Genomic DNA, 144,179 nt, shown 5'->3' on the forward strand with positions numbered 1-144,179 from the left:
TGGGGAGGATTTAACCTAGCTATCCTCATGGTAAAACAGATCCACTATGAAAGAATTGAATTTTTTACAACAGAATTTAGACCACTAACATCTTATTGCTACCTCGTGTAGAAAACTTACTATCACGACCACGTGACAGCTCCAAGTCCACAGACTACTTCTTTCCTTGATCCACTGCAACCACAAGTACTCCCACTTGTGACTTTGAAACTCCACTCAAAGGTTTTAGATCTGCTTTAAATTCTTTACGCAGCAACTGAAGCAATCACCAAGTTCTTGACATAATCTTGATCTTGATAACCCTAAGTGCGTATAAAAGTAAACACCTCTAGATCTCACAAGAGATTCAACACACAACACATCAAAGACTTCTAAAACGTAGCTAGGGTTTTTCCTTTTATACTTGGAGTAAAATATAAAACCCTACACGTCAAACCGAGCTTGGGCTGAGTTGGAAATTCTGCAAAAAAAATAATTTACACGTGGTTAGATTGATCGAGCCTAATTTTGAATTGATCAAGCCTTGTAGATTTAGACAAATAAATCATGTAATCACTCGATTCCAACTTTACAAATAAACACACTTTGAGCAACCTAAATCTAGACTCTAAGTTTTGATCATGGTTTGCCAACACATTACACATTGAAGTTCTAATACATTTAGTTCCTAAAGTCTTAGAACCTAACAAACTCCCCCTTTGGCAATCCGTGACAGAACACATCACAAAACTGAAATGCTCAAAGTTACAAATAGCCCATTAAAAATTAAAATGCCCAAAAACAATTCAACCTAACTACTATTTATCAGTTGCCAGTGTAAACAGTAGCACAATTGAATAAAAATGTATATTCCTAAAACACTTAACAAACACATAAACGCATGTGTGGAAAATACAAGTAAAAACAAAATAACTTCTTGATTTCACAAAACAAAAAATAAAAGACATATACCATGAATAATATCATAATATAAATCAATAACCAATGTATCACATGTGAAACAAGAAACAATAAAAGAAACATAAAACATAGTGTCTCCCCCTAACATATACAACCCATAAAACTGAAATGCATCACCAAAAAATACATCATGAGCCAAAATATAAAGAAATACATCAAGAAGCTCCTAGATAAAATTTATGTACCCTAAAACAAAAACTGCCCCTATCTCCATGCACAATATGTACTCTCCCTTTTTGTGACGAATTACCAAAGGGCAATCAAGGCTCATCATCAAAAGGAGGTGGTGGAGGAGATCGTCGAGCATTCGCCAAATCAACATGTAAAGCCTGAAGCTCTGCAAGCATATCCACCAAAATCTGTCCTTGCCCTGAACGATCATGACAGTGTCCAGCATACTCCGTAAAGAAGCAACACTCGAAGAAGAAGGTGGAGGATCAACAACGATGGTAGGATCGTCAAACTCCTTAGCAAAAGGATCACCAAATGGAGGAGGCCGAGATGCATCATCTATGGAAGACTCAACTCTGGGGCATTTAGAGCTAGCTTTCATCTAAATTGCTTTTTGCCTAAGGAAGGTGGCACCTGTGGGAGCGATGATATGGACAATCTTGGATGCAAGAAAATCCTTTAAACCCAAATCTAACAAAATCCTATGAATGAAAACCGAAAAGAAAAGACCATGCCCTTTCGAACTACTCCTATGAACCTCAACAAGTGATCGAATGAAAAGAGTAGGAAAACTCATAGGAGCATCAGTGACAAGAGCATACAAAAATGCACATCTCTCAATAGGAATGGTGTGCAAATGAGAGATAGTTAAATAGAATGACAAGAAATCCAGAAAAAAAAATAGTTGAGCTTAGTAAGCTCATGAAAGGTGACACGAGGATCAGTACCCCACTGAATGGAAGTACCAGTGATGTAAGACATAATGTCATCGAGAGGAGGGACCTTGGTGTAAGGATAGACAGGCTACTGTACCAAAGGTACATGAAGAGCAGAGGCCACTACCTCAAGAGTAATGACATACTTTTCACCCATTATTCAACTCGTCACATTCTGGACATTGGAATCATCGGAGTGGACAGAGAAGTTCGAGTAGAACTCTCTAATCAAAATAGACGGAGGAGGATGATCTACATCTAAAAGAGGCAACCAACCCCTACGATCAAAACTCCTACAAATCCCTGGATCAACCTCATCTAGAATCACTTTACGCTTAGCCCACACCTTTTTATAAACATTCAGATTCTCATGGGTTTCTTGGTTTTTTGGGGTTAGAAACCTATCACTCTGGAAACCAGGGGTAAAGGGGGTGGTGGTTTTCTTCGCTTTAGTCTTTCTAACCATGATGCTAAGGGTTGGAAAGAAAAGATAGAAATAGAAAAAATAGAAAAAGAACCAAGGGCAGATTGCATTACAGTAGGTTAGAGCACAAAAATCTCAATAAATAACAATTTATATGATGCATGTAATGAATGCACAAATGATGCATGCTCTAATGCACTGAAATTTGTTCAATTTTACTTCAAAAACCAGCAATTGACTTGAACATATAGTTTTAGACCAAAAACCCCAAATTTTGAAAAACCAAATCTCAAAAATCTCAACAAATTGATCAATATATCATTATACTAGTTAGATAACATCATATAATGACGTAATCAACCAATAACACAAGTCAATTTCATCTATGTTAGCCAAATTAAACAAAATCCCCAATATCTTAAAGTTTCAAGCCCTAGAAATTTCAATTTTTCCCAAATCACAAAATTAATCAAATTAATGCATGGAAAACATGTTAATAGCATCCAAGAACAAAAACCCATAAACCAAAATTGATTAAAAACAACTGATTTGAGCAAAAATCCCAAAATCCCAAGGTTTGAAATTTTCAATAAAAAAAATGCATGAAAATTGTGATTTTAATGAAAAAGAAAGGGTAATTAGGTCTTACCTGCACTTGAGGACAAAAACCCTTAAGAAATTTGAGAAAGAAAATGACAAAAATGGTTTAGATTGAATCCGTCGAAGAAGAACAGTGAAAAATTGTTTGAAAAGTTTGAAAAAGTATGAAGAATACGTGAGAAAAGACTTTTTAAAACACCTTCTGACCGAAATTTGATTGGTCGAAAATAAGCCTTGATTGATCGAAAAACAGATTCGATCGATCCAACATCAATCAAGCACCAATCGAGCCAGGCAAATTCAAACCTAAATTTTTATCACATTTTCAATCGATCAAGCAACAGCTTCGATCGGTCGAAAATCTGGAAAACTCAAATTTTTGAAAAACAGAGCAATTTAATGCAAGAACTCCTCAAAGCATAGTGTTTCATGAATGAGATGCATGAGTATGAGATAAATTTTTTTTCAAAAACACTTAAATTCAACCCAAATCTTCCAAAAACACATTTTTGAATCAATTTGTCCTCAAAAACTCAAACATAAAACACATTTTGCATTAAAAACAAGTAATATATAATCTTGGATGGCCAAAACAAATTCACACACAATATCATGTACTAAGTTTAGCAAAGAATAACTTGTGAAGTGTGTGTAATTAGTAAAAGTATGAGATACATGTGAGGTGATAAGTAGATAGTGATCAATCACAATTTATACATTATTCATCACATAAATTTGAAAGTGGCTATCACCTAAAGAGTTACATCATATAACTCTCACATCTCCTTGAAAACAAGCTTGCAATCATGTAAGTTTCTTGTTTTGCCTCATAATGTACACTCTAATTTTAGCTTTAATCCGAGGCTACACCTTATGTTCTTTTTGTGCATGTGCTACACTTTTTTGAGCATAAGATCTTATGATATGCACTAAGGTGTTCATGATTAGCTATTAAACAGTGGTGAGATGGTTATTTATGCCTTTCTCTTAGGATTTTTTAATCCTTACAATCAAAAACATGTGACTTCAAAATCAAGATCATGTGATCAAAAACTATAAACAATTCCCACACAACATGCATTACATAGCCAAAACTAGCAAAGTGCAGTAAAATTAAGCTCATCCAAGCTAAAAAAGGTACACAAGCATGTTATGTAAAGATAATATGATCAGCCTTGATTACAAGTCCAAGAGAAATAATGCGAAACACATTTTTCCTCCATTTCCCTTTTTTTTTAATTTTTTTTAAAGGAATAACAAAAACAACCTATCATGAAATGCATGAATGTTATGCAATGCAAATCCTAAAAACAAAAAAAAAAAAAAACAAAAAAAAAACAAAACAAAAAAAAAAAAAAAAAAAAACCAAACAAACAAACAAAACAAAATAGCAAAAGGAGAATGGTCACAAAGAATATAGAGATGAAGCACAAGGACCATTTCAAAAAGACTCAATTAGATTGAGCCTTTTGCAACCAAAACTTAGACCACTAACATCCTATTGCTACCTCATGTAGAAAACTTACTATCATGACCACGTGACAGCTCCGAGTCCACGGACTACTTCTTTCCTTGATCCACTGCAACCACAAGTACTCCCACTTGTGACTTTGAGATTCCACTCAAAGGTTTTAGATCTTATTTAAATTCTTTATGCAACAACTGAAGCGATCACCAAATTCTTTACATAATCTTAATCTTGATAACCCTAAGTGTGTATGAAGGTAAAAACCTCTAGATCTCACAAGAGATTCAACACACAGCCCATCAAAGACTTCTAAAACGTAGCTAGGGTTTTTCCTTTTATACTTGGAGTAAAATATAAAACCCTACACGTCAAACTGGGCTTGGGTTGAGTTGGAAATTCTACAGAAAAAATAATCTGCACGAGGTTCGATCGATTAAGCTTAATTTTCGATCGATTGAGCCTTGCAGATTTAGACAAATAAATCTTGCAATCACTCAATTCCAACTTTACAAATAAACACACTTTGAGTAGCCTAAATCTAGACTCTAAGTTTTGATAATGGTTTGCTAACACATTACACATTGAAGTTCTAATAAATTTAGTTTCTAAAGTCTTAGAACCTAACAGTTGAAATGTCGATCAAAGGGCCTATCCACTTCGATCTAGACTGTTGAAATATCGATCAAAGGGCTTTTCTACTTCGATCTGGACTTGCTGGAATGTTGATCAAATGGATTTTCTACTTTGATCTGGACTTTTGAAATGTCGATCAAAGGGCTTCTCTACTTTGATCCTGCTGTTGCCTACAAAAAGTCAAAATTTGGGATTAGACTTTAAATGATGAAGGCTTTGTGGTCCCACTTTTTTTTTTTTTTTTTTTTTTGAGATGTGTAATTTTCATTTGTTTGATTCGAATTTTTTCATTCTTATCAAGAAAACTTTGATTTTTGTAGTTCCCTGAAAAAGATTTTATTTTTGAAACTTGAAGCTTGGAATTGGAAACTAGAAATTTTGAATTTGAAACTTTGAAAATTGAAACTTTGGAATTTTGAGACTTGAGATTTTGGGTTGAAATTTGGAACTTGAAATTTGAGATTTTGAAATTTTGCAACTTGAGATTCTGAAAATTGCAACTTGAGATTTTGAAAATTTGATATTTTGAAAATTAGAATTTTAAACTTGGGAATGAAATTTTTAAATTAAAAATTTGGATTTGGGATTTGAAAATTTTGGAATTTGAACTTGAATCTTTTATCCTTAATCCGCTCCAAGAATTTTTTTTCTCTCTCTCTCTTTTTTTTTTTTGGAAATCGATTTAACCCTTCTCTTTTCATAATTTGATTTTTGATTTTTGATTTTTGATTTTTTAGAACAAGAAAATAAAATAAAATAAAATAAGAAAAAAAAAATTTCTCAACCTTCCTTTACTCATCTCCCTCAATATTTTTTAAATCCTTGTGTTCTTGAGCACTTTTGCTACACACCCGTTTTTGGTGAAACCCATTTTCAAACCCATCTTTTCAATGCATCAAAATGTCACTTTCTTCCAATGGACCCTCTTTTCTCACTTCTCATGGCAAGAAATATCATCCATCATTTGAATGGAATGATGAGGAGAGGCCCCTTCAAGACCCCAAGACCCATGCTCCATATTCTCACTTGGACATCAAGGTGAGATTTTCTTTGGTTTCTTTGTTCGTAAAAATGTTGTTTCATGCTTCTTTGAAAGTTTGATAGTGAGACATTGTCATTTTGTTGTGTGATCTTGTTGGAATTTGGGGCATTGTATGATTGATCATGTTGTAATGTTGGCTTTGGAGCATTTTTGAATTGTTGTATTTTTTTTTTTTTTTTTTTTGGTCATGGTGTAATTTGGACAATGTTGGTGGCTTATGGAATTTTGGTAATGTTGATAATTTGTGATGTTGTTGGATGAATTTTGGCTTGGATTTTGGGGGCATGGACATGGTGAAAAATTTGTGTTGTAGGCTTGGATTAATTTATTCATGATGTATGTGGGAAATTTTTGTTGGCATGTGTAAATTTTATTTCATGAATAATGGCGAAATTTTATGGGTATGAGTGTGTATAAATTTGTGGTCCGGAAAATTTTTGTGGATATGGAATAAATTTATGAGCATGAAATTTTGGCTATGGAAAAATTTTTGTTGGGTATGTGATGTTAGATCATGGAAAAATTTTGTGGTTATGATTTTGGACAACTTGGGATTTTTTTGGTTGTGCATGGACATGTAGGAATTTTTTATGGTCATGGACATGTAGGATTTTTTTTTTTTTTTTTTTTTGTGATTTTGGACACGAAAATTTTTTTGTTGTTGGTCATGGTAAAATTTTGATGGGACATTGATTTTATTGATGGGACAAAATTTTTTAGGCATATTATTTTTTGGTCATGGGAAATTTTTGTTGGTATGGAATGAGATTTTTTGTTGGCATGGAATGATGAGCTAAATTTTTGTGTTGCAAAGCCTCAAGAGTCGAGGTAGTCTCCAAATGTTGAAGAGCATATAGGAAGCATTGTCTCCCGACAGTAGGAATATCATCAATGACACGGGCTTTGGTACTTTCTTTGAAGCTTTATTAAATCAGGAGACTCATGAATACAAGGACCTCCAGCTACTCCTTTCCTTGTCAGAGCACTTCTGGGACACCACATGTACTTTCCATTTTCCGAGCATTGGTGAGATAATGTTGACACCTTACGACTTTTCCATCATCACTGGCTTAAGGTTGGGTGGTGAAAGAATCCGTGTCAATGACTCCCTTACTCCAAATGAAATTTAGAAACTTCTAGGTGTAGTGCCTTCCAAAATGAGGAGTAAAAATGTCCCTTTGATGTGGCTATGTGAGAACATTGCAAAATGTGATACTGTGGCAAAGGGTACCCCCATGTTCATGCTTCTTTTCATTTGTACTTTCTTGTGCCCAGATTTAGGTAGTACAGTGAATCTGCGTTATTTATGGAGCTTGAGAAGCATTGAGCAAATCAAGAATTATGACTGGGGCAGTATGGCTTATGCTACCCTTTTGCATTTTATGACTCAACTTTCGAGGTGGAGTCTCTCAAGCTTGGGTGGTGCCCTATTCGTGTGGCAGGTGAGGTTTGGAATTTTTGGCTATGTATAGGTTTTGGAAAATTATTTCGGCTATGTTGTAATGGTGTTGTGAAATTTTTTCAGGTTTGGATGTATGAATACTTTGGAGTTGGTCCTGAAATTTGAGGGGAGGTTAATGACATTTTTCCTAGATTTCTCCGTTGGTTTCCCAGATACCGTTTGTCAACGCCCTCTAGGCATTCTTTGGAAATTTGGCGTATGGTGATTGACAATTTGACTATTGATGGTATGAGTCCTTTTCTTTTGTGTGGGATCTTTCATGTTTGATTATGGCTTGGTCTTTTTCTCATTCTGGGGTTCTTTTGTGATTTTTCAGATGTCTTTAGATCTTTGGGTTGGATGTGAGGAGTATGATGAGTGTGAGTGGGATTTGGAGCTGAATAGTCGTCAGGCATTGTTTGAATGTTGGCATGGGAGGTATTGGTATCTTGGTGATCGGGTGTTGCCCCAAGTTCAACATGTGTACCCTCTTACAACAATTCCAATTCCTCCTTGTCCCTCCATCCAGTTAGCTGACCTTCTGACTAATGAAGAGATTGCTCGAGCTCATGCTGGCCTTGTTGTTTCAGGGGTACCAGGGACTTATTCTGAATTTATTCGAACTCATCTGCAAGGTTGGTTGGCCGGCATATTGGTATTTCTTTTCCCTTCTGAAGTCAAAGTTTCATCTTGCATATTCCTTTTCCATATTTCTGCTTGGTGACAGCATTTGCATGTTGGATTTTCAGGCACCATCTTTTGAAGGAAAGGAAGAAGGAGAGGGAGAGGAAGAGATTCCCTCTCCTCATCATGCTGGTAGCTCTTCTAGTTCTTTCATGGAGACTTATCCTCATTTTCTAGCATGGCAATATGAAGTGATGAATCTTGATGGAACATATAGTTCCATGCCTTTGGATAGGCTAGAGCACACTTCAAATGTCCCTTGGCCCGATCCTGTGTGTTCTTGAATTTTTTAGTTCCTTGTCTTCATTTCTTCTTGGCTCATTGAATGGCTCATGATTTGGTAGATTTGTGCTTCAGGTTGATGTTGATCTTGTGGAGGAAAGTATGCAAATGATTGGAGGCTGGCAACTGTTGGCTTGTACTCAGTCTTCCCAATATGTGATCAATGAGACGAGTTGGGTATGCAATAATACTTTCTGAGTGTCTTTTGCTTTATTGATAATGGACCTAACACTTGACTTTGTTGACTTTTCAAGCAAGTCGAATGGAAACGGCTGATTCCACTAGAAGAACTTTGGAGGAAAGGATTAGAAACTTGAGAACCATCAGTATGATCCTTGATTCTATGCAAGTCAAGAGGGAAATACTGAAGGTGGCTCCTCTAGAGGTGGGTCGAGGAGGTCTTCGCGCTGGCGGACCCGGAGTCTTAATGATGTTTGATTTGAATTTTTTAATTTATCTTGCAAAACAAAAGGAAGTATTTTTCAGAAAATCTTGTATTAATTTCCATATTTAGCTCTTTGTCCTTGGAATGGCCTTGGATCATGTAGAAACTTTAACTGAGACAAGTTTAGAATTCACCTGATGAGGTCTTGTAGTACCAATTTAAACTTATCTTGATTGGTTCTGATGGAATCTACACTTACTTGAATGAGGCGAAGCCAAATGCCCCTAGTTTAAGGATGGTGATAATCCTGTTTCTTTGATCTTGGCAGAAACTCTTCTAAAATTGGATGTTGTATTTCATGGTGGAGAATCTCGAAACTTCCTTGGGAGTCCCTTGACTTTGCAGATATGGCTGATGGAGCGGCTGGATATGATTATCAGGCCTACAACTAGTAATTATGGTCCTAGTAGTTTTCTTAGAAGGACTGTCTTCAAAACTGAGTGCCAAACTAAGAGTGACTAGGTGAAATTCTTAAACAAGAAGTCCAGTGCCTTAATTCGATGGAACTATTATTGGTGGAAGTGCCCACCCCCTCTACTGTTGTCTCCAAGATCGGATCACATCTTCATTGTTAGATTGCGGAAGGCCACCTTCTATAAGGTGGATAGACTCTTGAGGCAATTCCAATATAAGCAAGGAATGCTTGGTGGAAAAAGAAGAAGAACTTTCACTCATGTGGACACAAATCCTACTTCTATAAGGAACATGTTGTTGGGCTTAGAGATGGCTGACCGAGTGGATCAGTCTTTTGTCAAGGTTCACTTTCATAGGATGACTACAAAATACTCTAATTGGTTGGTGGACAAGATTGCTAACAAGGAAGCTAACATGGTTGCTATGAGAAAGTAGTTTCTCAGAGACAACCGGGAAAGACATGATGATGACAACTATGAATTTAAAAGAAGGGGAAAAGATGACAAGGTACCTAGCACAGAAGAAATCAACGATCAACTAAAAGAGAAAAAATTGAAGGCAAATTGACTTTCCTGTTTTTGGCTTTGAACATGTTTATTTTAAAACTTGATGTGAAACTCTTATGTTTAGGAATTATTTAGGACTTGCAGGTTAAGGATTCTATTTAAGGTTCATGTTCTTGGGGTTTGGTTTTTTATGGTTTGGCTTAGGGTTTGGGTTTTTGAGGTTTTTTTTTTTTTTTTTTTTTATGGTTGTTTTTATGGTTTGGGTTCTTGGATTTTGTGTAATGACATAGTTTAATGGAATGGTTGAATTTTGGAAAGAAAAAAAAAATTAATGGGCAAATGGTGGTTTTGGGAAATTGTGACCAGACCAATGCATGGTTGCCAACGTACCCTCTTTGTAGAAGGATCAGGTCATCACGTAGTTCATTGATTTTTTATTTTGCCTTGGCCGCCCTTTCGGGTTTTCAACCTACCTCTTTTCTTTTTTTTCTTTTTTTTGGTCAAGCCTAGGAAGGGAAATAACATAATTTACAACCACTTCAAACGTGGTGCTTTCAAACTACCACCTTAGACGTGGTACTTCTTCAATTGATCCATGTTGGTTGGCTCAGTGAAAGGATTTGCATCTAAGTCCATCAAGCTTACTGCTCCCCCATAGTATATTTGCTTGATAATGTATGGGCCTACCCAATTTTTCTTGAACTTCCCTTTGCATCTTAAACTGGGGCTCTGATTTCTTTCAACACTAAATCGCCCAACTTCAAATCTCTAGCTTTTACTTTCTTGACAAAAGCTTTATTAAGCCTCAGCATGCATAACTGGTCATACCTGCATTGCAACCAATCTGCTTTAGGGATTTCACTTTCCAATACTATCCTTAGTGAACAGACACCCATTTCAATGGGAATGCCTGTTTCCATCCCATACACCAATGAATAAGGAGTGGCTCATGTGGAAGATTGAATTGATATTTTATACCCCCAGAGTGCATAGGGCAATTGCAGGTGCCAGTCCTTGTAATTTTTTGTGCTCTTATTCAAGATTTGCCCTATATTTTTATTAGCAGCCTCAACTACTCCATTAGTCTGAGGACGGTAAGGTGAAGATTTATTGTGCTAAACGTTTAACTATCGCAGCAGCTTTTCTGTTTCTCCCTTGAAATGTCGCCCATTGTTAGAGATAATTTCATATGGTACCCCATATCTGCAAATGATATTTGTTTGAATGAATTGAGCAACTTTCTTTGAATTCAGAACCTTGTATGAGGCAGCTTCTACCCATTTAGTGAAGTAATCAATGGCTACGAGTATGAATTCATGGCCATTGGATGTTGTTGGGTGAATCTTCCCAATAATGTCTATCCCCCATGTAGAGAATGGCTAGGGTGACATCATGGTATGTAATGGCATTGGTGGCATGTGCTTCAGATCTCCATGGACTTGGCATTGATGGCATTTTCGAATATGAGCTGCAAAGTCGACTTCCATAGTAGTCCAGTAATAGCCTTGTCTCATTATCTTCCTTGATAGCATGTGTGCATTCATATGTGGCCCATAACTTGACTCATGAACCTCTTCAATTATTTTTTGTGCTTCCTTGGCGGTTACACAAAGGAGATGAATTGCCTCATATGATCTTCTGTAAAGCCTTTCACCATAAATAATGTAATTAATAGACAACCTCCAAATGGTTAATTGATTGTTCTTGTTTGTAGACTTCGGGTATGTCCCATCCTTGAGGTATTGTAGAATGTCTGAATACCATTTACCTTCTCCATTCTTTTCCTCATCCTCTTCTATTGTCATGCAATAGGTTGGTTCTTCTTTTTATTCCACCATTATTGGTCTGGCTACATCTTCTTTTGGCCCATCCATCATGGATGCCATGGTTGCTAAAGTATCAACAATCTAATTCTGCATCCTTGACACATATTGATATTGAATCTTGCTGAATTTTGATGGCCACTTTTGAAGACATTCATGATAAGGCAACAATCTTTCTTCTTTGATCTTCCATTTATTCTAAATCTAGGAGATTATCAAGGCTGAGTCTCCATACACCTCCAACTCTTTCACCCCTAGTCTTAGGGCTGCTCGTAACCCCATGATACAAGCTTTATATTCAATGGCATTATTGGTGGCAGGAAAGTTAAGACTGCCAGAAAATGGGATGTGTGTCCCTTTTGGGGAAATTAAGAGAACTCCAATACCACTTCCATTTGATTTATTGCTCCATCAAAGTATATCTTCCATGATTCTACCTCAATCCCCATGATATCTTCATCTAGAAAGTCTCCTTGGATTTCTTCAGCTTCTTCTGGTGAACAATGGGCTAAGTGATCAGCAATTGCTCTCCCCTTCACAGATTTCTGGGTCACATACTTAATATCAAATTCTAATAGAAGCAACACCCATTTAGCTGTCTTCCCATCTTGCACAAGCTTTTCCATTAAGTACTTCATAGGATCTATTCTTGCAATCAACAAAACTTTGTAAGCAAGCATATAATGTCTAAGTTTGTGAGTTGCCCATACAAGTGCTATGCATGTTTTCTCTAGTAGTGAACACTTTTCTTCATAAGGCAGCATCTTCTTGCTAAGCAAGTAAAGCCCCCATTGCTGTATTTGTAGTGGTGAGATACAACAATAATGGCTTTTCAGGTATCGGTGGGACGAGTATTGGTGGTTTCATCAGATAATTCTTGATCTTTTCAAAGGCTTCTTGGCATTATTCATTCCATACTGTAGGAACCTCCTTTTTCAGTAGTCGGAAGATTAGTTCACATGTCATGGTGAGTTGAGCTATGAACTTGTTGATGTACTGTATCCTCCCCAGAAATCCCCGGATCTCCTTTTCGGTTCTTAGAGGCTTCATCTCTACAATGGCCTTGATTTTGTCAGGATCAACTTCAATTCCCCTCTAGCTTACAATAAACCCCAATAGCTTTCCGGATGTGACCCCGAAAGTGCACTTCTTTGGATTTAACCGCAACTTATAGAACCGGATTCTTTCAAAGAACTTCTTCAAAGCCGATATATGCCCTTCATGGTCCTTGGACTTGACTATCATATCATCAACATAAACCTCTACTTCTTTGTGGACCAAATCATGCAACAAAGTGGTGGCTACATGTTGGTAAGTAGCACCAGCATTTTGAAGACCAAATGGCATAACCTTGTAGCAATATGTCCCCTATGGAGTAATAAAGGAGGTTTTCTCCATATCTTCTAGAACCATCTTAATTTGATTGTACCTTGAAAATCTATCCATAAATGATAGCAAAGCATGACCTGCTGTATTGTCAACCAGAATGTCAATGTGAGGCAAGAAAGTCATCTTTTGGGCTAGCCTTATTCAGATCTCAAAAATCTACACACATTCTGACCTTCCCATCCTTCTTTGGTACTGGAACCACATTGGCTAACCACTTTGGATAGTTGACCACCCTCAAGAATCCAGCATTGTACTATTTCTCAACCTCTTCCTTGTTCTTAAGAGTCCACTTTGGTTTCATCCTTCTCAATTTCTGCTTGATCGGCTTCATGGTTGGATCTATTGGAATGCAATGCAGTACTATATCTGTATCAATCCTAAGCATGTCTTCGTATGACCACGCAAAAACCTTTTTGAACTCTGTCAGCAGTGCCACTAATGCATCTTTCTCAAAAATGGTTAGGGTATTGCCCACTTGTATCATTTTAGGTTCATCATTAGTTCCCAAGTTAATGGGTTGGGTTTCTTCTTTCATGGGTTCTAGGTGTCCTTATTTTAATTCCTTATTATTAAAAGTTTCTTTACCAATTTCAGAAATAAAAACATTCAAAGCCAACAAATAAGCAGAATCAGAAATCATATTATAAGGAAAAGAGTTCTCAACAGACTCGATAGACTTAACTAAATCAGACTCAACTGAAATACTATCACAAATAGACTTAACAGGAATAGAGATACTAGCAAAAAAGACTCAATGGGGACACAAACAATCTTCTTGGTAGGGGTGACTGGCTTGACGGTCTTGATCTTCTTGGCAAGAGTGACTAACTTGACGATCTTGATCTTCCTCATAGAGTTCTCCATGGGGTGAGCAGCTCCCTCCTATGCTCAATTCTTCAACTCAGTTATGGCTTCAGTGTTGGCAAGCATCTCCCAGCAAGTTCCTTCCTCCCTCAGCATCAATATCGGGGGGTCTTCATCCATATAATATGTGGCTTCATCAATTTCCATATCTATGGGCTTGTCAGTCTCCAAATGTGGGGGTTTGAAGTGTCTCCCCCCTTATGATGTGGCAATTTTTGTTGGGTCATTTAGATCGATGTCTTGGGTTTGAAGTGTCTCCCCCCATTTGTAGATGTTGGGCCATTTGATTGGGGTTCAAAGTGTCTTCCCCCGTTGGTCGTTATTAGGTTGTTTGATTGGGCTTCAAAGTGCCTCCCTCCATTTATAAGTATTGGGTTATTTGATTGGGGTTTGAAGTGTCTCCCCCCACTTATGGATGTTGGTTGATTTGGTTGGGGTTTAAAGTGTCTTATAGGTCAAATATGGGACTATGATGTTGCAGCAGTGGAGTATCTTCTATGCTTATGGGCTTCAGTACCATAATGGGAGTGATAGGCTTGGAACTGGAGCTAATGGCTTGAGTGTCAGCCTTAGGTTCTCTTTGCAACCTTCCTTTAGATCTTGACCAAATTCTCCCCTAATGACAAGTTTGGTCGGGTTAATCAAAACTAAGTCCCCATCCACATAAATCAATCAACCAAAAAAACACACACAACATGCAATGCAATTTTAACATGGAATGCAATTTTAACATGGACCGGCCTAAGGGTATGTTCTAAGTCATTACATTGTAGGGTGGGTTTGTTGTTTCATTGTTTCCCATAGCTAGGACGTTACACCTCCCAACTTGTAATGTAGTGAACATTGCGTTGGTCCAAATGGCATGGTCTGTCCTTTACAGTCAACAAGAAATGATCCAATGACTTTAGACTATGAGTTGGTGAGTTCGCCAATAGGTACCCGAATCTAATGAAGACCAATGATCCATGGTTACTACCACCACAAGTTGTTGAAAATGGTGCATACATATTGTTTTGATAGCATGCACTATGATAGTTAGGGAAAGCTTTTAACAAACAATACACACAACAAAATATCATACAACAAAGAATCATACAACATCTCAACAAACATGAATAAACAAACAAACAACAATATCATGCAAGACCATGCAAAACTAGGGTACATATTTGGTCACTTAAGTCTAATACGAAGCTTAGCCCTCGACATCCCTAGTGGAGTCACCACTAAGAGACCGCAAAAGTGCCTCTCAAAAAAGAAATTTTTGGTTGCTTTGAAAGACACCTCTCTTTTTGAGTAAATGGTGTGGAGTCACCACTTATTTTTTTTTATACAAAAAAAAATAAGAAGAAAAAAACTAAATACAAAATACATGACTAAATTGTTCCATTCTCATTGATTGAATAAAAAAGAATACATGTTTGATAAATTGAGTATTTCATGGCTTTGGGTCCTATTTACAAACTACCAAATAATTACATGGTTTTTTGTCCTAGTTACAATCTACCCAAATAATAATAATAATAATAATAATAATAAAACAAAGATAAAGCCTAGGTCTACCTATCCAAAGACACTAAATTCGAAGGCTAGGTTACAAAATAGGAAGGCGTCAGGCACCCATTCTGCCCAGACAGAGTCTGGTCTTCTAGACTCTTGTGACCAATGTACCCCTTTATGCATGACATGAATGATATGTTGCATACATGAAGAAAACTAAATCACATAAGTTTATTTATGAATGCACCCTTTTCTTTATTAAAATTTCAAATATGTGTTGTGAGAAAAATTGATTTTGGTTTAGAAAAATGAGATCTGTTTTTTATGTGTAGAAAAAATAGTTTTTGGAGAGAAAAATTTAGATCTGTGTTTATTAAATAAATCAAAGTCCTTTTGTTTTTTTTAAAAAAAATATTAGGTCTGTTTTTTAGAACTAAAAAAATTGGTTTTTTGGTGAAAGAAAAATCAGATCTGTCTTATATAATAAAAAAAAATCAAATTTGTATATTGAAAAAAAAAAATCAGATTTGTTTTTATATGTGTAAGGAAAAATAAGAAAAATATTTTTTAAGAAGAGGACTATATTCATGAAATAAATCTATTCTACATGCACTAAATGAAACAAACACAACAATTCATGATCCCTTTTTTTATTTCAAAATCTGCTATGCTAAAAAATCAGATCTACCTCTAAAGAAAACGTAGATCAATTTCTTAAATAAGAAAAATTCAGATTTGTATCTAAGGAAGATACAAACCAGTTTTTTATTGAGAAAAATGCAGATCTACATCTAAGGAATATGCAAATCAATTTTTGATTTGAGAAAAACTCAGATCTGCATCTAATGAAGATGCAAATCAATTTTTGATTTGAGAAAAATTCAGTTCTGCATCTAAGGAAGATGCAAATCAGCTTTTTGATTGAGAAAAATCCAGATCTGTATCTAATGAAGATGCAAATCATTTTTTTTTTTTAAGAAAAGATATGATAACAAGAATATTTTTGAAATAAAAAAATAGATCTCAACAATAAAAGCAACATAAACATGTTCTAATAAAGAAAATATTGACAACATATGAGATGAACATTGGAAAATTTATTCATGCATCACAAAATTAAAAGAAATAAAAGAAGAAGTAAAGAAAAGCTACCTCTTGCGCAGACGTACTCTTTTTTTCTCAAGAGAATATTTTAGGGTTCAAAAATATTTATGCAATTGTCTTTGAATCCTAAAAACCCTTGCTTACAAAAAAGAAATTCTTATGACTACAACCTCCAGAATCTCTTTAACGTTAGAGAGAGAATATCATAAAGGGGAGTCAGAAATATGAGAAATTTGGGAGCATGAAAAAGTGTGATGAATTTTGAGATGCAGTCTCTATTTATAGAGGTTGGGAGACTCGAAAAATAGCTTAGATGATTAGAATACAAACCAGGACACGTCCTTCTTCTAAAAAGTCGAAAAGGGTGTGTTTTAACGTCACCCGAAGATTGTCGAGCCAAAACCCTAATGTGTGCCATTCAGCACTTTGAAAGTGCCGATCGGCACTCCAAAAGTGCCGAATTGCACTTTTGGATGCCAATCCCGCTTTTGTGTTCGAGTGCATTTTGGACTCCTTTTTTAGGTTTTCTTGAGCTGGGACTTGCACTTAGACGTGTTTTTAATCCGTATTCTAAAATTTTAACTCTTTTCTGGATAACTCAGGTCTTTTTAGCAACAATTATCTTGTAGATAAATACTCTAAAATAAATCTTGATAAAGTCTAGATTATCCACAATTTTTTTGTTATCCAACTATCCCCTTTATTCCCATGCAAGCAATCCTATTTTAGAAACTAACTATCAACCAATCACAAAATTATTTAATTAATTTAATTTTTTAACCAATCAAAATTAATTTAAATTAATCATACGTGGTCGACTCTACCTAGAAACAATGGATGTTGACTGTGCAAACTTGATCATGCGATATCTTTCGATCCAACGGTCCGATTTGGAAACCAGGCATACTGTCACGACCGTTAGAACCTCAAGATCTTTTTTATGATATGCAATGAACAAATTAATGCATGTAATACAATCATGATTTTTGGGGACATGGATGGTAATTCTAGTCATTCTCCTTGATTAAATTATGGGTGCAAAATCGAGTGTCTACACTATAATAGAGTTCCAAGAATATACTTGAGAAATTGCCTCAAAACACACCGCCTAACAATTTGGAATATAAAAAAAATACATCAACAATTTGGAATATTAAATGCAAGTACATCTTTTTCTTTTTAGGGATCGTTATCAATGGCATTCATTCTTTCTATTTAACAAGGACCTTTACCACTTATCTCAGTGTCACTAAGTTAGTGAGCAGTCTATAGTGCTTGAACCATTAACAATTTTTTTTTTTTCTCAATAGTTGAATACAATTGACACTCATCTGGGATTAAACCCATTCTGTCGTAGTGCACAGAAAACACTTTATACCTATTCCTACTACATATAAATGAAAACAAAAGAAAGTAAAAAAATTCATCCAATTGCTAATGAGCTAAATCTGATGAAAAACAATATAAGCATAATTTGATTAACGTTAAAAATAGACCAAACCAAACAAAACAAAGAAAAACTTTTGTAAAGAGAATGAAACGGAAAAGATTCAGAGACAATGTTATTCAATTCTAACTCCGAGGTTTTTGGTAAGAACAGACTGACAAGAAAAAAGATTATTAAATATATATATATATATATATATATATAATAAAAACATAAAGAAGAAGATTTGGAGGTAGAGGTGTACCGGATCTAAGGAATTGTGGCAAAGATGAGAGATAGTTACCAATGAGACATTCCTTGCCTTTAAACAATGGCACTCATTAATCAACAAAAATAAAATAAAATAAAAATAAACTTACAGTGAGATCAATCTGATGAAGAAGAAGCAGATGAGTGGGTCGAGATGAGTGGGTCAAGATGAATGGGTCGAGATGAGTGGATGAACCAAATTTCAAAACCCAATGGATACCCAACCCGTTGGTAGGAGAGAATGCGAGTAGTGATGGCAATGGCAAGGTGGAAGACTAAACCTGGGCTTGGGCCAGGGCCGGACCTGAAGAGAGTGGTAATGGCGAGGACACGAGGTGGCGGCAGCGGAGATGGAGTTGATGGCCGAAGCTTGGTTATGGCGCCGAAGAGATTTGTGAGTGAAGAGATTTTAAGAGAGTGAAAGAGAGTGTAACAGCACTAAGTGAAAACCTAAGTGGGAAGGGAAAAAAAAATAAAATAAAAGCAGAGGGAAATTTTTGGGCTATAGAGGGGAATTTAAAGGTCTATTGTGACGGTCCAACCCGCCGCTATAACTAAGAAAAAGCACCAGAAAATAGGTACCTATTGCGGCGGTCATCTCAACGTCGCTACAACTTACATATTGTAGCGATTTCCTATACCGCTGCTATAGTATCCCAGTAAAATGCTATATTTATTGCGGTAGGTTTTTAGAGTGCCACTATATCTAAGATACCGCCGCTAAAACACATATATTGCGGTGGTTCTATGTACCGTCACTATAGTACACCACAAAAGACTAGAACTACTACGGCAGTCCAATGGAACACTGCAATAGATCTCATGTACATAGGCAGTTTGAAAAAACGCCGCAATATGCAATATATAATGGCAGTTTTTGCACCCGCCACAATAGCTCTTTTTTCTTGTAGTGGGGACCATAATTTGACTCTTTACAACTACTCTAAAAACAGACCCGCTTGATGTGATGTCGAAAACCATAAAAGATTTGAGAGTGTCTTCCTCATCATCAATTGGTTTTGAAGTAAAATGGCATAACTCACGGTTCGACACTTTATAATTAAACCTGCTAATAGTCAAGTTATTGATTACCTTTGAGACACAGTAACAAGTGACAATATCAAACCTTGTAAAACAAAATTCACATAAGAATCTAGGAAATGAGCACACACATAAGCTTTATACTGTAAACCAGAAACATAAATAAAATAGCTTCTAACTTATGTTTCTATACTTGTACCACTGGATGTCATATCGTGATAGCATCTTCACCTTCCTACACATCTATATGCATGTCTTCCCCGTCAACTTCAATATGGGGATTTTCAAACATGTGCACGATAACCTAAATGTACAACCTGTCCTCAGTATGAAAGATTTAAATAATTAAAAATAATAATATTTATAAATAAATAAATAAATCTAAGATAGCTATACCAAAAGGAGAAAATTGGTGAGACAGTTCACATAAAAATAGACTTCAATTTAGAATCTCGTAACTTTAGATGAGATATCAATTTAAAATCTAATTGGATTTTCTCTTCACTTTAGATGAGATGCACTAAATGATGGCTAACTGTCACCTACAGGAAGTTGTTAGCTGGTATGAGAAACGTGAAGAATAGGGGTTGTGTTTTCCATGTTATGTGATTGTGTGTTCTTTATTTGATTTCAATAAAAGTCATTTTTGAGTCAAATTAGGAGATTTGATTAGAACGTTGTTGTTAACATTAAGGTTGTTATGTAGTAGTCCGAATCTTTAATATTTGAGTTGTAGTGGTTCTTTTATTTTGGGTTAATCAGTTATCCATATTGTATTCAAGTTGCTGAAGTATTTTCAAATAAAGGCATCTGAATTATCTATCAAAGTGAATACTAAGGAGGCCGGATACCTCAAAACAATCCAGTTATTATTTTCATTGTGTTCTCTCAAAATTTGATAGCCACCATAGGTAACGATAAGGAACCATACGTTCCAAAGTGGTATCAGAGCCTAGGGATGAACCAAAGAGTGGAGCAGATGGAACAAAACACCAGTTCTCTGATGAAAGGACAGCAACAATTGGTTGAGAGGATGATAGAAGTATTTGACAAGCTTGCCACACTCTCAGCCAATCGAGACGAAGCTGATGGGTCACATACTGCTTCTGGGAAAAGACCAATGGGACGAGATTATCAAGAGGGAAATCACTTTGGGGGCAGCCACCATTCATATGCTCCCCATTTGGTGAAATTAGATTTCCCAAAATTGAACGGAACCGAAGATCCAACCAGTTGGATTTGTAGGGCCGAACAATTTTTTCGTTTCCATGATGCTCCAATCGAAAACCAAGTGGCCTTAGCTTCCTTTCATCCGGAAGAAGAGGCTCAACTTTGGTATCAATTGTTGCAGCAAGATATTGAGATAATTACTTGGGCTACGTTGAAGGCGGGACTCGTGGCTCGCTATGGACCAACCCAATTTTATGACTATTTTGGGGAACTCACTAAGTTACAGCAAACAGGTATAGTGAAGGAATATCAGTCATGTTTTGAGCACCTTTTGGCAAAGGTGGGTCACTTACCGCCCACACGCCAAGTTAGTCGTTTTGTAAGCGGACTGAAAGAGATGATCAAGGCTGATGAGTTAGCGGGACTACCCTAAGATTTGACAACTGCCATTGGGCTGGCGCGCTTGTTTGAGGCTCGAAACCAATCACTTCGACGCTCTTCAGCATCAATTTCCACTGTACAACACCTTCTACTAAGGAGGAAGGCAGTTCCCGGCCACCATTCATGGTTTGCCGAATGTCACTCGTTGAGCTTAAGGAGCGTAAAGAGAAAGGCCTTTGTTATAATTGCAATGAAAAGTTTGCTCCTGTACATCGGTGCAAGAAGTTGTTCTTAATTGAAGCTTGTACTGCAGAGGAAGATGGAGACATGGTTATGGATGTTGAGTCCAATGATGAACCGAAAACACCAGGCATATCTTTGCACGCAATCAGTGGTGGTAATTCTCTTAACACCATGAAGGTACTAGGTAGCATTCCAGTGGTCTCTACAATGGTTTTATTGGATTCTGGAAGTTCCCACAACTTCATCAGCGAAGGTCTTGCTCAGAAGCTTGGTTTGCAGCCCACAAAGAATCAAAGCATTCGTGTAATGGTTGCTTCAGGTGATAAACTCACTAGCAAGGGAATTTGTGCTGGAATCGCTATTAAACTCGGTATGTTCCTCACTCATGCAATTTTTTATATATTGCCTTTAGAAGGCTATGATGTGGTTATGGGAACTCACTGGTTGCGTACATTACGGGAGATATTATGGGATTTCTCCAAGCTCATTTTGAAGTTTAATGGTGCTAGAAAAGAGGTTACGCTTATAGGATTGTCGGATAAATTCTTGGAAGGACGAGAAATGGAGAAGGTAGCCAAGAGACAACCTACTACTACAGGGGCATTTATTCAAATTTTGGCTATGAATAGGGGAAAAATCATAAATAGAACAGAGAAGGAAGAGCCTGAAATATAGCAATTGTTGGATATTTTTGTTGGTATTTTCAGGGAACCTACTGGCTTACCACCGTATCGAACTCAAGATCATCACATTCCTCTACAGCCAGGTAGCTCAATGGTTTATTCAAGACCTTACCGTTATCCTTATTATCAAAAGGCAGAGATTGAGCTGTTGGTGATTGAGATACTTTCAACTGGAGTTATACAGCAATAGCCCGTTCTCTTCTCCAGTTATTTTAGTCAGAAAGCAAGACGGGACGTGGGGTATGTGTATTGATTATCAATTCTTGAATCAAATTACAATTAAGGATAAACTTCCGATTCCAGTTATTGAGAGTTATTGGATGAGTTAAATGGAGCTATGTTCTTTTCGAAGTTAGATTTGAGCTTCGGGTATCATCATATTCAAGACCAAGCTGCTGATGTGCAAAAGACTGCATTCTGAACTTACCATGGGCATTTCAAGTTCCTTGTCTTGCCATTCGGCCTTACCAACGCTCCATCCACCTTCCAAGCTTTAATGAACAATGTGTTCAAGGAACAATTATGTAAATTTATTCGTGTTTTTTGATGATATTTTGGTGTACAATGCAACTTGGGAAGAGTATCTCCAACATCTTTGAATTACCTTGAAAATTTTAGGTCGTCACCATCTCTTTGTTAAGAGAAAAATGTCAATTTGGCCAGATTGAGGTTCAGTATTTGGGGCATGTTATATCCCAGGAGGGGGTTCATGTTGGTCCTGAAAAAATTTCAGCCATGGTGCAATGGCCAAAACCCCAGACTCCAAAGGCTATGAGAGGTTTTCTTGGTCTAAAGGGTTATTACCGCAAGTTCATACAAGATTATGGTAAGATTGCCGCACCACTAACACACATGCCGAAGAAAAATTCATTTAAATGGACTGCACTTGCAGAGGTGGCATTCCAAAAGCTCAAGGATATATGCCATGACCAAAGCACCGGTATTGGCTCTTCCCAGTTTTAATCACACTTTTGTGGTTGAATGTGATACTTCCAGATCAGGCATAGGGGCTGTTTTGAGACAAGATCGCCCTATCGCATTTCATAGCCAAGCTCTAAATGGGAAGAATTTGCTGATGTCATATGAAAAAGAAATGTTAGCACTTGTAATGGCAGTGCTTAAATGGAGGCATTACCTTTTGGGAAGGAAGTTTGTAGTTCGGACTGACCAGAGAAGCTTAAGGTAACTTTGGTCTCAGAAAATCACAACAGAGGCTCAACATAATTGGCTATACAAACTCATAGGTTTTGACTTTACTATTGAGTATAAGAAGGGAAGCGAAAACAAAGTAGCTGATGCTTTGTCTCGTCGAGATGAGGTTCAAGAAGAAGAGCAATTGATGGCTGTATCAGCACCATTACCTCAATGGCTGGAAGTAATTCGTGAAGAGCAAGCAGCCAAACCATAAGTACAACAGCTAAATCTAAAGGTTACAGCAGATGAAGATGTGGGTCCTTGGGAATTAAGGAATGGGTTCTTTTCTTTAAGGGTCGGATTTATGTAGCTTCAGATTCGCCCATGCGAAGAGACATAATTCATCAGTTCCATGCTAGTTCTCATGAAGGCTTTCACAAAACCTTCCATCAAGTACGTGAAAATTTTTATTGGCATAAGATGATGGAGGGAATTAAGGAATTTATTCGAGAATGTGAAGTATGTCAGCAGCACAAGGTGGAACAAATGTCTCCTGCCGGTCTACTCCAGCCACTGCCAATTCCAACCCAAGTATAGGAGGATATTTCAATGGACTTCATTGATGGATTGCCAATATCACAAGGGAAATCAACTATCATGGTTGTAGTGAATAGACTTTCCACATACTCTCACTTCCTTCCTATTGCACATCCCTACACCGCTCTAAGTGTTGCTCAAATATTTTTTGACTATTTTTAAGCTTCATGGCATGCCCAGGTCTATTGTTTGTGATCGTGATCCAACTTTTACTCGTGGTTTTTGGACTGAGTTATTCTGTCACAATGGCACTTGCTTCAATTTCAGTTCTACATACCACCCTCAAACTGATGGGTAGAGTGAGGTGGTTAAAAAAAACATTGGAGATGTATTTGCATTGTTTCACTAGTGCTAAACCCAAACAATGGGTAAAATGGTTGTCTTGGGCAAAGTTTTGCTATTATACAAGTTAGCACTCAACTAGTAAGCGGACTCCCTTTGAGGTGGTGTACGGTAGGGAACCTCCATCCTTGCTAGCTTACATTACCAAGAACAGCTAAAGTTGCAGCAGTTGAAGAGGAATTGATAAGAAAAGATCAAGTTCTAGGGGATTTAAAAGAAAATTTGTAGGCTGCCCAAGTTAGAATGAAAAGAAACTATGATTCCAAACACAGGGAAAAGGAATTTGAGGTGGGAGCTTGGGTGTATGAGTCTTCAACCTTATAGACAAGTTTCTGTAGCCCTTAGAAGGAATGCAAAGCTAGCTCCACGGTATTATGGTCCATTTTAAATCCTGCATCGCAAGCATTGGACAGGTAGCTTACAAGTTGGACTTGCCCTTGGATTCTCGAATTCACCCAATTTTTCATGTATCACTATTAAAGGAGAAGTTGGGATCCAAAGTTTCAACACAACCACAACTACCACTTCATATGGAGGGTCAAGATGAATTGCGAGTAAGACCACAGGCTGTTTTGGATAGAAGAACAAGGCAAAATAAGACAGAGGTTTTAGTACATTGGCAGGGGTTACCAGCCACTGATGCTACGTGGGAAGATTTGAACAGCGTGGTACATCAGTTTCCTCAATACACCCTTGCGGACAAGGGTCCTTTCTAAGGAGGGAGGAAAATGTCCCGTGCAGGAAGTTGTTAGCTGGTATGAGAAATGTGAGGAACAGGGGTTGTGTTTTCCATGTTATGTGATTGTTTGTTATTTATTTGATTTCAATAAAAGTCATGTTTGAGTCAAATTATGAGATTTGAGAGATTTGATTAGAACGTTGTTGTTAACGTTAAGATTGTTAAGTTGTAGTCTGAATGTTAGTAGTTGAGTTGTAGTGATTCTTTTATTTTGGGTTGATCAGTTATCCATATTGTATTTACGTTGCTGAAGTATTTTCAAATAAAGGCATCTGAATTATCTATCAAAGTGAATACTAAGGAGGCCGGATATCTCGAAACAATCCAATTATTATTTTCATTGTGTTCTCTCAAAATTTGACAGCCACCATTGGTAACGATAAGGAACCATACGTTCCACTAACTAAATTTTTTGTTTACGAAAAGTTATGAATTATTTTGAAAAGTCATGTTGTTTAGTGTCATGATTCTGCATTGTCTATAAATTAAGGGCTTGAATCATATTCAAATACACGACTTCTCAAGAAACTTACCCAGTTCCTCAACAATGTTTTGCTTAAGTTCCTTCCAAATTTACACACAAGTGTGTGGATTAAGATAAGACAGCTTTAGAAAAAGTTAAGGGACTCCGAATTAGTATATAAGACAGGCTTCTATCAACCACAAATTTCTTAGTTAGTGTCAAAACCTTAAAAGATCTACAAAAAGAAAAACACATAACAGTGAAATCTATCGTTTCAAGAACTGAAATTTCAATTACAGTCATTGATATTAACAATCACAAATTAACTCCCAAGTACTTATGCTACAAAATTATATAAATATCTTGTGATCATTCTAAGATCTGTTTCTTCCCCATAATCTTTGCTGCAGGAGTTTTTATGTAACATGAGGCATCACCTCTTCCACATAGAGTGTATGGAAAGACTAAAAATGGTCTGCTCAGCCACATTAAGTTTCTTGATCTCTCCGGTTAAGGGATCCCACAACACCAGGTGCCCCATAGTGTCAGTCAGAAAGAACTTACCGTTCTTCCATAGCCCCAACGGACGTCCCAAAGGCGATGCAGGTATAATGGTAAAGAGTTTGGTCCACGACTCCATAACACCAAATTCAAGCAGCACCCATAAATGAAAGGTTATATTACTCGATTCAGAAGTGTAGCGTATCATAGCAACACGTTTTTTTAACTCCGTAAGAGTCGTCCACCGCCAATAATTGTTACTCTCAACACAGCATTTATCTGGCACCTTCGTCATGCTGAAAGTGTCTTCGCTCATATCAAAAGCAACAATCTCGTTTTTGAGAACAAAATCGCAATCACTAGGAGCATACCAGTAAAAAACCCCATCTATATAAAATGTGAATCTCTTTCTATCTAGAAATCCATATGGTAGATCGACACAAAGCTCAGTCCAAGAACCACGGTTTACGCTATACAGTTGAACATCCTGAACAGGTTTACCTTTACCTGGCATGCGCAGGTAAGTACGAATTCTCACCACCTTCAAGTCATTAGATTTCAAGTCCAAACCGAACCCAACATTTTCTACTTTTATGATAGATCCAGTGGGACTTTTACAATCAGAGAAGTTCCATGGACCCTTGAATACGTATTGTGTAAGGGTTCCATATAACAATATTATCGTAGCATGCATGACAGTTTAGACAGAGAAAGCCATCAAAGGAAGCCACAATTTTGTCGCAGTGAATGCAACATAAGTTATAATCGGGTAAATATAGAGGAGTCTGAGGCGACACGCCTTCGCCTTCGAGAGTGTCATAATAGAGGATCGAGCAAACTTGTCTTGCACCAGTGAATTTATCCCTGCCATCGACAACGAGGAAACGATGATCATCGGGGTTTTCGGGGCTGATGATAATGGAGTGGTTCAGGAGGTTTTTGGAGAAGAAATCTGGGTTTCCAATGAGAGAATCCCAGGTTTTGCAGACAGATCTGAATCGAATAAGAGATTTTGGGGGCTGCAATGACAGTATCTTCACCAACAGCTCTTCAGGAACATAGATCGACATTGCTCTCTTTCGTGAAACGCACGCACGCATAGCTTCAATGGAGGATTGCTCTACTAGTCTCTGTATCTAATAATAAATAAAGGAGCCTAGCTAAGGGTATAAATAAATCCTAGTCCATCTTAAATTCTTAATCCTAGTTTAAGCTGACTTAGTATACAAGTAAAGAAATCCTAATTCTACTAGAGGTACAACTTTTGTAGTTCTATCAACCTAGGTTTTGATTTCTTATATAGGAATGGCTCAAGCAATAGGCTTAAAGCCCAATAAATAGGCTTTATTCAATAGTATTTTTTTTATTAAAAAAACCCAATCTTAACAAATAAATAAATATAGCCATATTCTATGAGGAAATAATTTGTTTTAGTAAAAACTCAATGCCATTTAAAAAAAAAAAAAAAAAAAAAAAAAAAAAAAAAAAAAAAACCTCATCACAATAATTATTTTGGCAAAAATATTTTTTCTAAAATTAAAATTGATAAAACGTTATAAAATTTTAAATAGAGAAAAATTAATAAATAATTTTTTATGTCAAGAAGTGAGAATAAAAATTACTAATTAAATAATAATAATAATAATAATAATAAACTTCATTAAAATTATCGTCTGAGAACTCAAATTATATTGAGTCAATTATGCGTCTATAAATACCCTGCTATGGGTCCATTGCAATACATGGTTTATATAGAAAAAATATATATTTATAAGGAGTATTTCTCCATAGACGTAGGTTGTCAAGACCAAACCATATAAATTAATTAACACCCTTTCACTTTCTTTCTAATTAATGAGTCATTTACATTTTAATAGATTTTGACCTAGAGTAAAACAAAAACACTTTAATTTTAGAAAATATAATACATACATATATTGAGTCACTTGTGGGGAATAACATGATTTCTTTTTAATAATTTTTAGTATATTAAAACACAAATTTTTTATATATATAATCAAATGTAGAAAATCTAGTGATAATTTTTTTTTTTTAATAATTAACACATTGTGATTGGTATAAAATAAAATTGATGTAAAATGATGTAAGTCACTAAGTTGTCATTGCATATAAATTGGTGCTTTGCACCAAGTAAAATCGACCACCTTAACCAATTATGAAATTTTGGTGCGTATATATTCACAAGAATAAGAAGATTTTTGATGAATCCAATTTGTTTAAGTTATTACAAAAAAAAAATTATAAAAAAAATAATGCAATGCACGGGGCCAGTAACTATAGGTGTAACAGAACTTACGTGTGGCTTAACAAGTTTTAATTTGGGCCTAATGATTTCAGTACAGATAATGGGTTATACTTCAAATGGGTCCAATTTTAATCTTCAAGCCCACACTATGAGTCATTTTGAATGTGTGGAATTTTCAGGGGAATAGATTAAAAAAATGGGCTTAGTCTTATTAAGAAGGCCCAGTTCAGTTTGAAATCAAATCCAGTAGCCCCAGTCACAACAACAGTCTTCAAGAAATCATATAATTATTATTATTATTATTTATAGACATGATAGAAATTCTACTCTAACATAATTTAAGTGTATGTGTGTGAAATTCTCTCCTAAAGACTTGAACCTCAGTTCTTATTCTCTCACCCCCATAAGCACTTATACTTATAGAATGACCATCGCACTAACAGTGTGCGATGGTCAAATCATAATAATATTAGTTATTCTTTGATGGGATATATAAAATTTTGATTATTAATTTTCCTTTTATGAGAATTATAAAAATTTGATTGTTTAATATATGATATCAATTTGAACGACGAAAATGAAATTTAAGCGTTTGATATTTGCAGTGAAGAGTGCAACAAGAATGACCCAATAGCACTATTCAAGATATGATGAATAGTCAATATGTGTTTCACACCTAATCCTATTTTTATTTTGTTTTTTTTTTTTTGTTTTTTTAATGGCAAATAACCTTCCAAGGGAACTCCATGCAGCCTAGCACCACTCAAAACCTCATAGAAAGAATTTTGCTAGAAAACAATTTATCCTCCACGCATGTTTGGACCAAGACCTTGAATAAAGAGTTTGGAAGAATTGAGCAAACGTTTTTGGCTCCTAGTCATGAGTGGATAGCACAAAGTGTCTCGTATCAATTGTGAATGTGAAATTGACGCTGTTTGAAGTAAAAATTATTAAACAATTGTTTGAAATCTTTCAAGGTTTAAGTTCTGCTCTAAAACAATTGTTGTGCTATACGGGTCTCCTATGCTAATGTGCATATAATAAGTTTTTTTTTTTTTTTTTTTTTTTAATTTTAATGAGAAAGATGTGCATATGCTAATGTGAAGCACATGAGAATGAGCATAAAAGGAAAAAATAATGAGTGATTATTAATAAATAAATAAAAAATGTTATTAATAATATATAGGTCTATCTAAATAAAAATCAATAAGAAGTTAGTATAACTGTAACATTACTCATAATTATGTTCAACTTGGCCACAAAAGGATGCTTTACTGTCCTTTGACAACATATGTTTGAACAAACAAAGGAGAAACATGCTCTACTGTCCTTTGAAACAGGAAAATTTTCAAAAACTAGCATATTTCTTATTCTCTATGGGTCCATTTGGATTGAACTTATTGTTGCTGAAATTGAAAACTGAAAACTGAAAACACTGTAGCAAAATAATTTTTAAATATGTGAATAGTACTGTAGAACCCATTTTTAATATTTTTTAGTGTGTGAAAGAACAATGATTTTTGTCCCCTACACAGTGAACCCTGAAAAACGTAAAACAGGAAAATGTAGACGCAGGATTCAATTGAATCCAAATGCTCACTATATATTTTACCAATGTTTCAGGCACATCAACCTGGCCTCAAAAAAGAGAACCACGAATTCTTTACTTGTCATCACTTATAAACATCAATCAACCCTTCTCTACATTTGATCAAAATTACGGAGAGAAGACACAGATTCAGCTCACAATATCCCCCCAAAAAAAAAAAATCCCTTAATGTCATTCAACCATTTAATATCAAAACCTATATAAAAGATGGCAGACACATTGAACAATACCTCAAGCATTGACTAAACTCAGTGTGTAGGGAACAACTCGTACCGATCCCTTATGCCCGTCAAGTTGAACATTTTTGGTTGCTTGTGTAAATGGATCGTACAATACCAACTGCCCTTTTTTATTTTCCATTAAAATCTGCCCACTCTTCCAAAACAGCAATGGCCTTTTCAAATCTAACGAGGGATCAATTGTAATAAGCCTAGTCCACGACTCCTTAACACCAAATTCAAGCAAAACCCATATATCAAAACCCGAATTATCCGAAACTCTAGAATAAATCACCATAGCAATAAACCCGTTCAACACCAGGAGACTCCGCCACAGGCCAATAACGCTTTTATCAGGAAGCGGCGTCATGTTGAAGACCTCAGTGCTAAAGTCAAAGGCAACAATTCTATTATCGTTGTAATCGTCTTCATCTACAGTCAACCAGAAAAAGAGTCCATTCATGTATGCAGTCATATGCCGATAGGGAAGAATACCAGAGATCATTTTTGGATCATGTTCGACCTGTCTCCATGAACCAGTGCTTAAGCTATACACTCCCACTCCCTTCCCAATTCCCACTTCGCCAGGGTATAATTTACGTGTGTGTCCGGCCATGCACTCCGCAACACAATCACTATAAATCCTGACGATCTTGAAGTCATTGGATCTAGAGTCAAACCCGAATCCCACGAATTTGTCATTGAGCATGTAATGACCACGGGTCATGGGAGGGAGAACCTCGAGTTCTGTGGGGGTGGCGGCATTAAAGGGGTTCCATAGGTAGATGTTGCTGTGTCTGGTATAGTCATAGAGACAGAGGAGACCATCACAGGAAGCGACTATGCTCAAATTGAGATATGGAGTTGGATATGGAAGATTCCAGTGGTGTCGAAGGACAGGACGAAGTGGGAGATTAAGCGGGATTCGAAACCCACAGTCGAGTAGTGTGTCGTAGGAGAGGAAAGAGTATGTATGCTTATCACAACGTGGTTGGATCGTGGATTTGACAAGGAGGAGTTGAGGATTAGGGTTTTGGGATTTGGTGGCCAGAATGGAGTGGTTGAGGATGTTTTCAGAGACAAAATCTAGGGTTCCTATGAGAGCAAGCCAAGTTTTGGAGATACACCTGAATCGAATTAGGGTTTTGGGGAGCAAGCGTGAGAGTATATTTACCACCAATTCCTCAGGCAGATAAAAGGTTGACATTGTTGCTTTGGGGCTAAGATAAGCAGATAGATGAGATACAACGTTTTTTTTTTTTTTTTTTGTTTGGTTGGTCGAAGGTAAGAAGATCTTGGAATGGTGAAACGGAATTAATAATGGAAAAGAAAATTGAGAGAATAAAAGAAACCTAATTTGTATAGGTTTCTAAACTAAATAGACTTCAATTAATAAGTAAGAGTAGATAAGATGGAAAGCTTTTTATTTCTTTTATTTTTATTGGTATTAGAAGACCGAAGATGGAGTGGTGTTATTATAGTTAATAAAAATTCTTCGTTTTCTTTCTCAAAAAAAAAAAAAATCTTCGTTTTCCTTATCCCTCCATCTAAAGGCTTGGCAATTGTAAATAAATAGACTGTTGTTTAAGTAGGCCCAATAAGTGTGGAAGTAAGGGGAAACAACAAATAAGGCCCACTATTATACTAGAGGGGTCAAGAAGTGAAGTATCAAATCAGGGGACTACGGGCTTAAGTGAGGAGTCGTGGAAAGAAAGGGCAACACAAAGCCCATTAACTAATGTAGATCCACCATTGGGTGTTGGGATTGGTATGAACAGAAATCCTGAGAGTTTTAACAAAGACCTAGTTGACGTGAAAATGCATCAAAAAAAGAAGAAGGTGGCTGAGGTAAATAATGTTGCAAGAGCGACGGAGGTTGCTGGGCAACCCTGCCAAGACCAATGAGTCTCCTAAGCTGGAACTACCAGGGGCTTGGGAACCTCCGGATAGTTAAAGCCTTAGAAAAGGCGATTAATAAAGAAGAGCCCAACATTGTCTTCTTGATGGAGACAAAGCCAAACAGAGAGTGGATGGAGAAAGTAAAAGAGCGGTGTAAGTTGAAGCATGATTTAATCGTTCCTAGTGATGGATGTAAAGGTGGGCTAGCTATGTTATGGAAGGAAGGTATAACAGTGGAGATTAAAACTTATTCTTAGGATCACATTGACACATGGATTGAAGGTGGATAGGATGGAGGTTGCTGGCATCTTATGAGGTTTTATGATAACCCCAATACAGCAAAGTGATTGGAGTCATGGGCCAAGTTAAAATCCCTTAAGGGCATGTCATCGTTGCCTTGGCTCACTATTGGTGACTTTAATGAAATTACGAGTCTCACAGAGAAGGAAGGAGGACGAGCAAGACCGAGGCAGATGGAGAATTTTATAGATGCCATAATTATTGTGGGTTTAAGGAGGTGGCATTGACGGGGCCGAAATACACTTGATGGTATCAACAGGCAGATGGTACACAAATCCGAGAAAGGCTTGAGGGCGTTGGCCAATAAGGAATGGATGCATTTGTTCCCCACAGCAAAACTGTACCATCTCTCTTCATCGGCATTAGACCACTCACCACTCTCACTTCATCTTGTGCCAAAAAAGAGGAAGAAGAAAATAAGGAAGACATTTAGATTTAAATCAATGTGGCTAAAGGATTAGATGCGAGGAGATTGTTAAAGCTGCATGGGAAGAGGGGGTGCATGCAAGTGCGAAGGGTGTTCTGAAGAGTTGCTTAGAACATTGTCGACATGACTTAAATGCATGGAATAAGGAAGAATTTGGCCACGTGGGAAGGAAAATTGCCAAGCTCCAAAAGAAAATGGAATGGCTAGAATTACAGCCACCTAGTTCAGACATGACTATGGCAATGAGGTCCACTAGAACTAATCCAAACTGTTGGTTGGAGAAAGAAGACGAGATGTGGCGCTAGAGATCAAGATTGAACTGGTTTCAAGGGGGTGATAGGAACACTAGCTTTTTTCATACAAAAGCTTCGGCTAGATACCAGAAAAATTATATTAAAGGTTTAGTTGATGATCAGGGGAGGTGGCAGGAGGATGAGTTGAAGATTGAGGAAGTGGTTGTGGCCTATTTTGACAAGCTTTTTACTTCAAGCAAGCCAGATGACTTTACCGAAATTTTACATGCAATCCAATCGAAAGTGACAACTTCTATAAATGATGATCTAACCCGAGCTTACACGGCACAAGAAGTTAGAGTGGCTCTGAAGCAGATGTATCCCCTAAAAGCCCTTGGCCCCGACGATATGCCCCCTATTTTTTTCCAACATTTCTGGAGTACTTGTGGTGAAGTTGTAACAAGCATAGTCTTGGATTTCCTCAATCATGGTATGTCCCCTCCAAATTTTAATGAAACTCATATTGTGCTTATCCCAAAAATAAAAGAACCAAGACATATTTCTAACTATCAGCCAAGTAGCCTTTGTAATGTAGCTTATAAGAGTGCTTCTAAAGCATGCAATAGCTAATAAACTGAAAAAATTTCTCTCATCCATTATTAGTGATACCCAAAGGGCCTTTGTGCATGGAAGGTTAATCACAGATAATGTACTAGTAGCTTTTGTGATATGCATCATATTAGTCAGAAAAAAGGAGGTAAACTAGGTGACATAGCCATAAAACTTGATATGAGTAAGGCTTATGATAAGGTGGAGTGGGCTTGTTTGGAGAAAATAATAGAGAAATTGGGTTTTGATGTTAAATAGAGGAAGTTGTTCATGCAATGTATCACCACTGTATCCTATGCAATTAAGATCAATGGTTGCCTTAGGGGTCGCATTATTCCTTCTAGGGGTATCTGGCAAGGAGACCCCCTATCACCTTATCTATTTCTGTTGTGTACAAAAGGATTATCGGCATTAATTAAAGCTTCAGTGTGTAATGGTAGCATGGAAGGGATTGCTATATGTCGTGGGGGTCCTAAGCTCTCCCATCTATTTTTTTGCAGATGATAGACTCATTTTCTGCAAAGCATCGCTAGCGGAACATGACTCATTACAAAAAGTTTTGGAGGTTTATGAACAAGCCTCGGGAAAGTAACTGAATAGAGCAAAAACATCCCTGTTCTTTAGCAGTAACACCCCCAAGGAGATCTAGGAAGAGATTAAAAGAAGATTTGGTGCCCAAGTAATCAAGCAGCATGAGAAGTATCTAGGTTTGCCGTCTCTTGTGGGCAAGAACAAACGAAGCACTTTTAATGATATAAAAGAGAAGCTTGGTAGGAAATTGTCTGGATGGAAAGAGAAGATGTTATCCAAAGTGGGAAAAGAAGTTTTGATCAAAGCAGTGGCTTTAGCTATAGTAACCTACACTATGAGTTGCTTTAAATTGCTAGATACTCTCTGTAATGAGTTGATAGCTATGATAGGGAAGTTTTGGTAGGGCCAAAGGAAGGATGAAAACAGAATCCCTTGACTGAGCCGGGAAAAGATGTGTGAACCAAAGTCAAATTGAGGTATGGGTTTTAAGAACCTAAAATTTTTTAATTTAAGTTTGTTGGCAAAACAAGGGTGGAGACTCCAAGTAGACCAAGATTCTCTGGTCTATAGAGTTTTGAAGGCGAAATACTTCCCAAGGTGTGAGTTTATTCATCCTTCAATTGGCAATAACCCATCATACATGTGGTGTAGCATTATGACACCTCAATCACTAGTTAAAGAGGGCTTGAGGTGGAGGGTTGGAAATGAGGCAAGTATTCGCATATGGGAGGATAGGTGGTTACCTAATCTATCAGCACATAGAATAATTACCCCTAGACTTTTCCTACATGCAGATACCCGGGTGGAAGAGTTGATCAATGGTGGTAATGCTGAGTGGCGTACTGAGGTAATTGACACTTTAATTTGTTCCTACCACATAAGGCTGAAGTTATTAAAAGCATACCTATTAGTTACCGACTGCCACCTGATAAACTCATTTGGCTGGAAACAAGAAATGGGTTATTCACGGTGCGAAGTGCATATAAGCTGGCTGTGGCTCGATTCTCATCACCCAATAAAGGTTCCTCTTCGGATGCTAGCAAATTGGGATGTTTCTGGAGAAGGATATGGATTATCCTAGTGCCACATATAATCCGCCATTTTGCGTGGCGAGAATGTCGCAATGCCCTGCCGATGAAGGATAATCTGTTGAGTCGTAAAATAACCAAGGATGAGCTATGCGATGACTGTAAAGGGGCCTCGGAGTCAATGGGTCATGTCCTTTGGGGATGTCCAAAAGCGAAGAAGGCCTGGGAGTGCTCCAAGTTGGTGTTATCAAGTTCTGTTGAAGCAAACTTGTCCTTCCAGGACGTTATGTAGAAGTTGCTCATGCATGAGGACGTGGGTGAGGAACACGTGGCACAAGTAGTCACTACTGCATGGGCACTGTGGCACAACCATAATGAGGTAAGGTGCGGCAGAGTAAAGGAAGTCAGGGAAGCAAATTTTCAGATGGGCGTCAGACTACCTTAGGGAGTATAGGTCGGTGGTGTCGCAAGACAGCCCAGTAGCCTCCATGCCTCATCAAGGTGTGACATGGGCTCCCCCACGGGGTGGACACTTCAAAATCAACGTTGATGGGGCAGTTTTTATGAAGTAGAAAGTAGTTGGAGTTGGGGTAGTAATTCGAGATAGTGACGGTAGGCTCGAAGCAACTCTAAGCAAGAAAATCTTGTTACCATTAGGCGCAGTTGAGGTAAAAGCAAAGGCTTTCGAAGTGGGTCTGCTTTTTGCCAAGGAGGTTGGCGTACATGATGTTTTACTGGAAGGTGATTCTATGATAGTTTATAATGCTCTCTGTAACTATTCTCTGGCCCCATCTTCAATTGCTGTTGTGGTCCAAGGTATTCAAGACATCAGTGGTGACTTTCGAAGTGAAGGTTATTCTCATGTTAGGAGACAAGGAAACTTACCTGCCCATATTTTAGCAAAGTATGCATCTAGCATAACTGATTATGTTGCATGAATTGAAGAGAACCCTTGCTATATTATGCAGGCTCTTGTTCATGATGTAAACTCTATTTCACAGTTGCCATAAAAGTATATCTATCTTTCCCATAAAAAAAAAAAATATATATATATATATATATATATATAGACTGTTGTTTTTAAAATTTAAAAAAAAATACTATTATTTGTGGACCTTAAATAGTACCTTTACATGATAGAAACAAAGAGATAAGATAATCACCTATCCCAGGGGCGGCCCAACATAATTTGGAGCCTAAGGCGAAAAATTTATGCGAGGCCTTTAATATGTAAATATTAATTAAACAAAATTATTTAATACTAATCAAATTAAGGTTAATTTGATACATTAAATACATAAATAATACCAACTAGACTAATGTTAATTTCATATAGAGAATTGAATATCATAGTTGAATTATAAATATTAATAAAAAGAAATAAAAATATATTGCAATTAAAAAAGATACTTTATTTTGAATATAAGACGATGCATAGTTAAATAAAGTTCTAATCTAATTTTTAATTTTATATTTTGATTTTAAGAGAGAGAGATAGATATTATTTGGTGTATGATTTTGTAGGATATTAGTTTATAAAAATCAAAGTCTCAAACTATTAGGGGAGATTAATCTATAATTAATTATTTAACACATTTGGAACATCTTTTTGAAAAAAATTTCGGGTTTCAATTGAGTTAAGGTTGTCTCGTACTTTGAGAGTCTTAATAGAAATGAAAAAGAAAAATGCGCTAATTAAAAATACTATAAAATGTTCAAAATATAATGTGATATTGTTTCTCATTGATAAACTTCATCAATTTAACTAATGAATGTTTATATCACATTTTTTGTGATTAATAACATGACAATTTATAAGTTAATAGTAAAATATGTATATCACTAATAAAAAAAAATGTACGACTCTAACTATAAAAAATGGGGCTTTTTTTCTCAAATTTTGTTTTTTAGTGGGGCCTTAGGCCTAGGCCTAACTTGCCTAGGCCTTGAGCCGGCCCTGGCCTATCCTAAACTAATGCTCTATTTTGAAAATACAAAACAGAAGATAATTATTTAAAAACAAAACCTATCAACTAATAATCCTAATTTGTAGCAAATGTCCCCTGTCCCCAGTACCCACGTAACGTTCTAGTTCTAGAAGAACGAAGTCGGTGAGCTAAAAGTCGAAAATTTCCTTCCTGGTTCGTGGTCAATATCCTTGCTTCGGTTCTAGTTCTAAAAGGAGTAGGTCCACGCGTTAAGATTAGGAAATTTCCTTCCTGGTTCGTGATAAGATGTGCAATTGAGGAAAAATTGTACAGTAATTGCTTTATTTATAATTGTCTTTTACCTCTCTTTCTTTTCCACCAAAGAAGCATACACCATACAATACACTTCCTCTTATCTTCTTACGTCGCTTTACTTTCTATTCTCTTCAGTTTCCTTATCTAATTTCTAGGCTTCACTGCTATTTTAGTTTACTTGTACTTTGTTTCTCAATTGGGTTTACAAATACTATATTGGATATAGAATATTTGAAGCAAAGTAATGGCAGGAGGAGCAGCTCTTGGGGCGGTATTTGGAGAGGGCTTTGCGGTGTTTCATTACACAGATAAGGATGTGGGAAGCAAAGCCCTTATGTTACACAACCCTTTCTCAAAGACCTCGAATCCCAGCTAGGTGGTTTGGCACCAACGGTCAATGATATAAATCGATTAAGGGAACAACTTGATCTCCCACAAGTGGAAACAAAGAGCTTGATCGAACAGATGAAAAAGGGCAAGAAGCTGGTTCTATCAGAATAGCAGTGAAGATGATCACAAGGAAGCAAGAGCAGAGGATGAGACAGCAGAGCTTAATTTGAGTGAAGAACAAAGTTCTGCATAAACGACATCAGAACCATGAAGAAACGGCAAGTAGTTTTAGTGTCTGTATTAATACCCACACGTGGGAAAGTTAGTTATTTGCTGTATAAAGACACGTGTAGAAGTTAGTTAGTAGAGTTTGTTAGTCTCTGTTTTTCAGTTAGATCAGTTCCGTTACTTGAGTCAATCTATATATAGTCTTGTACATTCATCTTTGTGATTAATGAAAAAGATTCATTTTTTGATATGGTATCAGAGCGAATTCCCAATTTTTAGGGTTTCTTTTTCTCTCAAATTTCTTTTCAATTTTCTCAGGAAAACACTCTGTTTTTGAGAAAATTCTTTTTCTTTGTCATCAATGGCTTCCGCTGCCACAAACACAAATACAGCTGGTTCAACTAATGGTCCTGTACTTGAAAATCCATCTCCTTCTTCACAAGATTCACCAATGAATGATCCCTTGTTCTTGCATCATGCTGAGAATCCAAGCTTAGTGTTAGTTACGCAGCCTTTAATTGGTGGAGAAAACTACTCAGCTTGGGCTCGAGCTGTGAGAAAGGCATTGCTCACCAAGAACAAATTGGGATTTATTGATGGGACTCTGACTCTCTCATCTCCATTGATTTCTACTCCTTCATCTGTGCAAGCATGGATTCGATGTGATAACATGGTTGGGACCTGGTTGACCAATTCAGTTTCTTCAAAGCTTCAAGCAAGCATTATATATGAAGATACTGCTCTGGAAATATGGACTGATTTGAAGAATCGTTTTGCACAGACCAATGGACCAAGGGTATTCAATCTCCAAAAGGAAATTTCAGAATTACATCAAGGTGGGATGAGCATTACTGATTTCTTTACTCAGTTGAAAGTTTTTTGGGATCAGTTACAAAACCTTAGTCCATTCCCTTCTTGCTCTTGTGGAAAGTGTATGTGCAATATCAACAAAAGACTCAATGATTTACAAGGTAGAGAGTCTGTGATGAAGTTCTTAATGGGAGTAAATGAGTCTTTTTCTCAAGTTAGGTCTCAAGTGTTACTCATGGATCCTATTCCATCACTGAGCAAGGTTTATTCCTTGATGATCCAAGAAGAGACTCAAAGATCAATCCCTAATACACCAGTTGTTAAAGTAGATTCCACTGCTTTGGCTGCTAAAGTGTCCACTGATCAAGCCAATTATGTTGTTAATTCTGTTGGAAAAGGAAAAGATAGGCCTGTTTGTACCCACTGTGGCAAGACTGGTCACACTGTAGACAAGTGCTATAGATTGCATGGGTTTCCTCCAGGTTTTAAATTCAAGAATAAGACTACTATGGCACATCAAGTCTCCTCAGGATCAAGCTCAGAATTTGTTTCACCAATGCATCAATTTTCTGCCTTCAGTCCTGAGCAGTGCCAACAGCTTTTAGCCTTGTTTAGTGCATCCAATCTTTCTTCTGCAGCACCATCTCATATATCAGATGCCTCAATGGTCACAGCAACTCCTTCTTCCACTTCTGCTAATGTGGCAATGGTAGGTATGAACTTCTCTCATAGTGTTTTTGCTGCTCAAGTGGTAAATAGAAAGGCTTATGGTTGTAATACTTGGATCTTGGACACTGGTGCAACTGATCATTTTGTATGCTCAGTGGATTTGCTAACTTCAATCACAGCTATTAGGCAATCTTTGGTTCAATTACCTAATGGGGAATCAGCTCAAGTAACTCACATTGGGACTGTTACTCTTTCTTCTTCCCTTGTTCTTAAGAATGTCCTTTGTGTTCCATCTTTTTCTTTTAATCTCTTGTCTATTAGTTCTTTAACTCATTCAGAATCATATTGTTGTGTTTTTCTGTCTGCTTATTGCTTCATTCAGGACCTTATTTCCTGGAAAACGATTGGGGTAGGCAAAGCACTTGATGGATTGTACCTGTTGCAGTCAAACAGCCTTCACCAATCCTCCAGCTCTTCTTTTGCTACCTTTCTATCAGCTCACAACCTCACTGATGCTTTTGGTCATTTCACTGCTGTTACTTCCACATCAGTCTCCTCTCAACCTTCATCTATTTGGCATGACAGGTTGGGGCACCCATCTGATGTTAAACTCAATAGTTTGTGTCATGTAATTCCTTCTTTAAAACCTTCTTGTAACAAAGGTTGTCAAATCTGTCCTATGGCAAAACTTAAGCGATTGCCCTTTCCTTTTCATAATAATATCAGTTCTTGTGCTTTTGACTTGATACATATGGATGTATGGGGTCCCTACTCAACTCCAACTTTAGATGGCTTCAAATATTTTTTAACTATTGTGGATGATGCTACAAGAGCCACTTGGTTATTTTTAATGAAGTCTAAATCTGATGTTAGGGAGTTATTTTCTTCTTTCTATACTATGATTCATACTCAATTTAGCCTTAAAATCAAAGCTGTTAAAACTGATAATGCCAAGGAGTTTAACATGTCTGCCTTCTTCAATTCTCATGGAATTATTCATCAAACCAGCTGTGTTTACACTCCACAACAGAATTCTGTTGTGGAAAGGAAACATCAGCATCTTCTTTGCATAGCTAGAGCTTTACAAATTCAATCCCAACTTCCTCTTCAGTTTTGGGGTGATTGTGTGTTACATGCTGCCTATCTTATCAATCGGCTTCCATCTCCTTTGCTACATGATAAAACTCCTTTTGAACTTCTTTTTCACAAAATTCCAGACTATTCTAATCTCAAAACTTTTGGTTGCCTATGTTTTGCATCCACCATTTCTCACACCAGATCCAAGTTCTCTCCAAGGGCAAGGAAGTGTGTCTTTCTTGGCTTTCCTTTCAATACTAAAGGTTTCAAAGTTTTTGATCTTGTCTCTCACACTATTTTTGTTTCTAGAGATGTCACATTTCATGAAAATGTGTTTCCTTTTGTTTCCAACTCAATTACTTCTGTCCAGCAGCCTTGTTTCATTCCTGTGTCTAGTGTTCCAGCCATTAATCCTCTCTTTGATCCTTTAATTCAATCTAAGTCTACATCTGCTCCTGCTGTACCTCTTGATCCCATCACTCATATTCATCATTCTATTGATGATGACCTACTTGATGAGGTTCCAGTTGAGCCCCCTGATCCTATTGTTGATCCTATCCCTCTTAGAAAGTCTTCTAGAGTTGTCAAACAACCCTCCTACCTACAAGCTTATCACTGCAACCAGGTCTCTTCTGTCATTGCTGCACCTACTTCCCAGTCAGGTACTTCTCATCCACTTTCCTCACATCTCTCTTATCAACACCTCTCTTCATCTTACAAATCCTTTTGTTGTTCCATTTCTTCTCTTGTTGAGCCTACCTATTATTATCAAGCTGCTTCTAATCCCAAATGGCAAGAGGCCATGACTGCCGAAATAGCTTCCCTTGAAGCAAATCACACATGGACTTTAACCCCTCTACCTGCTGGTAAGAAGCCTATAGGGTGTAAATGGGTGTATAAAATCAAGTTCAAGGCTGATGGTTCAGTTGAAAGGTACAAGGCAAGGCTAGTTGCTAAAGGTTTTACACAGAAAGAGGGTGTGGACTATTTTGAGACCTTCTCCCCAGTGGCCAAAATGGTTTCTGTCAAAGTACTCCTTGCTGTGGCTGCCATAAAGGGCTGGTTCCTTAGTCAATTGGATGTGAACAATGCCTTTTTGCATGGTGATTTGGATGAGGAAGTTTATATGGCTCTTCCACAAGGGTTTCATAGCCAGGGGGAGGTAGTTTGTAAGCTGAATAAGTCCTTATATGGGCTAAAACAAGCATCTAGGCAATGGTTTGCCAAGTTTTCTGGCACTTTGTTGCAGCTTGGTTTTACTCAGTCCAAAGCTGACTATTCATTGTTTACTAGGAGGCAAGGTGATGTTTTCATGATGCTTTTGGTGTATGTGGATGATGTCTTAATAGCTTGTAATAATAAGGCTGAGATATACAGATTCAAGGTTTTGTTGGATGACAAGTTCAAGCTCAAAGACTTAGGTGATTTAAAGTATTTTCTTGGATTGGAGGTTGCTAGATCAGCCAAGGGAATTTCCCTTTGTCAAAGGAAATACACTCTTGAGGTGCTTAATGATGCTGGTATGTTAGGCTGTAAACCAGCTAAGACCCCTATGGAACAAAGTCTCAAGTTAAGTCAATTGGAAGGAGAAGAGCTCAAAGATCCCAGCACCTACAGAAGACTAATTGGGAGATTATTATATCTGACCATCACAAGGCCAGACATTACTTTTGCTGTTCATAAGCTTAGCCAATACATGTCCAAACCAAGAAAACCACATTTAGATGCAGCCTATAGAATCTTACAGTACTTGAAGAATGAACCCGGGAAGGGTCTCTTATTTTCTTCCAAGACAGATTTACATTTGAAAGGCTTTGCAGATGCTGATTGGGCTTCATGTTGTGATACAAGGAAGTCAATAACAGGTTATAGCATCTTTATTGGAGATTCTTTGGTGTCTTGGAAATCAAAGAAGCAGTCCACAGTCTTCAGATCCTCAGCAGAAGCAGAGTATAGAGCTATGGCAGTTGCAACATGTGAACTTGTGTGGATTTTGTACTTTCTAAAGGATATTGGAGTTAAACATGACAAAGAAGCATTGTTGTTCTGTGATAGCCAGGCAGCATTGCACATTGGTTCCAATCCCGTTTTTCATGAGAGAACCAAGCACATTGAAATAGACTGTCATGTAGTCAGGGATAAAGTTTTGGAAGGTGTCATCAAGCTTAATCATGTGAGGTCTCATTGTCAATTAGCAGATATGCTTACCAAAGCATTGGGGTACAATCAATTTTCCAATCTTGTTAACAAGATCGGGATGATGAATATACATACACCAGCTGCTCTTGAGGGGGAGTATCAGAATAGCAGTGAAGATGATCACAAGGAAGCAAGAGCAGAGGATGAGACAGCAGAGCTTAATTTGAGTGAAGAACAAAGTTCTGCATAAACGACATCAGAACCATGAAGAAACGGCAAGTAGTTTTAGTGTCTGTATTAATACCCACACGTGGGAAAGTTAGTTATTTGCTGTATAAAGACACGTGTAGAAGTTAGTTAGTAGAGTTTGTTAGTCTCTGTTTTTCAGTTAGATCAGTTCCGTTACTTGAGTCAATCTATATATAGTCTTGTACATTCATCTTTGTGATTAATGAAAAAGATTCATTTTTTGATAGGTTCACAAGTGGATTCAGTCAGGAAGACAATCCTTGAAAACCGGCTTGCAATGGAAGAATGCCCAAGAGCTTAGCCTCTAGGTCACCCTCTCTAAGATCTGACTACAAGTTACAACTCTTTTGATCCGCAAGAGGAGGATGTCCAAGAGCTTAACTCCTTCCGAGATCCGACCACAAAATCACAACTCATTTGATCCAATACTCAATGAGTTACGTTTGATTACTCGACATGATGATTGGTTCTAATACTAAATGTTACATACTCATGAGTAGAACTCACCTTTTAAATTCAGCTTGAAAGAGAATGATGCTCAAATCTTGGAATATGGGACACGAGGTATATGCAAAGTCCAATCTTGGAAATGCAGTTCTTGATTTCCAAGATTTTGGTCACTTCAAGAACTGTATTTCCAAGATTTGACTTTGCTGGAAGTACTTCAATCTTGATTTCTAAGTGCGATTTGGCTTTGCTAGATTTTCATGTTTAAATGCTGTGTGCTTTTTTGTGTGCCACATGGCAGGGGAATATTTATTTTGTGTGGTGAAAGATTTGAACTCTATTAAGTAATTAATTATTGTTGGTTTACCCAAAAAAAAAAAAATTTTAATTATTGTTGGGCAAGATCCAGTATCTTTTGATTTGTACATATGTACCCTTAAGATAAGAGGATTAAAAATCCCATTCATGGAAAAAGATTTTCCACCAAATTTTTTTCCTTTTTAACTGATCCTAATCTTATTTACCCAAAACCTACTATTAACTATGCCAAAAGCTAAAGAGACATATAGTTTAAAATGGGTCTGACTTACATTTAGTACTTTTTTAATTAGAATTTCTTTTTGTTTTAATGAGAAACTGACATATTATTCACTAATTAAATAAAATGGGGAGATCAAAACTTACTACTACTTGTAATTGTGTACTAAAAAAGCACTTAAAATAAACCAAACCTGTTTAAAATAATATTTTATCTTCCACTTTATTAGTACCTAACAACCTAATCAATGCATGCCTGACTTCTGGTCTAACAGATGGCCAACTGATGAGTTAATAAGTGACTGTTGGTACCAATCAAGCGAAGGTTCCTTCCGCCAACCCAAGCCTCCCCCAAAGTAAAAAAACAAAAAAGGTCAGTTCCATGACTTCTATCTTTCATTTACGCGGCATAACATGGAGGTGTTGCAGGGTTGATCACTTGATCTTAATTCTCGTGGACACAAAAATGACCCATATGATTAATCAACACTATTGTGAACATAATAATTTTCGTACTTAATTTTACAATTTATTAATTTGTGTGATTATGTATAATCGGAAAAAAAAAATGTAAATCGCACAAGTTGATAGTGGACAAAAAAAAAAAAAATCAGCGCGCGAATCATAGAAGTGTGAATTTAAATATTCGATTGAAACGTCTCTTAAGATTATTCGTAATCAAGTGACATAATTTGACCAGCCTGCCACCGTCAATATAATTCGATCTCAGTGGGGAGCCCCAAGCCAGGAAAAGACTTTGGGCAGTTAAAGTAAGTCAACTGAGCATGTAAAATGTTCCTTCATAGTTTACCAAAAAAAAAAAAAAATGCTCCTTTATACTGATATATTAATAAGTAGCAATAAACCGAAAATAACTAAGCATATAAACCGATATTCGAAACTCCCAGCAATAAAAATAAAAATAATTACTGTATGAAAAAAAAATTTACCGCACTTGGAGAAGGATTATACCAGTTCAAATTTTCCATTGAGAGCCAAATGAAATGGGTCCTTGATAATGGCCCATAGAGTTTTGAGAACCAGCTCTTGGTGTTGAGAAGATGGGATAGAGTTTTGAGAACCAGCTCTTGGTGTTGAGAAGATGGGAGAAAGGGATGACGCCAAGATCAGTAAAGTTCACAACGGTTCCTATGTGGGTGCAAGTATGGGGTTTACCCTTCGCCCTCATTAACGAAGATGCAGGGAGAGATATTGGAAGCAGATTAGGCCGAGTGGTGGATGTAGACTCAAAAGCTCTCACGGCAGACCAAGCAAGATTCCTCAAGGTTCGGGTGGAGGTTCCATTAAACAAACCTCTACGTCGAGGCAGTCCGGTGATAAGTCCGGAGGGGGATAAAGCACTAGTGGCGTTTAGATATGAGAGATTGGTCGGGTTGTGCTACAGGTGCGGTATGTTGGGCCATGAAGAAAAATTTTGCATGGTTTCACCGGAGTTGGTGGAAGGGGAGAATCCTTATGGAGAATGGATGAAAGCAAGGTACAGAGGTAGCCAGGGGAACATGGGGAGACGTCCATAGGGATTTCAACAGCAAAATGAAAAGAATGGCAGGGCGAACCATGGCAGAGGTCCAGCATAGGGGGCGACGAATTCAAATTCAAATTCTGGAGTAATGTCATTTATGAGAATGCCGAAATATCAGGGATTAATGATGAGGCAAATAAAATCCCATCCGTTTTGGAAGCAACTTCAACAGAAACAGAGTTGATGATGGTTGACCCTACAATTAAGGACTCTGTTTTAGATGAGGGGAACAAAGTATCCTTAGAAGCCGCAAATCAAGGTATTAACCTTTATAATGTCCCTCTTAATTACGGCACTAACTCTATTCCTTTTGGAACAGAAACAAAGGCTAAACAGAGTACATCTGGGCCACGTGACTCACCACATGCTAAAATTCTGCCCATGCACCCAATCGGCCCAATAAACCAAAAAGCCACAAGGAAGAAAGGTTTACATAAAAGTGAGGCGGCCAAACAGGAGGAAGGGAGTGTTGATAAAAAAAATAGGTTTGAAGAGAGAGCATAGAGCTTGGGAAGATGTCGCAGAGCTTGAAAAAACAGAGTGCAAGAAGGCAAGGATTGAGATGCAGATGGAAAAAACAATTAATCCAACGGTGGAGGCTGGATGCCAGCCCCGCCGATCGCAACGAATGCCCTCAGTTGGAACTGCCAGGGGCTTGGGAACCAACATGCAGTTAATGTCCTCTCCAATTTGGTGAGGGAGAAGAGACCCAAAATTATATTTCTCATGGAAACTAAGCAAACGGTTGATGAAATGAGAAAGTTGAAGGAGGAATTACACTATCAAGCGGGGTTGGTAGTACCATGTGACAGAAGCTGGGGAGGAAGACGGGGTGGCCTAGCGATGCTTTGGAAAGATTATGTTGAATTGCATATACAAACTTACTCTCCGCATCATATTGATGCTATCATTCAAACACACTCAGGTTCTCCGTGGAGGATTACTGGATTTTATGGGTACCCTGAGGAATGTCACAAACATGAGTCTTGGATTTTGTTGCACCATCTCCATTCTAGGATGTCTTTGCCGTGGGTGTGCATAGGAGACTACAACGAAATCCAATCCTCTGATGAGAAGCAAGGACGGCTTGAGAAGGCTTTTTCACCAATGTTAGCTTTCTGGAATACACTAGCTCATTGTGAATTGATCGACATGGGATTTCAAGGAGGTAAATTCACATGGAATAATGGCAGGCTTGGAGTGGAGTTTGTCTAGGAGAGGATTGATAGGGCCTGTGCAAATCAAGCTTGGAGAGACTTATTCCCAAGGAGTCAAGTATTTCATCTCTCTGTTTCTTATTCGGACCATATCCCAATTATGTTGACTATACAAGCAAGCAGCGAAGTGAAGAGAAAAAAGAATATTCCCAGGAGATTTGAGGAAAAATGGGCTTCCCACCCGAAGTGTAGACTGGTTGTTGAAGAAGGATGGCGACAAAGGGTAGAAGGAGGCAGTCCAATGTTTTGTCTTTTTCAGAGGATAAGAAATACACAGATGGCTTTGATTAAATGGGAAAAGAGGGCATTTGGAAATACCAAAGTCATCCTTCAACAAAAGCAACGTTTGCTGGAAGAGCTGACTTGTAGGAATGATCCAACATTGTTAGAAAGGATAAGGGAAACGAAGGCAGAAATTAATAACATTTTGCACCATGAAGAGTTGGCGTGGAAACAGAGATCTAGAGCAATATGGTTACCTGCCAGGGATAAAAACATTAAGTTTATTCACCAGAGAGCCACCTAAAGGAAACGTAAGAATCAAATTTTGGGAGTTTTTAATGCAACAGGGGAATGGTGTACGAATGATGAACAGATTGCGGACACAGCTGTGGGGTACTTCCAAAATTTATTTACATCAAGCCAACCTGGAGATGAAGAGATTGGCCATGTCCTTGAAGCAGTGGATAAACGGGTTACAGATGACATGAACAATGCATTGTTGGAGCCTTACAGAGGGGAGGAGGTACGGAGAGCTTTATTTCAAATGCACCCCTCAAAGGCGCCGGGGCCGGATGGTATGTCTCCTTTCTTTTTCCAAAAATTTTGGAATATAGTTGGGCATGATGTTACTGATTTATCCTGTCTGCTCTTAATTCGAGTCGCTTAATTCGTAAAATAAACTATACTCACATTGTTCTGGTGCCCAAAAAGAATGATCCGCAAAGTCTAGGTGATTTTCGGCCCATCAGCCTAGGCAATGTGATCTCTCGCCTTTTCTCAAAGGTCCTAGCTAACCGTTTGAAGCAGATTCTACCAAGAGTGATCTCTGAGGCTCAGAGTGCTTTTATACCGGAAAGAATTATTACGGACAACACTACCATTGCCTTTGAAGTACTTCACAGAATGAGGAATAGAAGGAGGGGAAAGGATGGTCAGATGGCAATCAAATTGGACATAAGCAAGGCTTATGACTGTGTAGAGTGGCTGTTTTTAAGGAAGATGATGATTAGATTGGGGTTTGATGAGAGATGGGTGACACTTGCAATGGAGACTATTCATACAGCCTCTTATTCGGTCCTTATAAATGGTGAACCTAAAGGTTATGTACAACCCACAAGAGGAATTAAGCAAGGCGATCCGTTATCACCATACTTGTTCCTCTTATGCGCTAAGGGTCATTCAGCCATGATAAAGAGAGCCAAGGAGTAGAAAAGGATACAAGGAATACTTTCTTGCTGAGGGGGAGTTTGTGTATCTCATCTCCTTTTCGCCGACGATTGCCTGCTATTCTGTCAAGCCAAGATTGAGGAATGTTGGAACCTTCTACGCATATTACACAGTTATGAAATAGCATCCGGTCAAGCCATTAACAAAGGGAAGACAGCCCTATTTTTTAGCAAAAACACAAGGGCAAATATCAAGCTGGCCGTGCAAAACATGTTGGGAGCACAAGTTTTTCATGACTGTGAGCAGTACCTTGGTTTGCCCATGATTGCCGGAAAGTCTAAGACAAACACCTTTAAAGGTGTGAGGGAAAAAATTTCAAAGAAGGTAACCGGGTGGAAAGAAAAGTTTATCTCAAAGGCGGGGAGAGAAATACTCATAAAAACTGTTGCCCAGGCGGTACCAACGTATACAATGAGTATTTTCAAAATACCGAAGCAAGTATGTGAGGATATCAATTCTATCTTGGCTCGATATTGGTGGGGTCAGCTAAAGAATGAGAAGAAGGTTCATTGGATGAGTTGGAGCAGGCTGTGCAAGTCGAAGAAGATGGGCGGAATGGGTTTTCGGGATTTACACACTTTTAATTTAGCCTTACTCGCTAAACAAGCATGGAAACTAGTCCAAAAAACGGACTCTCTGTTTTACCGTATTTATAAAGCCAGATACTTTCCAACCACTATGTTTTTTGGATGCTGAGATGGGCCACAATCCATCGTATGTTTGGCGCAGTCTACTCTCGGCGAGGGAGGTAATCCTAGCTGGTTCAAAGTGGCAGGTGGGCAACGGTGAAACCATAAAAATTTTGTCCCATGAATGGCTCCCTCACCCCCCGGAACTGATTGGAGATATACTGGAAGATATGTGCGTGAAGGAGCTTATTGATCAACAAACGAAGCAATGGGATCGAGGTAAAGTGAATACTCTGTTTTCTGAAGCTACTCGCCAAGAAATTTGGCGATACCTCTCACACGGGTAGAGGAAGAGGATAGAGTGATTTGGAAGGCAAATAAGGTCCATGGCTTCTCTGTTAAGTCTGCTTACCATGTGGTGTTAAGGCTAGCACATCAGCAAATTGGAGAAAGCTCTCATAATCGGAGTAATGAAAAGGTGTGGAAACATATTTGGACTCTGAATGTACCCCCAAAAGTCAGGAACTTTCTGTGGCGAGCATGCTCCAACATATTACCCACCAGAGAGAATCTGCATAGGCGGAAGGTAGCAGTGGATCCACTGTGTCAATTCTGTAAGAAACAACCCGAGATAGTTTGTCATGTGCTGTGGGAATGTCCATTTGCTCGCAATACATGGGCTGTTGTAAGGGGGAGATTGCAGAAATGTCCAAATGAGTTTACAGATTTTTTCGTACTACTTAGAATGCTGCAGGATAGACTTGATCATAGTGACATAGAAGTCTGGGCTATCACGGCTTGGGCCCTATGGAATACTAGAAACAAGTTCTATTTTGAAAGAGTATAGATGCACCCAAAGGTCATTGCGGATGGAGCCTTAGCCTTGCTAACGGAGTATCAGAGACTTATGGAAGCACGAACCAGCCACTGAATTCTTGCCTCAATATTGTATTGTTTTTTATTTTACTTTGTATTGTTTTTCTTTTACAATCCCAGCTAAGCCCCACGGGCGGCTTTTTGGACTGGGTATGCATGTCTGCTGCACTGGAAATATGTCTCCAGTTTACTATTTTCTTTATGTTTCTTTTATTTAGTCTTAAGCAATAAAATCTATCGTATCTTTCTCAAAGATACCCATTACTGGAAATCTAAAAAGTAAAGTTAGAAAATGAAGTATCTGTCTACAAACTTCTTCCCAAAATTTGGTAAAGCAATCCCTACGAAACAAAAACAAAAATCTTAAAGCTCGTCTCTTTATCTATATTTCTTACCGTATGTGTTTATCTTGCTTAGTGTCTTGCACCCCTGAAATTATAATGGCGCCCTTTTTGGAGTCACATATTTGTGATTCAACCCCACCTCTTCACTACACTACTATCTACCCATTAAAAATAAAAAATAAAATAAAAAAAATTACTACATTCATAATGTTTTTAAAACAAATCTTAATTGGTAGATTGTTACAAATTTTTAATTTGAATCTACTATTGAAATTACTTCCTTACCCACCAATAACAATAAATAACAACCTCCCATATAAAATTTGTTTTTTCATAAAAAAAATAAATAAATAAAAACCCACAATTATCCCAACACACTTATCACCACATCCGGTTATTGCCACTTCACTTAAAGCAAAAGAGCACTTGATATCAAAACTATAAAAAAACTTTTTTTTTAAAACTCTAAAAAAAATCATTGAAACCTAGTGTGTCCAGAACTGAAAACCCAATTACAATTATTAATATTTACATTCTCAGACCATCTCCTAGATAACCAAAATTCTACAATCTTGACGATTAACTATTGGGCCATTTAGGTTCTTTATGTTAGAGATATTGATACCCAATCCTTAAAGAAAACCATATCATATACTATATTAATTTTTTTTTTTTTTTTAGAAAGCTATATAATAAAAGTTGGACTTAGAAGTTGTAGTTATGCAAAGTGATTCCACCAAATTGCATATATTTTTTAAAATTTTTAGAAAAAATAGATAAAATTTTTCCTCCCCTATAATTTCTATGAGGCCCAAATATTTATGGGCTAGGCCCACTTACTCATGGGGAGTCCAAAGGCCCAAGCCAAAGAAGGTTATGGCCCAAGCTCAATAATATAAAGCACAAAATGGCCCGGAGATGCAGCCAAGGACAGTTCAGTCCTCGGCAGACCCAAAGTTCCACTGAGAAGAGGGGCAAAAACGGTATAGGAACAAACTTAAAGGAAAATCTAAAATATCTAAGGAAAGATACCCTTACTACCCTTCCCATACAAGACTCTGCACCTAACAGAGCCGAATTCTTCGGCTTTTTCAACCACCCCCAACGACTTTGGGTTTGGACTGACGGGACAAGTATCAGTCTTGGAAAGGTCGACCCTACACGTGGACGAAGGACAGCGAACGCAGGCTAGTATAAAAGAAAAAGTAAGTAATCTAGATAGGTGGGCTGGGAAAAATGGCCAAAAAGGAGGGCCTCCCATCCCACCTCCAGGAGAAAGACTCCAGGGGTGAAAACACCTTAACGATGTATGCACACCAAAAAAAAACCACCGCCGGGTAACCAAGGCCTAACCTTTCAAACCCACGCTCTACAAATGATATTGTCTGGGCCTTTTCACGTGCGAACCCAACACTGTTGTGGTTCGTTGCAAATCGTGTCCTTACAATTGGCGCCGTCTGTGGGAAAGGCTTGCGCGTTGGCGCAGGTGGCGTTTGAGTCAACTCTCTAGCAAGCAGAGATTCGCGGGTTTTCCCCCATCTCCGGTGACATGCAGTTGTTGTTCCGACATAAACTTCTGCCAGGGGCTACGTCCTGCAGTGCCCACGGCACGGGCAGTTCTAGGGGCTTCTGGCCTCAAGCCAACTCTCCCTGCCATGGTCAAGGGGCTGACCTTCGAAAAAGCAAACAAGTACAAAAAAGTACTCAAAAGAAAAGACACAAGTTTTGGACAGAACCAAGGCCTTGCATGGTTCTCGAACTCAAGCCTATGGGGAAACCAAGTACTCAAAAGAAAAAGTACAAGTTTTGGACAGAACCAAGGCCTTGCATGGTCCTCGGACTCAAGCCTATGGGGAAACCAAATACTCAAAAGAAAAAGCACAAGTTTTGGACAGAACCAAGGCCTTGCATGGTCCTCGGACTCAAGCCTATGGGGAAACCAAATACTCAAAAGAAAAAACACAAGTTTTGGACAGAACCAAGGCCTTGCATGGTCCTCGGACTCAAGCCTATGGGGAAACCAAATACTCAAAAGAAAAAGCACAAGTTTTGGACAGAACCAAGGCCTTGCATGGTCCTCGGACTCAAGCCTATGGGGAAACCAAGTACTCAAAAGAAAAAACACAAGTTTTGGACAGAACCAAGGCCTTGCATGGTCCTCGGACTCAAGCCTATGGGGAAACCAAGTACTCAAAAGAAAAAACACAAGTTTTGGACAGAACCAAGGCCTTGCATGGTCCTCGGACTCAAGCCCATGGGGAAACCAAGTACTCAAAAGAAAAATCACAAGTTTTGGACAGAACCAAGGCCTTGCATGATCCTCGGACTCAAGCCTATGGGGAAACCAAGTACTCAAAAGAAAAAACACAAGTTTTGGATAGAACCAAGGCCTTGCATGGTCATCGGACTCAAGCCTATGGGGAAACCAAGTACTCAAAAGAAAAAGCATAAGTTTTGGACAGAACCAAGGCCTTGCATGGTCCTCGGACTCAAGCCTATGGGGAAACCAGGCACTCAAAAGAAAAAGCACAAGTTTTGGACAGAACCAAGGCCTTGCATGGTCCTCGGACTCAAGCCTATAGGGAAACCAAGCACTCAAAAGAAAAAGCACAAGTTTTGGACAGAACCAAGGCCTTGCATGGTCCTCGAACTCAAGCCTATGGGGAAACCAAGTACTCAAAAGGAAAAGCACAAGTTTTGGACAGAACCAAGGCCTTGCATGGTCCTCAGACTCAAGCCTATGAGGAAACCAAGTACTCAAAAGAAAAAACACAAGTTTTAGACAGAACCAAGGCCTTGCATGGTCCTCGGATTCAAGCCTATGGGGAAACCAAGTACTCAATTGAAAAAGCACAAGTTTTGGACAGAACCAAGGCCTTGCATGGTCCTCGGACTCAATCCTATGGGGAAACCAACTACTTGGATGGGGAAAGTCCTCGGCTCAAATACTGTAAAAGGTTAAGGCCAGTAAGAGTGTTAAGAAGATGGCGAAACGCCCCACTATTCAGTAGCCTAAGGGGGCTGTTCATTTCGCGGGTGATATGTCTTCGAATGGTTACTTCCTACACCGCATCGATCATTCAGTTCTCATCTCGGCTAGTTTTGGGGTAAGTATCGTTCTTCACAGGTCGGCATTGTTGTGCCAAACAACTCTATTAAAGTTATGGTGACACCTTTTTCTTAACAAGTATTTTGGCCCTAGTTGTCATTGATTCAAATGCTATATTATTGTACCGAACAGCACTTGCAAATTCGTAAAAACGTCCTTCTCTTTGATAAGGGGTTAAGGCCCCAAGTATTGTACTCTAAGGTCGGCAGTATTGTGCCCAACCGATTCAGTAAGCTCATCATAATGTCCTTTCTTTTCCTGCCTAATGGGAGTTTCAGCCCTAAGTATCATTTGTTCGATTCAGTATTATTGAGCAGGATTATTTTTATAAACACAAAGCAAGATCTTTTTATTAACTGGAACTTCGGTCCTAGACGTCGGTCACAGTTTAAAAATAAAATGAATTTACAAGATTGTATGTCTATGCATTGCGTTATCATTTCGGAAACATAGAGATAGAACATGCGAAGTAAAATGATGACAATTTTTATTAATATAAAGATGTATTACAACGTACAAAGAGGGGCTTAAACAAGCCTATACAAAAGGTGAACTGCCGAAACAATATAAAAAAAAAAAAAAAAAAAAAAAAAAATCAGCAATACAGATAAGTAAACAGTCAGGTGTCTTTTAAACTCGTCTCCAAAGTCTCTCCAATCTCTGCCTCAGTATCGCCTATATTGAGAGAATGACCTTCTTTAGAAAAAGATGAAGGAGATGGAAGAAGAAGATGGAGGAGATGAATGAGGAAGATGGAGGAGATGAATGAAAAGAAGGAGGAGAAGAAGAGGGAAGAGATGAAAAGAAAGAAAAATGAGCAAAAGAGGGAGAAGGAAAAGTACCAGGATGGATCTGGTGGTGGAAAGAAGAAGAAAGAGAGGCAAAAGGAGGCACCAGTGAACGGAGAGAGGAAGAAGCAGGGGCACTTAGTCCCTGCCCCAGTCCTGACTCCTAACACACTGGTGCCATGTTAGATATGCTCATGAGAGAGCGGGTGGTACTGATAATGGGTGTCCTCGGCTCAGTCACGCCGAAAGTGTGACGTGACGAGCCCCTGCTTCGGATTTTGGCTGAAAGGAAGGTGAGACAAATCTTGAGTCTCCGCCATCCTTGCTCTGACCGAGCCATTTCGAGCTTTATTAGAACATGGTGTTTTTGGGAGGGGAATGGCTCCTTCATTGCTTATTACTATAGTGAACGTATTACAGGTTGAGGTATAACCAGAGGGTAAAAGTAAACTCTGGGAGGAATCTAAGGGTTTCAGATTCCGGGGGGATTAAAGGGATTCATGTATGGGAGAAACAACTCTCGTCTTTTCTTTTTATATGAGGGACGAAGAGGAGAGTACTTAATATGTTCAGATCTCCAAGGAAATCTGCAAACAAGAATATGCCCGTTCCGCTCCCCCACACCATCAGTAACCATTAAATCTGAAAGGTCTCGTAAAGGGAAACTATTAAAGACACACATCGGATAACCAAACGGCATGAGCGCATCGTGAATAAATTAAGAGGAACAGCTCGTAGACCGGTACATTTCCTGGGCAGGTGGAGAATCGCCAACGTCAGTGAAAGGCTGAATTAAATGAGCCATAATAAAGGCTCGGTATTACCAAAACCCCCATCTCCAACTAGGAGGTCGGACAGCAGGGTTTTGAGGGGCTATTGTGAGGCCCAAATATTTATGGGCCAGACCCACTTACTCATGGGGAGTCCAAAGGCCCAAGCCAAAGAAGGCTATGGCCCAAGCTCAATAATATAAAGCACAAAATGGCCCGGAGATGCAGCCAAGGACAGTTCAGTCCTCGGCAGACCCAAAGTTCCACCGAGAAGAGGGGCAAAAACGGTATAGGAACAAACTTAAAGGAAAATCTAAAATATCTAGGGAAAAATACCCTTACTACCCTTCCCATACAAGACTCTACACCTAACAGAGCCGGATTCTTCGGCTTTTTCAACCACCCCCAACGACTTTGGGTTTGGACTGACGGGACAAGTATCAGTCTTGGAAAGGTCGACCCTACACGTGGACGAAGGACAGCGAATGCAGGCTAGTATAAAAGAAAAAGTAAGTAATCTGGATAGGGGGGCTGGGAAAAATGGCCAAAAAGGAAGGCCTCCCATCCCACCTCCAGGAGAAAGACTCCAGGGGTGAAGATACCTTAACGATGTATGCACACCACAAAAAAACCCACCGCCGGGTAACCAAGGCCTAGCCTTTCAAACCCACGCTCTACAAATGATATTGTCTGGGCCTTTTCACGTGCGAACCCAACACTGTTGTGGTTCGTTGCGAATCGTGTCCTTACAATTTCTAAGTTAATAAAAATCTTAATTTGATTACAATCTAAATTCTATCTTAATTTGATTATAATCTAAATTCTTCATCTAATCCTTTATTAAAAAACCAAAAAAAGAAGTAAATACGATAGAATTAGTCGTATCAAACTATCAGCCTACATTTGAGTTTTCTTTTTCTTTTTATTATTTTTAGATAAGAATAAATATATATTGTGTATCACAAAACATAAAAGCAATAAGATAAAATAAAAAAATAAAAAAAAATAAAAAATAAAAAAACGAAACAAAAGACAAAAAAGAAGTAAATAAGAAAGAATTAGTCTATTGCATATCAAACTATCAACCTACGTTCAAGTTTTCTTTTTCTTTTTTCTTTTTTTAGATAAAAACAACAGTATATTTGTTTTTATCAATTTCTTTGGATAGAATAACTATAACTGTTTTAACAAAATATGCCACCTACGTTTTGTTTATATCAACTTCTTCTTTGTTTATTTGGATAAAATAACAAAACATGCATAACTTCCTCACAATTGAAAATTCTCTATATATACTATTTTTTATATATTCCTATGCACAACTCTTTTTTCTTTTTATGGCTTTTTTTGTGTTTTTTTTTTTTTTTTTTTTTATAGAAACACTACTTATTGTTCTAACCAATTTTTTTCTCTCCTCCATTATCAATAATTTTCCTTCTTTTATAATTTCTATATGTTGATTAGAAATCTAACTCTCTTTTTTTTCTTTTTTCTTTTTTCCTTATAACTTAGGCAATTCGACATTTGAGAAATCCATAGTAGAATGCTCTTCAAACATGCCATCCACACTATTACAAGTAGGTATGACTCTATTAAGGATCCATTATATAGGGTTTCATACTTATTTATGGGTTGTATTTGTGTTATGTTTATATATGCGTTGTTAGATTAAATTAATTTTTTGAATAGTAAAATTTTTATGTTATTATTTCCCTTTTTTTTTTTTTGTTATTAGTAATATTATATGTGTAGAAGTGATTGTCTAACATTATGAGCATGTAAAATTTCACTGTAATTATTATTATTATTATTATTATTATTTTGGTTTTTACATATGTCAATATACATACCTATATTTAGCACCCACAAGACATTTGAAAAAAAAAAAAAAAAAAAACTAATACACAGCATGTTATGAATATCAACAACACATTCCTTCACAAGATTGCTATAACCAAGTAATATTAAATCCACAACTCAATATGATCTTGCATTTTTCCTTGAACTAATAATTTTTTTTAACAATTGTCTATATCCTTTTTCTTCCTTAGGAGTACTCCTTTAATATTAAATTTTCACAACTCTCCACTCATCTTTAAGGAGATCCCATTTAGATAAAAGAGGTCATTAGTGTATCAAACCATAAGTATAAATAAATGTTTGAAAAAAATACCATATAGGCTATGCACACAATTTAGATGTAATTAACTACAAATGTCATATAAGACAATCAATAAGTTAGAAGAGAATATGTTTTTTTCCCCTTATATAAATATGCTATGAGATTGCTTGAGACCTTTAATAACAGTACTTTATATACAATTTATATGATCTAGACTCAAGTGATTATTAATTTATTATTTCTCAATAAAATTGTTATAAAATTTTATAGCCAAAACTGTGCAACTTAACGCACGGGAATAATACTAGTGTAAGTGTATTATATAACTCTAGTCTATTTAGATTCATTATATCAAAACTTATTTGGAGTACAAGTAAAGTATTTATATTCTTATTTGGAGTGCAAGCAAAATAATCATAATCATAATCATAATCCTACTTCTAATTCAAGTACTATAATCATGGTTTATTTAGGATTTAACTTACTATAAACACCCTTCAATGGAAATGGCCATCCAACCCCTAATGGCAGCAGGTTGCCAAATTTTTTTTTTTTTAAGGAGAAAATAAAAATTAAAAAGGAAAAAAAAAAAAAAAAAAAAAAAAAAAAGTTAAGTTCTCTCTGCAGTCTCTAAGCAAAAGTAACAACAAAGAAACTAGGCTAAAAAGAATAGTGAAAGGAATTCCAACAAAACATCAAAAAACAACTGGGATAGACCAGTTTTTTGAAGCGTCTGGATAGACCAGTTTTTTATAGTGTGGGGACCATAAACAATGCTCAAGACTAGTATCAACAATGTAAGGATTAGGATATATTTACAAGGGTGCCATCTTCAGATGTAAACGGAAGCAGTAACAAAAATACAACCAGGAACACAGCACCAAACTAGTTCTAACTTTTTCTGTTTTTTTTTTTTTTAATAGGTAAACTAGTTCTAACTTCTAACAAGCACTTTAGTATTTTACAAAAGTATAATGCTTGAATCAAAATATAATATCACCATGTTGACGACCATAACACTCCTCACACACCTGCTGAACCAAAGATGCAGGGTAAGAAGTGATCATCTTGAAAAAAATATAATGCCCATGCCAGCAAGTGTTGGGAAAAAAAAATATTATGATGCTTGTTTCAGGTAAATGGAAATGAAAATTTTCAAAAGAGAATGTTGTCCACTCCAAAGATGTAACAGTATCTAAACAGTGTTTTTCAGGTTTTGTAGGCAGCATTGAGAGTATATTTACCACCATTTCCTCTAGCAATAGCTTGTCACTATTGGTCCTTGTAGTTCTGCTATGCTCTACTGACTCTCTGCTTTGCTTAATTGTTTTATGAAAGGAAGATATTATTGACAAAGCCAAGCCAAGCCTGAAGGAAACTTTCCAAATCAAAAGAACCTACAAAATTACAAATGCAAGGACCAACTGGCCAGCATATGAGCAGCATTGTTATTGTTTGGCTCTCTGACAACCCAGCTGAATGAACAATTACCAACCTGCTCAGTTAGGATAGGAAGGAAAACTCCAAATCCGTGTATTCTTGATCCTCCACGGCACTCCAGAGCTTCATTTAGCACTGCTTTATGTTAAATTTTTACACTTGCAACCGGAGCAAGTGACTAGACCCTCAAATACTTCTAATGTGGAACCTGAAATTGGTCTCTATGAAAATCGTACCTAGAAAGATTGGGATAGCATCATAGCACTGAAAGTAGTTGTTGTTGAACCACATAACCCATCATTCATTTGTCTCTTTTTTTCTTGATTTCCTTATAAAAGCCATAAATGTCTTCCCTTAGCTCCACTATACTAATCAGAACTTAAGTGGTACAAGATCATAGCAATCCACAGCCATTTCCAGCACATACTTTTTGACAACATCCAATAGCTCATGGAAAAATGGAGGTGGGTCTGGTCCTAGTCTTGGTGACTATGCTCTGGGCAGGAGCTATGGCTCAGTCAAGCTGTACGTATGTGAATATGTGATCATCAGTATGTCACCGTGCCTTAACTACATTACCGGCGACCCCTCAACCCCATCTTCAGGATGCTGCTCACACCTATTAAAATTCTCATTTTAACTTTTTATCCAAGTAATTTTCCCATCAAAAACTGCTTTTATAGTCTTGTGGATGGATGCAAGATTCTCCCTTTTGGAGAAACAGTATGTTACAGAATCTAAGGTGATCGTTGTACTCAACATCATTTTCATCTCTGCTAACTTACTTCCTGTATTCAGCAGCTGCTTCACCTGCCGACTCTCCCTCGGGATCACCAGAATCTTCAAATACGGTTCCTTCAGGTACAAACTGCTTCATCATTTGTTCAATTGCATGCAAAATTTCATAATCAATCAAATTTTGACTTATGCAGACCACATTCTGGGTTTAAGAAGTTCAGTCCTTTCAATGAACCTTAAGAAATAATTGGCACAAAACAAGTTTTATTTATCTTTTACTCATCAATGTAACATCAAAGAATTTATTTATCTACTTTTTTCGTTGCTGTTGATGTTTACTTGTGTAGGAAGTAGATCTAAAACTCTGCCATCAGCAAAAGGTTGTACATCAACTGAAAGCTCCATCAAGTTTTCAATTTCTTATCTCTTCTTCCTTATATGTGCTGCAACAGTTGCTTCAACCTTCACAACATATTGATCTTCTCATTTGTTAGCCTGCTTTTCACAGCACTGCATTCCTACCTATTCTTGATGATTATTACTGTATTCTCCATTTATTATACAAGTTCTCTTAGGTTGTGGGGTTCATGTATATTTATTTATTTCTTGCAATCTTCCTTTCTTAATAAAGACGATTTCTGGCTTATAAGTAATACAATGGACAATCCAACATATTACCCTGAACTCATACAGTATCACCTTGAGATTAAACAATTATCAATTCAACAATGAGATGGTAAAACTTACCAAAATGAAAGGCAAAGATTCTAGAAGTTCTTCACTGAGAAGATTAACTTTAGCAATCTTTTGGTACTAAAGCGTGCATTACCACAAGAAAAACCAAATTTATATACTTATCAAAGTTAATTATTTCCCACTCTAGTCGGTATTCTGAACATTTTCCATATATCAAAATGATTAACAGCTGAGACAAACCTCTAAAACACTGAAGTATAACAAACTAAAATCAAAACCGATAATGAATGACCCTGTATATGCTGCAAATGCATCCCTATTATTGTTCAATGTTGCGCCTACCAAAATAAGTTGTTTTCATCATCACACATATTCCATCATCACGTATATGCAAAAGGTAAAAATAATTGATTAGCTACTAGTACGAACAATAAGCTGCTTTCTCTAAACACAGTGCCAAACAGACGAAAGAGTGGGACCAGCACCCTGGCCAAGGAGCTCACCCCCTTGATTAGTTAGGAAATGAAACATCCACAGCTTCTTTGCCAACCAGAGATAAATGTACTTCCCAATTTCGTCACAAAAGACTACTCATCATTGGTGAAAGACTTCCATTAACACAAAGGCTCCTTAGGAAGGCATACTGGCAAGAGAACAAATGTCTTTTCCTTGATAAGTACAGGAAAGGTTTTCCTTTTCTTTTTCTTTTTTCTCCTCTGATAAGTACCAGAGATTAAAAACAGATTCAAAGTGACTATTCATATATGCATAACAAGTAGAAAGTCAAAGAAGCTGCTGCAATTAAAGTAAACCTTGATATGGATAATTGGAGATAAATAGAACTACAATCCTATACATGGGATAATAGTACAAGTAGGCCATCTGAGAACAAAAGTTATGTGACATATCAGCAGCAAGAAGAGTTTTGATCCCCACGGATGGGTCGTTAAAGATTACAGTCGATTCCTTTCAAGTTTCACCTATGTTCAAGCAAGTACACACATATTTGCACTCATCTGATCTAAGATAATTTTTGGTCCAAGTTCGAACTGGTATGAAAGTCATGTCAGGAATCATTGATCCGAATTCTAATGTGATGGTTCAGGAAAAATTGATCAGAGATCTTTTACCAATTGTTTCCAAGTCAGTTTGAACTAAAATTTAACAACCAGTTATTAAGTGAAATGAGAAGGCCAGTTGTACTTGATACCGTGACAAAATTTCTTTTAAAACCAAAAATACATCTTGCCGGACCAGCAGGCAAAATTTCATACAACATGAGAAGGCTTTTTTATGGCAGGTGTTAGGTGTAAAAAGGTAATAGTAGGAAGGTTCAAAAGATCATATCATATCAATCACCCTTGCCTGCCTACCCCATTAACATCAAACATCTGTCTAGAACCATTTGGCAACTATAGCTATGCTTTTCTACTCAATGATCAAAGATGAATGCAGTCTTCCCAGTCAATCAGCTTATTAGTGTAAGGAACGGAGTTCTATTTCGGACTGCTCAATTATATATTTTTTCCTTACAGTTCAAATTAATTTGAAACACAGCTAATAACGTTGCAGATCATTTAGAGTTGAATTATCTTTTACTTTGAGCCACACCAGATAACAAAAAGAAAGAGAAGGGGATATTTAAATACGCTTAGCTTTTTTCGTTTTTCTTTTTGATGATTCAGTTGTTACAACCAGTGAAGGGAGGATTCAAACTCTTGCCTCAGATAAGATGACAACATCTTAAAATGAAGGGTCTATTCTAATAATACCTATTTTCCCATCCCCTTATAAGCTACGCATCAATATTCTCATAACCTCAACTAATGACTTATTCGCTGATTTTCACTTTTTGGTAGTGTTTTATCAAAGGTCCGGAAAATATCAGCTGACATAGTTTGGTGAAGTTCCCAGCTACTCAATTACAGATCTAAGTTGAGCTTGGCTTTGCTTCAAATTGGTTTGTTAAGAGCATATTGAAATATACTACTACCAAGCTGTACACAAGTTGTACGTGAAAAGTTTGCGATTTAACTTATCATCCCTAGTCTCTAATATGTGTATGAAATGAATTCCACAACATTGACAACCATAAACAAAGTAAACTCAGGGTGATTTAGGCTTAGCTAATGAGAACATAAACTAATCTGTTGAGACTTGCTAAAGAGAAAATAAACTAATATGTTGAGGATCTATACCCAATCCCAAAATTTTGGGACTAAGGCTTTGTTCTTCTTCTTCTTGTTAGCACAGGAACTAGGATTGTGCTCAACCTTTTTCATTTGGCAAATAAGCTTGAATAAACTCTCATGAAGCCAAGCAGGAAAATCTTAATATATTCTTTTTGCAAAAGTAATCAATCTATTCCAATACCAGAACTACTAAAAAAAAAAAAAACAGAGTTGCATTGTGTACAAGGGTCGAAAAAGCACAGAAACATTACAAATATTCACGCAACTTATCTAAAAAATCGGTGCACATAAAGAATATGGTGACGGAACAAATTCTTCAAGTATACCCCACACTTCCCTCGCTGCAGTTTTACCTTGGTGTCACTTATTGTTGCTAATTTGTTCATTCAAACTGTACATTCGCATCAAATGTTAATAATACATTGAAAGAAATCAAAGCGGCAAACACAGATTTTAAAAACCCACTCAAGCAAAACAATACTAACCGAAATGATCATTAGATTCCACTGCTTCAAAATTTTTGCTGACTTGGAATTGTCATCCTCAAAATGCATAAAATGGTTTTACAATGCTTTTTTTTTTTTTTTTGGACTCACCCTTGTGGAGTAAAACATAAAGACATGACCTCACTTGCGTCCATTGACTAATGGATAAGACAAACATCTTCTAAACCTTTAGTATAGGTCCAAACTTATTGTACGCGACGGATTTTCATATATTTCTTTTGTACTAACTAGGAATTTTGAATGATTTGAACAAGAGACCCTTATACTTATTTATATATTTATTTTAATTATTTATTCTTAATAATAATTTTTTATTACTATAAAATTATTAATATAAAAAATATATAATAAAATAAAAGATTAGATTATAGAAATAATTATTTCTAAAAAATTAGAAAGTTACTTAAAGGATTTTCTTTATACCTGTTCCCAAAGTAAAAAGCGTTCTATTTGTTCTAGAATAGCATCAAATCGAGGGGAATTCCTGATGGAATCAAACCTAGGATGTTTGGTCTATAGCTCATTCTAAGCCTCCAACCACTAAGCTGTACCTTGACAGGTCACTTTATAATTCTTGTGTTTCTAATTTATATGTCAAGAAAAGAATAAATAATGGACAAAAAAGGGATCAAAATCTATTTAATGAACTTTTGTTATAGATTCATGTAAAATATTTTTACTAATTCTTACCTCTTATTTCACAAGGCATGTCCAAGAGTATCAAATCCAAAGAATATAATAAGCAGCAAAGGAACAAAACAAAAAGAATATGATAAAAGTCTCAAAGGAGCATAAACAACTTGTGGTGATGATAGCGCACAACTTAATTAATTGACAAATCAATTTTAAATGGCATGATCTTGTAGATGGGGGAGGGTTCTCACTGGAAAACCAGCTCATAAGAATTAAGAGAAAGGCGGTGAAGAAGGTTACTTATTATTTACCACATGGTCCACATCATAATAAAACAATTAAATTGCTTCTACATAGAGTTTCTTTTTTAGGATTCCCACAACTTGTCACAACAATCACAATAATTAGCCTCAAAGATAAAATAGGAAATGGAAACACAGACAAGGAAGAGCAACAATTTTTTTTAATAATGCCACTTGGAAAAGCTCCAAAAAACCCAAACATAAGAGACTGCTTTTAAAACTAAAGATCCATTTGAGAAAAGTTTATTTAGCTAAAACTGAAAAAATAAATAAATAAAAATTTTCTGAAAATGTGCTAAAATATGCTTGAATCTTGAAAAAAAATTGAAAATGTGAGAAAAGGTGGAAAAGAATGAGATTTTAAAAAACTATATATAAAAGCTAAAAAAGCTAAAAACTAAAAAGCTGAGTTTATAAGCTCGTGCAAAACACACTCTAAAATGTCCCCTCAACCAAACACTTTGAATCTTTTATGTTGTTCCATACCACAAAGTCATTCCCTATTTCCAATACACCTATCTAGAATATAATCTTCCTAAGGCCAAAGCCTACAGATCCAACACCTCCTTACAGTGGTAAGCTGCTAATTGACATGGCAGTATTAAGCCTAATATATAGCCTATGGTTCATATTGCTGGAATATTTTGTTACATACAAAAAAAAATATATATGTTTAACCACAAATGTAAAAGAAACAAGGGCAAAGATGCTTTAATGTCCCTTGAAATAGGAAAATTCCAAAAACTAGCATTTCTATTTACACTTTTACTAATGCTACAGCCATATCAACCAGATCACAAAAAGTGAGCCATAAATTCTTTGCTTGTCTTCTCATATATCAATCAGAATTTTTTTATTAAAAAAAAAAAAAGAAAAGTAGAGAACGTCATTGAAAAACGAAGAAATAATACGGTGAACCAAGTCCAAAGCACACAGGTAGTGTAATATGGAACCAGCAAAATGCCTAAACTAAACTACAATGAGAGTTCAACAATCAAGAGAATCAGGGAACTAATTAAAAGAAAAACACCTGCACTATTTGTCCATTCAAACAAAGCCTAGAAGAAAGAAATCTTCAATTCACAAATCGATCTCTCATTCCCTTCAAATCCGTAGTTCTATGTTTGTTGAACTTGCCCAACCAGCTAGTTACAAGCTCCACAACACCATTTGGCTATGAACCCCAAATTGTGAAACACCATGTTCTGTAGTTCTGTGTTTGGTAGAATAACATGTCTCCTTGTGAGTCCATCCCTAAAATAGATAAAATAGTGAATGACAAGGCAGAAATTTTAGAAACTATTTGGCTCCTGTTTTGATAGGTAAAACTATGTGGTTCTATTACTAGGATGTACTTATCACTATGTACATGTTAATCAAAATGAATTACGCAAATAAGAAAAAGGCAACCATCCAGTAAATATAGAAATAATACCAACAAGCAGAGTTACAAACTAAGCAATCAATGTCAAAGCTATAACAGGATTAAAACAAGTCAGATCTATGACAGAATTTCGAGTCCAAAAAACCTATGCAATTTTTTTTCCCTAATAGGAAACCTATGCAATGTTATAGCTTTGACAGACAGTATTGCCAAGCTATAATAGAATTACGCTGTGTCAAAGCTATTGGGTAATAGCCTCAAAGCTATATAGCTTCGTGGTTTCATAGTTTCATAGCTTCATGGCTTCAGAATAATAATATTTATAGCATAGCTTTGGTATTACTCAGTGTCCCTCAATTTCAAACCTATAACAGAATCTCAAGTCCAAAAAATCTATTCTTTAATTGCATATACAAGTTCTCCTTCTATAACAGAATTACGCTGTGTCAAAGCTATTGAGTAATAGCTTCAAAGCTATATAGCTTCGTGGTTTCATAGTTTCATAGCTTTATGGCTTATATTTATAGCATAGCTTTGATATTACTCAGTGTCCCTCAATTTCAAAGCTATAACAGAATCTCAAGTCCAAAAGATCTATTCTTTGATTGCATATACAACTTCCCCTTCTACAAGAAAACAACTTTTCAATAAAAAAGCACCAAAGCTGAAGTAATTCCAATTTTCAAACCCAAAAATGCAGAGGCAATTGTTTCTCAAACATGCCTTAAACTTCCCTAAGAAACTCTCAAACACCTCCACTTCCTCTTCACTTCTCCACTCTTAGTCTCTCAAGCTAGAGTCTTACAGATAGCAGAGTTCCATTATGAGACTAAATTTCAGAGCCCTATAATTTCTTGCGCTAGCTCAGTGTCGACAAATACCACCAAAATAGCATTCCAAAGGAAATCCATGGAACTAGAACCTCTCAAAACCTCATAGATAAAAATGACACTAAAACATCCATTCTTCCTCAAACTTCAAGACAATTTTCATCCACACCTATTCGGATCTAGATTGAATAGAGAGTTTGGAAGAGTTGAGCAAATATTTCTGGCTCCTAATCATAAGCACATCTCACAAATGTAGGATTCCAATGATTGCTCCATTAATGATTTATCAACTCAGTGGAATCTAACACCATAGTCTTTTTATTAATAGCTAAACCAAAGCCCACAAATCTAGAGAAAGATTCCCTTTCCTGCTTGAATTTCCTTCCAAATACCACAACTATTAGAAAGCCATACAGGACTATGAAGTTAAACCCCTGGCCCTCGCTAACTCACCATATTTAATCCACCTCCTCCATTAAAGATCACCTTCCAAACCAAAATGCCAATGCCAATGCCACTTCCCCTATAGGACCTGATTAAAAAGGGTCAACTTTTGAATCCCTAATAAATGTCCACAATTGAGAAACTATAGACGATAACATAGAAAATAAGATGGAGCTCCACAATTAACTCTTAAAAGCCACTAACAGTACCTTCATAGATTTTTACATAAACCAACTTAGGGTTTGTTTGGATACCGTTTATTGTTGAAAATTGAAAACATTGTAGTAAAATAATTTTTAAATGTATGAATAGTATCGTGGGACCCAATTTTAAAGAAAAATTCGCTGAAATCCATACTTGCAGGTCCCGTAAACAGTACACAGAACCCACACAAAAAATGCAGCCGTTAGACGCAACCTATTTTCAGTGCAATCCAAACATACACTTACACTGAACAAGCTTAAAACTAAGGACAACAGTTGTAGCTGTCTAATAATGAAGAAAAAGATGATCAGTTGATTCTCCATAAGATTTGCACACGCAACACCAATCGTAAGCTTTAGTGTGCTGTTTCCTCAGATTGTCTATAGATAGAATTTAACCCTTTGTAGCTGTCCTACTCCTAGTAAAGAAAGCTACCCATGTTGGAGCTCTAACACACCAAATAGATCTCCGTGGGAAATCGTTGTCACCTCCTTTTCTCAAAGCCTAATAATGATTATTAACACTAAAACCATGGCTATTGAAAGAGACCAGACCAGATTATCATCTTCTCCCAGATTAACTTTAGTAGAATCTACATCATTCCAAAATTATTCCATGGACTCTAGCTCCCAATCTTCTTGAAAATATTGTAGTAAACCAAGCTCAATTTCAAGCTTCCGTTTCATGTCTCTTGCTCTTTTAAGACCTCACTCTCCCTCATTCTGAACGACATTTCACTTCATAGTTCATTCTCATCTTGTAGATATGGGAAGCAATAAATATACGTATATTCTGGTACTTTTTTTTAGGTGAGTGTGCTCTAGAAGTTGAGAAAAATATTAGAACATACAACAAAACAAAAGGAAAAATCAGATAGAGAACTAAAAGAAGTTGGAGGCACTCACTATAAAATACCATGAAATGAATAATAATCTCATTGAAAGTGATATATGATCAACATAAAATCTGAAACACAGTAATCCTTTCCCTTAACTTTTCTCATATTCAATTACAAAAAACAGTCAAAGTTCTTAATGGAAATTACAGTCCAAATTGTCCTACTCTGAATTGTTTTTAAAGCCAGTCACTATTGATAAGTGCAAAAGAACATAATTGACTTGTTGTCATAATTGATATGGAGAAATCAATTTTACATGTCATGGTCTTGTGGATGAGGGAAGGTTCCTCACCAGAAACTCAGCTCCCAAGAATCAAAGAAAGGAAACAAAGCTACGACACGGATATGACACAAATATGACACCCCAAATGAAGTGTCCATGCATCCTAGCTTATTACTTACCACTTCATGATAAACAATTAAATTGCTTCAAATTCAGCAAAGAGTTCCTTTTTAGGATTCCAACATCTTGTCTCAGTGACAGTGATTAATCTCAGAGAAAAAATAGATGGAAACACAGTGACAGGGAAAGAACAATGAAATGTTTTAATAATGCCACCAGGAAAAGCTCCGGAAAATCCAAACATAAGAGACAGTTTCTTGCACTACAAAGTCATTCCTTAGTTCCTATACAGTTATGTAATATATAATCTTCCCCTGGCCAAAGCCGACAAGTTCAACACCTTCTTAGTTCTTACAGTGCTAAACCACTAACTGACATAGCATTGTAAAACCTATTATAGTCTATGGTAGTGCTGGAATATTATGTAAACTATATGTCAAAACAGAATTATGTATAACCACACACGTTTGAAGAAACTAAGGAAAATATGCTACTGTGCCTGTCCAAATTCCAAAAACTAGTAACATCTATACATTTTTAACTAATGTTTCAGCCATATCACAAAAATAAAGAGACTCAAATTCTTCATTTGCCTTCTCATATATCAATCAGTCTTTCTCATTATGGGGATCTGATTCAAATTCAGCTCACAATATCAAATCCTTATGTCATTCCACCAAACTGATTTCAGCCTAGGAACATCCAATACGAAAATAAATGCCAACAAATACCAAAACATGTTCTTTTTTTTTTTTTTTTTTTTTGATAAGTAAGAAGAAAGTATTATTAAAAAAGGAGTAACAAGAAAAATACAAAGAGTTCACGGTAGTGAACAAAGAAATAAGAAATAGGAAGACACAAACAGCAACTAAGCTATTCTAATAAACAAAAGAAAATCCATAAGAGTAGAACAATCTGAGAGACCCCAGCATCGAGACCAATCAAAGAGGGTCTGTTGGCATAAATCTACTAACTGAACCACAGTTTTTCCATTATCCTCAAAAGAACGCCGATTCTGTTTAGTCCAAATAGTCCACATTAAACAACATAGAACCAAATTCCAAATATCAGAACTATGCTTCCCAAGCCAATGGTACCAACAAAAGAACAAGTCCACAACTGATCCTGGCATGACCCAATCGACCCCAAAACAGCCAAAGCATATACATCCTCAAAAAATGAGCTGCCGGACAAAAAAGTAAAACAAATACCAAAACATGTATAAAAGAATAAGACACATTATACCATACCTCAAGGATTGACCTCCTTTTTGAGCTCAATATCTTCTTTCTGCGTCTATGGAACAACCTGGAAGTTATTTGGAAACAAACAAAAATACTCTTCAATACCAAAATACTCTTCAATCCCATTTAGTTGAAGATTCTTCTCTATCTTTGTAAAAGGGTCATACAAAACCAGCTGATTGTTGCCATTCTCTATGAATAGCTCCCCGTTCTTCCAGAACCCCAATGGCCTTCTCCAAGATGATGGGGTTGTAATTGTAAAAAGCTTATTCCATGACTCCTTAACACCGAATTCAAGCAAAACCCATATATCAAGAAAATGAGGCCATATTTCAAAACAACTCCTCATCACCACATGATCGTGAGGTATAACCAAAATAGCAACAAAGCTGTTCAACACCGTAAGTTTACAGGAATAAGTGTCAGCATTACCGATCTCTGGTAATGACGTAGTTTTGAAAATCTCGTCACTGAAGTCGAATGCAATAATTTTGTCACCAACCTCCTGCTTTGTCCACCAGAAAAAGACTCCATTCATGTAAGTTGTGTAGACCCATTGTAAACCTTTCATGTAAGTTGTGGAGACCCATTGAATACCAAAAATGACAGGTCCGAGGTCGATCCGTCTCCACGAACCACTGCTTACCCTATAAACCTCCGCTTCGATTTCTTTCCTAAAACTATTTTTTAATAATCCTTTCACAAAAATGTTAAACACAGCAAACCTTTCCACAACCCTGACAACCTTGAAGTCGTTGGATATAGGGTCGAATCCAAACCCAACAATTTTGACGTACCAGTTGGGACGAGGGCTCACAGGAGTAAGACGGCTGAGTCCCGATGATGATGATGATGACGATGAAGACGAGGACGACGTGGTGGGGTTCCATAGGTAGACATCTTGGTAAGGTCTGTCGTAGAGACAGATAAGACCATGACAGGAAGCGACTATTTGAAGGTCGAGAGGACCTGGACTGCGGAAGTCAAGCTGGACCTGGATATGGAATAAACAGTCGAGGGTGTCATAAGAAAGGAAGTTGCAGATATGTTTTCTGTTGTTAAAGGCTTTCACGAGGAGGAAGGGAGGATTAGGGTTTTGCGCGGTGTTGTTGGGGACGAGAATGGAGTGATTGAGGATGTTTTTGAAGAGGAAGTCGGGGGTTCCAATGAGAGCAAGCCAGGTTTTAGAGACGCATCTGAAACGAATTAGGGTTTTAGGTGGGAGGCGTGAGAGTATGTTTTCTACAATTGCCTCAGGCAAAAAGCTTGTTGACATTGTTCGTAACATTGTTCGTACTTCGTAATGATCGATGTAGATCTTCTACTATAATAATATACGGTACTTAGGTACAGGTTTTAGTTTTTTATTTAGGCGGAAATATTATTTTCGTCCTTATTTTTCCAGTCCATTCCTATTTTGATCCTTATTTTTTATTTTTATCGCTTTTAGTCTCTATTTTGACAAATGCATTTTGTTGTGGTCTCTACCGTTATCTCAGTGACAGAATTTTCCTAGGTGATAGACGGCGAAATAAAATATTGTTTTCTTTATTGCAACATGTCAGTGCACTATCTCTACCTCAGCTTCCCACCATTAACAGACCCATGTGAGCCTCACATGAATTCCTTTCATGTGTGTAAAGCTCCTCTCCCACATAAAAGCTCCCAAACCAGTTGAAATCCCTAACCCCTAAATTCACGACCCCAACTCCTCTCCCACAGCACTGCCCAAACATCATTCTCATGATTTGAGCTCATGGAATCAAGCTCTATATCAACTGGTGGAAGCTTGAAGAAAAGAGGCCCAACCACATGCTTCTGCTTTAAAAGACCTGTGCTAGTGGTATCATGGACACCTGAAAACCCTAGCAGAAAGTTCTACAACTGTCCAAATTTCTGGGTAAGTGTATTTAATTGATGTGTATTTGAGTGATGTGTATTTAATTTTTGACTTTCAATGTAATAGGTTGAAGATATAATGGGTTGAAAGTGATGCTCTGTTTTGGGTTGAAAGTGACTTCCAATTAAGTTTTTTTATTTAACCTGTTATAGTGATTCTATTGTGCTTTTGGATGTAGGCTGGACATAAGTGTAAATTTTTCCAATGGCGTGATGATGAAATCCATGAGCGTGGTAAGGTGCTGATCCTAGAGCAGAAGCAATGGATACTAACACTTGAAGCTGAGGTTGTAGGCTACAAGAAGAGAGAGAGGAGGTTGCTCATCTATTTGGTGTTGTCTCTAGTGATAAGTGGGATGATGCTCTGTGTGATCCTATCTTTGGTTGGTTAGATAGGCGGGGTGAACATGGTTAGATAGGTGGGTAGGAATTAGTGTTGGGATTTAGTAGAAAATGCCAAAATTTTTAGGGTCCTTTTGTAAGTTTTGGTAGTTTGTTAGGAAGTGGTATGTGTTGGGAAGTGATGCTCTGTTTTGGTATGGTTTGGTATGTGGTTGTATGTTTTGGCAGTGTGATTCCAATTAGCATTGGAACACCTAATTATCCCTATAATTTGAACTACTTATCAATGGAACATCTATATAATATTTATAGCAGTGTGTCCAATTTCTGTTGATAATTGATGTGTTTTGAGGGTAATATTTATTAAGATAATATTGTGATGATTATGTCTGCTAAGTATGCATTTTTTGACATGTAATGGTTGAAAAATTGGACCTAACATCACCAACATTACTTTCAAATTTTGGTTGGACCAACATCACTTTCAACATTAATTCACCACTTTGAAGTGTTGTTGTACCTGTTATGTATGTATTTTTGACCTGTTATGGTTGAAAATGTGAACCAAACATCACAATAAAGTTCTATTGTACCAAATCATGAATTCATCACATCTGACTAGATGTTGTACCTTCTATGTATGCATTTTTGACATGTTATTGGTCCTAATTGTGGACTTAAAAATTGGACCTGACATCACTTTTAAAACAATTATAAAACAAGCACATGACATCACTTTATGAGCTTAACTTCACTTTCATTACTCAATAATGTCAAGTTTTGGTGCACCACAACAATTACAAAACAAAATTAAGATGTTTACCCAGAAACAACATACACCAAAACAGCCAATTAGTTCAGGCTTTACATATATGTACCAAAAGGCCATATTTCAGGCAGTAACATATACAACAAAATATTTCCCTCAACACAAAGCACACAAAAAAGAGGTCATCATCAGTTTGATTTTCTCCCAAGATCATGGATAGAGGACTAGCTCCCAGCAAACCTCACTACCTCCATATATCTTGCTGCATTCCTAGCTAGTTGCATTAAGTGTCTCAGAGGTGATTACCCTCTTGTGAACACATTAGCATCGGAGGTTGGTGGTGCACTATGTATTGTTAGCTCAACATTGGAGGTTGGTGGTCCAGCAATTGGGTTGTTTGCATTACCCTTCTTGGTAGCCTGCAAACAGCCAAATCATAAGCAATCAACACACAGACCAAATAACCATCATTAAGCAAGCCATATAGTAAGTAATCAACACACAAATCAAATTTACCTTCCTAGTGGTCATTCTGGCTTGGTTTGTATTCCCAGGTAGGGAGGAGTTCCCTCCTACTTCTCCCTTGCAACTTTTCCTATTGTGCCCTAACTTCCCACATGCCTTGCACTGCTTGGAAATGCCTATTCCTCTGTTCTTTCTGTGATTTCTAGGTTCATCAAGCTCCTGAGCCCTCTTCTTCTTAGGCCTGCCAGGAGGTCTTCTTTTGATAGGAGGCTACATAGGTGGCAGGCCACCGGGTGTCCACATATTCTGGCCATTAATGGGATCTATAATGGGTTCATAGCAAGCAATGTATGTAGTCCTCTTATAACAGGAATGGACATACTTTTTAGCATCTTCCCTGTTGAAAAACATGCAAGAAATGGCACGGGCACATGGTATGCTAGTTATGTCCCACTTCCTACCAGCTACAACTACACTTAGATTCAGCCAAATCCACAGTGAAACTTTCCAGGCCATTCTTCACTTCAAACTTGCTATGACCAACACAACATGCTAGCCACCTGCTGTAGGCCATCTTCTCCTTATACAGTCTTTTCTTTATCTTAGGACACAAGTCTGATTCTACCTTCAAAATCATATCCCTGTTTGCTTGAAATCTAGTCATTAAATACAACCTAATGCACTCAAGTTGCAACCACATAAAGAGAAAGGGGGAATTTATCACAAATCACATTTATGCACATTTAAAGCACATTTAGAAATCACGAAGCACACTTCACCACATTTAGAAATCACAAAGCACATTTCAGCACATTTATATAAAGTATATTTATAAATCACAAATTATGATCAAACTGTATAGATGGCCTACCATGATGATTATAGGTTTATTCCTAAATTTAACTATCCTATTGTTGAAGTTTTCACACATGTTGTTCAGGATTGTGTCACTCTGACCATCACTTTTGAACATATGCCTAGCCCAAATAATTGTTGAGTAAGACTACAACCACTTGTATGCATCTTCATCAACTTCCTTCAGTTCATTCATTGCCCTCTCATGTTCTTGTTGATAAGTAGCTTTGGCTGCTTTCCAAAAGAGGTCTCAATAAGTACACCAGGGTGATTCTTCCTCAAATTATTGTATAGATACCTGCAGCAAATTCTATGCTCCGTATTGTGGCTAATTGTCAACAAAGGTCTACACCAATCCCTACAAAGAACAAACATTTATTACATATCTGCTAAAGCTTCAAACCACCAACATTAAATATCAAATGCATGTAAAAGGGCAGTACACACCTTCTATTGATCAGATATGAATACCCATCTCTGGCCATCCCCTATGTCAGCAAATAATATATTCAAAAACCAAGTCCATGAGTCCTTGGTTTCAACAAGTCCATGAGTCCTTGGTTTTAGCCTCAACAACTGCATAGGCAAAGGGGAAGTATTCATCATTGGGATCTCTGCCAACAACACACATCAACTAGCCACCTGTCTTGGTCTTCAAATGGCATGCATCTAATTCATTGATTGGCCTGCATCCAACCAAGAAGCCCTTCTTGCAACCATCTAGATAGATGTACAATCTTTCAAAATATGGTAGCCCAACTACCAAGCCCTATTCAGCTACCAAATCACCATCATTGAAGGTATGCACCTTCATCAGCACTGTGCTCCTAGGGCTGCACCTCCTCACCTCTTCACAATACTCCTAAAGTTGGTTGAACTGTGCTATGTGACCCCCATCAACAACATCTTGAGCCTTCTCTCTAGCCCTACTTGCTTTGCCTGTACTTATATTCGCCGCAAAATTCTCATGCACAGCATCCTAAATATCTTTGAGCTTTATGTCTGGCTATCTCCTAACCTTCTTCACTAACTTCTTCCCAATGTATGATGTTGTGCACCTTGGATTTTTATAACTCCTGGTGCATATGTGTTCCATGTTGAGCGTTTTCAATTTGTAGCTCTTCTTCCTTAACACCTTTATAAGGTAGGTAACAAACTTGCACCCTGGCTAGCATCTAGCTCTTACCCTTACCAAATCATTTTTCACAAACCTTATACCCCAACCTCCATGGACTGCATAATCAGTTATAGCCTCTTTAAATTGCTTAGGTGAGATAAACAGCATATCCTTCTCAAACCTAATATGCTCAACTTTGACTACTGGCTTGAATATTGGAAATCTGCTCCTCTTAATAGAGTTGTCTACCTCAACAGTAGGGTTGTCATCATCACTTAAAGCATCACCATGATCACTGTTAGATGGTGATTCATCAAGACTTAACAGCTCCTCACTCTCATAACCAGAATTTATTATACCAGTACCCATTTGGCCTAGTTCAACCTCAACCTTATCAGCTTCATTATCCCAACTATCAGTACTTTCTTCACCAATATTCATTGGTTGCATTTAGGGGTGTGCATAGGTCGGGTTGAGGGGATTTTTTGACCCAACCCACCATGGTGGGTCACAAAAAATTCAACCCAACCCAACCCATCACATAAATCCAACCCAACCCAACCCAACCCACATGGGTCAGGTTGGGTCGGGTTGAACCCATGGGTTTGACAATTTTTTATCATTATTATTATTATTAAATTGAGTAAAAAAAATATTAATATTAATATATTAAAAAAACCTAAAGATTAGTATCAATGTAACTTCTTAAAGGCTCAACACTAATGACTAAACAACAATAGTAATTTATTAGGATTTGTGTGAACTAATTGGCTTTTATATAGGATAGGAAGAATTGGTTATTTAAAAAAATTTATTAATTATATAATATATTTTTTATATATATTAAATTAGTATTAGTAGGAGGAATTGAGGAAATGTTGCTCTACAGTTGGTTTTTAAAAAAATTATTAAATATAATATATATATATATATATATATATATATAAGTGCCCTACAATTGATTTATAAAAAAAAAATTATTAAATATAAAATATATATTAAATATGGTGGGTCGGGTCAGGTTTGGCGGGTTTGTAATTTTATGATCCAAACCCAACCCGACCCGCTATAAATTTTTTTTTTTGTAACCCAACCCAACCCACCAAGCCTTAAAAACCGACCTAATCCGGTGGGTCGGGTCGGGTCGGGTTTGGCGGGTCGGTGGGTTTTCTGCACACCCCTAGTTGCATTTATGGTTCATCCTCTAGGTCACTTCCCTCAGTCTCATTACTCTCCTCTCTTTGTTCATCAATTGGATCCTGTTGTTGGTCCTCAGCCACTAGTTCTTTGTCAGGCCTCCTAGCATAAACCTGTTTAGCATCTACCTCATTTGGTACACCATGGTCAGCATCTACCTCATTATCATGGCCTCAAAACTGTGAAAAATCAGGTTTGTAATCATCACTAGCATTTCCACCAAAATTTGAAAAATCATCTTTGTACTCACCATCAACATGTCCATCAAACTGTGAAAAATCATCTCTGCAGTCATCATTACCATGTCCATACTCATAATCATTATCATTATCATTATCATCTTCATACTTTGCATGACCATAATAATGATCACTCTCACTCTCACTCTCACTCTCACTACTAACACAATAAACCACATCTTCATTTTGTTGATCATCACCAACAACCTTTAAGGCTTGAGCATCTACACCTTCTGGTTCCTCATCAGGTTGTGTAACATCTAAGGGTTCAAAATCCTCCACTGGTAACTCAAGTGGCTCATCCACTAGAGGTTCAACAAACACGTGAATCTCTTTATAACCCTTCACCAAGTCTGTCATGAACACGACAACACCATCATCAACTACCTAGTGGAAATTTGCATGCTTTGGGTTCACATCAGGCATCTTAAACCAAAGCCTATCAACTACATTGTATCCAAAGTCCCTATAGATACTCTCAATTCTACTTTTGACCACCTATCTGGGTCACAATTTTCTACTTGATCTACTGTCCCTCCCATATACTTTTGAGGGTCCCAAATGAAATGCCCACCATGGTGGACATGTAATGTAAAAAACTCATCCATCCTGCATGCAATTTACAGTGAAAATAGATATTCACTTCTGAAATTAAAAATATTTTTTTAGTCTAATAAAGTAATAAACAAATAAAAATCAACCACAAAAAACAGCATCATAGGAATACATGGACCCGAGCATTTTTCAAAAAGGAACACACAATACAAACAAACAATACAAATACCAACAAAAATATTTTATTTTTTATCACAGTCAACGTTGTGATCCCTAAAAAAGGTGTCCACTACACAAAGCTATAAATATAGAGAGGCAGAGAGAGAGAAAGAGAACATACCTTTACAATCTAGCTTTCACAATCACAGAGCGTCTTCTTTAGGTTTCTAATGATAAATTGGGTATGGTGTGTGTCGAATGGTTTTTCAGACGATCATTTTTAGCTCTCAGTGGGTATGGTGTGTGATTGTTAAGCGAGTGAGAGCAAGTGAGAAAGGATTTTCAGAAATTTGGATTTCTAAAAGGCTGATTTAGGGTTTTTCGAAGCTTTCACACGCATGGGTGGTTAAAAACGAAGTCCCGTGAGAGTCACGTGACTTCTTAATGGCAAGAAGCTGCCACTTGGAGCAACAGTTGACACATTGCAATAAAGAAAACAATATTTCATTTCATCGTCTGCCACCTAGGAAAATTCCGTCTTTAAGGTAACAGTAGGGATCACAACGAAACACGTTTTCCAGAATAGGGACTAAAAGCGGTAAAAATAAAAAGTAGAGACCAAAATGGGAATAAGCTGAAAAAGTAGGGACGAAAATAGTATTTTCGCCTTTTATTTATAAACAATATATTAGGTAAACTACATATTTGATCTCTAACCTTTACACCATATGTCAATTTGGTCCCTAATGTTTCACTTGTAACAGTTTAGTCCATCTTTTGGTATTGTGTCAAAATAGTCTCTGCCGTTAAGTGATGGATGAAAAATAATGACGTTGTTAACGCCTAAAATAAAAAATTTATTTTTTATGCCACGTGGATGCGAAATGTACTAATATGATTAAAAATCCAATTAGTCAACACCCCCTCATCCAATGGCTAACAAAAACCTAAGAATTCGTCTCTTTCTCCATTAACACTCTTCTTTGTGTAAGCTTAAATCTACAATGGTAGCAGGGCAACAGCGAAGGCCTACCTAAATACAACTATTTTAGTCCCTCTTCTTCCCAACACTCATCACTCTGCCTTGCTTTACATCCATCCATATCTTTCCCTGCTTCTACTAAGGTGTTTCATTTTCTTTGAGGCATTTGGTCAAGCATATAGCAAACACAGACAGCATTAATAATTAGTTAACCATGGCCACGAGCATATACCACACACAAATAACAATAACGCAACTCTCTCTGCCTTTGGGTTTTCACCTACAATCTCCAATTATTATTCTCAATGCTTCTTAGTTAGTAGTTGTTGGTTGAAATTGTAATTGAAGTTGTTGATCTAATCATGTGGTTGCTAGCGTCGCCGCCCTTAAGTTGAAATTGCAGCATTCTTTCTTTATTAATAATTCAGATTTTCTTTGTTTTGGTAAGCTGAGAGAAAGGAGATAGTATTAGTAGTTACTTTCATAAATTGAGATTGGTCTTTTGAATTTTGATTTCGCATTCTAAACTGAACCTTAGACACAAATATAAATGACTTAATGAAGTTTACGATCGGGTGGAGCTGGACATTGTTCTATCTCTCTCTCTCTCTCTCTCTAGAGTTGAAATCAGAAAATAGGTTTTTTTTTTCTATGTCAATACACTTAGCATCCCATGTGGCATAATTTTTTTTTTCTTTTTTTTTAGTTAGCTACGTCAACATTTTCCATTTATTACTTAATGGCAAAGACTATTTTCATACAATAACAAAATATTGGAGACTAAAATGACAAAAATGAAACATTAGGGACTAAATTGACATATGATGCAAAGGTTAAGGACTAAATATATAATTTACCCCAATATATTTCTATTTGAAGGAAAATTAAATTCAATATAAATGTGTTTTCGAATATAAATATGAGCTGCATGCATCTAAAGAACTTAACAAAGCTCCGTTTGTTTCGAAATAATATTTTTTCTGAAAAATATTTTTTTCATTTGGAGGTGATCATTTGAATATAAAATATGGTCAAATTAAACTTATAAAATATTTTTTGTTTACAGTAAAATTTTTTATAAAAAGTTGTAAAACGATTTACTTTTTAAAACTTGAAACACACTGAAAATATTGTGAATAAGAATTTGGTTGAAAACACAAGTGGCATAATTTTTTTTGTTTTTTTTTGAGAAAACCGACCAAATCAAATATATTAAATCAACAGATGAAGTCTGTTGAAATCAAAAAAAAAAAAAAAACAGATGAAGTCTGTCATGAGAAACAAAGGGAGAGACATTCTCAGAGATGTCCTCAATACAAACCAAAGGCGCAAACAAAAATTTAGAGTTTTTAGCTAACTTGGCAGCAACTCTATTACAATCTCTACGGACATGAGAGAAAAAACAAGTTCAAAACTTAGAGGCAGCAGCGCAAGAGTCGTCCACCAGATGGCCAAAATGAGAAAAACAGATGCCATCCGAGTGATTGGGGCAAGAAAAAACAGCTGGTTTAACCATGGAGTCAACAGCCAAGTGAAATTCATGCAGTCTTGCAACAGAATCAGAGCAAATTTGGGAGTAAGGGAGAGAAACTTGCTTCAAACAGACGGCATTACACTTAAACCATATAACCCAGCAAACCATGGCAAAGCAATCAACAATAGTAGAGTCTAATTGCCCCAACTGCCTATTCAAATGGCAGAGGTTAATTTTAATAAGTTTTGTCCATGACTCCATGACACCAAATTCGAGCAAAACCCATATATCTAAAAAAAATCACCCTCCTATGCATAAGGGATATCTGTGTTGTCCTCTGAATAAGGGTAACGGCTATTTATGCCCTGGGAAATTAATCTCGTCTCCAAAAGGGTTAACCAGCACCGCAAAAAGACTTGTTCAACACTGAGTTGGCTGAAACACGGGTAAGCAGAAAGGTCCAGGAGCGTCATCAGTATGAAAACCTCCTTGCTGAAGTCGAAAGCAACAATACTCTCAACGCCCGCATCGATTGTCCACCAGAAAAAGAATCCACCCATATACACTGTGTTCCAAAAATCAGGACAAAAAGAGTGGGGAAAGCCCTCTACAATCTTCAAGCAGTCTCCACGAACCAGTACTTTGGTATACACTTCTGCTTTGAGGTTTTCATTGTACATAACATTCAGAAGCCTGAGGACCTTGAAGTCGTTGGATATTGGGTCAAAGATGACCCCAACACTATAAGGCTCGACATTGAACTTTTCACGAGGGGTAACAGGAGGAAGAGGCTTGAGTCCTAATGATGACAATGACGTGGTGGTGGGGTTCCATAGGTAGATGTCGCCATGTTGGGAACGGTAGTAGAGACAGATGAGACCATGATAGGAAGCAACTATGTCAAGATCGTATTGGTAAAATTTAGGATCAGAAAGTGGTGAGAGATCAAGCGGGATTTGGTTTAGCATTACTGGAAATCGTACCAGTGAAATATACCCATTGCTGGAAATCAGGATTATTTTAGATGAAATTAAAGTGTTTGGCTACAAACTTCTTCCTAGTGTATATGTGAATCAGAAAATTCAGCTAGTGGAGACCCAAATCATCCCTCCACTAATCAGAGGCCAACATTTCAAAGTGAAATTCGGTTAAAGTAATCCCCACAAAATACAAAAATAATAAAGCTCCTCCCTCAGTCTGTATTTCTCACTGTATTTGTTTATCTAGCTTATATAGTCTTGTACCCTTGAAAGTTGAAACAACTGGGGACACAGCACCAAACTAGTAACCTGTCTCTAAGTAGCTAACCAGAAAACATTCATACAAATATACAGCAAACACCATATACTAAGCTAATATTATACTTCTGTGACAGTGAGCACTTAAATATTTCACCTGAATCAAAATATAATTTCACCATGTTGACGTCCATAACACTCCTTGCACACCTGTTGAACCAAAGATATGCAGGGTAAGTAGAGATCATCTTGAAAAAAAAATAATGCCTATGTCCAATGATAGCAAGTGTGGAAAAAAAAAAACATTTATGATGCTTGTTTCAGGTAAATGGAAATGAAAATTCCCAAGAGAGATTCTTTTCCACTCCGAAGATGTAGCAGTGAATACAGTGTTTTTCTTTTTATTGGTTTTACATTTACATGATCAGGGGTGGAACTAAAACTTTAAGAATGAGGGGGCCAAAGTAATAACAAATTTAAAAATTTATCCATAATAGCAGGTTCTGTATCTAGAACTATTCTGTAATAGCTTGTCACTAGAAACTGAAGATAAAACAAAACAAGATCATCATGTATAAATACGAAGTTTGAAGGAGCATATCTATTTTTAGATATCGTAATGTTTTTATGCCACTTGATCATGTCTTTGTGAATTGAGAGACCACCTTAGAAGAGAATTCTAGTTCCTTATTCCCTTAAATATAAAATAAAAAGTTGTTCTATTAAGAAGGTTTATGTGGAGATGAAATTCTAAAATCTAGAAGATTGAAAAATTTTGAAACAGAAGAAGTAAGGATACTACTAAAAGAAAATATCAACTCATAAAATGATATACTAGAATAAAGATTTGGGCTAAACATAAAAATCTCAACACTATTGGCTTAATTCCTAAAACTAGACAAAAAATAAATAATAAAATAAATAAATAAATAATAATAATTCTATGGAATTATCTTCTTCAGGATAAGTGAATAACTGTTTCTTCCTAAAACTTGTTTTTCAACTCTTGCATTTTTCACCTACTCCGTCACCTCCAAAGATTTCATATTTTCACTCCCATTACAGTTTAACAATAAATTGAATATCCAACTTGAGTTCCAGAAACAAGGCAGGAATTAATTATAAAGTCCTACTGCAGATATTATAATAAAGCAGAGAAACAGCTTTTACATCCAATAGGAATAACAAGTTATGCCAACAGAAACAACTATGTTCAAAATATTGCAGAGATAATGATTCATGATATCAAGTTTCAAAAGTTATACATATTATAAGAGCTTCATGAAACATTTTTGCCATTCTCAATGATATAACATACAGTACAAAATTTTAGTTTAAAACATAGAAATTAAGATGGAGCTCCACAATTAACAATCACTATAAGTTTCCCTTAATGTCAATGACTAATCTAATCATACTTATTTGGCTGTTTGGCTAATCTACAGATAGCCCAACTTTTCAAGGTACAGTTTATTTTACCAAACTTGTTTTTAAAGCAAGATAAGCTAACAAAAACTAGCTCATTCAAATGCACATTAATGCCTAAAGGTTCTGTTGTACCAACTTGACACAACATGTATAAAAGGTACATTTTATGATTTTTGCAAATTACATGCCAGCTATAAGATTGAAGAGGGTTTTTCTTTTGGAAGTAAATGAACTTTATTAAAAAGCACAAAAAAAAAAGAGGAACAAGCCTAGTACACATGGTGTATACAAAGGTGAAACCAAAAGGCAAAAAAAAAAAACAACAACAAAAACAAAAACAAAAACAAAACCAAAAGAAACATAGCATCTAAAATTCATCATAGCTAAAAAATCACTAAAAACAAGTACTTCAACTATAGAGCTCTTTTCCTTTAAACCTGTGCATATACTTTTCCCTCCAACTGCTAGATCAAACACAAAGGCATGAACTTTCATATTCCATCATTAACCTTCTTTCAAAGTTCTCTTGCCAACAAGCCAATAGTTTCATCATGTATTTTGGCATAACACAACTTACACTGAACAATCTTAAAACCAAGGACATAACTCTAGCAGTCTCATAATGAAGAACAAGATGATCAGTTCATTCTCCATTAGATTTGCACACACAACACCAATCAGAAATTATAATGCCCCATTTCCTCAAATTGTCGGCAGCTAGAATTGAGCCTTTCACAGCTGTTCTAGTAAAGAAAGTTACGTGTGGTGGAGCTCCAACACACCAAATAGATATCTATGGGAAATTGATGTTGGCCCCTTTCCTCAAAGCCTTATAATAATTATTAACACAAAAACCATGGCTCTTGGAGAGAGACCAGACCAGACCAGCTTGTCCTCTTCTCCCGGATTAACTTTAGGAGTATATAGATCATCTTGAAATGACTGTATGAACTCTAGCTCCCAATCTTGGACTACACGATTAAATTACGTATTCCACCAACAATTTCCATTCAAACAATATGTGTGAAGTGCAACAGTAGCATCTCTATTTCAGGTAATGAGAAACAACTCCAACTAGGTTCCGAACATCTCCTAGGACAAGGACTCAAACACAAAATAAGACTTATGGGCCTTTGGTAAAGCCAAGGACAGCCCATTCCAGAAAATCTTGTATTTTGTTATTTAATCTTTTTTATCCCCAAAATTTTTACAAACCACATCATAACCCCAAGTATTTCAAGAAGAGATGAGGGAAATTGCACATAATAAGTCTGGCCAATTCTTCTAGGTTCTGAACAATACATCTCCTACCAGAACCATCTCCTAGGGTTAAGGTCAATAGATACTCAAAAATGTCTATCCAAATGTAGTTTTTATAAAAAATTTGAAAATGGGCTCTAAGGATTTCTTAAATTTGGACTCTATTTTCATGTTTCGCCAATTGATTTTGCATGAAAATTGACAGTTTGAGCTGTTCTACATCGCTTGGCTTTCTTGAAAATATTGAAGCTAACCATGTTCAATTTCAAGCCTCAGTTTCATGTCTATTGCTCTTTTAAAACCTCACTTTCCTTTTTCATACCATCTTGGAGATAAAAGACACTTATATTCTGGTACATTTTCAACTCTAACTATGGGAAGCTACAAAATTAATATTTAAGTACCATTACTGAAAGAACATTGAATTGAATCACATTTTTCTTCCCTCTTTTGTCATAGTGGTTTAGTTTGCTTTCATCATTGACTCTATGTTAACAAGTTTCTTCATAAAAGACATTTCAAGTTTCCTTTCTTTTCCCCATTTTATTACATACTCAGCTTACAGGTTTTGAGAAATATTGATCTAGTTTATGATAGAGGGAGGGAGTGTTGGTTGAATGGTTTGATTTTTTCAGCTGTCTACAATGGAGGTCACCATGTAATTCACTAAGCACCCTCCTCTTTCTTTAAAAAGTAGTTATCAAATGCATCAATTGCTAAACACAAAAAAGTATTACTAACACCAATGTTCAGGAAAATTTATATAAAAGGAGTGAACCACATCTCACCTCCTCTTATCAGCTCAACATATTTGTCAACTGGTGTTTTTTAGCACTCAAAACCAATGTTTAGGACAATTTATATAAAACGAAAAGGCACATTGAAGACTATATCATACCTTACCTCCTCTTAGATCAGCTCAATATATTTGTCTATTGTGCCTGAACTCCTGAACTTTGCGTGTTAAGGAACGATTTAGTAAGCCCGTTAAGTTGAACATTCTTGGTTGTCTGTGTAAAAGGATCATACAAGACCAGCTCCCCTTCTCTGTTCTCCATAAGCAACTCCCCATTCTTGCAAAAGCACAATGGCCACTCCAAATCGAAATAGTGCCCAATTCTAAACAGCTTAGTCCATGATTCCTTCACGCCAAATTCAAGCAAAACCCATATAGAAAACGACACCTTCTTCTTCCTTCTGAAAGGATGAACCGCCATAGCAACAAACCCATTCAACACCATGAGACTCCGCCATACTTCGTTACAATCCCCAATAACACTTTTATCCGGAAGCGGCGTCATTCTGAACACCTCATTCCTACAATCGAATGAAACAATTCTCTCATCATAATCTTCATTGGGCCCTACCCACCAGTAAAAGAACCCATTGTCGTACACTTTCGCCCTTTCATAGGGAACGAAAATATTGAGCATGTTTAAATCAAGAATAGTGTCGAACTGTTTCCCTAAACCAGGGCCCAAACTGTACACTTCCAGCTCGACATCCACAAAATCCGTGTCCGCCATGAAACTGGTATTGAGAGTGTCTAGAAATCTCACCACCTTGAAGTCATCAGCTATGTAATCGAACCCGAACTCCAACCCCAGAACGTAGTCGAAGTCTTTCGTGCGAGGACAGTAGATGCGACGAGATAAAGCCAGGAGTTGCAATGAGGAGGAAGGATTCCAGAGGTAGACATCGCCTTGGAAATGGTCGTGGAGACAGAGGATGCCATTAGAGGAAGAGACTATGCCGCCTAGTCCGAGAAAAGGAGGTGGTGAGTTGGATTCTTCTCTGGCTTTGACGAGGAGGAAGGGTGGATATGGGTGTTGGGATTTGGTGTTGAGAATGGAGTTGTTGATGAGGTTTTTGGATACAAAATCAGGAGTTCCAATGAGAGCAAGCCAAGTTTTGGAGACACACCTGAATCGAAGTAGAGATTTAGGAGGGAGGTGTGAGAGTATATTTACCACCACTTCCTCAGGCAGATAGCTTGACATTATTGCTTCTTCGAGCTTGCTGAATACCCGTATCAGCAGAGGTCAGACCTTATATAATCACTTTCTAATGTGGAACCTTGAATGACACTTGAAAGGCGTACCGAGGAAGGAAGTTACAAATCACAACTGGTCTTCCTGTGAAATGATATTTTGTATAATGATGTTTTTCTGTTTGAAAAATATTAGAATAAAATAAAGATATTAGCGCCAAAATGCTCAAAGGGACATAAAATCCTAACTATATAGTTAGTAGATCCGGTTTCCAAACTTTATCATTTACTAGCATCTCGAGTCTATGAGACTCGATCTTGGCCCATAAATTGAGTCTCAGAGACTCAATTTTCATGGTTTGATGTGACATTTGTTTCTTACGTGAAAATCGAGATGTGGAAATTGAGTCTTTGAGGCTCAATTTATAAACCAAAAAAATTAAAAAAAATTTTAAGTCTCTCATACAAGTCGAAATATCCAAAAAAAAAATTTAAGAAATCCAGATCAAAGGAAGAGACTCAAATCAGAGAAGCCGAAATACCCAAAAAAAATTTAAGAAATCCAGATTAAAGGGAGAGACTCTGATCAGATCAAATCTCGGCTAGCGCGCTGCCTAGGTCGCGCGGCCTGGGTCTCACGCTGCCTAGGTCGGTCGCCACGCACTGCGCTGCCTGGCCTGGGTCGCACACCACCGTGCTGCGTGGGTTCTTCTCGCACCGCTGCGCTACCTGGGTTCTTCCCTCTTTCTGTTTCTGGGGTTTTTTTTTTTTTTTTTTTCTCTGGGTTCTTCTCTGGTATGTTATGGTCTCTGACTGGTCTCTAATCTGTTGTTTATAAGGGTTATAAATCGAATCTTAGAGACTCGATTTTCATGTGGTTGCCACGTGGAAAAATATGTCACATTAGACGTGATTAGACCATGAAAATCAAGAGCCCGTTTGGATTGCTAGTTTTGATAACTCAATTTTCTGTTTCCATAATTCATAACTCAAAAATGGTAGGACCCATAGCAAAAAGTTTGTTTGGCAAACAATAATTCTATTTCCATAACTCTGTTTCCATCACTCAATTCTCTGATTTTTGAGTTATGAGTTATGGAAACTAAAAACAACTTTTGGCTGTTTTCAGTTTCCATAATTCATAACTCAATGGCAATATTGTAATTAAACGCACATAGGGGACCCACAGTCGCAACTTTTGACCACCTTTTGACTTCTTTTTTTTTTTTTTTGGGTTGGCGTTGGCTGTTCTTTTTTTTTTTCTTGGGCTGGCGTTGGCTTTCGTTCTTTCTTTTCTTTTCCTGGGCTGGCGTTGGCTTTTGTTCTTTTTTTTTTTTTTTTTTTTTTTTTTTTTTTTTTTTTTTTTTTTTTTTTTTCTGGGTTGGCGTTGGCTTTCGTTCTTTTTTTTTTTTTTTTTTTTTTTCTTTTTTCTCTTTTCTCGGGCTGGTGTTGGCTTTTCTTTTTTTTTTTTTTTTTTTTTTTTTCTCTCTCTGGCTTGGCGTTGGCTTTCGTTCTTTTTTTTTCTTTTCTTTTTTCTTTTCCTGGGCTGGCGTTGGCTTTCGTTCTTTTTTTTTTCTTTTCCTGGGTTAGCTGTGTGGTTCTTTTTTTCTTTTTTTTTCTTTTTTTTTTTCACTAGTTCGGTCTTTTTTTTTTTTTTTTTTTTTTTTTTTTTTTCACTGGATTCAGTGAGTTTGGGTACTGGAAAAAGAAAAGAAAAAAAAAAAAAAAGCTGCACCGATGACAGGTATGGGACTCACAAATAGTGTGAAAAATATTGAGTAATGGGAAGTGAGTGATGGTGCCAAACAAACATGGTATTTTAAGTGATGAGTTATGAGTTATGAGTGATGAAAATTGAGTGACAAAAAAAATGAATCCAAACAGGCTCCAAGTCTTTGAGACTCGATTTATAGGCCAAAATTGAGTCTCATAGACTCGAGATGTTAGTAAATAATATAGTTTGGAAACTAGAACTGCTAACTATATAGTTAGGATTTTATGGCCATTTGGCCATTTTGGCCAGATATTACTTTCAATTGATTTTTTTCAAAATAATACCATTTTTCAAACAATTTCATTAGTTAACACAGTTTTCAAACTATTTAGGAAATTAATATCTCGAGTTTGTTAAACTCGATATTGCTGTAGTAACTCAAGCACAAAAGACTCGAGTTCCTTGATCTGGCCACATTGAAATCGAGCTCAAGAGATTTGAGTTTCACATAGAATTCCTTTCATTGCCTTCAACCAACTCCAGCAAATTCTTCCTCCTCACATGTCCGATCCGATCCAATCAACTCCAGCAAAACCTTCCTCACAGTTCCGATCCAATCCAGCAGAACCTAGGTACAATCTGTTTCGATCAAAACCTTCCTCACAAACCTAAACCCAACACCTCATACCGATCAAAGCCAATCAGAACCTTGCAAACTCAAACCCAAACCCAACAAACATGCCACCATCTCATACCAATCGGAACTCACAAACCCAAAACCAACAATCACACCACAACTCATCCCGATCAAAACCTACAAACCAAAACCCAACAAAGGCTATTCATACCCATGGAGAAGAAGAGAAGCCTCATACCCACTTGTTCTCATCTCAGTGGCAAATCAGCGATGGCTCTCCTGAATGGGAAGGTGCTCGCTCTTCTTAGTGCAAGTTTGCCTCTGCTTTCTCTCTTTTTCTCCTGTTCTCCTTTTTTTTTTTTTTTTTTTTTTTTTTTAATTCCAAGAGCCGCTTCGATGCTGATGTTGAGATCGTGATTTTTGAGTTGGAGAAGAAGGAAGAAGAAGTAGAAAGTGGAGTCTTTGGTTTTTTAGAGCAAGAACTCGAGATTTACAAACTCGATTTCCCCTTGGAAATTGAGTTTTTAAGACACGATTTGCTAACAAAATCAAGTCTAACAAACTCAAGATGTTAGTTTCCTAAATAGTTTGGAAATTGTGTTAACTAACAAAAATGTTTGAAAAATTGTGTTATTTAAAAAAAAAAATCCTAGTTTCAATCATGGTTTTAAAATAAGGACAAAAAACTGAAAAAGAGATTGATAACCGGTTTTCTTTTCCAGCTAGGATTGGATCGATAGTTGAATCGATGATGTCATGATTAATATAATTAGAATATTTAAATAAATTTTATATGAATTTTGATTTTTCATAACTTATATTATGAAAATATATAAAGATTTTTTTAGCTTATTCCTTCTTTTTCTAGTTGGTAATTATTTGAGAAAGTATAATTTGCTAAGTTTGTAATTTTATTTTTATAAATAATAGTTTAATAGTTTAACTTTAACTATTTATTTATTAAAAATAAATAAAACTCAAATGTCATTATGACAAGACAAGTTATTGACTTAGGGTTTGTTTGGATTCCGCTTATTTACTAAAAATTGAAAATTTATTGCTAAAAAAACTATAGCAAAATAAATTTTAAAGGTGTGTATAGTGCTGTGGGGCCCAAATTTATCTAGAAATCTACGTTTTGCTGAGTTTGGTGGTCCATGAATAGTGCCATGGGACCCAAAAAAACACAAAATGCAACTTAAATATATAATTTCAGTACTGGGCAAACGCACGCTTGCTAACCCAACTTCCCCACTTCCTAGCCACACACGTTTACATTGATTTGCTTATTCTTTTTTTACCCCCAAAATCTAGCACCACACTTACCATTTACTACTATTATATCAGTCAGTACTTTTAAGTTTTAAATCTTATCATATTCCTAATTACACACATTTACATTGGTTTGCTGCTTCTTTTTTTACCCCCAAAATCTAGCACCACACGTCACCACTTACTAGTTACTACCATTATATCAATCAGTACTTTTAAGTTTTAAGTTTTATAATATTCAAAGTTTCAACCTTTTAAAGTTCAAATTCTTTTCATTTTTCATTTTTCTTTCCTCCTCATGGCACAGGACACGATGATTCTCTTTTTGTCTCTCTCAAGACAAGTTCTTCAACATCAAATTTCAGTCAAAAGCTAAATGCAGAAATTTTTCATACATTTCATCCAACATAAGTATCTCTTTCATTTTATTTTCACCAACAAATCTAAGATTTTCCTCAAATTTAAGAAGTTTGGCAAGTTTGGTTCTATTTTTTTTTTCCTTTAAGTTACAAGAACCGGTTTAATTGCACTGGTTCCAAGTTGAACTTGCAGTTTCCAATTTTTCTTGCTTTTTCTTCAATTTTTGGTTTTTGATGATAACCGGACTAGATTAAGGTTCGATTTTCGATTGAATTGACTGGTCCAATTTAGTTTTTACAACCATAATTTCAACTATCTTCTTTTACTTGTACTTGCTTCTGAAGGGTTTGGGTCCCTTATCAAGGGCCTTACTCAGTAGTCAGTAGTGCTAGTCAATTTTGTATATAGTAATTATTGCATTGGTAGCAAAAATATGCACATGACTAGGTGAATCCTTAAACACTTTTTTTTTTTTGCTGCCCCATAACTTGGTATGCAACAATTCCTGCATATAAGTATGCAACAAAACATTTTTTTTTTTAATTTTAATTTTTTATATTTTACATTTTATGCCAAATATATTAATTATGTGACTAAAATTGAAACATATTAGTTATATGACCAATTTTGAAACTCAGAGTTCTAAATCTAATGTGAAGAAGTGAAGTTACTAAAACTTGAGTTCCACTAAAAACTTAGAAAAAAATTATATTGTTTCTTGATTTTCTTCATAAAACTCAAGATTTTGAGTCCCTTTTTGGAACTTAGAGAGGGACTTGAATTCCAAAAGTGGTGGCCTAACAAAATTGTTTCAAAATCGATCACCTAATTTATATGTTTAGGAAATTAGGCTAACGGGGAAAAATTTCCATCTAGGAGCTCCTGCAGTCTTGAAATATCTATTTCAAATTGTGCAAATAGCTAGTAGTTACTATCAAAAAAAAAAAAAAAAAAAAAAAAAAAAAATTCTAGTAGTTGTTAATCACCTTCCTCTTCTGAAGATTTTTGCAATTGCAAGTGTTCTTTTAATGATATTCCTCGTTTATTATTATTATTATTATTATTTTTTACTTTTTGATATATATATATATATATATTTATTTATTTATTTATACTCTAATCTAATCTAAGTGTATATGTGTGTGAGTGTGAAGCTCTCGTCTGGAGACTTGAATCTTGGCCTTTACCCCCCCATAAGCACTTATACTTGTGGAGTGACTATTATACCAAATGTGCGCATGATAATTTTTGATATATTTAATAGTCTTTTTGTTGTTTTTTATTATTTATTTATAAGTTTTTGGACTGAGCTCATGAGCACAACATGGGCTGTAACGTAATGGGCTATGACAAGAATGTCCCAGGCCTTTTCCCTAAACAACATAACTAAATCCGAAGCCCAATAACTCAACTAGCATCTAATTAATCAAGTGCTCTCTCTCTCTCTCCCTCTCTGTGTGACAATGGCTTCCAATTCCAAATCTTCAACACCTATGGAGCGTTACGGCTACGATGTACTGTTGGGATCAATCGCTGCGTTCTACGTGATCATGATTCCGTACACCAAGGTTGAAGAAAGCTTTAACGTTCAGGTACTTCTCTCCTCTTCTTCTTCACTCGAATTTTCCATTCCATTCAACTCAAAAAACATTCAATGTATCAATTCCTGTTAAATTTCCTAGACACTAACAAAAAATCTTAACTTTCTGAGCTAGCAAGATTGATTATACCCTGTTCGGTTTAGAACATTGACAAATTTTAGAAATTTAAAAAAAAATTGATATTTCAGTTCAAAATTCTTACTCAAAATTTCATATATATATATATATATATATATATTCAAGGCTAAACCATTGACTTTATGAGTCCATTATTTCAAAATCAACTTGTTATGCCCAGTTTGGTTTAGAACATTGACAAATTTTAGAAATTTGAAAAAAAATTGATATTTCAGTTCAAAATTCTTACTCAAAATTTCATATATATTGTGGCTTCTATAGCATTTGAGGCTAAATCATTGAATATATGAGTCCATTATTGCAAAATCAACTTGTTATTGCATATATACTTTGCTAAGTATCTCGGGTTTTGTTTACTTAGGCAATGCACGATATTCTCTATCATCGGCATCACTTGGATAATGTAAGTTTACTTGTCTGTATCTTCAATATCATTTGTATGTTCTATTTACTACGAACTTAACAGATGGCTTTTGATATAATTGCTTGGCTTGGTTTTTTTGTTTTTGTTTTTGTTTTTGGTAATCAGTATGATCATTTGGAGTTCCCTGGAGTGGTTCCTCGCACTTTTATTGGTAAGTTTTTTGATTCTTCTAAGGTTTGGTTAGTGATTTTTCGTGCTTGTTAATAAAATTTTTAATATATTTAAATATTGCTAAAACTCATGATATAGGCCCGTAATGTAGTTTAATACAATTCCATATCTGTTGCAATTATTTTTGTTTAAATTTGAGGTGGATTCTTCGTGGTTTATTTTATGATTTATATTTCATATGATTGTTCAGCATTATACATTTTGTGCTTTGATCTCTCTCTAGCGATTTTCCTGTGCTTAGATTCTTATGTGTATACACTGGTTTTTGTTTTTATTTTTTGAGATAAATGAAACCCATTAGTCAGAGTTTACTAGATTTTTAATGAATTCTGCTAAATGTATGAACGAGTCCATGAAAATTAAATCTTTCTTCCAGTAGATTAAGTTTACTTCTTACAAAGTACTGTTGTTCCTGTAGGTGCCTTGCTTGCATCAATTTTGGCGTCTCCATTTATATTAGCAATGAATTTGCTACACTTGCCAAAGCTTTATGGTCTTATTGCAGGTTAGTTCTTCGGATACTTTGGCACCCATTGAATGTGTGTGGGTGTGTAACTATAAGATTCAAGTCAAATTTCAAATTTGGTCCTAGTGGGGTTCTGGTCCATATGTCATTTGAAACATGAAATTAAACAAAACATATTTGCTTCTTTTTTCTTTGACTTTTCTTAGCGGTGTATTACTCAGTCTCTCTTCACATGTATAAAGCATCTTAAGTGACTCTCCCTTATCATTTTTTTAATAAGGGCTACCCTACCTTGAATGTATGGTTTCATTCCGTATCTTATCCTTCGTAACACTCTCACATCCATCTTAACATTCTCATTGTATGAACTTGTTGCTTACTAACAGCCCAACATCCTCTAGGATGGAGCGTAGCTGGTCCTGTAGTACTCTTATGCAAAATTTCCTTCAACTTAATAGGTGCATTATAACTTTTCTGATTGCCATAAATTTAAAACTACAAAGAAAATCAAAATCATGCAAAGATGAAGAAGAAGGAAAAAAAGAAAAAAGAAAAAGAGAAAGAGAATTACATCGCAAAGTGTTTAAAAGCATGTATTCGAAAATTTTAAGCTAGGAGGTGGAGATACTCAATTAGTACATAAACACGTATCTAATTGAAGTTGGACACTTTATTTAACACTTCTTTGTCACATACTGGCTTAATTGGAAATTGAAGAAATCCACTATAATTAGCTCAACGGAGCTTGCAACAAATGCAAATACGCCATGCATGCATGTGAAGTCCAAGAGCAAAGAAATCGACTATGATATCATGTTGAAGCATTCCTCCCAAAAAGCATAAGCTAGTAGATGGAGAAACCCAAGTAGTACATAAATTCATAGTCAAGAGTCATGACCATGCACCAACTGATGTGAGGCACTTTCTTTAACATGGCCCTTCATTTTTCTACCATATATGTCATCGTTTCTTTTGGTTTTGTTTCTTTCAACAGTATAATATAAATAGTTTAATTGCTTTTATATGCTTCCTAAAATTAGTGTATTGAATGCTTGGCATTGAAAATTCCTCCTTTTTCACTTTATTATTTTATTTTTGTATTTTTATACCCGGATTGTAGTGAAAAACCCTCCCCCCCCCCCCCCCCCCCCCCCAAACCCACCCAAAAAAAAAAAAAAAAAAAAAAATTCTATCTATTTCATTATGTTATATGGTTCATTTGTTACATTAAAGTAGGCTAACCTTTTTTCAATTTCTTTTGTCTAGTTCGCTTGGCATTAGGTTGCATCATATTAAGCACTCTGCGATTTTTCCGTCTCCAGGTATGTTTGTGTTGTTCTCCATTTGGGCACCAGTATTCATTTGTATCTACTTATTATGGGAAATCCACTCTTTTGCTGGAACCATGAAATTAAACTTGTTGCTGGATAATTTTTATGGTCAAATCTATTATGCCTCGAAAGTTCAATAGTTAATGACTGAAGAATAAGGTCTTGCATGAAGCCTCTGCCATTTACATGTCTTGATTTAAATAAAATTTTAGGTTGGAAATAACAAAATCATGCTGCATGTCCTAGATAAGTTACCCCTCTTGGAACTGAAAAGTGATTCTCATCTTGCATGGCCAGTATACCTGATAAACATGATTGAATTGAAGATGCTTGTTTTAGCAGTACAAAATAACTGTCCTTCAATCTTAAGTACACCTAGTGGTTGCTGACACCAGGGAAAAACAAGAAAAGTAATCTGGCCATTATGATATTCAATAACATGTAATAAACTATTCTAAATCTTTTAATGTTGGTATGAATAAACAATCAAAACTTTTCAACCGGAAAAAAAAGGGAGAACAATCCATGAACCATCAGAATTACCCTTGGTAGACTTGGTTATAAGGATCTGGCTGCAGTTGATACACACAAACTTGAATTTTGTTTTTCAACAAATAAAATTGCCTTATACATAGATAATATTCAATTTCATTATTTACCCAAGAATTATCAAATGTGTAACTAACCCCAAATCTCCTTTTTAAGACAAATAAGATGCAAAACCACATATTTTGTATTCATTTTTTTTCTTCACTCTAAAGGTTTACCCTTTTGATATTTAATTTTTATTGAGGTTGAAGTTACTTTTTTTTTCTTGGATCAGGTCAGAGATAAGTTTGGAAAGCACGTAGAAGCTTTCTTTGTAATACTAACTGCAATCCAGTTTCACGTGCTGTTCTACTGTACACGTCCTCTTCCTAATATACTAGCTTTTGGTGTAGGTAATTACTTATTGCAGTATCTCTTCTATGCTCCTTGTCTTCCTTGTAAAAGTAGTTGGTATCTGTTGCTGGCTGCTCCAAAGGAGAGTTGTGTTTGCTTTAACAACATGTTATCTAGCTAACACTTGCACAAGTGGTTCATATGCTCTTTGTAACAGAAGCTAGTACTATGTTGGAGGAATTTAGATCAGTAGATTTAATTAATTTTTTAATTAAGTTGCTGAGCTTAAATGACTATATGGAATTTGCTGATTCCTATCATATATATAATTTTTGTTTACTTTTGGCTCATGTATGATGCTGTTAAAGAAGTGTAATGGACTGAAAAGCTCAGATTTTTGCTTGAGTATGTGGCAAATTTGGAGGGAGAGGAATAGGAGGTTGAATGAGGGGCAAGAGTTTGGATGTCTTTTGACAGGGTAGACCAGAAGATATGCATGGCTTTATAGACTATTGTATCCATGCCATAGTAGATGAATATCGGGGCATATTGCTGATATACCCAGTTCTCTTTGTACCTTTGTATTTTAGTTACAATTAAATTTCTTTTACTTATCGAGAAAAAGAATTTTGCTTGAAGTTGAGGTGGATAAAATTGCTGTGTCTGATACTCTGATTAATTCTATATTAGTCATTTTGTGATTGGAACCGTAGTTGTTAATTCTGTTCTTTTTTGGCTGCAACAAGTCAAATCTTTAGCAAACGATTATTTGGGTAACTGGAACCATTTTGCTTTATACACCATTACACTCTTCTGTTTCTTTGTCTCTAAGCCACAAGTGAAACATCTTGTATGTTTGACTTGAACCCTCATGTGATGCATCTTTGAGACAGGGGGACACCTTAATTATAAGGTTTTTTTGTACTTTTCTTCATCTTCTCTCTCTCTTTTAATACCCCCTGCCGGGCATTGTGCGTCATGCAATTGCTTTTTTTAGGATTTGTTATGTTGGTGTCCTAATTGGAAAGATTAGAGAAAGACTGAGATTATCACTGTACTTCTTTTATATGTTTTCTGCATTATTATATCACAGATAGGGATGGTATGCCTGGCATGTGATGCATTACCATGTTCTCATTGTAAAGTAAAGCTGACTGTTGCTCTTACAAGAGGATGTTTGTTGCTGATAAAGGGTTTTTGATTTTAATATTATTTTTAAGTTTAAATTTTAAAATACCGATGAGTATGTCATGTGAGGTGACTCTAATTTTCTTTTATACTTATCTGTTGTAGTCAACTTGGCATATGGGTATTGGCTAAAGGGGAATTTTTTCACAGCTTTGAACTGTTTGGTATGTGCCCTATTTACTATCAATTCAGATTACACAGTTCTAATTGTACTAAATGTCACTAGCTCTTACATACTTAGCTCTATTATACTTAACAAAATCTTGTGTATTGAGGTTTATAATTAGATTAAATGCAAGCCATTCTGAAATTCATTGCCTATTTCAGTATGCTTTCTGTGTCCTTCATAATTGAAAAACTGTACATATCCTATTGCTGCATTTCATGAACTTTGGAGAACAATGCCATCATCATACCACTTTGCAAAATAAATTAGGGTTATTGTTTGTCTCTTTGGCAATGTCTAATTGTGATGGCATGCACTAAGAAATATTCAAGTTGTAATAGACCTTGTCAAATGGTTGAATAAAGCCCAAGTGATCTCCAGGAATTTTTCAAAATTTAGCAAAGGTGAGTGAAGAAATCAAAGAGTGATTGTTGACTGGAAGTTATCCCGTTTATGTTTTACAAAGGTTGCGGTTATGGCAGGCTAAAGGGGTAATTATCGTTTCATATTTTTTGATAAGCAAATGGCTAAAGAGGCCTTTATGGAAGAGTAAATATGTTTTTGCCCTGAAAGGGGGAGTGGGGTTTTAGGCTATTAGCATTGAACAAAGACATCAAGTATTTAAATACACACACACACACACACACACACACACACACACACATATCTATATATATATATATATTGTATAAAAATAAAGCCATCAATTGAAATGCCTTGGAAACATAAAAAAAGAAGTGAAAAAGGATAAACACTAAAAATTTAAAAGTGCCATGAGACTATTTTTTAGCTAAATAAGTGCTGTGATTCTGTGAATATTTAAAAGCTAAAATCCTTGGACCAAAACAAAACATAAGTGTTGGGTGTCTTACTGTGCATCAGAGAAGCTTTTTTCCCTTTTTTTTTTTTGGTGGTGCCAGAGTAGTTTTCTTCTCATTGGCACTGCCTTTCTTTTTCCCTATGTCAGGGGGGCAGAGCTTTTAAGAGGGGCTCCCAAATACTAGAGCAACAGTACCTATAAGAAATTTTGGGAGGAGTCAGGGGGAGCAATAGCGGCCCCCCCACTTGGATCCACGCCTGATATTATATATTTATATATATACACACTGATATTTCTGTTCTAACATTTAATTCAATATTTTTTATTTTATTTCTTACAAGTAGAGTCTTTTTATGATCTAAATTGCATAAATCTTATTATGATTCTCTATTTTTTAATGATCAGATTTTTGCTACTGTCATCTTTAGATGTGATATGCTGCTACTTCTTGCCCCTCTTGGCCTGATGCTTCTGTTGGTAGGTTGCTTGTGACAATATTTCTTATTTTTGTTTTCGTTCCTCCCACGCCCCCCCCCCCCCCCCCCCTCCCCCCCTTTTCCCTTTTTATCTTGTTAAGCTGGATAATCTTCTTAGGATCTTGTCAGATTGTGACTTTGAATTCTTACAATTATACCTGTTTTGTTTCTTGGTTAAACATTTCTTTCCCTACAATTTTTATGCGAATGTATGTAATTGGAAGAACTTGGCTGAGTTACTTCATTAAATTCAGTTACTAGTAAAAGTTTTTCATTTGAAACTTTACAATTGATACACTATATTACCTATTATTAAAAAAAAAAAAAAAAACAATTGATACACTATATATATGTATATATAAGGAATGCATGAGAAAATGTGAAAACCATGCAAATGAAGATGCCCAAGGACTATAAAAGTGACCATGTAGGATCATTTTAGATTCCTTTGATCTTTTGCATCAGGAGGCCACCTAATTTATAATGTTGGAATTCACAACAGCAGGCACCAACTCTCCTAATTCAAGATTCTTACATGGCAATTTTGGACGTGTTCAGTAGAATAAGTACTTTGACATCCAAAGCTCTTGAGCTTCTGCCCACCACTTAACAAAGAATCCATATATATATATATTGGATAAGTTAACAACGAAGCCATTATTCATGTAGCAATCATGATCAGAAAGATGGTTCAAGTAGAATAAGCACTTTTAAATCCAAAGCTGTAGAACTTATGCACACCAGTTAACAGAGAAGCTGTTACCCATATTGAAATCAAGTTCAGAACAATTGTGCAAACGTAATTACAAAATCGAATATGGACCAAAAATTTGTTGCGGACAGTAAATATATGTGTGTGTTGTGTTTAAAGACTAGTCATAAAAATGATGGCTGAGCTCTAATTCTAAACTCAACTTTCTATGGTAAAACTGATTTATATTCTTTAATTGATTTGGAGGATATTATTTTAATTGTTGGTGTATCAAATCACTCTCTAAATGCTTTGTTTTTTTTTTTTTTTTTTTTTTTTTTTTTAAATAATTATTTTCTTAAAATTCAAGCCTCTTGCATTATATAATGAGATTTTTATCCTTTTATTGCACAGATTGGGAAGACTTTTTATGCTGCTTAATTTTTTTCCTGGAGCTATTGTTTTTTGTTTCAGTAATTTGTATTAGGATTGTGAATTCATTTTTATATGATTCTCAACTTTAATTAGATTAAGAGGTTAGTCTAAGATGAGGAGCACAGTGAAGTTTACTTAAGTTTATAATTTTTTTTTTTAAAATAAATTGTGTTATTGTTGCATGTCTGAAACTTCAAGGTCAGATATTAAAGGTTACCTGGGGTCTGTTTGGATTGAACTTATTGTTGCTGAAACTGAAAACTGAAAACTGAAAGTACTGTAGCAAAATAATTTTTAAATGTGTGAATAGTATCGTGGGACCCATTTTTAATATTTTTTAGTGCGTGAACAGTGATAAACAGTGCTGCTACAGTACTGCTACAGTACTGCACTAGAGTGCTTATTGTCCCTAGAACACGTGAAGTGAGGGAAAAAAAAAAAAAAAAAAAAAAAAAAAAGGAAAAACGCAGCTTGGATTCAGCGGAAAACGCTGAATCCAAACGGCACCCTGATGAAAACTGCCTATGATATGGTCACTGGTTGCTTCTTGGCTCTCACTCACAACATAAATAGAAATAAAAATCTCATGTAGAGTCTAACTAATCACTAACCATACCCTAGTCATGCTATGTCTCTATTGGTGTTGCATTGATTACATGCTTAACATAGCATGAGACAATCTTCCATTAAGATACAATTAGAATGGGGTTTAAAACTTAGCTATTTTCAGGCTGTATGTTGGTATGTCACATTTCCAGCTGGTGGATAATCTCCTAGCTTGAACTGATTTCTGTAAGTGCTCCAAGGAGCAGATTCTATCATTAGCATCAGCACATATAGTTTTAACCAAGCTTTCATCTCTACAAACTTTACCATAGCTTCCTGTATTTCTTTCAATCCATATATGGTATATAAGAGAATTTAATTTCATCAATGACAGATGAAATCAATTTCATTATGGGAGGCATTAATACGCTGCATTGGGATAGCTCTGTTGTGCATAGGTTGGTTAATTGTTCATTCATTTTTATTGCAATTTGACTTGATTTAGCCTTCCTATCTAATTAGAATTGGCCATTTGATGAGAACTCCTGATCTAATATCTACTTTTGAAATTCTCCTCAGTGCAGGTCTCACCGTGTTGGTTGATTCCATTATGTGGAAGAGGATACTGTGGCCTGAATTTGAAGTTTTTTGGTTCAACTCTGTTCTGAATCGAAGTTCTGAGTGGGGTGTATCCTTTCTAAAAGAATTTTCTATTGCACCTTCAATGTGTTGTACAATTGAAAATGTGTGTTATGAATGCTTTATGGGAAATTTTAATTATCCATCTGGGTCTATGATTTATTTATATTCTTACTCGTATACTTTTTTTCCTCTTTTGGATCCATCTGAGCATGACATGCAGGTAAGGCTACTTATCTGTTTGCAGCTTCATTTTGCATATTGTTGAAATAAACACTGCAGAGTTGCATGCAGCTTCGTTTCACATGTTGTTAAGTTTAAACAGTGGTGAGTTGGTTGGCTCATAGGCATTCTGAATACTGTTTAATGAGGTAAAAAGACAAGGCCTGCTTGTATTTGGAAGAGACTGAAGCATGGCAGTACAATGCTAACTGCAATCAGGTAGTTACTTTTTGGTGCCTACACAATAGGAGTCTCATCTGATGTTTTCATAGTTGATTCTGAAAATGCAGTAATAAAGAAACTATATATTTATTTGAATTTTACTCTGTATTCCTTAACATCTCTTATTTTTAGACACATTCCTTTCACTGGTACTTTACTTCAGCATTGCCACGCTCATTGCTTGTTGCATATCCTCTTTTTCTGGTGAGTTTTGCAACTAGTAAAAATTTTTCTTTATGCATTTGTTAAGGTTTCTGCTAAGCATCATACAACTGCTGAAAATGGTTGCCTAACTTCATTTGGATGGTGGCTTATAGTTCTTGTCATTAACTTTGTAATGATGTGCATTTGATATGGTCTTTGATGTAGGATGGTCCTCTGGATTGGATATTAGAGTTGCCTAACCTCAATATAAGTAGGCCAAAAGGTTCTCGATATTGTGGTTTGTTGAACCTTTTTTTTCCCCCCGATGAGTAAGAAAATTTTAGTAAATACAAACGCCTCCGAGTACACAAGAAGTGTACTTAGAAAGCTGTTGGGGTTTGTTGATCTGAAGGCTCTTTGGGGATTATGGAGGTTTTGGAGTTAGAATAATTCAAGAAAACAAAGGAACACTGGTGATGTCCAGTATCTGTGAACAGTAGCAAGAATAATAACCTTCGTGTTTAGGAATTTTTGGTGTTGATTGGTGGTGGGCTCTCTTTGGGTTCATGAAATAGGATTTTGGGATTGATTGGGCTTGAAAGGGGGTTCGTTGAGATATGGTTGTGGCCACTTAGAAAGTAGATGAAGGAGAAGAAAGGATTAGGAAGCCTTCAAGTCTCATCTAGAAAAATTTCAATGGAGCCTCACCATTAATAGAAAGCAAAATAGCCAAATTTTTTCAATCAAGCTGTTCAATTGTTACAAGACCACCATCTTATATATTATATAGTGGTGAATCTAAGCATAAGCTGGAAAATTTAATGTCCTATTAGGAAAAGGATTGACTAACCATTAAGACTCAGCTAAACCTAAAAAATAATTAAAATAAATTATTGTCAAGGCCTACCCTTTGCAGTTTTTATTGTCAAAGCTTGCCTTTTGAAAGGAAGACCATTATTACATCTAGCAAATTAGATGTAAAACACTGTGGAATCAATAAAAGAAGCTGGGAAAAAAAAAAAAAAAAAAAAAAACCCCTCAACAGTTGCACTTTTGAGGATGTTTAGAGACCTATTGACCATCTAAAGTCCTGGCTAATCCAGACTTTGTTTGATTGATCTTAGTTTTGGGTTTTACACATTGTACTTCTGTTTATGATTTCCAACATTCTGTTAGATTTTCTATCTGATTTGTTTGTAACTGTTTTAGTACTATGTGTTCATCATCATGGCATAGAGTACATTTTCTATTTTAATAAAATTCTTATTACCTTAAAAAAAAACAAATCGTATACTCAATAAAATGAAATTCATGCTTTCAGTTGGGTCAGTTAAATGGTAAAAGAAATAAATCCATGTTTTTGGAACAAACAGAGAAATTTTGGACACTGAATAATTGTCCTGCTCAAGTATATTGATGTCTATTCTTCTTAAGTTACTGGTTCTATTATTTCTCTCCAATTACTTTACCTGAAAAAGCTATCCTTCTTGCAGCTTGGGATCTTACTCGACAGAAGGATTTTGCCCTTTGTTCTTCCAATTTTATTTTTTATCATACTTTACTCAAAGCTTCCCCATAAGGTATTGGATATTCAATGTAGCTTCATTGACTTTCATTATTTTTTATTTACTCCCTTCATCCCTAAATACATGAAATGTTTGAAATGTCACAATTGTTAAAGAAAAGGTAAAAGTATGGTGATCTTCCCCAAAATTACATTAACTTTCTATTAGAGGTGACACGACTCTTGATAAATATTCTGTTTGTTCTTTTGAACAAAATGTGAGTGTAGTTTTGGATATTGGACTTCCACTTTTTGAAATTTTCATATATTCTGGAATAACTCAAAGAGAAATGTTATCGTTTATTTTGGGATGGAGGGAATATCTTTTTACTTCTTAAGAAGACATATGTGACACCATTTCATTTGTTGATGCAGGAGCTTCGTTTTATTATTAGTTCTGTTCCAATCTTCAACTTATCTGCGGCAATTGCAGCTACTAGAATGTATGTTGCAGATGTTTAATATTCATCATTATCCGAAGTAATATGTTAGAAATTTCTATGGATTGTGGTTATATTTTTTGAACAGTTGTTTAACTCCACTGAAGTTATTACCTATTGTTTAAGAAATAGCACGACACTTTAAGCTAAAGGAAATCAGTGGATAAGATCATCAAGGCTTTTGAAGCTCTAAAGCTTGGTTTGCTTTACCTTTACCATTATGTGTCTTGTGGACCATTTGGTAAGAGCGAAACAGTAAAACGTTTGATGGTGCTGAGCATCCAATTCGTGTTATCAAGCAATCCTTTTTAAGATGTCTATTTGAGTAAATGGTTGTTTTAGGCAACAACCACTCTTGTCCTTTCCAAGAGTTTTTAGATAGCTGGCATTTGAGTGTGTGCATTACCATTGTGTGAAAAGTCTTAAATTAAATATATTTTATCTTGTTTGATAGAAATTATTTTTAATTATATAGAAATAGAGATAAATTGAATGCCCTTCAGTTTACTGGAACTATTGCTAATAAGCTAAGGTCGGATGAAGAAAGAGTTTGAGCTTTCTTCCTAACTTAAGTGTCCAACCTTCATTTATCTGCTAGGAGTCATCCACTTAAGGAAAATTTGTGAGTGATAAAACAGTGTTTTAAGACTGGTGATTCTTCTGTATTTCTTCGTCCTTCTTTTCTTATCTACCCATCCTCTATATTTGCTATTTCTTTCTCATTTTAATGGCCTTTGGGGGATTGGAAAACTTCTCTGTCCGGTATCTTGTATGTTACTTTTCCTGTGATTTGTTGGTGATGGGCCAAATTTATGATTTCTCCATCTCTCTCTTTCTGAGTCTGCCTTCTGTGTAGTCTTTTGCTGCCTGTTGTTTGCAGATTTTCTGCATACTTGTTCTGGTCAAGCCCCAATCCATCTTTATTTTCCTCTCCTATTGATTGATAGCTATGTTGATTTTTTAAACTTACATGCAATAAACCTAGCCTTTGATTTCCATGTTTCTTATTCTTGATTTTTCTTTTTTATTTACCTCATTTGTGTTGGGATTAGATAAAGTTTCATGTAAAAATTGTTTGCGATTGAATTAATTTTGCAAGTTTTAATCACCTGAAATCTGATTGAGTTCCTCCATGTCCCGTTCGGGAATGTCACCCTGCTAAATTAAATGCTAGGACCTGATTTTAGTTACTTATAGTTGTCCAAAGTACTTTAGAATCAATTCAGTAGTCATAGGGCTGCATTATTAGAAATCAATATCATATTATGGGGTTTTGCGAATGGTAAATCTGTGGCAACGTTTATAGAGTCGTTTCCTTTTTGTACAACGTTATTTTTTTTAAATTTAATTTAATTATTATTGTTAATCTTTAGGCTACTTTGTGTCCATTGTACATGAAGTCGTCTTTCTTTAATAAAAGTATTTTTACCTACCCAAAAAAGAAAAAAAGAAAAGAACTATGGGTATCTTTTAAATTTTGTCCTATGATAAAAGTTGGTGGAATGCTATAACGTTTTAACTGTTGAGTGACTTTGGCCTAAATATATATTGGTCTGAACCATTCAATTGGTTATTCTAAACAAGATTGCAGGGTTGAAATCGTATTTGCCTGAGGTAGTTTGCCTCATATTCTATTAGTGCCACTTTGTAAGAGACATTGTTTGGAATTTCATTTAATTTTTGTAATATTACAATAGCAATGGAATTGGCTTGCTGAAAGGATTAAAACATTAATATATTTTAATGGCCTAGTGTGACGACTTCATGCTTACCCAGAAAAAGAAAATTTTAGTGGGTTCATAAATGCGTACATGCCCTCTCTTGAAATATGTGTAAGAAATGCATATAAATGTCATTACCTCTAGACTATAGAAAGCTTCACATTGATGATAAGATATCTGTGTTTGTGTGTGTCTGTACAAAAACATAATTGTATTCTTACAATTCTCATCTTGTTTTAATAGCTTTCAAGTCTCAACTTCAATCATTTTATCATTTTTTGTATGGTTTGCTTTTGTAATCCTTTCTGAGCTTTCAATTGCTGATACATTTTCTAATATTTATCCCAACTTCTTACAGTTACAACAATAGGAAGAAGACTTTCTGGAAGCTGCTTAATTTCATTATGCTGGGATTATTATTAATCAGGTTGGATGACAAGCCCTTCTGTATAACAGCCACAACAAAATTAGTGTAATTTAACTAGGGCAAATGCATAGGCCAGTAATATACTCAGATACTCATTAGTTACGGTTGTCTTTACTTATAAATAGTGTGTTTTACATAGTCCTCTAGTTTTTCTTATGCATTTTCACTGCTTCCATGATGTTTCTGAAACAATTTTGAAACAGTTCCGTTTCTGAACTACTAAAACAGTGCACTAAAATTTTGTTCCCTGGATAGCAATTCAGTCTTATGTCTCAAATTTTATTTTTCCACTACCATTCATGGATGTCGTATTTTGGAAGGTTGATGTACAGGATTCTATCATTTTACTTAATTTCCCTTTCTTATATTATGCAAGAAAATATATTCCCTTTCATTACAAATTTTTGAGAAACTGCAACTTACTGAGGGCGTTTTTGAAAACTTATATTTTTAAACATGAATTTTAATGTGGGAGTTTCATTTCTGAAGGTGGACAAACAATTTGGGTGAAAAATTAAATTTCTCCGCTTGTGCTCATTTTCTATTTTGTAGTCTAGGGTGCACCATCATAACGTTCATGGCTTCCTACAACAATTACCCAAGTGGTCATGCTTTGAAAGATTTGCACCAGATTGGTATGTTCTCTCTCTCTTAAAATTAACATGACAATGGGCTTGGAGTTGCACTTTTGTTTTGATAAGGAATCAACTAATTAACACCAAAAGGAATGCAGCTGTGGTACACAAGAATTATACGAAAAAATGAGCAGTTTAAAGAGACAGCTAGGATTACCTCTTGCAATACAGAGCATCTAAAAACTTAGAGAAATGTTATGTCTATAACATTTTCATAACAAATCCTAAATGGTAGGTTGTTACAGAGTTTTTATTGGTGGGACAAAAAAGTCATTTTAGTGGTAAGTTCAAATTAAAATCAATAACAATTAACCACCTATGATTCGTTGTAAAAATGTTGTGGACGTAACACTTCTCAAAAACTTATGAAAAGAAATAGGAGAGAACACCAACCTGGAAAAGGAACTATGAATAAATTTAGTAGAAGTGCATAAAATGCACATAAAAATGCCTTAAATGAAACTCACACTGCTTGATGTTGGTATAACAATTCTTGCATAAAAACACAAGTTGCATTTATTGGCCATCCCAAATTGGGTGCTAATACGTATAAATATTGTTTGATTATCAGATCTGATAGCAAGTATGACATGTATTCTTGTTTGAGATTCAGGCTTTATAATCTGTTTGATTAGTTTCTCTGAGCTAAAATATTTGGGATGTTTTCTATATTCCCTCTGAATAAAAAGAGAAGAATAGATTATGCTTTTCTGGAAAAATTTTGAGCATTGATTTTTTTGGTAGGTCATCTTCCCAACAATACAAATGAGCAGTGGGTTCATATTGACCCCTTTTCAGCCATGAATGGAATCTCTCGCTTTTGTGAAACTGAGTATCCCTGGAGGTATATCTGATTAATGCTTATTGTAGACTAATTATAACTTTTGACTGCAGTTGTCTATTTATTCTTTTATTTAAAAATGCTGATATTTTGGGAACCAATGATAATTCCATGGGTGCAGCACTTAGATGGTGCGCGGTGACCTATTCAGTGACTATATTCTTAATAATTGCCTTGCCACAAACAAAATGATTCTTTTTTAGGATGGGATTTTTTTACTTATTTAAACATCTATTCAGGACGGGGCTGAGATAACTCTCCTATATATAATTATTCTGTATAATTTTATCATAATCAGTTTATTTTGGCCTTTAACAAAATGGTCCTAGGAAAAATAAGCATTGTGCCAGAGTCTTTACTTTTTGAAATTAAACTCGTCTTTAGACCATTTGATATTGAACAAGGATGGTGAAACATTTCAGTTTTTAATTCTGAGTTTGTTGATATTTTCCTGTTAATCATCATTTGGTCCATTACATGTAAATTTTCTGTTTGTGTAAGTAATCCTGAATAACATAGATAACTGTTCCAAGCAATGCAGCCTTTTTAAATTTTTTTAAAATAAATATTGTTAATTGAGTTCTATTGGCATATTTCTTACATTGGAAATTCTATTTCATGTTTAAGTATATTTACTGTTCTCTAAGGTGCAAAGTTTTTGCATTAATTTATGACTAGACTATTATGTAATGCAGGTATTCTAAAGAAGAAGAAATCCCTCTAGAAGAATTTTGCCACAGAAATTTCACCTTTCTTATAAAGTAAGTTTTCCATCATCTTCTCTTTTTCTCATTCCTAAAAGCATCCTGGGCCAATTTATGGCAATAAAAGTATCTGTGCAGGAGAGCAATCTGTTTTTGGATGTGTCTTGGTCCTTATTTTTAGTTAATGCCTCGTGTTTTTTTCCTCCACTTTTTTCTTTGATGACGTGGAACCTCACCAAGGCAGAGCCCTTTGAGCCCACCCTTGGGAAGTAAACCACGGATATATGACCCCACGCACCAGAATTATGCATCAAATAATCCAGGGAAACTCCTAGTGGGGATTAAAACTAGGAAGTATAGGTCTATAGATCATCCCAAGCCTCAAACCACTAGGCTGCACTCAGACGGGTGTTTTTTTTCCCTCTCTTTTTTCCTTTACACTGGCAGATAGGACTGGATGAGCATTTAAATTCAAAAATTTCAAATTTTAAACTATCCTTAAGATATATAGGCAGTTCAATCTGAACTGGTGAATATTTGCTGTGTTCTGGAAAACGTGAATATTGAAGAGTACTGATAGTTCAGATAATGGGACAGATGTTGACATTGTATTCTATGTTTCGTATGCATTTTTATATAGATTCTGTTCATTTGGCAGAGTTAATATATACTACCTTGCCAAACTAGCTTGATTTTGTATTAAGAGTGAGTTTTTGCATGGTAGTTAGTCTGGAGATTAATTAGGTGAAGTGTTCATTCTGTACTAAAGGCCAATTAAAAATAAAAAGAAATTTGTAGAGAGGATGAACTTCCTTGTCATGCGTTCTGGATGCACTTTTTTTTTTCTTCACTTATAGCCTTATAGGTGATTTATGTTATAAATTAACAGATTTGGTAGAGAGAATCATGGTTGTTGTAGTATAATTGGTGACGATCTTTTAGCCATTTTTAATATATATATATATATTTTTTTTTGAATACTTGAACTATTTTTGGAGGGATTAGTAGGAGGAGGGGTTGGAAGAGATGGAGATGAAAATCCCTTCGTTTTGAAGGAGGGAAATAGAAGAGAGGTGGAGGGAGGGGGAAGCAGAGGAAAATTCCTCCTGGGCCCAGCAAGCTCAATCTGCCAAAAAGTGGGCTGATTGAAAGGAGGAAAGCTGCCCTTATTAAAACTGAGCGACATTTCTCAGTTTTGCCCACATATTAAACCATTTAAATGGGGGCATAATGGTAGAATTATATCTTTATTTTCTTATTTGTTTAATTTTTCATTGCTTCTATTGCCAAGAGCCTTGTAGCTCAATGGCATTGTCTGGTCTCCTTTATGATGAGAATCAGGGTTTTTAAATCCCCCCTCCCCCACTTGTAACAATTGAATATATATATATATATATATATCATCCCTTCAAAAAAAAAAAAAACAACATGAGGGGGAATGGACGCCCTTCACTTATCCTTCCTTCCCCTTTCAACTCCACTCTTAGTCCCTCCTACCAAACATAGTGGTCATGCATTTTAGTAGCTGTTGTTATATTCTGCAAGTCTTTTTGGTTCTTTCTAGTAACCAAAAGAAACATTAAACTAAATACATAATGCTTACTATTGTATTATTCTTAGATAAGGTTGATCAGGCTTTATCAGCCTAAAACTGATTGCCTAGACTTCTATCATCCTTATGGATGGGTTGCATCTGAGGTGAAATTGACAACGCATGCTGTTTTATTTTGTGTTTTTAAGGTGTTTATTTATGGTTTAGAAATTAGTGTCCCCCCTCCTCCCCTTGTTTATTTTTGGTATCTTGTGTCTCATTCTTGTTCTCATCGTTACAGTGAACATCGCTATATTGATGGATTCAAGTGTCTATTCTCTATAAACGGGTTCTCAAGAACTCGTCTTGAAATAGGCTTCCCACCGCTTTTACTGGTAGAGAATGAACACTACCTTGCACTTTCACACATGCAAATGCTTGATATGCTTAACATAATAATAACTTCTTTCTTATATCTTCTGCAGCTTAAAGAGCCCAAAGTTTTCATTCATGGAAATACGAAAAATAAGGATGTTATGAATAAACATTGGCCAGGCTGCTCGTAATTATTGTGAGGTTTGGTCTAATTCTCATAAATGCAACTTAAATCTTGTATAAATTCCACTTGCACCTAACAGTTCATTTTGGGCAGGTCACAACCTTTTGTCTGAGGTTAGACCTGATGGCCCAAGACCCAAGACCAACTGGACTTGATGGTTTACAAACCATGTTGAAGCCTAAACAGCGGTGTCATTTGCGCAAGATTAGTAACCTATTTCCGTTTCTTTGTAATACTTGATGTATGGTCTTAAAATGACTACGAGCATACTCAATGTACAGACTCCCGTGAATGAGAAGGGAACAGATTTTGACCCAACATTTGGCTTGTCAGCGAAGGAGATTTGACATAGTTTGGCATCACACACACACCCACGCACATATATATACAGCAAGCTTAGGGCTTATTTGGTAATGTAGTTCAAATAATAGTTTTTAGTATTTGAATACTGAAAATTGTGGGCCAAAAAAAAAAAAAAAAACGTTTGGTAAGAGATTTCTTTTAGGAGTGTTTGAGTTACGTTTTTCATTTTAGAGAGTTTGAATGCTGAATTTAGAAGACTTTTTTCACCAGTTTTTAGTTTTCAAATAACACTGTTCAATGACAATTTTGTAAATATGTTAAAAACCATAGGTCCCATTTGATTAGACCACACTCAACAGAACTCTCTCATGCCTCCAGGACTTCTTTTCTCTCTCTGTCTCCTACCATTCACGCCTGGCTTTCCTCTAATGCCTCAAACACCTCTCTCTCCCTCTTTCACAACAGATTGGATACTATCTCATAAATTCTTCAGATTCACATTTACTCCTCTATCTACCAATGGCTCTATTCTCATAAATCCTTCACAGCTTTCAGATCCTACTTTAGATCTCCTAACAAATCCTTCCGAACTTTCTATCCAATCCTTCCTCATTTTCTCTCAAATCACATATATCCTATATCTTTTCTTCAACTGCTTCTCTAAATCTCATTAATCCTTATATATGGAATCAGATACAGCATCTTCTTCTGCCTCAATCCTGCTTGACACAGTCAATGTGAGCTGTTTCTCTCTTCAACTTGTTCATTGAGTTTTAAGTAGTTTATAACAGTGTCAATTATTTTTGTGTTTATTAATTCCTCTACAATTTAATGGTCGTTGTATTAAAATTTCTTGGGTTTTATGGGTTGCTGGTGAACTATACTTGTGTGACATTCATACAAATTTGGACTTCTTGGGTCTCAATCCTATGGCTCAATGATGCCTTCAAGAAAAGTAGAATCAATTTACATCATGCACAAAGCCTTTTGACATAAACAACGGGAAGCTTGGCAAAGGAGCTCCAAAACTTCGTTGTGCTCGTATTGTTTGGCATTGCATTGTTGTTTTTTTTGTTTTTTTTTTTTTAATAATTAAAACCATCCAATTATCCATAGTATTAGAAGAAATTAATTATGCATTGTGGACCTGGACCGTGTGATTCATTCTGCTTATAATAACAAAGACATAATCGGTGATACCTATGTTCAAAGTCAATAATTTGGCAAAAAATATAATGTTCAAAGTCAATAATTTAGCAAGAAATATAATGTTCAAAGTCAATAAAATGACGCCTAACTTTTCTTCATAGTGTTTGGATTAGAACTCTTCCTTCACATACAAGGAGAGGTCTATTTCTATTAAATTTTTATCTCTTACACTTGAAGATCATTCAAGAGCATTATTTCTGTAGTCCCTACAAGTCTATAACTCCAATCCAAGCATCATGGCTTCTTATGGAACCATGCAGAGGCCAGGTACCTCCTCAACTTCACCTCCATTGACTCAGCCTGACGACTCCAAAGACACAGCACGTAAGAAGCGCAATGACTTCAAGCTCCTTTGCCCCTTCAACATCCCCATAAGCCCAGAAGCTGCCGCTGTCCGAATTATCAGAAACTTAAGGTATTTCGGATTATACTACACACTCTTTGTATGGATTATACTCTTCATAAGCCTTGTTCCCAGGCGCAAAGTTTCCTTAATTCTCTTGGTGGTCATGACAATTGTGACATCCTTGTACCTAACATTACTGCGTGCACTGCCTAATTCTGTTGTCCTACATAGAATTATTGACAAAAGACTAGTACTGTCTTTGCTAGCCATTGGGACTGCGGTTGAGCTCATTTTGACAAGGGCAGCTATACATCTTGTTGTTAGCTTAGCTTGTGGAATACCAATAGTTTTGGTTCATGCAGTTTTACGGGTTAGTGATGATCTTTTTGTGGGTGAGGAGGCTTGTGCTGCTGGGGAATTGGTTCCTCTTGTACATGGGAAAACTGGTGATGTTGATATTGAATCTCCAGCTTCTGTTTGATTGGATTTTTTTTTTTTTTGGGCCCATTAGATTTTGATTGTCATTTGAGAAAGCAATAAAATAAAAATAACTGACCTGCTATTTTTAAATTATTAGAAATTTTAATTCCAGAAAATCCTCATCCATTAGAATTTTGAAAAGTGTGATTTGTTTTGATTCGCTATTATTGATGGAAAAAAAAGGGTGTTTGGACCTATGGTTGATAGCTGAGTCACAATTTATTTATTTTGCCATTGTTTTTTTTTTTTTGTTCCCTTTTTAATGATAGGAAAATGAAAAGAAAAAAGAAAAATCAAAGTCAAAGTCAAGTCACTGATTTGCAAACTTGACCAAAACAATATAAAAAGAAAAGAAAATTTCTTTTACCAGAAAAGAAAAGAAAAAGAAAAGTGAAATACCTTGGTAAAGTACTAAAGTTTTTCCAACTTCAATTTTTTAGAGCATCAATATTAGCTGTACTAAACAAATTCTATTTTTGCATATCAAAAAATTATTTTATTTATTTTAACACACTATTTTACAATTCACCTACATCAGATATTCTATTTTTCCACACAACAAATTAAAATAATATATACAACATATTAAAATAATCTAAGAAATCATACAATACAAAAATAATAATAATAATAATAATAAAATACAAAACCTAGAGTACCACCACCACCACCACCACTACCCACAACCCACACCACCAGATTGGCCATAGCCACCATTATCAGCCCATAACCACCGAATCACAGAAAAATCAACCCACCACCATCCCCTCCAAATCAAACAACCACAAAAAACCCACAACCCAAAAAAACCACAACAACACTGCAATAACTGCTGATTGAAAGAAATCAGAAACTCTTAGAGGTGTGGATGAGGAAGATGGTGAGAATGGCACTTCGCTAAGAATGGAGCTCCAAACTTAAAATTCTACTATAGCAAATTGCAAATTCTTTTGGCATTTAACACATCTCATGAAGTAGGATTTTTGGTGTGTTGGTGTGCCAATGCTCTTACCTTAACTTTCAAAAGTATCTAATTTCGCCCATATGTCAATATTGGTGCTAATGCCTTATTCGGGAGGGTTTATTTTCATTGATTTATTGAGTTTAAAAATACATTGGATAAAAGTATAGTTGTATCTTAAAAAATAATAAAAAATTTTAAAGGTTGTAAATAAATTAAATGAGTTAAATAAACAGTTTTTTTTTACTATAGAAAAAGTTAAATAAAAAACTTAATTCAACCAAGCGCTATCCAATTGAATTCTACCAACATATAATCATCATGATTTCTCACAATTACTGCATGACCCAAAAAATATATATTTTTCATAAATACTATTACCACATGATCTAAAAGATATATATTTTTCATAAATATGATAAAATTTCAACTTATAACATTCATTTTAGAATTACTTTTTTTTCATAAATCCAAGATACCAATTGGTTTAGGCAGTATTTGATGACAAGGCTTTGGTAAAAATTGAATAACAATAAAGAAATTGAAACACGTAAAGCATATTAATTTCTATTCAATAAACTGTAACACATATGACATTTTCTTTTTTATAAGTACTAGGTGGATTGTGAGGTCACGATTTCAAAACCCATTAGATATATGTATAACTTAGATAGTAGTAAATAAGAAGAAAAAAAAGAAAAAAAAGAGCAAAGGATATTGACCATATTAAGCTAAATACGGAATAGAACATTTTAAAAATAATTAGGAACTCTAATAATGAAAGTTAGAGTATTTAAAATTATTTAAAGATCAATTTGTTACTTTTAAAATTTAGAGACTAAATTTAAAAATTGACAAATTTTAATAACAAATGTTGTGCCTATCTAAATAAAATTCAATAATTACTTTATCAAGAGAACTCCACAAATTCCACGCCTGACTTTCTTCATAGTGTTTGCATTAGAACTCTTCCTACACATAAATACGGAATAGAACATTTTAAAAATAATTAGGAACTCTAATAATGAAAGTTAGAGTATTTAAAATTATTTAAATATCAATTTGTTACTTTTAAAATTTAGAGACTAAATTTAAAAAATTGACAAATTTTAATAACAAATGTTGTGCCTTTCTAAATAAAATTCAATAATTACTTTCTCAAGAGAACTCCACAAACTCCACGCCTGACTTTCTTCATAGTGTTTGCATTAGAACTCTTCCTTCACATACAAGGAGAGATCTATTTCTATCAAATTTTCATCTCTCTACTTTGAAGATCATTCAAGAACATTATTTCTATAGTCCCTACAAGTCTGCAACTCCAGTCCAAGCATCATGGCATCTTATGGAACTCAGCCTGATGACTCAAAGGACTCAACACAAAAGATGCGCAACGACTCAATGCCCAGGTACCTCCTCCGATTTGTCAGAAACCTCAGGTATTTCGGATTATACTACGCGCTCATTCTGTGGAATATACTCTTCATAAGCTTTGTTCCCTGGAGCAAAGTTTCCTTAATTCTCTTGGTGATCATCACAATTGTGACATCCTTGCACCTAACATTACTGCTGCGTGCACTGCCTATTTCTGTTGTGCTACATAGAATTATTGACAAAAGACTAGTAGTATTACTGTCCTTGCTAGCCATTGTAAGTGGGGTTGAGCTCATTTTGACAAGGGCAGCTATACAAGTTCTTATTATTTTAACTTGTGGAATTCAAATCCTTTGGGTTCATGCGTTTTTAAGGATTAGTGATGATCCTTCTGTGGACGAGGAGGCTTGTGCTGCTGGGGAATTGGTTCCTCTTGTACATGGGAAAACTGGTGATGTTGATATTGAGTCTCAAGCTTCTGTTTGATTGAATGTTTTTTACCATAGATTTTGATTGTCATTAGAGAAAGCAATAAATAATTGACCTGCTATTTTTGAATAAATAGAAATTTTATTTCCAGAAATCCCCATCCATTAGAATTTTGAAATGTATGTTTTGTTTTGAATACTATTTTGAGTCACTATTTATTTATTTTGCTGTTTTTTTTTTCTTCCCTTTTTAATGATAGGAAAAAGAAAAGAAAAAAGAAAAATCAAAGTCAAAGTCAAGTCACTGATATACAAACTTGACTAAAACAATAAGGAAAGAAAAGAAAATTTCTTTTACCGAAAAGAAAATTTCTTTTACCAGAAAGAAAAGAAAAAGAAAAGTGAAATAAGTTTTTAAGTTTATCCAACTTCAATTTCTTACCTTAAGTTTCAAAAGTATCTAACTTCGTCCATATGTGAATACTGGTGCTGATGCTTTATTTGAGAGGGTTTATTTTTATTGAGTTTAAAAATACATTGGATAAAAGTATAGTTGCATCTAAAAATAAAAACTAAAAACTTTAAAAGGTTGTAAATAAATTAAATGAGTTAAATAAGCAGCCTTTTTTTTTTTTATTATAGAAAAAGTTAAATAAAAAACATTATTCAACCAAGTGCTATGCAATCGAATTCTACCAACATACTTATAATCATCATGATTTTCTCACTATTATTGCATGACCCAAAAAATATATATTTTTCTTAAATATGGTAGAATTTCAACACATGACGCCTAGCTTTTATATAATGTCTATTTATTATAAGGGCAAGATACCAATTGATTTAGGTAGTTTTTGATGAGAAGGATTTGACAAAAATTGACTAACAATAAAGAAATTGAAACACATAAAACATATTAATTTTTACTCAATAAACTGTGACACATATGACATTTTCTCTTCTATAAGTGCTAGATGGATTGTGAAGTCGCGATTTCAAAACCCTTTGGGGTGTATGTATAACTTAGAGAGTAATAAATAAGAAAAAAAAAAAAAAAGAGCAAAGGATATTGACCATATTAAGCTAGATATGGAATAGAATATATATATATTTAATTGTGAACCCTCGTAACGAAAGTTAGAGAGAATTTAAAATTATTTAAAGATCAAATTGTTACTTTTAAAATTTAGAGACTAAATTTAAAAAAAATTGACAAATTTTAATAACAAATGTTGTTCCTATCTAAATAAAATTCAATAATTACTTTATTAAGAGAAGATTTGAACTTTCTATATCTCCATTGAAAATTCTAATACCAATTTAGCGATGACTCTCGACAACAAAATATGGTGTATATTTCAAAGAAAAAAAAAAGTAATAAGAGTAATACTAGAAAGGGCATAATTTTTTTTCACAACAAATTTCACAAATTTAGAATTATCAAGATTTTATTCGTTTTTATTTGGATCAATCACAAAAACTGCACAATTGTCAGCAATTTACAACTTGTCATTCAAATTGTTAAATAATTTTTGAATTTTTTTTTGTATTTTTTATGAATTATGATTCTAGAATTTTATTCTATGAAGCATGGGTGCGTTTTAGGATTTGGGTGCGGGTGCAGGACTAGGCAATTTTTGAAAAAGTAAGATGCGGGTGCGACGAATAAAAAATTATTAAAAATATTTTTATTTATATTTTCTATATATTTTTACTATTAAAATATTCTTAAAAAACACATTATATGTCCTTGGTTCACAAAACAAAGAAAGATGAGGCAAGAAACGCAAAACAAAAAAGAAAACACAAAAGAAGCAACAAATATTCAAAATAAAGTTGAGGAAGGAAAGATTTAGGATGTTTGGGCATCATTCAAAGTTGATTTCGACTGTTTGGGTATCATTCAAAGCTGATTTCGGCTGTTCCGACATGATTCAAGGCCGATTTTGGCTTGTTTTGGTCGTTTTGGTCAATTTCGGCCGTTGGCCAATACAATCTGATTTAGCCGTTGGCCAATTTCGTAAAAAAAAAAAAAAAAAAAAAAAAAAAAAAAACCTCAAACATGGCACCAACGTGCGGCCAGCCGTGTCGGTGGCCGCACCCAGCGTCGGACTCCGGTGTGGCACCCTCTGGTCAGTGCTTCCTAGCTTTTATATGAAGTGGAAATCAAGAACTAAGCCCTAGGGACCATGAGGTAATTTCAGAAACTTATCTACAAGGGCAAGACCAAAAAAAAAAAAAAAAAAAAAACCCCTCTGAGAAGTGAGAATTGCAGAGCAAAACCACACTCATTCGCAGACACAAACACTCTCTAAAAGCCTCTACCAGAAAAATGCTTCTCCAACCCTCTCTTCACCACCACAACGCTTCTCTCACATCCTCATCCCTCTTCTACTCCTTGCCTCTACCATGCAGAAGCATAGTTCCCAATCTAACACTCCCAAAGACTGTAAATTACAGAGGAGTCCCAATCACAGTCACTTGCTCTATCTCACAAATCCACAGCTATGGCACCATGGACTATGAGCGTAGACCCATTGTGAAATGGAATGCTATATACAAGAGAATATCTATGATGGAAAACCCTGAGTTGGGTTCTGGGAGTGTGTTGGACCAGTGGGAGAAACAGGGTAGGAGGCTCTCAAAATGGGAGCTTTTTAGGGTGGTCAAGGAGCTCAGGAAGTACAAGAGGTTCAAGCCAGCTCTTGAGGTAAAAGAAAACGTAGTTTTGGGTACCTTTTTGATGTTTTAGGTCTTTTTTGGTTAATGGGTATGTGCTATTTTTGGCAGAAATATCAAGCTCTTTTTGGTTCTTTGGCTTAACTGGTATGTGTTACATGTGTTAGAAATTGGTTAAATTGACTGGTTAGGTTAACGGGGTTGTGATATTGTGTATCATTTTTGTTCTGTATGTTGCTGTGAACTCTCTGTTGAGCAAGATGCTGAATTTTGGTTTTGTAGTGGTGTTGCTGTTTTCAGCATGTTTTGCTTAAAAGGGTATTTGTTTATATTTATTTTGGTGGGAATTCTGTCCTGGTTTGATGGGATGGGGAGTTTGTATACCATTGCTGTTTGTGTTTCTTGGTATGGTCTTACTCTTTAGATGTTAAAGAAGTCTGAGTAGCTGAAGGAAGGCAATTTGACAGGGTGATAAAGGTTATAGTGTTAAACCCTGAATTCCGAGTGCAAGTTACGGCGAATAGTTGAAAACAGAAACCTTTTGACGAAGATAATTGTATAACGATATAGTAACAGTAATTGTAGGTTAGAAGGGCCGGGGAGGAATCTGGGGATGAAAGTGGTATCTGTATCTCAAATAAAATTATGGTACAATGAAACATGTATTGAAACCTTGTAGTGTAGCTTACTGGCTGTAAGGAAATTGAAGAAGAGTTAGAAGTTTGACATCAAATTTGAATACCAAAAATGGGCTTGGTTTGCAGTAGCATCTTCACTTGTTGTGATAAAAGTTGCAAATGTGATTAGTTTAAAGCCACGGATGATCATAGATAATATGAGTAGAATGATGGAATGAACTATGAGAAGGGGAAAAGGGCTTAAAGATTAAGTTTTTGACACTGCAATTACTATAATTCTAAAGTTAAGGGATCCTTGAGAATCCACATATTTTTTATCTGAATCATTATCTTGTGCTCTTCTAAATAATCCACTTTAAGACTGTTAATTCTCTTTCCATTATTATTTTAAGGCATAATGGCCTTTAAATGTGTAGCAAGTGTAATGATATCATGGATTTAAAAAATAAATAAAAAATTTAATGAGGATAGCATGGCATTCATTAATTGTATACTAGTATGATTCCACCAATATCAGTACAACTTGGTTAAGCATATCAGAATGCAGGGCTGCAACTCAAAAAAAAGACATTCTACAATTATTATAAATTTGTCTGGTAAAGCCACACAAACATCATCCTTCTTTGGATTCATTGTTATAATATAGTGTTGAGTTTTTCGGTTTTATGATAAATAGTGTTGGTTGTGAGGTCAAATAGCAACCTTATGCACTTACTGTCTAAGATCATATTCATGTAGTTGAAAAAAAAAAATCCATGGAAGGTTTTGGATGCCTTTATCTGGTTTTCCTATATCTTAAAGAATGAAGAGCATATTCTGTGCTGGATTCCGCTGTTTGTAAGCTCCTCTTTGTGAAATGAGGGCAAAATATTTCTGACATGACTTAAAGCTAGGGTTACAATACATGAGTGATTCCTGATTGAAAAAATTCATTCTGTGCACCTACATGCTAAAATTTTCATTTATTGTGCTTGGGTTTTTTCTGTTCACAAGATCCTCTTTATTAAATGAGGGCATAAATTTCTTGGACAGATGGTAAGCATATCGTGAATATGGGGTTATAATGAATGGTAGATGCTGAAGTTATCATGAACAAAATAGTCCATTCTGTGTAATTAAACATGACCTTTTGTAATAATCTGTTAATTGGAAGCTCAAGGGTATTTCCATTCTAATTAGCATTTTGGCACTATAGATTTCATCATAAACTGATTATTGGGTTATAGCTCTATAATTCTTTCATTGATTAACCATTTCTTACTTTTTATATTTATTCATTTGGATGAAAAGCCTTGGCTTGCATTATTATTAGGTTTGAAATTTTATGCATTTTACAGGTTTATGATTGGATGAACAACAGAGGAGAGAGGTTTAGAGTAGCAGCTAGTGATGCTGCAATTCAATTAGATCTAATTGGCAAGGTTCATGGAATTTCTAGAGCTGAAGATTACTTCCTGGAGCTACCAGATAGGTTGAAAGACAGGAGGATCTATGGGGCTCTTCTTAATGCTTATGTGAGAGCCAAAATGAGAGGAAAGGCAGAATCTTTACTTGAAAAAATGAGAAGTAAAGGTTATGCCATGCACTCACTTCCTTTCAATGTGATGATGACTCTCTATATGAATCTCAAGGAGTTTGATAAAGTTGACTTGATGATCTCAGAAATGACTGAGAAAAATATAAAACTAGATATATATTCCTATAATATCTGGTTATCATCTCGTGGATTACAAGGATCTGCAGAAAAGATGGAACAAGTATTTGAACAGATGAAACAGGACAGGACCATTAATCCCAATTGGACTACATTCAGCACAATGGCTACAATGTACGCTAAGATGGGGCAGATTGAAAAGGCTGAAGATTGCTTAAAGAATGTTGAGAGTAGGATCACAGGCCGGGATCGGATACCTTATCATTATCTAATAAGTCTTTATGGAAATGTTGGTAACAAAGAAGAGGCTTATCGGGTGTGGAAAATTTACAAAACCATTTTTCCTGGTATTCCAAATTTGGCTTATCATGCTATCATCTCTTCTCTTGTTAGGCTAGGTGATATTGAAGGGGCAGAAAAAATTTATGAGGAATGGTTGCAAGTAAAATCATCTTTTGACCCTAGGATAACAAATCTTCTCATGGGTTGGTATGTTAAAGAGGGAAATTTGGATAAAGCTGAGAGTTTTTTCAACCATATGGTTGAAGTTGGAGGAAAACCAAATTCAAGTTCATGGGAAACTCTTGCTGAGGGGCATATTGGAGAAAAGAGGATTTCTGAGGCTTTATCCTGCTGGAAAGAAGCTTTTATGGCCGAGGGATCATGGAGTTGGAGGCCAAAGCCCGTTAATGTGTCTGCCTTCTTTAAGCTGTGTGAGGAAAACAATGACATGGAGAGCAAGGAAGTTTTCGTTGGACTGTTGAGGCAATCAAGATCTCTTGAAAATAAAGCATATGCATCACTCATCGGCTTGTCTGATGGAGACGTCAGTGGAAATGAACTTTCAGTGGGGAAAGATAAAACTGATGATAACACTGACAATGATGAGGATGAGAACAATGGGCCTGAAGTGCTTCTTAACCAACTACAGGGTAGCCTGTGATACTTCTGTTGTATACATTGGACATTCAGTTGTTAGACTTAAAGGTGCGAGTTCTTGCTGAAGTGGGTCTCTTGCAATTTTCAAAGAGCTCTTATAAAAAAGGCAGTCTAGTATTACAAAGTTCTGCTAATAGTGCCAGGATAGGGATTTTGGAATTTCTCTGTGGAGCTGTAATATCCATATAGGTGTTAATACATGGAGCTTTACTCAGCAGATGAATATCTCAGATGTTTATATCCAAAATCTCATCTCTGTTCGTCGGCTGTGGGAGTCCTTTTTCTAATTCAGTTTATCTTTTGGACCATACAAGTCTCAAATTTTATGACTTTTTTACAGTATGCAGAAGCAATGTGAGTCTTGTTACCAATTGTAGCTTTAACTTCAAAATTCGATCTAATGTATTGTGATTCTCTGTTTTACAAAGGTGGTTCATTGTTTTAATTTCCGAAATGCTTTCGCTGTGTATGATAGCATTTATTCTGTAATCTTTCTGAAGCTGTATTAACACGAGGTCATCTAACCTCTGTGAGGTTTCTTTTTACACAGTTGGATATTAGGTGCAGGGAAATTCTTACCAACCATTAATATGGTTTTATCTGAACTAAAGGAGGTTTACTTTGTGACTTCATTTACATGCTAGCCTAGTTTTGGTTCCCAATGAATTTTTCTTTCTTGTCCAAGAAAAAAAAAACTATAAAGAAAGAGTACACTGCTAATTCTCTTTTTATAAAAGGACTTACTTCAAATGTGTGTAGCACTGTGGCCAACTTTTGATTAGTTGTTAAAGCCTTTTATTTTTCATAAATGAACTCTCTTTGGACGTGTTTTTTGTATGAAGGTGTGCGAGATTACGAAAAAAGAATTCAGGGAGCTCCAGGAATCCAAGTGGTCAAGGAGGTAGGATTAATCATATATGTTTCACCCTTCTTCTCTGAAAGGCTTATTGAGCAAGGATGTCAATACCGTACCGGAGGCCGTACCGGTTTGGCCACCGGTACGATATATTTCGGATACCGGTCAATACCGGTGTACCGTTTCGGGTTTACCGCTATTTTTTATATTTATAAATATATATATATATATATATATAAATGTATGTATGTGTTTGTGTATATATATATATTATAATAAATATAAAAGTTTACCATAAAACATTTCCTCAATTTAGAACTAGTTATTCATGGTTTTAGACTTTAGTATCAATTAAAAGGGAAAAAAAATAAAATAGAAAGTTTAAAAGTTACCATTGCATACTAAGAAAACAAATAATACTAATAAGTTAATACAAATAAGTTACCATTTTGTCATAACAAAAATTCAAAAATTACAAAACTTTAAAAAAAAAAAAAAAAAAAAAAAAAACTTTTTTCTGTACCGGCCGGTACGCCCGAAATTGGCCGGTACGGCCGGTACGAGGCCGGTACAGCCGGTATTTTTTCCGGTACGAAACAGGGGGGTCGAGTGTACCGGATTGCTGGCCGGTACGGTATATTCCGGCCGGTACGGCCGGTACGGTACGGTATTGACATCCATGTTATTGAGGCGTCCGAAAGGCCAAGACAATGAGAGCTCTGTGGGCTCTAAATTGTGACTGTTGATCTGGTTTTATGGGGACAGTTCACACAATTTTTGAAAATGGTTAATATGGCACGTCATTTCTTGTTGTTTAGGTCAATCTTCTTCTTCCTTATTTTTATTGTGTGTGGGGTCATCTGGAATATGACTTTCCTTTTCTTTTTTCTGTTTTCTTTTTTATGAGAAGTTTGTAACTTTTATCCTTTTATTTAGTAGAAGATAAAAACAATATATCTTAAGTCACAACCAACTCAATCCTCTAACTAAGATACAAAGTTATGAATGCCTTTGGGATGCAGATCAAGCTAGAATATGCACTAGCTTCTTTGCTTGTCTTCTCAATTTAAGGTGGAATGGACTGCGCTAAGCAACATGACGTTTTAGTTTCAATAGAGCACCAATAATAATTAGATATGTTTATGTTGCAGTAAATTTCTACTACAAGAATTAAATCATCTATATATCAGTGAGCATGAAATGTAGTCATTCTTTACTCATCGGTTAATCTTTTAAAGTATATCTTTTTATTTTATGCTGCAATAAATTTCTACTGCAAGAATAAAATCATCTATATATTAGTGAGCATGAAATGTAGTTATTCTTAACTCATTAGTTAATCTTTTAAACTATATTTTTTATTTGATAGTTTGATAATTACAACAAAGGAGGGGAATTTGATTCATTTGAACCTTGGATGCACCAAGAGGTGCAAACCGGTTGGGCTACACTACCCTCTAGGAATCTTTTAAAGTATATTAGTTAGTATTAAAATAAATAATTGACACTCATTAAGCACTCTCTTAAACTCAAAGGGAATAAATGGGTTCCAAATTAACTCATTAGATATAGGAGATCTGGTTTTGAACCCCCCCTATATCAAAAATCAATTAATGTCTTAGTTTGATGATAAAAAACAATTATCATGGAGTAGACGTTATAGGTTAAAATTTTATCTTATCTATTAAAAAAAGAAATCAAAGGGATTGATTAAAGATTTCTCTTCTTCTTAGACATATTAGTAAATTATCAGAGTAGTTTTACCAATTCTAGCGACAAATCCTCCTAGTGCTGCTTTGTTCAAGGGTGGAGCTACACTTAGCTATGGGGGCCATGGCCCCCAAATTTTTTTAAAAAACTTTATAAGGTATATATATATATATATATTATAATTTTTTTAGATACTAGACCTTAAAATTGATAGTTGGCCCCTCCAAAAAATAAGAGTTGGCCTTTGCAAAAAAGTATTGAATAACTAATTAAATATTGGGTTCTAAAAAATAATTGTTAAGAACAACAATCTATCCACATTGTAACAAAAAAAAAAAAAAAAAAAAAAAAAAAAAAAAACATCTTTTTAGTTTTTTCCTCTCTTAATTGGTAAGTTTTGGTTGTTCAGTTCAAATAGTAAGTTTTTGATAAAATAAATTTCCTAGTAGAGTTATTTTATTTTATTTTATTTTATTTGGGACTATGTCTTTCACTGTTGTTAATTTTTGAATTGTTTGTCAATACTTGATTTAGTCACAAAAAAAAAAAAAAAAAAAAAAACTATGGTGGGGATATAAAAGTGACAATACTTAAATAGAAATTTTCTCTTTGACATAAATATATAATTTTTATTTCCTTTTCAATGTGGGACCAAGTGTTTTGTTGTTATTGCTATTGTTGTTAAGTTTCCAATTGTTAGTCAATGCTTGATTTAGACTAAAAATGTTGAATGAAAAAAATAGATGATATTTAATGTTGGGGTCTGATAACACTCCAAAAATAAAAGATTTAAAAAATTATAATTAAATAATGGTAAAATGTTTTGTACATATTGGTGGCAAAATAGACAATTTGTGTATATGCATTAAAGTTTATATAAAATGTATGTATGTATCAATATATGTAATTGCGTAAATGTATATATTTATGAATATGTAACTCGGCCCTCCCAAACCAAAATTCTTGGCTTTGCCCCTTGCTTTGTTAATCATCCAAAGACAAGTTTTCTTTCTAACTGGCAGTTGTTTTAGCTGCGCATGGCGGAAAACATGCAGCATAACAAAGTGCGTAGCTTTCTTCTCAAACTTTAAAGTACAACCCACATTTTTTCTCGCACTCCTTGCCACAATACATACCTACAGCAAGCGCAAGGTTAAAGGACGAAGGGAGATAGTCATGGAAAATGTGTAGGTGTTCTAAAGGTAAGAGAGGGAGTAGGATAGGGAGGAATAAGACGCATAGTTTTCAGAACCGGACCGGACCGGGAGGTCGGACCGTGAAAACCGGGATGAAAACCGGTTTTTTAAGTCTAAAGAACCGGATATTTTATTAATTCCGTGAACCACTAAAACCGAGGTTGGACCGTACGAACCGGTGAGATCCGTGCGGTCCAACCCCTTAGCCATTTTTTTTTTTTTTTTTTTTTACAATTTTATTCTACTTAATTAAATTATCCATCTCTTACAAGGAATAAAAAAAAAAATTATAATTAAAATCCTTCAAAGATATTCAAAAATTAATCATAAATTTTAATATTTTCATGGTTATTATTTTATTTTATTAACTTTCGTATTTAATTATTAAATATATGCTTGTAAATCATTAAATTTCCCTCACATATATAGATATATTGTCAATTTTGCTAGTTTTATAAATTTAATATCTATATTTAGGCTTTAATTAATTATGATGTCATCACGATTCGACTCCGGTTCAATCTCGGTTCGACCTCAAAAACCTTGAACCTCTCTCTTTTACGGTTCAATGAACGGTCCGGGTCTGAAAACTTTGATAAGACGTGGAGATAGAGCATGATCAGCTTGAACTACAATTAGCATGAGCATAATACATGCCATTATAACTAAATTGAGATTCATCATACTATTATCAATATAATTTGGAAGTTTAAAATGAAATCAAAATATATACATGCAAGGTTGAGCCTTATATACTGATTTTTCGAATGATTCTAAAATAAAGACAACTTTATAATTTGAAAATCAGTTCATCCTTGAAATATGTTTTTATTTAATGAATAAAATTATCATTTAGACAAAGGGTTGTTTTAAAATTATCATATTTTGAATTGGTTAAGAGTCATGAATAATTGAATATAGTTTTGTAATTAGTTGCTTGGGAGAGAGGGGGCTGCTCGATTTTACACTTGCTCTGTTAAATATAAAACCAATAGTGGGCTCCTCCTTAAATAAAGATATCTTAATTCGAAAATCAGTTCATCCTTGAAATATATTTTTATTTGATGGATTTAATTATCATTTAGACAAAGGGTTATTTTAAAATGACAACTTTTGGAAAACCTGAAACTAAACGAAATATGGTTAGATAATGTTTTTAATTGTTTTGGAGTTTAGACCAATGAGATTTTGACTTGTAATTAATCTTAATTAACCATACATGAGAACCAACTATAATTAATTATCCACAATCACATGCATGTAGGTGCTAACTCTAATTTTAAATGTATTTTGTTTTGTTGACACTTGTGTGGTTTGATCTAGTCTTGTGATTTGGTGGTTTGATTTCCAATATTAAGGCATGGTTTTGATTGTTAGGAATTATGATATTGTTTGTAATTAGCTTTTGTCTTACATTGCAAAATTACCCTTTTATCCTTGATTTTAGGTTAAAGAACAAGTGCAAAATAAGGTATATACAAATAATAATAGTATGTACTATATAGATTCTTATGACTAATATAGGAATTTTTCTGTTGTCACAAGAAAAATGTGTCAAGAATACTTGAGAGGCATAAATCATGCTAAGCTAGTTTATACACCTATGTTTTAGTGGTCATTTCAACCTGAATAGGAGATCTTTTCCCATATAATCAAGAAAGCGAAAGGAGACCTAGAAATGATTCCTTACATCTTTGCAATCGGTAATTTAATGTATGCTATGGTTTCCATAGGCCATTATTTTGCTCATGCGAAGAGGATAGTTAGGATATTTATGGTCAATCTTGGCAAATAGCAACGGCAAGTGGATCTCCAAATGTTTGAGAGAAATCCAAGGTGTGCTTGAGTTTTGGTGAACCTAATCAAATTTTAAATGATTATATAGACACATAAATATAGTTAAGTGAGCTTTTGTTCACTTTTATAGTGGGGGTTGTATTATGAAAATCGTAACTACTAAAGTTAGTTTAGTTATCTACAAATGAAGCTGAGTATAAGAACGCGATTAAAATCATAAAAAAAAGAAGAAGAAAAAGAGAGATGCTGATGAAACTGTTTCTCTAAGACTTGGGTTTAAAGCAAGACAAATATGTAGTTTATTATGACAATTAGAGGACATTAGACTTGAGTAAGAATGCCATGTATCAATCTCATAAGAAGCATATTGATTTGGGATACTATGGCTAGTTTTTGAGAAACACTTGATGTTATGGAGAAAAGTGTTGAACGAAAAAAATCCGTTTGATATGTAGACTAAGGTTATGTCTAGTAAGAAACTTGAGCTCTGGGCTGTGTTGGTCAGCATGGATATTAATTGAAGATTTGGATTGTTAATCTACTTTCTCAGTGGGTTTGAGCATGAGATTAATTGTTTTGAGTGCACCACAACTTGGTGTCTAGACCAGACATGGAACCTAAGCTACTTAAGGTACTTATGTTGTCGGTTGTCGGTGGCTAGTAGGTCACATCTCACATCAACTCTCCTTATTCTTATTTGTTAGAGATATATATTAGACATATTAGCCCAATGTAATAGGCCCAAGCCCATTCCTGCTTGTACTAGTAGTCTAGGGTTTAGTCGCCTATATATAAACATGTTAGGGTTCATTGTAACACAGGTTATTGTACTACATTCTCATACAATAAAGATGTAGCCCTTAGGGATTCCTCCGTGGATGTAGGTCGACAAGGCTGAACCACGTAACCCTCGTGTTCTCAGTATTCCTATTCTATGCTTCCTCTTCTGCATCCACTCTAGTATATTCAACATGGTGTATCAATGCTAACTTTAACATTATTAAATCAAGAGAACACAGGTGGTTGGTTCAAAACCAATGGTCCAATGTGTTTATGTGTTTAGATAGTAGCATGCAGTGAAAGAGTTAGTGATAGAGAAGCTGTGAGTTTTGTTTTGGGGGGGGAGGGGGGGAGGGGGAGTTGCTTTTTATTTGACAAGACACACACAAAGAAGATAACTTATGGGCTTTCTCTAGGAGGAGATCTCCTTGTGTTACTGGTTTCACAGGATTTTAGTTTTTTGTAATGAGATTGTATTTATTTATAGAGATTGAATATGAACAAAGTTTCTCTCCAAACTAGTTTGGAGAGAAACCCTACAAACTTATCATATATATTTATATTGAGTGTGAATTTTAAAAATCTAACCGTTAGATTGCATATTCTTATTACATCCTTAATGCTTACAAAATTTCAAGAAAATCAAAGATTAATTGCTATGTCATCAAATAAATGTTATAATTTCAAGTTTTTGTAATCTAAAGTTGTACATAGAAAATAAGTTAATTGATCAAATTGTAAATAATATCCGATTTGAACGAAATTTGATATACATGTTAAGACTATAATAAACATAAAATTCAACGGTTAGATTTTCAAAATTTACACAAAAAAAAAAAAAATATATGAGAAGTTTGAAGAGTTTCTCTCTAAACTAGTTTGGAGAGAAACTTTGTTCATTGAATATTCTTCTACATAAAATTGAGTATTATAATCTCAATTTTATTATACTGTATTTGTTGAAATTAAAGGATCAATAGAAAATTGATGTTGTAGAGATGATAGAGCAGAAGCAAGAGAGAGAGAGAGAGAGAGAGAGTTCCATGGTTTGGCCTAATGGGTAGGAATGAAGCTTGAAGTTCAATTGATTTTTTTGGGGGGGGGGGGGGGGGGGGTCGAGTAAAAATCTAAATTAACATTCATTTAGTACTACAACAAAAAAGACAACTGGCAAGTTGCTAAATCGCGCGGGGTGGGGGACCTTTATGTATCAGAGCACATTGAAGATGTTACTCTTTACCTTTGTAATGGACTTATAGAAAGTTTCCAATTTATTGGGGGATTCTTGTGTTACTTGACCTTGGAATCTCTTCACATGGAAAGCTAATAGTGTCATGTGGCTTTTGAAATGTCTTTTATTGCTTCTTTTGGCTCCATATGAATATGTTTGAATGACTTTACATGTGAAGTTACTTCATAAACAGATTTGTCTATCTCAATGTGTGTGCATGCATGCTTGTGTAGTCATCTTCAACAAATCAATCAAAACTTGGGGATTGTGAGTTGTGGACTCATCCTCATATTTAACCACAATTGGATTTTTCAAAATATTCTCAATAATTACCATCTCTTTATTTTTGTCATTATCCACAATCAACTCAACCTTCTTTTCTTTAACATATTCATCAAATTTTTGACAAGTGGTATCTTCAATCTTCAATTCAATAATTTGTTGCAAGTCTTGATTTTTTTTTAACCACTTCAAAATTTTCTTTATAAATAGGCTGCTTCTTGCCAACCCTCAAACCCTTTTATTTTCTTGACACATGGACTTGGCTGTGATAATTTTGGTTTTGTGGTTGACCTTTCATGTTTTGAACATATTTCTTTTCATATGAATGTACAGATTTATAATCAACACTATAATCTAGTATATCATAATAGTCATTAGGAAACCATAAATCAATTAATACATTTTTCATTCTTTGCCAAGAGCAGATCGGATGCTTACCTCGCCACTTTCTATAGATTTGAATGTCTTCCCAACATTCCTTTGCTTCATCACAAATTTTCCAAAAATTAAAATACTCCTCCAAATCAAGAAGCCAGTTAATAAAATCTAACTTACACATATCTCCATCAAAGAATGGAATTTTCTTGTAATTAGGAGTGTGTCTTTGAATATATTGAATATTGTTGTTGTGATATGATTTCCTAGCAAGAAGAGTAGCAATCTTTTGCTGGATTTCGCCTATAATTTGTTGACTCTTTTAACGAAATTGTTGATTCTCATCACGTGCCTCTTCACGAAACTTGAGAAACTCAGCCCTAGAGAGGATTGTGTTGCCGACGTTGTTGCCACCGTCGTTGTGGTGGTCACCATCTCACCGGTTAGCCATCAAACCAAGGTATGTCAAGACTCTGATACCAATTGATGTTGCGGATAAACTGGAATCCATGAGGGGTTCCCTGAGTCCACAAGGAAATAAACTAGAATCCACCAAAGAAAGAATTTGACAAAAAGTTTGTGTTTTATTAATCATAATTTATGGAAAATGTTAACAAATTTAGGGACCTATTTTTAAGGGCTCCAAAAAACTTGATGGATAAGAAAATATGTTCTAAAATAACTCCTAATTAATACCTAATTATAACAGGAACCAAATTTGACCTAAAAAGCATGAAAAACACCTAAAAACAAGGAAATAAAATGCCCTAAACCTAAAATAACGAAAATTACATAAAAATACAAAAAATTAATAAATTACAAAAATTAAATAGTAGATTCTATCCTACATCACAATTTGATTATATTGGAATAAATTATGCTTATACTTGTTGTTGTTGTAGTAGTACAAGGAGATGATCAACCTCTGCTTCCTAGTTTTCCTTCCTATCCCACATGCACCTTGTCTCACTTTTGGTACACTTGCTCGTTACCTTGACAATCCTCTGTCGTACAAAAAAGAACAGAAAAGCAATGAAGAAAATACAGCTAAAATAAATGTTATGAAATCATATCCCGATGCCTATAAACTTTGTTATGAAATTTGTATACCCTCATGCGTACTTCGTAGGATCCATTTTGTATACCCAAACAATTGGCGCAAATGGTTCCGTGGCAAGACAAATTTAGGAATTTTAGAAGTAAATTCTAGATTTTAAAAAGCTTCATCTTTGTTCCCTCTCCATCCTCTTTGTCTCTCTACATGGAAGCATAAGAAAATAATCCTCGTTCCCTCTCCATCTTAGAATTTTATTTTATTTTATTTTTGTGGTTGAAGGAATTCTTATGTGTGTTTAAGAAGAATAAGAGTTCTCTTAATATTCAAGAATTTTATAGTTTAAATAGTTGACACTTTATGGTATTTCCAATGGCAATATCCAAGGTTAAAATCTCATATCCCTTGTTGTAACTATTGATTTATAAATTAAAATAAATAAATAAATACTTTTTTCCTTTTTTCATTGAGGTAGCAAGAAAGGTTTCTTATGAATTAATTATTTTACCCACTAACTTTATTTAAGATAATCTTTCTTACATAATTTCTATATATATATATATATATATAATATTAAAGGAATATATTCTTTAAGTCACAAATTATTATGTAGTTTACCATGCACTGCATGGTTATACTAATGTGTTACTAGTTTAATCACTAGATAAACAATGGTGCTTTTTCTGATACAACTTAGTCATTTAACATCTAGTAATAATATAATAAATTAGGGAAGGATATTTAATGATAATTAACATATTAATAACATGAATTATTCATATTATGATTGCTTTAAGAGAGAGAGGAAATGAGGGAGAGTAGTGCTACAAGCACAAGACAGTGGGTAAGTGAATGTTGTGTGGGAAATAAAGTTGGCATGGGCTGGTTGGTGCTGGCCTAGTGTGTGGGGCTAAAGCCTATGGACAAGTCAGTGTCAGGTTGATTGAATGGTCCAACAGCTTGGGATAAAAGTTAGCAAGTGCCCAAGTAAAATCCAAACAGTGAACTCAAAGGCAAAGCTTCCTAAGTATGCAGTTGGATGACTTTGATGTTATTCTGGGTGATGAATTCTTTGTGCCATCAAAGGCAGCCTTGTTGCCTTTCATTGGTGGGCCATGGGTGGGAAAGGGTGCATGAGCAAGTGTTCAACAGCAGATGGTACTAACACACACATGGTGGTTCATGATATTAACTGTAATTTTAAATGTCTATAAATGAAAAATAAAATTAGGATGCTGGCATTTTTAACTTTGTTAATCATGTTAAAGCACTTTAATGGGCTCTTGTTAAACTAAGTCACATCTCTTCTGCATTCATTAGTATAACAAAGGCAAGTCACAGTTCAAGTGAAAATTCCCCCCCAAACATGCACACTGAATTGAAGGGGTTGTACAAACAAAATTTCAGATAAACAATGAAGAGAAATTACCTTATACAATCTCAAAAATGGTAAAGTTCCCTCATCAACATTTTCAATAAACTCTATATGCTATATTCTTAAGCTGCATAAAAGTTGTCCTTGGAAGAAAAGATGCTAGACAGTTAACCATTAACTGGCTAAGCAGTCCCAGAATCATCTGAAAAATGAAAGAGGCAGTAGAAATTGATTCAACGAATGGCACATCAAATCCAAGAAAACTTTTGAGTCCCATCTGAAATGTAGCTGCATGGTATGAACAATGAGAACACTGTGAAGGCAGGAAAAGTAAGAATGAGCTAAAAAAGAAAGTGTTGGTGCATTTTAATATTAATTATAAATAAATTGTTAAATTCATATCAAGTTATGTCACATTGTGGCTTCATCACATAAAATGAGTCCTAACACTTTTTTTTTTTCCTTCTGTTTCATTCTCAACACCAGTCCCCAAGGCCTAAGTTTAACCAATAACTTACCTCTCAAAATAGCAACAGCCGAAAATAGAAGGCTATCTTGAGTCTAAGACTTTAGCCTTATGCTGAAAACTTGGTCCATGATCATTTAAGTATCTCACTTTAGTTCACTGACCTGAAATATTTTGGTGCAAGCACCAATTGCTTGAGGTTATGACCATTCCCAGCAGTCAGAAAGATGAACGATAATATGATTGCATAAACATAAAAAGAACATGAACATGGCAATGATGTCTAGGTAATTAATTGAAGCTAAGCCTTCTCTTTTTCTTTGCAATTCATTTGGCAATAATGGACAAATTATAAACAGCATACAATTCGTTTTCTTTGTCTCAACAAATTTAAAAGGATACTTTAGGAGAGTCATAGCTATAGATACCTGCTATTTGAATTTTTGGTGGTTTGACTACAGGACTGTTAGTGATATAGCAGAAGAACGAAGCTTCACACCATCATCCTCCCATTTAGAACGTGGGGCAGTTGCTTCAGCAATAATTGCCCACATATGAAAGGGAGACATTGATTTACTTGATGAAATCATTAAAAACCAAAATGAAAACAAAATCACTGGCATCATGGTTTTCTTGTGCAAATCAAAATCCTAATTTTTTATCAGAAAGTTCTTGGGCCTTTCAGTAGAATTCTATTGAGTTGATCAACTAATGGGCTATAGGCACTTATAATATCCATCACAGGCACAAAAGCCTGGTATGTACTGGCTATATTTTTTACAAACAAGCATTCTATCACTGAAAAGAAATAGTAACAAACCTTTCCACTGTTAACAGCAGCCATTAATGCTACATGCTGTTCATCTCTACCAAATTCATAGAAGTAATAAGTCCTGAAACAAGTATTTGAACACCAAACATTAGGAAATAAAAGTTCCAAATATTACATGCAAAGGCTTACAAGAAATAGTGATTATTTTTTAACATCCTGACCACTCTATAATTCATGGAGATACTGCTAGAAAATGGATAGTTTGAGTCTTAACGTAATCCAATTAAAAATATGAGCAAAATAGATCCTCTTATTGCTCATAACTGTAGGTATGGTGGAATGGTGATAGAACTCATTCTACATCAAGAATTTATTCTTCCTTCATTATATATATATATATATATATATAAAAGGTTTAATTTTCCTCTTAAGGCCCAACTTCTACTCTGATAGTATTAGATACCAATATTTTCTAACAGCCTGCCATCAACTCAGAAAACAAACTCACCTGAAACCTTCCTTTTCCTTTATTTTTATAGTTCTTGCAGAGGATAAAGTTGAACCACCTGCCACGCAGCATGGCTAGCATTCAGAACCAAAACAGAAAGAGCAGAGGAAGATAAGTTGACTCAGGTAGTGGATAGGCAAAAGAATTCAGAGCATTATTACCTGGAACAAAATTTTTTGCTGCCTCCTTCAAAGAACCTAAATCAGTAATATCCTTGGCCTGTTCAAGTTATGAATGATAAGGTAAGCTTCACAGGGGGTTTACTATGGGAAGTCATAGATGGACGTTCCTAAGAAGAATCTTATAATTTGAAAGCCTGATAGACCATAAATGATGGTCTCAATTCCAAGTCATTAAGATGTAATTGCCAAATTCTGGACTTGCAAACATGATGTGTAACTAAGGAAGCCAAAATGGAATTCAAATTATACTTGTCACTAATGGTGAGTACATTCCTTTTGTTTCTTCACAAATATATAAAATAATGATAGAGATGCAAACTATTTTACAAAAAAATTTATAAACAGCTGATATAGTGAGTGATTATTGGTAAATGAAAAAAAATGTTATTAATAGTGGGCTTAAATGAAAATCAATAAGAGATTGACCACATCAACATTTTGTAAAAATGTTGTAAAATAGTTTGTGACTATAGTATTGCTCAAATATATATTCGTTGGATTAGCCAATGGATTAAATACATATAATAATTATTTATATTAGAGAAATTTATATGATTACTTTTATAAATTTTATATAATATACTATTTTTATTTGAGATTATTATTATTATTTTTTATACAAGATAGAAATTCTACTCTAACTTAATCTAAGTGTATATGTGTGTGAAACTCTCTCTTGGAAACTTGAACCCTGGTCTTTGCCCCCCCACACCCCACACTCTACAAAACACTTATACTTGTGGAGTTACCATTGCACCAAGGGTTTGCAGTGGTATTTGAGATTAATTACTAATAGGATAGATACATTTATTTTGTTATATTAATTATGTTAAATGGAACATTAATTATTTAAATATAATGAAATTTTAATGTCATTTTCTAAAATTTATATGAGAAACAATTAGTTTGAAATATGTTACTCCCACTTAAATGTAGTTATTTTTGCAACAGTTTAAACAAGTCCAAAAAAAAAAAAATATAAACACACAATCAAGAACATAAAGAAAGTAACCAAAGGATATTTGCATCTTGATTTTATCAGATCAACATTTCCATTTTTTTTTTCTTTTTTTGAAAAGGATACTTGCATTCTTGGGTAGGTATGAAACTTGTGTATCTATATTAACCATTATATCATGCAATTTTCAAATTTATAAAATAGAATGCAAATGATTATAGTTTTTTGTAAGGAAAATTATTGAAATATTGGAAAAAACTAATAACATAATGCAAGTTTATTGTAAGGAGTGCGTAGCTAAGAAGTGCTTTAAAACTGAAGATCAAATTATGAAGCTCAAAGCCATTATCAATCAGAGAGGAGTCTGAAATTGATTATATTGGAATGAATTATGCTTATACTTTTTGTCGCTGTTGTTTTAGTACAAAGAGATGATCAACCTCGGCTTCCTAGTTTTCCTTCCTATTACACACCTTGTCTCACTCTCAGTACACTTGCTCATTCACAGTGAAAATAAATGTTACGAAATCCTATCCTGATATCTATAAACTTTGTTATGAAATTTGTATACCCTCATGCGTACTTCATAGGATCCCATTTGTATACCCAAACAATTGGCGCAAATGGTTTGGTGGCAAGGCAAGTTTTAGGAATTTTGAAAATAAATTCTAGATTTTAAAAAGCTTCATCTTTGTTCCCTCTTCATCACCTTTGTCTCTCTACATGAAAACATAAAAAATAATCTTCGTTCCCTCTCCATCTTAGTTTTTTTTTTTTTTTCTTCGATGGAATACTTATATATTTAAGAAGAATTATAGTTTTGTCAATAGTTAAGAGCCTTATAGTTCAACTAGTTGGTATCTTATAGTATTTCCAATGAAAATATCCAAGGCTAAATTCTCCTCTCCTTTGTTGTAATTATTGAATTATAAATAATAATAAAAAATGACTTTTTTCCTTTCACTAACTTAATTTAAGATTAATTTTTTTTTCTACGTAATTTCTATAAAAGAAAAAAAAAAATTAGAGGCAGATATTCCTTATGTCACAACTTATTTTGCAGTTTACCATGCATTGCATGGTTATACTAATGTGTTACTAGTTTAATCACTAAATAAACAATGGTACTTTTTCTGATACAACTTACTCATTTAACATCTAACAATAATATAATAAATTAGAGAAGGATATTTAATGATAATTAACATATTAATAACATTCCCCTAAAAAAAACACATTAATAACATGTATTATTCATATTATGATTGCTTCAAAAGAGAGGAAATGAGGGAGAGTAATATTATACCAACACAAATTATTTTACAATATTTTTACAAACCGTTAAAGTGGCAAATTCTTACTGGTTTTTCGAATCCATCACTAATATCATCAAATTTTTACTTACCAATAATCACATGATCTGTTTGGATTGAGGGGGAGAGAGAGGGAGTAAAGTAGAGTAGAGTAGAGTAAAATTAGTTCAAAATTAACATATTTTCAGCTAACTGATCTACTCTCCTTCACTCCTCCTCCCTCCCCCCTCAATCTAAATGGGCCCTTAAAGATGGCTTGTTGATAATGGTCACATAGATTGTAGATGATAATTTAACTATTTCTTTTTTCCTTGCAAATATAATTCCATCTAGGTACAAATAAATATTCTATGATCTAAGATAGTTTCTTCTCTTATTGAGTCCCTCCCCCCTCAATCCAAATGGACTCTTAAAGATGGCTTGTTGATAATGGTCACATTGATTGTAGATGATAATTTAACTATTTCTTTTTTCCTTGCAACTATAATTCCATCTAGGTACAAATAAATATTCTATGATCTAGGATAGTTTCTTCTCTTATTGAGTTCTTATTTGAAAATCAGGACTAAAAAGCTAGAACCCTAAACCCACCTGTATATATCTTTAATTCGGTTGCAATGATTTGAAAATTATATAAAAATATGAATTAGGTTTAATTAAGTTACATATATGTAATTTTTGAATGCAATGTCACTCAATATATATATATATATATATATATTTTACCCGATATTACCTGAGTTTGGAGAAAAATATATTGAATAACATTCAGTTGCTCTAAGGATTTAGCATCCGGGTTAAGCTTAGAAAGAACCGGATGTCCAATTGTAAGATTAAGAAACTATTAATTAAATTAAAAATATTTAAGCTGTATAACTCAATAAAAAATTAATACAAAATTTAACTTAGTTATGTTAAAAACATGAAATTTACATTTCCATAGGTTTTGGTGGCTCAGTTTGCATTGAACCACATCTCTATTAACAGAGATCTCGGCTTAATAGCAAATTCAGATGGGTGATTTAAACAACAACGTATTTCACTCATCGCATTAAATATTTGCTGCATGTGAAATTCGTGCTAAATACAATGGTGACCTGAATTTTTTTTTAAAATTTATTTATTTATTTATTTATTTTATTAAAGAAAGTGAATTTTCGAAAGAACACATTGTTATATAGCATGTAAGAAGAAAATGACGTCTTGAATGTAAAGTCACTTCTTTCACTCCTCCCCCTGTTGTCCTATATTAATTATTAGGTTTTAGGTCAACAAATCTCATGAAATAGTAATCTAAATTGATCGAGTTAAAAGTGGGTGTCAAATGCTCAAGATTTAAAGGTTCAAGATATAGCTAAAAGAAGTCCTTCATTCAAGAGTTGGATTGCCTTTTGATTGATATTCGATCGGTTGAATCTAGACTTTCGAATACCTTTCACTTACTGTTCAATCGATGAAAAAAGGATTTTTGACTTACGTTCGACTACTACTCGATCAATTGAAAATCTTGAAATTACAATGTGACATGATTTCATTGAAGTCAGTTGCTACCTAGGTTTCGTGCCCTACATACAATTTAAAATACATCTTATGAGCATTCATTCATAGATCGACTGTTCTTGTGCACTACATTGAAGGAAAACCGAAACCTAAATTGATCAACTCAGTTCAATAGTCGATATTCACAACGGAGTTGCTACCTTTCGGTGATCAAGAGCTGAAACCACAAAACCTACAATCATAATGTACTGTTGTGGAGTTCAAATCTTCAAGAAGAGTCCTTACTCCTTAGGGTCAATCAAAGGGTCTAATTTTAATAGCAGAAGAGGTTTGTGAAAAAGGATTCATGCATGAAGAATTTAGAAGTTCTAGAGATATTGTTGGGTCACTTCAGTAAATTAAGCTATTGAGTAGTGACTAGGGCCAATGGTTTGAGCTACATTGTAAAACTTCTCTTCTATAGTTGATTGCATTATTTGGGAGAGGTACACTTGTAGTGGTTTTTTCTTTACCGTGTTCTCCATCAATTTTTCACATTTTCGTCAAATTCGTGTGTTCATGTACTTGTTTTTTTTAATTCCAAATTTGGTATTCATTGCGGTTGTAATTAACTATTTTAAGTTGTAATCACATAACCGGCTTAACTTAATTAATTATTAATTAATTAGTATAATTAACAAAGGGATCTAAAGATCTTTTTCCATTAATCTTAAGTTTGCTAGAGGTAAATTTATGTCCTTAAAGTGTTGACACGTGCATTTAACTTTCCTTTTGCCCATAACTGCTATATATACATTTTTTTTTTAGAATGATATATATATATATATATATATATACACACATTTAATTCCCATTCAAGGTATATAATCTTTTAAAACGGTTACCAACCATGTATCTCTATATATTAGGAGGATTTAGAAAGTTAATTATGACTTCAAAAAATGTTTAAAATATCCCTAATCTAATTAGATAATTCTTATTCTTAAAAAATAAAAAATAGGGTTAAAAACTTAAAATTGTAATTCAACAAAATTCCAAAAAAAAAAAAAAAAAAAAACTACTAGAAAAAATATTTTCCTAAAAATTAGTACACTCTTTATTTAAATATATTTAACGCACATTTAATATATTTTTTTTCCCTAAAAGCTAGCACATACTAAACCAGTAGTTTACTCCATTTCAATTTCTAAATTTTAGTTTCTTAAAAATCCATTTCTGTGTAATCTCACTAACAGTAGATAAATTCAAATTGAAAAATTAAATTAAACTCAAAATAAAAAAAAGAAACTTATTGCATGTGCGAGCGTGTGTGATGTATTAATTATTCAGCCAAAAAAAAAAAACCATGAATATTAATTAGATAATATGTCACAATTATTAATAATACGTGAGTGGTCATATAGGTGTATCTCTTATATAAATCACAAACCTTAGGAGTAAAGTGTCAATTTATTTATTCATTTATTTTTATGAAAAATATAATTCTACTCTAACTTAATTTAAGTATATATGTGTGTGAATCTCATTCCTAAAGATCTGAACCTTAACTCTTACCTCCCATTCCACAAAAATTTGTATTTGTGGAGTGACCATCATGCCAATGGTGCGCGGTAGTATAAAGTGTCAAATATTAATCTTGTGATGCACCATCCTTTTTGATATGCCAATATTGACAGGACTATTTTGTTGGGTCTTTACTAAGATCATATGCATGTGTAGGTTTTATGGGCATGTTTTGTTCGATGCAATGTGGACTTCTAATACATGCACCTTGTCTTTAATCCAACTACGAAAGAGACCTTGGTAATATTATCACCTTGCTATACATCACCATAGACCTTGTTACCACTTGTTTGGGAGATAACACTATAGGGAGACCCTAATTGGGCCCTTAATATAAGACGAATTCTATTTCCACAATATTTTTATAACAAATCCTAAGTAGCAAGGTGTTATTAGTTATAATAAATGTCCACTATTGATATCACTTTTTTATCCCATCAACAATAGCTTGCCACTTAAGATTTGTAGTGAAAATATTGTGGGCCTAACATTTCTTCTAATACAAAAAAAAAAAAAAATATATATATATATATATATCTTAATCCAAAAGATTAAACTTATGGGATTAGGACCAATTATATTTTGTTTTCCTCATCTCTTTTACTTTTCCTCTATCTGAGGTTTGTATACCCCACCGTTACCCAATGCAAAATATGTAATCACAAATTCTTTTAGCAATCTTACACGAATTCCGATCCCAAAATAGTGGGCTTTACTGATCAAACCTAAATCATTGGTCCGTCACAATAAGTACCTTTCTTAGTCCCATCTTGATTATACACACAAAAATGGTGATCGTGGTGAGAAAATATTTTCTTTCCAGTGCTTTCTTTTTCTTGATTAAATTATTTATATAAATGTGAAGGTTCCTATGCGTGAGTAAGACAATTCATATATAAAAATGCCATTTATTCCACATGGAGGACTTTGATAATTGATAGCACTTGTTAGAGAGTGCTACACTTTGGAAAAGTTCTTTCATTGAAAACAAGATGCATATAATGTGACAGAATTTCATTACATAAATATAAGTTAATGGGCTTGAGTTGTCCAACAAAATTATAAACACATTGCTTTTGTTGTACTATTCTTCTACTCCTCATGGGAATTAGTCACACATGAATGAAACTCCCATAACTCATAAAATCCAACCCGAATCCAAGCCCACAATAGCCTACAGGTAGGTGCATGCTGAGTGGTCCATAATATTTGAAAGAGAATTGTTATGTCCATAACATTTTTCTCAACAAACTTTAAGTGACATATTATTTCTCCTTGTTATTAGAAGGTAATAAAGAAATTTCAGTGGTGAGTTCAAATTATAACTAATAATAACTTATTACCTAAGATTTATTATTAAAATATTGTAAAAATATTGTGTATTTAAAACTTTTCTACTTGAAATTCTAGATCTGATTTTGTTTGCTCTTAAATTTTAGACAAATCTATGCAGTCACAGTTGTTCATTTACAACTTCTAAAGCTGGATTATTCCTCAGATTACCATTCTTTCCTATCCAAACTTTATTAGTCAAGTTTGTTGTTAATGATCCTTAATTACATGTCTCAAACTTGAATCCAACCCATCAGTACTCTTAAATTCATTGTTTTTTCTGTATGCTTGGAACAATAGCAGCATATACCAATGCTATAAATCAACATAGCAAATCCATGTTATGTCACCCAATTTTTTGGAATCAAAACACATGCTAGATCTCCCAAAAAGTGGGCCCTTCAATTAAAATCACAAATTTCCCACATGTAATCACATGATGGGTATGGCATGCCACCATCACCATAATGTTACAATAAATCGCCAGAAAACCCCAAATTTTTATCAACAAAAAGATACTGATCCACATTGTTCCACCTATGTTCCCTCTTGCACAAGTTAAGTTTTTGAAATTAATAATAATAATAACAATGATTACCCAACTTAAAATCACAAACTTTTAATCAAAAAGAACTCAAACCCACTGAAAGAGACTTGTCGGTCATTATTTAAATTTCTGAGGGTGTTTTGGTCAATCAAAATACCAACCAATTAACGACCACTGCACCTGTTTTTTATTTTTATTTTTATTTTTATTTTTATATATAGACTAGTGCTAATAAACCTTTTATAGCCCAAATTATTCAACAGCAAAATTCAAACACAGAGAGCACTAAAAGTTGCAAAACAATGGCTGAGTTAGAGAACCCAAATCTGATGCCAAAGCTCATAACTTTTCTCTCTTCTCTTCTCCAAAAAGTGGCTGATTCGAACGATCTCAATCGTCAACTCCAACCCCAGAAAATCTCTGTTTTCCATGGCCTATCTCGACCAACCATCTCAATTCAAAGCTACCTAGAGAGAATTTTCAAGTATGCAAATTGTAGCCCTTCCTGTTACATTGTTGCATATGTTTATCTTGATCGATTTGCTCAAAGCCAACCCGCTTTGCCCGTCAATTCCTTCAACGTTCATCGTCTGCTAATCACAAGTGTCATGGTGGCTGCAAAATTCATGGATGATATGTAAGTGTTATAGTTTTGAAGTCAATAATATTGGATGCAGAATTTCAATTCCTTGCTTTTAATTTTCTTGAAACTTAATATTGTATGTAAATTAACGTTTGAAATGAAGTGACAACTTTAAATTCTTGCCTTTTCTTATTTGGCTTTCAAGTTTGTTTTTGTGTTAATATAAGTTCTACTAGCTAGTTTTAGAGCATGTTTCATAGAGGTATAAAATTTTGAAATTCAGGATTTCCTTTATCTGTATTAGAGCATGTTTTGTTTTCTGTATTTGAATGTTTTTCTTCGCAAATAATTGAAACTCTGAAAAGTCTCTGATATTAAATTTTGGTTTTCTATATCCTGCAAAGCTTGTATTCACTTTTTTTGTAACATCATAATCACTGGATATTCTTTGTCGAAGATTAATGCTTCCACGTGTAGATACAAATGGGTACAGCCATGTGAAACCCTGGTTCTTTTACATATTGCCAGCCAAGAAGCATGTGATTCCAGCGAAGTTATATAAATAATTTGATTTGAGGTCAATGAACCAATATTTAAAAAAAAAAGAAAAAGAAAAAAAAAAGAAAAAAAAAAAAGGCCTTGCTTAGTTTCCTATTTTCACTTAATTAAAATGCCTATACTGTGAAATTCATTTTGGTAATTATGTAACTAGTTATTTTTCTTCCCCAATCATATACTGATGTTCTGTTTTTGTTTATGGTTTTGAAATTTTCAGTTACTACAACAATGCATACTATGCAAAAGTTGGAGGAATCAGCACAATAGAAATGAACTTTCTTGAAGTAGATTTCCTATTTGGTTTGGGCTTCAGATTAAATGTGACCCCCAACACCTTCCACATCTACTGCTCCTACCTCCAAAGAGAGATGATGATGCAACAACCTCCTCTTAATCTAGCAGAGTCTTCTATAAATCTAGGAAAATCACTCAAACTCCATTTGTGCTTCAATGAGGATGAGCCCTCTCATCAACAGCAACAATTAGCTGTGTAATTAAGCTTTAAATGCACATCTCAAAAATTCAGTTAGATATAGAAGTAGTAACATTGTCCTCTATCTCATTAAGCTTATGATTTTTGTGTACCAAACTTGCTTTTGATGTTTTTTGGTTTTTCCTTTATTGGACTTTGGAATTGAAGTTATTTTGGAATGTACATATGGAAGTTTTCTCTTTACAGTCTGGCTATCAAAGTCTCATGGGTCATTAAATTTTTTAAAAATTGTTATGTGGTGGATACTTGCTCTTAAGTCTTATCTACGCTAGGATTCTCTTACTTTTTGGGTTGTCACTCTAAGTTCAGAGGATGCATAATAGGCTTATACTTGGAGACAACTTGGATTTTGTGTAGGAAAAATGTGTGGTGAGTGGTGAGTGTAGAAGCTAGTTTGGTGGTATGGGTGGGTCATGGGATGAGAACAATAGTAACGTACGCAAAGAGGACTATTTTGTTGGGGTCATTTTTTTTTGCAGTGAAGACAGTTTGTTCTGTTTCACAGTTGTACAGATTCTTGAAAAGGGAACAAAGAGCATGTGTAATCATGGACAGCTAGGAGAGAGAGAGAGAGAGAGAGAGAGAGAGAGAGAATGGTTAACTTGGATTAGCCTTGCCTATCTGGACCTTTATAATTTGACCCAAAGTTTCTATCAATCTACGCCTAGTTTTGGGCTAGCGGATTAATTCCTGGCCCAAATCCTAAAAGACAGAAATGCCATGGGAAAAAAGCCCTTTTTCACTAAACTCATGATCTTTTGAAAAAGAGCCTTCATTTTTTAAAGATGAATTCTACAATGCACACTTTTTTCCCCTCTCTTTATTTATATATATATATATATATACTTTTTTTTTTAATAATAAACAAACAATTAAGATTAGACATATATGGTACTATATACCACAAAATCGGCAGTAGTAAGAGCATCATCCTTCTATTTATAAGATTATCCTTTCATATGTAGAATATATATATATATATATATATATATATGTATATATAAAATAGTGATCCTTCTAAAATATCATTTTATATAGTAATAGTGATACAACTTTTTTATAGAATTTTCTTTTCTTTTTCTTTTTTCAATTTTATAAAAGCTAAGGATAATATAGGAAATTGAATTTTCTCTATTGAAAATTTTCATATGTTTTAGAATAAATATATATATATATATATATATATGTATATACATATATATATATATATATATTTAAGTTATCGTTTTTATAGGATGGAATGAGTCCATCTTTTGTGTAAAATACACTAATAGTCGATATCTTCTTCTTTTCTCCCAAAAAGATGCAAGACTTACTAAAGATTTTGGCCACTTTAGGTGACATTTTCCTGACATTGGCTCAATTCCCTTACATTTTGATAGTTTGAGGCAAATTCAAACAACTATGCGAACTTTCCTTTTCATTTTTGAGGAAAATATGGAATTGAAACGATTCTAGATTTGTCAACTAGTTTTCCTTATGCCTCCTTTTAACCCAAGAAAAAAAACACCCCTGCCACCCCCCCCCCCCCCCCCCCCCCCCAAAAAAAAAAAAAAGCAACATATTCGGATCTTGAACTTATGATCTTACCCCACCTCGTACTTATTTTAGAAAGAAATGTTATATGTGAATAGCTTTACAACTTAATAGCACTGCCTAATCTTTTTATAAAGAGAATTAAGGTTCTTTTTTTTTTCTTCCTACTTGTAATAATTAAATTATCAAAAAAAAAAAAAAAAAAACAGCATTTGATTTAAAACTCATTGGTCAAATGCACATACCACCCTGACAATCACAAATTAGGGTACATATGACACTGGATTTATAACTTTTTTTTTTTTTTTTTTTTTTTTTTTTTCTATGTAAAGTCCATGCGGAGACTGGATCAGATCACCATCTTTTCTTTTTGTAAATCTACTTTGAAGTTTGAACGGCTATAATCCTTTAATTCATAAACCTATTAGGAATTATACTTTTTTTTTTCCTATAGATTTTCTTCTTTGGTCAATAATAAACAAGGACCTCATTGGGGTTGGCTTTATAGGCCCACTCAAAATAGTAAACTCTTCAGGCAAATATCTTTATCTAAATGCCCGGGAAATCATTACAAAAAATCCTCAGACAAATTGCTTTTATTGGTAATTGATCAAATAAATTCCGACATAAGCATCATAAGCAACATTAAAACTTTATGATATGTTTGAAAATGTGCGGGAATCTGATCTAAAAGAAGATGAACCTATCTTAACTATTTGTGTTGGATTAGTAAAAAGAGGTTTGTTTTTGAATCTTTCATTCCCAAATTTTCATCTTCGACTGTAAACTTCGGTGAAAGGAATATTATGTCTTTGTCTTTGATGCCAAAACTTCAAAATAGATAAACCCTTCTCACAGCTTGCCCTTCTATCTTAGTAAATAGTCAATGTCCAACATTTGACTGTATGCACTCAAAATAAACTTCTTAACTACTTATTTTTATCTGGATTTTAAAAGTTAATAAAATCCTTTGATTAAATCATTTAACTTTATTTTCGTTTAATTGAATCATTTAAGTTTTAAATTTATTCAATTTAGAACTTTCATCAAATTCTGCTAAAACAAATTTCGTTAAGTATGCAATTAACTAATAAAAAAGATATTTCGAAAAAAAAAATTCTCATACAAAAAATTTATATAATATATATATATTTTTTAATTTTATATAGTTTTTTCATGTGAGAAAAATATTTTTTTAATGGAATATTTTTTTAATGAAATTGGATAAAATTTCTGAATTAGAAAATTAGATGAATCAATTAATCTAAAGTATATTTAGAGAACTGAAATGAATTTCAGTCAAACTTAGAGGGTACAATTTGTATTTTAGTCTTAAAAATTTGTAGTATTCCTAGTACCACTTAAAATTTATGTATTGTTGTTTAAAAAAAAAAAAAAAGCCAAAACCTTTATGTATTCAGAGAGAGTGTAGGAGGCAAAAAATTAATTGGGCCAATTACTATATGCCATGTCAAAATTTAGTGACAAATTCAAAATTTATGTGTCATTAAATTAATTAAATCAAATGATGACATGTGTCATCCAAATTGACATCACATTGGCATATTAAAATTTGCCACATGTGATTTGGCCAACAAAATAAAGATAAATTTCCTATTCAAAATTGATGGGTAATTATTTTTATTAAAATAACTAAAGAAAATAGAGATAATTATCTACAAGTAACAAATTATGGCAGGACTCTTTGTTGATTATTATTTTTATCAAAATAGAATATATATCATAATAGATAAATAGAGATAAGTATCTAATAAGTAAAATATGGGCCAATTAGAGTCTACTACTTATCTTCAAATTGATCAATTCAAAGTGGGACTAATCCTCTGAAACCACTATAAATAGAGACACCCCACTCTCATTCTCTACCAAGTTTTCAAGAAACCAAAGCTCTGGAGAAATTTTGCCTTAAGAACAAATGAAGAACATTCAAAGAAATTCACTTAAATCATTCTTCCAAGAGTTGAAGTTCTATTAGAATCAAGCTCAAGAGCCTCCATAAGCTTCAAAAGTTCTAAATCGTTGAACTTCAACGGATCAAGCCTCTGAAGCACTAAAGAATTTCAACCCAAAATCCAAGAATCTTTGAAGAACTTGAAGAACATTTGAAAGACTTGAAGAGCAATAAATCTTTAACAAGCTTAAAGCCAGAGATTCGTTATGAAGACCATTTGATTTACCTTCCCCTCAAAGTGAAGAAGATTTCTCATTTGAGTCAAGATTACAAAGAAGATAAAATCAGAAGATCACTATTTTGTAAAAGAGTCAAAACAGAGAATTGTACTCACTATTTGATTAATGCAAAATTATATTTATGAAATACTTTTCAATTGTTTGATTTTCAAACTTGAGAAAATTTTGTGTTTACAAATTTCTGGCATGCCTAATGGGACCGTCTCTACCTCTCATCTCCTCTTCATCAACTTGTCATATCTTTTGAACCATGCACCCGAGTGACTAATTATTGGAGAAAAATGGGCAATCTTGTTTAGTCCTCGATAGAGACTAGCTAGAACTAGTATGGCTAGACTAACAGGGCAACCTGCTGCCATGAAACTTGCAATCTTGAAGGTTCCAAGGCGAATTGTATTGAGATCTTCACTTGACAAAACAAACGTGTAGAGCCAACAAGATAGTAATGCGGCTAAGTAGGTCTCTTCCCAAAGTTCATCTTCAACCTTGAGATTGACAAAAGGACATTTCCCATATTTGGACCAACCTTGAACTTTATTAAATAAACCATCAAGATTATGAGTCTTGATAGGATGACTTAACCTCTTTGTCCTCCAAGCAAGGTGGTTTTGAATATTTCTGTTCACTTCTACACCAAAAGCTGACCCAATCACTCGCCAAAACACACAAATCCCCTTCCTTTCTAGTATTAAGGTAATGAAAAGCTGCAAATTAGTGCCGACAATGCTTTGGAATGAACCTCTGTTCCCCGTCATTTCTAGTCAACTCCTCACAGCAAGGGATGACTTTGTCATAAAGAGGACCAACAATAGGGAGCCTGCCAAGTCGATACAAATCCCAAAGAAAGATAGACATCTCGCCTAGTGATGTGTGAAGGGTGTTGGTATATGGGCACCATGCTTCACAACATGATCGCATTACATCAATACTTCGATCATATGTATAAAGAGATGCTAAAATTGCGTCATAGATACAAGTCTTGATAAGAGTCCCCTTGCTTCTATAAAGGACATCTTCAAGCCATTCCCAATATAAAGGTATTTAACTA

General features: G+C 35.1%; 9 protein-coding genes and 1 pseudogene across 12 annotated transcripts; 6 read left to right on the top strand and 4 right to left on the bottom strand.

Annotated features, from left to right (window-relative positions):
- Positions 1 to 25,388: 25,388 nt before the first annotated feature.
- LOC126722350 (putative F-box protein At4g09190) lies at positions 25,389 to 26,526 on the bottom strand. Its single transcript, XM_050425503.1, has 2 exons — positions 26,296 to 26,526; positions 25,389 to 26,096 (listed from the first exon to the last, which is right to left on the bottom strand). The coding sequence occupies exons 1-2, from the start codon at positions 26,524 to 26,526 to the stop codon at positions 25,389 to 25,391; spliced, it is 939 nt and encodes a 312-aa protein (XP_050281460.1).
- A 2,960-nt stretch (positions 26,527 to 29,486) lies between these two features.
- On the bottom strand, positions 29,487 to 30,756 carry LOC126722351 (F-box protein At3g07870-like). Its single transcript, XM_050425504.1, has one exon. The coding sequence runs from the start codon at positions 30,754 to 30,756 to the stop codon at positions 29,563 to 29,565; it is 1,194 nt and encodes a 397-aa protein (XP_050281461.1). The 3' UTR covers positions 29,487 to 29,562.
- Positions 30,757 to 48,211: 17,455 nt separating this feature from the next.
- LOC126722353 (non-specific lipid transfer protein GPI-anchored 5-like) lies at positions 48,212 to 58,845 on the top strand (annotated as a pseudogene).
- Positions 57,152 to 84,113, bottom strand: LOC126723257 (F-box protein At3g07870-like). Of its 3 annotated transcripts, none has more exons than XM_050426583.1 (2): positions 82,884 to 84,113; positions 57,152 to 57,183 (listed from the first exon to the last, which is right to left on the bottom strand). In XM_050426583.1, the coding sequence occupies exon 1, from the start codon at positions 83,983 to 83,985 to the stop codon at positions 82,918 to 82,920; it is 1,068 nt and encodes a 355-aa protein (XP_050282540.1). In that variant the 5' UTR covers positions 83,986 to 84,113; the 3' UTR covers positions 57,152 to 57,183; positions 82,884 to 82,917. The 3 variants fall into 3 exon arrangements, with proteins under 3 accessions (XP_050282540.1, XP_050282539.1, XP_050282538.1); XM_050426582.1 differs by lacking the exon at positions 57,152 to 57,183 and adding an exon at positions 79,162 to 79,507 and having other exon boundaries at positions 82,889 to 84,113; XM_050426581.1 differs by lacking the exon at positions 57,152 to 57,183 and adding an exon at positions 79,162 to 79,507.
- LOC126722354 (F-box/kelch-repeat protein At3g23880-like) lies at positions 63,549 to 69,282 on the bottom strand. The gene is made up of 2 exons (XM_050425507.1): positions 68,013 to 69,282; positions 63,549 to 63,913 (listed from the first exon to the last, which is right to left on the bottom strand). Exon 1 carries the CDS (start codon positions 69,280 to 69,282, stop codon positions 68,059 to 68,061), a length of 1,224 nt encoding a protein of 407 aa, XP_050281464.1. The 3' UTR covers positions 63,549 to 63,913; positions 68,013 to 68,058.
- On the top strand, positions 69,369 to 70,505 carry LOC126723258 (uncharacterized). The gene is made up of 2 exons (XM_050426584.1): positions 69,369 to 69,906; positions 70,085 to 70,505. Exons 1-2 carry the CDS (start codon positions 69,763 to 69,765, stop codon positions 70,295 to 70,297), a joined length of 357 nt encoding a protein of 118 aa, XP_050282541.1. The 5' UTR covers positions 69,369 to 69,762; the 3' UTR covers positions 70,298 to 70,505.
- Positions 84,114 to 89,394: 5,281 nt separating the features above from the next.
- On the top strand, positions 89,395 to 107,262 carry LOC126723259 (dol-P-Man:Man(7)GlcNAc(2)-PP-Dol alpha-1,6-mannosyltransferase). 2 transcript variants are annotated; one of them, XM_050426585.1, is made up of 20 exons: positions 89,395 to 89,550; positions 90,059 to 90,100; positions 90,227 to 90,272; positions 90,711 to 90,797; positions 92,025 to 92,080; positions 92,913 to 93,030; positions 94,265 to 94,323; positions 95,551 to 95,622; positions 97,688 to 97,751; positions 97,878 to 97,981; positions 98,509 to 98,580; positions 100,014 to 100,100; positions 100,460 to 100,527; positions 102,604 to 102,672; positions 103,225 to 103,307; positions 104,052 to 104,151; positions 104,844 to 104,909; positions 106,685 to 106,778; positions 106,869 to 106,959; positions 107,036 to 107,262. In XM_050426585.1, the coding sequence occupies exons 1-19, from the start codon at positions 89,422 to 89,424 to the stop codon at positions 106,947 to 106,949; spliced, it is 1,497 nt and encodes a 498-aa protein (XP_050282542.1). In that variant the 5' UTR covers positions 89,395 to 89,421; the 3' UTR covers positions 106,950 to 106,959; positions 107,036 to 107,262. The 2 variants fall into 2 exon arrangements, with proteins under 2 accessions (XP_050282542.1, XP_050282543.1); XM_050426586.1 differs by having other exon boundaries at positions 106,869 to 106,954.
- Positions 107,263 to 108,690: 1,428 nt separating this feature from the next.
- On the top strand, positions 108,691 to 109,281 carry LOC126722355 (PRA1 family protein F3-like). Its single transcript, XM_050425508.1, has one exon. The coding sequence runs from the start codon at positions 108,691 to 108,693 to the stop codon at positions 109,279 to 109,281; it is 591 nt and encodes a 196-aa protein (XP_050281465.1).
- A 4,992-nt stretch (positions 109,282 to 114,273) lies between these two features.
- On the top strand, positions 114,274 to 118,380 carry LOC126723260 (pentatricopeptide repeat-containing protein At1g02150). The gene is made up of 2 exons (XM_050426588.1): positions 114,274 to 114,753; positions 116,698 to 118,380. Exons 1-2 carry the CDS (start codon positions 114,376 to 114,378, stop codon positions 117,955 to 117,957), a joined length of 1,638 nt encoding a protein of 545 aa, XP_050282545.1. The 5' UTR covers positions 114,274 to 114,375; the 3' UTR covers positions 117,958 to 118,380.
- A 19,602-nt stretch (positions 118,381 to 137,982) lies between these two features.
- LOC126723261 (cyclin-U4-1) lies at positions 137,983 to 139,569 on the top strand. Its single transcript, XM_050426589.1, has 2 exons — positions 137,983 to 138,387; positions 139,109 to 139,569. Exons 1-2 carry the CDS (start codon positions 138,053 to 138,055, stop codon positions 139,383 to 139,385), a joined length of 612 nt encoding a protein of 203 aa, XP_050282546.1. The 5' UTR covers positions 137,983 to 138,052; the 3' UTR covers positions 139,386 to 139,569.
- Positions 139,570 to 144,179: the final 4,610 nt, after the last annotated feature.

Source organism: Quercus robur, chromosome 4 (assembly GCF_932294415.1).
Source record: "Quercus robur chromosome 4, dhQueRobu3.1, whole genome shotgun sequence".
NCBI lineage: Eukaryota > Viridiplantae > Streptophyta > Magnoliopsida > Fagales > Fagaceae > Quercus > Quercus robur.

What these genes read in the sequence shown, in the direction of transcription:
- LOC126723260 (XM_050426588.1), top strand. Translation starts at nt 114,376, where the DNA reads ATGCTTCTCCAACCCTCTCTTCACCACCACAACGCTTCTCTCACATCC. An exon ending in GGTTCAAGCCAGCTCTTGAG is followed by an intron (nt 114,754 to 116,697) that starts GTAAAAGAAAAC and finishes TGCATTTTACAG; the next exon opens with GTTTATGATTGGATGAACAA.
- LOC126722350 (XM_050425503.1), bottom strand. Translation starts at nt 26,526, where the DNA reads ATGTCGATCTATGTTCCTGAAGAGCTGTTGGTGAAGATACTGTCATTG. An exon ending in AATTCACTGGTGCAAGACAA is followed by an intron (nt 26,097 to 26,295) that starts GTTTGCTCGATC and finishes TACGTATTCAAG; the next exon opens with GGTCCATGGAACTTCTCTGA.
- LOC126723261 (XM_050426589.1), top strand. Translation starts at nt 138,053, where the DNA reads ATGGCTGAGTTAGAGAACCCAAATCTGATGCCAAAGCTCATAACTTTT. An exon ending in GCAAAATTCATGGATGATAT is followed by an intron (nt 138,388 to 139,108) that starts GTAAGTGTTATA and finishes TGAAATTTTCAG; the next exon opens with TTACTACAACAATGCATACT.
- LOC126722354 (XM_050425507.1), bottom strand. Translation starts at nt 69,282, where the DNA reads ATGTCAACAAGCTTTTTGCCTGAGGCAATTGTAGAAAACATACTCTCA.
- LOC126723259 (XM_050426585.1), top strand. Translation starts at nt 89,422, where the DNA reads ATGGCTTCCAATTCCAAATCTTCAACACCTATGGAGCGTTACGGCTAC. An exon ending in GGTTCCTCGCACTTTTATTG is followed by an intron (nt 90,273 to 90,710) that starts GTAAGTTTTTTG and finishes TTGTTCCTGTAG; the next exon opens with GTGCCTTGCTTGCATCAATT. An exon ending in CTGGGATTATTATTAATCAG is followed by an intron (nt 102,673 to 103,224) that starts GTTGGATGACAA and finishes TCTATTTTGTAG; the next exon opens with TCTAGGGTGCACCATCATAA.
- LOC126722355 (XM_050425508.1), top strand. Translation starts at nt 108,691, where the DNA reads ATGGCTTCTTATGGAACCATGCAGAGGCCAGGTACCTCCTCAACTTCA.
- LOC126723258 (XM_050426584.1), top strand. Translation starts at nt 69,763, where the DNA reads ATGGAATCAAGCTCTATATCAACTGGTGGAAGCTTGAAGAAAAGAGGC. An exon ending in ACAACTGTCCAAATTTCTGG is followed by an intron (nt 69,907 to 70,084) that starts GTAAGTGTATTT and finishes TTTTGGATGTAG; the next exon opens with GCTGGACATAAGTGTAAATT.
- LOC126722351 (XM_050425504.1), bottom strand. Translation starts at nt 30,756, where the DNA reads ATGTCAACCTTTTATCTGCCTGAGGAATTGGTGGTAAATATACTCTCA.
- LOC126723257 (XM_050426583.1), bottom strand. Translation starts at nt 83,985, where the DNA reads ATGTCAAGCTATCTGCCTGAGGAAGTGGTGGTAAATATACTCTCACAC.